At 42.1% G+C, this 144179-nt stretch overlaps 1 protein-coding gene across 1 annotated transcript; it reads right to left on the bottom strand.

The window, feature by feature from the left end:
* Nucleotides 1-31465: 31465 nt before the first annotated feature.
* LOC126272685 (cytochrome P450 6k1-like) lies at nt 31466-132005 on the bottom strand. Its single transcript, XM_049975702.1, has 8 exons — nt 131956-132005; nt 114668-114894; nt 113040-113278; nt 86233-86495; nt 74343-74542; nt 64359-64580; nt 59307-59558; nt 31466-31675 (listed from the first exon to the last, which is right to left on the bottom strand). Exons 2-8 carry the CDS (start codon nt 114885-114887, stop codon nt 31509-31511), a joined length of 1563 nt encoding a protein of 520 aa, XP_049831659.1. The 5' UTR covers nt 114888-114894; nt 131956-132005; the 3' UTR covers nt 31466-31508.
* Nucleotides 132006-144179: the final 12174 nt, after the last annotated feature.

Genomic DNA, 144179 nt, shown 5'->3' with positions numbered 1-144179 from the left:
CTCTCTGACAGGTAATCACGAATCCAGTCTCTCAACTGAGATGTTATTCCATAAGCACGCAGGTTCGCTACAAGCCGCCCGTGAAATCTAGAAATACGAAATTAATTTGAAATCACTCGTCAATAGCACTCAACAATTCGTCTGAGTAAAGAGTTGTGTTTCACAATAACGATATTTTCTAAATGCATGTTGATTGCGTGCAATAGACCATTCTCTTCGAGGTTATTCGTAACGTTCGAACACAATATATGTTCCAAAACCCTGCTACACATCGACTTTAATGATATGGACCTGTAATTAGTGGATTACTACTACTGCCTTTCTTGAATATTGGTGAGACCTGTGCGACTTTCTTGTCTTTGGGTACGGATATTCCGTCGAGCGATCTGTTTTATATGATTGTTAAGTATGGAGCAACTGCAACAGCATACCCTGAAAGGACTATTCCTTCATTTGGTAGTGTTTCTTCTGGCCTAGTCCCACACTGCCTTGCAAAAGTATGCATTTCTTTATGTGAAGCACAACATAATGTACACCACTAGTGATTGTATATTTCTGGCCAAATATGTCACGTGTGGTTTTTAGAACGTTAACAACTTTACCGCTAGTTTTTCCTTTCATCTAAAAATGTTCTCTTTCTCTGCGATTCGTCTTATGTAAGTTATGTTGTTTAATTATGTTACTATGCATTTATTTGATGTGAAAGAGAAATGAAGGGATAGTTATGGAGCTGGATTTCTGAATGGTGAGAAGATGGGAGAGGGCTGGGGGAGAGAGCCAAGATGAGTGAACAGTGAATCCAAGGCAGTGGAACGAGTAAGTTGGAGGAAAAGAGGTGACGAGCAACAGTTGAAATGAAAGGGGGGAGAGGTAGATTGAGAGTGAGGAATTTTAAAAGCTTTGAAGTAATGTTTCGTTTCCAATATTTTTCAAATTTGAGTAACTTTTTAATATGTGTTTTGTTTTGTGTACAAACAAGTTAACTTGAAAAGGGAGGACGTGTCTCCCTCTGTACTAATTTTTGCCATGTTCGTTCCTTTCACTATTGTGTTTGTATCGTGGTATCCCTGTTCATGGTGATCTGTAAATATTGAGTGGTTTGTACCGCATTTCCATTCCCTGATGTGTTCTGTAGACCTTGCACTAAATCTCCTGCCAGTCACCACAGTGTAGATTCTTTCATCGTCCCTGGAACTGAGCTGGTAGATATCAAATCGTTGGTATCTGTCTGGTTTTGCCTTCAGTTCAAGAATGTGTTTCGGTAGTTACTTATCTGTTTTGTAAGCAACGTTTTGTGAATATATTACCCGTTTTGTATGTGAATTTACTGTGGTAGGCCATTGTACGCCCCTTTGTTGTGATGATGCTGTTTGTATGCGTTGATGTGATTTGGTTTGCTTGTTTTATTATTTATGTCTTTATTTTTCTGTTACGTTTATCTGGTAATGCGTCTTTGTAACCATTTTTAATGTTATTTTTTTGTAGTGGTAATGAGAAGCGTATAGGCGAATCTGATTGCGTTTGTTTAGCATGCACCTGACTGCAGCTTGTTTGTGATTCTGCGGGGGTTTAAGCTTGCATTTATTATTGTCTCTGTTACTATGGATTTTCTGTCTTCCGTTCTATATGACTTACTAATTGTTGTGCAAGTCCAAATGCAGCATAATCTTTGGCTTGAGGAAAGGAGGTAAATTATTCGCATATCTGCTTCAGAAGAATTTCAAAAAACAACTCCGTTTATATTAACATAGAGCAATACTTCACTAGGTTAATTTATATTAGTAATTCTTAAACTCGGTGGTCCTGTGCAACGCCTTGGTTGCTCCAGCCCAATTCGCCCCTGCTTGAGGAATATTTCAGACCATCTAAGAAATTGTGATGGGTGATGTACAACAGATTTTATGTTATGTGACAGGTCAACCAACGCTTGGAATATTACCAACTTTTGCAACAGCGGTAAGCAATCACCTATGTTACATTCATAACTTTGTTCTGGAGAGGTGATTTTTTTAAAAAACTGATATATTCTCGTTAATTTCAAAATGTAGAAACTGCATTCTTGTAGGAAGAGTCCAACACACTTGATTTTTCAGAGATGTCCTACGATTATGGTACGTTAACGAACTATTCCATTTACACAAAGTGTTTAGCAGACTCGATTTCATTTCTTCTTCAAAAGACGTGCACATTTGCTGACATGATTGGAGCATACGAGAGATTATACTTCCACAAGTAAAATAAAGTAAAATAAATACATGTGTTCGGTTCCCATACCCCGGTACAATGTTTTGATAGATCTTGTTCGTCACTGGCCAAATTTCCTTTTATGTAGCTTACAATATTTCACCCCAAGACTAGATTCAGCGGAGAGCTCGAATACTTTGCTGTGAGTACTTCTCTTTGAAAGACGCAGTGCCGGCTGTTGTGGCCGAACGGTTCTAGGTGCTTCAGGCCGGAACCGCGTGACTGCTACGGTCGCAGGTTCGAATCCTGCCTCGGGCATGGATGTGTGTGATGTCCTTAGGTTAGTTAGGTTTAAGAAGTTTTACGTTCTAGGGGACTGATGTCCTCAGATGTTAAAGTCCCGTAGTGCTCAGAACCATTTGAACCATTTGAAAAACGCAGTGCATATTCACTTACTCTAGAACTTTGTTTGGAATGGGAACGTACAAAAGTAGCAAGACATCCAGCTACCGCAGTCCCTACAGTCACCAACTCACATTTCCCACTCCTCTTATTTTCACTCGTTACAGTGTTCAGTATCTCGAACAAGAATTCAGCTTTTGCGCTTGCAGTTATTTTTTATTTTATTTTAATTTAATTTTATTTCTTTATAAAAGAGACGATTCTCCACAATACAATTATAATGTAAGATCAAGTGTGCACACTTGTTATTAGACATGGCTTCAACGAGCTGCAACACCAATTTCCTTTTTATTTTTCAAATATTTGTGTCGTTTAACATAGTTTTCTCGCCAACTCGCCGATCGTGAATTTTAATAACTGCCGGCTGCAGTGGCCGAGCGCTTCTAGGCGCTGTAGTCTAGAACCGGGCGACCGCTACGGTCGCAGGTTCTAATCCTGCGTCGGGCATGGATGTGTGTGCTGTCCTTAGGTCACTTAAGTTTAAGTAGTTCTAAGTTCTAGGGGACTGATGACCTCAGAAGTTAAGTCCCATAGTGGTCAGAGCCATTTGAACCATTTTTTAATAACTGTGGGATAATATACGTGTGTTTGTTGTTCGAGAGAAAAATATAAATTTTGTTTCTTTAAATCAAAGGAGAAGCCGAACTGAATATTATCTTATAATACAGCAGTTCAGCGCCACAATTTCACTACTGAAGAGTTTAATATAAGAGAATGATATCTCTTTTGTTTACTATAATAATTGCATTATCACCTTAGTCAGGGAATATTCATATATTTCCGTTCATGAGCGTGCAATGTGCTCAAAACAGTTTCACCCCGTTCCGTAGAGTTAAACTATACCACGTGCAAGTGATACGTTGCAATAAGGAATTTAGTATACCGTCCGTTTTTTAACAGTGACATCCTTCTATCACCGGATTTCAATTAGAATTGCATTTCTGATGTTTTTACTAATGCAATTAATACTTAAGTCCACACAGTCTCGTGTAGTTATTGTATATCAAAGGAGTATAATTAACGTACAAACGTTTGTCATATGCGAACAGCTACGTTACCAAGGCAGAATTTCTGAAGTGCGGGCGTAAACACACCGAGTGTTTCAGTGTCCTCCCATCAGACGTCTAGGCGTGATCGATCACCTCATGGGGAACAGCTTTTGATAGACACAAATATTTGCTGACGCTTTCCGGAGGCACAGTCATCCCTTCTGCCTTGGGACGACGAGATGTCACCAGGATCAACTAATCAGGTCTACTGCATTTGCATACTGCTTACTTCAGTAAACTGATACAGTGATATTTCGGCCTATACCTTTTCATGCGGAGTAGACGTCTGGATCATAAGCACTACTCATTGTATAGATACGTCGCAGAGTGCCTAAGGACTGCTACGTCGCACTGGCGTAACCAGTGATATTATAAAAGACACGTGGCTTTACTGGGAAGAGTCGGCGAACATTTTGACTCTTACGAAAGTTGTTCCTCATTACGTAATCTGTCACACCAAGACGTTTGATGAAAAGACTTTGAAACACCCGGTATACATCATACGTAACATGTAAAATGTAAGATGTTAGCTTGGTCCCTTCGTTTGGCAAGAGGAAGTTGCAAGTTTTGTGTACAGTGTATAGGCATAATTTGTTTACAAGTGGCTTTACAACGTACCCCCACCCCTACTTTAACCCCCATCAGTCAAGAATTTTACTGTTCATGGTTATCCCTCCTATCACTCTACCACTGCACTAAAGTTTGTGACTAAACGAATTATTTCCCATACTCGACCTTTTTTGGTCTTTATTGGGTTATTACGCCACCGTCTTGGACGGTTGCTTATTTATTTATTTATTTATTTATTTACATGCTAAGTTCCGTAGGACCAAATTGAGGAGCAAATCTCCAAGGTCATGGAACGTGTCAGTACATGAACTTACAACATAAAAGTAATAACAGATAAAAATAAATGTTCATGAACCTGAAAGAAAATCAGTCTATAAGTTTAAGCAAACGCTATCAGCAATACAATGAGAATCAGCTTAATTTTTCAAGGAACTCCTCGACAGAATAGATGGTGTGACCCATGAGGAAACTCTTCAGTTTCGCTTTGAAAGCGCGTGGATTACTGCTAAGATTTTTGAATTCGAGTGGCAGCTTATTGAAAATGGATGCAGCAATATATTGCACACCTTTTTGCACAAGAGTTAAGGAAGTCCGATCCAAATAGAGGTTTGATTTCTGCCGAGTATTAACCGAGTGAAAGCTGCTTGTTGTTGGAAATAAACTAATATTGGTAATAAGAAACGACAATAAGGAATATACATATTGACAGGCCAATGTCAAAATACCCAGACTCGTGCACAGAGGTCAACAAGAGGTTCGTGAACTCACACCACTTATTGCCGGAACCGCCCGTTTCTGAGCCAAAAATATCCTTCTAGAATGGGAAGAGTTACCCCAAAACATAATACCATACAACATAAGTAAATGAAAATAAGCAAAGTGGACTAATTTACGTGTCGAAGTATCACTCACTTTCGATGCCGTTCGAATAGTGAAAATATCAGTATTAAGTCTTTGAACAAGATCCTGAACGTGGGCTTTCCACGACAGCTTACTATCTATCTGAGCACCTAGGAATTTGAACTGTTCAGTTTCACTAATCATATGCCCGTTCTGTGAGATTAAAACGTCAGGTTTTGTTAAATTGTGTGTTAGAAACTGTAAAAACTGAGTTTTACTGTGATTTAACGTTAGTTTATTTTCTACAAGCCATGAACGGAGGTCATGTACTGCACTACTTGAAACCGAGTCAATGTTGCACACAACATCCTTTACTACCAAGCTAGTGCCATCAGCAAACAAAAATATTTTAGCGTTACCCATAATACTAGAGGGCATATCATTTATATAAATAAGGAACAGGAGCGGCCCCAACACTGATCCCTGGGGCACCCTCCACTTGACAGTACCCCACTCAGATCCCACATCACAGCCGTTATCAACATTGTGAATAATGACCTTTTCTGCCTGTTGCTAAAGTGAGAGGTGAACGAATTGTGAGTACCTCACAGAGAAAAGAGAATATAGCATTTTCAGTTGTCAAACGACTTCTAAAGCCGAACTGTACATTTGATAGCAAATTGTGTGATATAAAATGATCAATTAACGTTACATACACAGCCTTTTCGATAACTTTTGCAAACACTGATGGCATAGAAATAGGCCTAAACTATCTACATTATCCCTTTCTCCCTCTTTATAAAGCGGCTTTACTACTGAGTACTTTAATAACTCAGGAAACTGACCATTCCTAAAGGAAAAATTACAAATATGGCTAAATACAGGGCTGACATGTGCAGCACAGTACTTTAATATTCTACTAGACACTAACTATGAGAGTCCTTAGTCTTCAGTGATTTAATTATTGACTCAATCTCCCTCTTGTCTGTATCACAGAGGATTATTTCAGACGTCAATCTCGGAAAGACGTTTGCTAAGAAATTTATATGATTTCCTGTAGAAACTAAATTTTTATTTAATTCACCAGCAATGCTCAGAAAATGGTTGTTAAATACTGTACATATATCTGATTTATCAGTAACAGAAATATTATTACTGCGAACTGACTTTATATATCATCAACCTTGTGCTGCTGACCAGACACTTCCTTCACAACTGACATTATGGCTTTAATTTTATCCTGTGAATTAGCTATTCTATTTGCATACCACATACTTTTTGCCTTGCTAATAACATTTTTAAGCACCTTACAATACTGTTTGTAATGGGCTACTGTAGCTTGATTGTGATTACTTCTAACATTCTGATATAATTCTCACTTTGTTCTACATGATATTCTTATCCCACTAGTCAGCCAACCGGGCTGTCCATTACTGCTAGTACCCCGTTTAGAATGTTCTAATGGAAAGAAACTCTCAAAGAGCATGAGAAATTTGTTATGGAAAGCATTGTATTTATCATCTATATTATTGGCACTATAAACATCTTGCACTGTTGTTCCTTGACAAGTTTTGAAAAACTCTCTATTGCTGTTGGATTAACTTTCCTACATTGTTTGTAATTAAATACAACATTGGTTTGAGTACAAAATCATTTTAGTGTTAAAATTTGTGCATCATGGTCTGAAAGGCCATTCACCCTTTTACTAACAGAATGCTCATCTAGTAACGAAGGATGAATAAAAATATTGTCTGTGACTGTGCTACTGTTCCCCTGCACCCTAGTTAGAAAAAACACAGTTTGAATCAGATCATATGAATTTAGGAGATCTACCAACATCCTTTTTCTTGCACAATCTTGTACAAAATCAATATTGAAGTCACCACATATAACTACTTTCTGGTACTTTCTACAAAGTGAATCAAGAACCCTCTCTAGCTTAAACAAAAATGCTCTGAGGTCTGAGTTAAGGGACCTATAAACAAGAGCAATTAGAAGTTTAGTTTCACTAAATTCAACTAATGCTGCACAACTTTCAAATATCTGTTCAGTGCAGTGTTGCGATACGTCTATGTACTCAAATGAAATACTGTTTTTTTACATACAGAGCCACTCCCCCCACGCAAGAAACTCTTTGAGAAACAGCCAGCTAATCTGTAGTCTGGTAAAGGAAGCCTCTGAATTATCAAATTATTTAAGTGGTGCTCTGATATACCAATAATTTCAGAGTTAAGATCTATTAGCAGTTCACTAACTTTATCTCTAATACCTCTTATATTTTGATGAATTACATCCTCTGGAGGTGAGCCCTTAGTTATAGGCACTTCCCTTAAGCAGGTATACCTATCAGCTGACTTCAGTCTAAAAAAGGTGCAGCTGTAACACCAACTACTACAGGAATTTTTCCATGAGTGATACCGCTACCACCACCACCACCCACACTGTCACCTATAAGCTTAGCCAGCCTCCCCTTCCCATATCTATTGAGGTGCAGGCCATATCTAGTGAAACCCAATCTACTGACAGACCCAAACCCGTTACCAGTACCCATTACCATTATTAATTTAATCTTTCCCATGAGAGTACTGACAAAAAAGAATTTTGTAAACGTAATGCATAAGCTCATTACGTTTACATTACAATCTCAATTTAACGCCTACAGACATAGTGGTTTCACGGTGTGAAATCGAGACAAACAAAACAATTTCTCAATTTTATACTGTTAATATCAATACTATTATGATGTAATTTTACACATTATGTCAATTTTACAATTTGTAACTGTACGACTAAGCCGATGGTGTAATAATAGCCCAATCAATAAGCGAAAAACGTTGCATATGGGAAATAACTCGTGTAGTGACAAATTTTTGTGCAGTGGTATTGTGATAGCCGAAAGTGCCATGAACAACATAATAAAAATCCTGACCGGTGGGGCGTGAACTTAGGACTGGGTATGCATTTGAAGGCCACGTTTTTCTTGAATAACTCTAAAACGGTGATCTCTAAGGAAAACGTGTCCCCACACAGAATTAAACTACGTTAAATTTGCCACAAAGAAGATCACATTCATTCTGTCTCCAGGGCCAATACCTTCCACTGAGAGAGTGAGAGAATTCTGATGATCTCGCACACCGCGCATGCGCTGTAACTTTGGTTGTCTTTGTAGGTCCATTTGTGGTAGTTGATGGACCACAAGTGTTTTGCATCATACTGTTCATGTAGACGTCCTCTGCACCCCTGTGGTACTTTGCAAACAATTATGGTTTTCAATCTGCATATCTGCGTTTGTATGCATTTAAAGCTTTCTCGTTAAGTGTGACACTATGTCTCACTTGGTAAAAGCAAGACCTTTGTTATCCATATCACAACATCATGATATAAGAGATGTCGTAAAAATGCTTAGCGATCTTTGATTTTGGAAACTATGGAAATAAAACACACACACACACACACACACACACACACACACACACAAATAACATAGCTCCTGTAACTTTGCATACTCTAGTAACAAAATCGTAAAGCATTAAAGTGATTACTTGGTTTAGTTACGAGCGTTTACTAAGATTAGATGCAGGTCTGGATGCTCAGCTTTCAGCTGAGAAGAGTAGTTGTTCGAGGCACAGACTGAGATTACAGGTGAAAAAGACTGCTACAACCAGAAAAACCGAAGGCAGGTCCGTAATGAAAGGCGTTTTAATACGAATAAATAATAAATAAATTAAAGTATATTTCGACTGAAGAGAATGTGCTTGAAACAAAGAAAGCTTCATTGGGTTGCTAATGTAGTTTTAAAAATGTATTTATTTCATGGTTCTGGCAGTGGGAACTTACCTGGTTGCATATATGAATGTATATTAGATTAGATTAGATTCAGTTTTGGTTCCATAAACCCAAAAATGAGATGGGTCTGTGGGTGTGGAACATGTCAGAAGGTATAAAATAATAAATGCAGAACATGTGAACACTCACTTCCGTGCTCATTTGCCAGGAGATTGTCGAAATATGTGAATACATTACAATACACTGTGACTGCTAATATTTGCAGAATTAATACACTGCCAGAATTAAACATAGTTATGCACTTTTAATAAATAATAGTAAGATAATCATTTACAGAGTAGAAGGAGTTGCCTACCAAAAAGTCTTTCAAACTCAGTTTAAATAATACTTTATCTGAAACAAAGGTTTTAATGTTTGCTGGAAGTTTACTGAAAATGTGTGCTTCTGAATATTGTATCCTATTTCTGAGCATTGTAAGTGATTTTAGTTCTTCATGTAAATTGTTCTTATTTCTAGTATTGGTACTGTGTATTGAGCTATGGATTTGAAATAGAGTCATATTACTTGAAACAAATTTAATTACAGAATAACAATGCTGGAAATCATGGTTGTAACTCTCAGTTCCTTGAACTGGTTTCTACAAAATGTTCTTGAATGTACACGACAAATGAGTCTTATTACCCGCTTTTGCTCCCTAAAATCTATTTCTCGGTTTGAAAAGTTATCCCAGATTATGATCACATATGAGATAGTAGAATGAAAGTAAAAAAAGTAGACAATTTTTTAAAATATTTATATCTCCTACATCTCACATCATTCGCATTAAAATACAAACTTATTTAGGCGCTTCAGCTTTCTGTAGCGTGCTCTTCCCAACTGAATTTGTTATCGAGTTGTAATAACAAATTTAACAGTGTCAACCTCTTCTTTCTGCATATCTTAGTATGTTATGCACATGCTGGAAGGAAATCTCTCAAAGTTTCTGAACAGCACATAGTGAGTCTTTCCAAAGTATAATGACTGGATTAGCTTTAAAATACTTATTAATTTCAGTGAAAAATTGATTAGCAGCTGTTTCTAAACCTATACTTGACTTGCTAGTTATTGAAATGTTTGTATCATATGTAAACAAAAAAAATAGCATCTGGCAATATAATGGATGAGAGGTCATTAATGCGCATGAGAAAAGCATTGGGCCCAAATGGGGCGTTGAGGAACACCTCATGTAATTGTAATTAAATTCCACTCATATAAAAACTGATTGCTTACTCCACAGGTATTTCGCAACATCACCCTTTGTTTCCTGTTGATTAGGTAAAACCCAAACCATTTTGCGGCACTGTCAGGGACAACACGTTATTCTAATTTACTTACGAGAATGCTGAGATTGACACAGTCAAAGGCTTTGGACAGGTCTGAGTAAATGCCTGTAGCGTCTGATTTGTTAGCTAATGAATTAAGTACATTCTTACTGTTTGTGTATATAGCCTTTTCTATATCTGAACCGTTAGCGAACCCAAACTGTGACTTGAACAATGAATTATTTGCAGTCAGATGCTTAAGAACACTCTTGAGCACAACCTTTACAATTATTTTTGAAAAAGCTAGCAAAAGTGAAATTGGTCGATAGTTTGAAGGTATCTCCTTATCCTCTTCTTGTAATGAGTATAGTGTAGTCTGTCTAGTAATATTCTGCTGATAAGAGATTGGTTACACAAGTAACTTCAGCCTGAACCCGATTCACATGAAGGCCTAGAAGTTTAACTTCTTTGACATGTTATCATACCCACTATAATACTTTGATTTTATGGTAGACGTTGCTTCTTTGAGAGATGTGAATGTAATTTCCATTTTACGGAAATTATATGTAGAGACTCTATCAGATACTCCATTGCACTGTTTATTGAACCTGGTAACCCAAAGCTGTCATTAACAGCAACAAAGTACTTGTTTAAGAGGTCTGCAATATTACATGCACTTATTGCCAATGACCAATTTATTTTCAGAATTATCTGTTCCTCTTTCTTTCTGGCCCGACCTGCAATGCTTTCAATAAGTCCCAGATATTTTGTTGCCTGATGTAATAATTTTTTTCTCATAACAAAGCTGCTTAGATTTCTGGATTACTTGCTCCATTATTTTGCATGCATTAGAATGATAACATCAGAGCTGTTCCTAGATGGTAAATACGGTGTCATTTTTGCCCCACATGATATGTTTATTGCTTGTGTTATCAACAGTTTACTTTTAGACTTCTCTTTCATTTGAGTAACATGTAGGGGAAAACAGTTTTCAAATGAGGAAGTAACTTCATTAATAAATGGTTTCTATTTTCCATTTGACTCTGAGAAATGTAAACGTTTATCAGTTCATGTCTTTGGGCAATTTCCTAAATTCTCAATTCTTGACTGTTATATTACCGCCTTGTTCTCAGATTTAATAGATTATTCATCCTGACAAGTTTCAAAATTTAACATAAGATGCTGCAGATCATGTTCAGATACCCAATTTGCTATTGATTTTGTGATGTGCCTTTTCACCCTAGATTCGTCTACAAAGGTGTTAACAATAACAGTCGCAGAGCATTCACATAACCTAGTTGAAAAGTTGACAGTAGCAATTAAATCGAATGACTGTTAGTGATTACAATAATTATTCACTGACACAGCTTTTCAATAAATAGACATTAAAGTCACCAGCAACCACTGCTTCACTGTTTTTTACTTTGAGTTAGTGTGGCGAAACAAGTGCTGTATCATTTGAGAGGTACGGAGGCGAGAGAGCGTGCCAGGACTTACCCCAGTTCATTACCAGTAGTGCCACGTCACCATAACGCGGCTGTGCGTAGCAAGAATGAAATTAAAAATTAAAATTGCTTTTTCAAACTTTCTCAACATATGCTTTAGTGTAATACTGTTTAAACTGACAAGTATCAGGTTGATTAGGTCAAAATTTTACGACAATACCGCGCTTTAAGAAAAAAATAAGTGGCGCTAAATAATAAGGCTAGGAAGGCAGAAATTGGTCTTAATATGTAGAAGTGTGTCAAAATCAACTGGTACAAGTCTCAATGTGATTATAGCAATATTTTGGTCAGAATTCACGGTTTTAAGAAAAATTGAAGGCGCTAAATATTAGTAATGTTAAAATTTGTACGACCCTTCATTTCGACATGAAAATAACAACTACGTGAGCCCATTAAGCCAGTTCTAATAGATTTCGAGTAATTTACTGAAAACTAAATTTGGAACAAAATCGTCCTTATTTGTAGTAGATGAAGTATCTGTTATTAATGTTAGGAAGTTTTGATTACAGCAATGATGAAAACTATTAAATAACACAGCTACAACAAGTTTTAGGACCTTGATGTTAATAACAACCAACACAAGGTCTCTTAAAGCTGTAGTTCAGAAGCGATGTTCTACTGTCAGTTCCTTTCTAAAAATTCTGGAAGGCAAAGTTTTAATGCAGGCGAGCTAAAACTTTTTCTGTGCTTTTTAATCAACTTAACTACTTGCATGAAAAAATTACGAAGATTTTAAATTGATTCATAACATTGTTATTAAACATCGTGTGTCCGAGAAAGTGGCTGTTTAGAGACTGCTACAGTGTGCATGGGGCGGATGACAGCAGGTGTTCCCTTGCCCGTCCGCTGCGCTACATATATACATACAGCTCGAGAGGCAAGACTAGGTTTCACTTCGCACCCAGCCACTATAAGATTGCGTCTGTCGAACACCGGATTGTGCGCTGCCTCGGATGACTTCAGAGACAGGCTGTTACAAAACGCTTGTTTTCAGTAACAATAAAAAGTGAATTCACGAGGTCTGGACTGCATCCTGGGTCGATTAGATTTCACTACAGTAACTGTTAGTGTGCCGCCTGTAATGTTAACAAATCCATATGGCAAGTGGTGACACCTATTTTCCACTTCTGTAATGAGCATTTATTTTGATTATCAGTAGTCAGGGCGAAAGGCAATTTAATAGGAACTTACAGTAGAGGTCGCCTCTGAATTGCTCATAGTGCTGTGGAGGATTAAGTGATTTACTGCCAGTATGAACATAATGAAAATTATGCGTGTGAAACTAGACCAAATATATGTATCAATTAGAACTCAAAATCTTCATTGGTAATCATAGTCCTAATCCTCCTGAGCAAATAGAGAATAGAAACATTTCTTTCTGGGGGCTGAACAAGAATGCAGACCTGCAGACTGACAACTATGGTCAGTATGTTCTCCATAGTTGCCAGTCTCTCGTAAAAGACGGCGAACAATATTTACAACAATTCCAATTTCCTCCTATGACTAATGATTATTATTACGAAAATCAACCGACCGCCCGACAATGAGACCGCATAGCTTCCAGATTTTTTATGAAGAGGTTAAAGTTTTTGAAGGTACTATTCATATCCTTACTTTTATGATGGACTTATTATGAAATACTACTTCTGTTATAAAAGCTTCTAAGTGCTGATCTGAGGAAAATTTGTTAACACCAATACTATTAAATTTAAAACATTTTTGACAGATGTGCCAACTCCTGTCTCCATATTTTCTCTACAGAAATACGAGGTTGACTTGAATCGCTTAATAGTTAACACATCTGTAACGTGGTTACATGATGTTCAGAGAGGCAGATTATAGCAACTGGTTTGTTCAACAGTAATTCTTCAACACAAATAAGCACCTCGTTAAGGTTAATCATCAGTCGTCGGATATTCTGATGCAGTAAGGTAACTGATTTTGTGCACTGGCTGAATTGCAAGTGGATGAATCTAAGTTTTCTGTCGATTTCTGAGCATCACCAATTTCAATTAGAGGCTTTTTGCATCGGCTGTGTGCATTAAAATTTGATTTCTGGCTGCCTGTTTTATTAATGTAAACGTCATTTTCATCCTGTCTCTGAACATCTTTTGTACCGCCCTCGAAAGCGAGCAGTGCTGTAGCTGTAGAATAAATGTTGATTACTTTGTCTATAAAGGTGGTTGGTTCATGGTTGTGCCCCATTTGATAAGTGTAGTAATATAACGGTACATGGATTTAGTAGTGTTATATGTGAATTTGAGGTACGTATTCAGTGTTGATTTAAGAGTAAAACTTTTTGAGGCTTGCTTCGTACTAACTGATTAACATTAAAATGGGCTAGCTAGAAAGTATTCAGACTTTTCTCAGTGAATGGGCAGAAGAAAAAACGTAAGATGGAAAAAAGCCAAGGCAGGGAAGAGAAAGGGAAAGACGTGAAGACAGGAATAAATTCACTGATTTTTTGAATATTTCATTTATGAATTTGGAAAAAGATCAGTAATAATATTAATCAGCGACTAATGACAATGGTTAGACAACAGTTAAAATTGAATGTTTCAGTCACAAAACTAATTGTTAACGACTGATCACATAGCCTATTCCGATGTATAAGCTGCAGTGAATGTGATCCGTCATATCTAGGACAAACAGGTAGAATATTGAAGACTAGGTTTAATGAGCGTTTACAGAACAGAAAAGAGCAAGTTAAACACCATTTAATGTTTGAAGAGCCCTTAAAATCTAGTGACCATCAGCCACCGACGCTAATCAGTTTAAAAGTACTCCATTCAGTCGAAAAGGGAAAAAAGCTGAACTCGTTATAAGAGATGGAAATTGCTATATACTCAAGTGAACACAGTGCTACACTTCTTAATGATGAGTTGTTTAGCAAGAGTCAGACATATTATTGTTTATCGACATCTGTCATAAAGCCCTTCCCTTCACTTAGAACTATAATTTCAATAATTTGTTGATCGTTGTACTCTTTTTTTTCTAACCTAAGACCTATTCAGTATGTACCATTGGTTCTGGACCTTCTATTTTCGTATTTTTGTATCGCGCATAAGGTTTTAATCCCATGATCTCCAAGTAGGCACTAAAAGGTTAAATTTTTTATTGCTCTGTCTGAACGTACAATGCAGTGTTATAGCATTCTGCCCCTCACATAGACGCCCAATTTTTTAGCGCTTTTAAGATTTGTAACAGTTTTATTGCAGTTTTGTAGTTGGTTTATTTAACTATTCAAGGACGCTGCTTTTGAACGCTTTATCCACGTCGCACCTGCTGGGTAACTTTTAATATTCCTGTCGTTTACCATTGTACTGCTTACCTAGTATATACAATAGCATCTCTGCATTGCACGTCATTTCGATGGACCAAATTACTTGTTCAATAACTTTAATCTTCATTACATTTTAACTTTAATTTTAATGTAATTTATTCCTTCTCTCTAAGTATATATTACCCAGTTCCATATTAGCCTTTTCTGTAGCTTACGATCCTAGGGCCATCTATTGTGGTTTCGCTGTATTAGCGCCGCTATATGCGACCATGAGCTGTTTAGTAATTCTATTGCCGCTGCCGGTTAGACCGTCCAGCTGTTTGACAACCAGACTAACATGTACTCGTGGCTCTTCGGGCGCTCTACTTGATGCTGTAGCAGTTCAAAGGTATTTGTAGTTCTTCGTTGATTTTCTGTATTAGATGGTCAGACCACTTTTCCGTTGCGGCCTGTGGGTAGAATTCCGAAATTTTCTGTACACCTTCCCACAGCTCGTTTTCGTTGTTCTGACGACTGTATTTTCATCCAGACGGTTTTATGTGTGTATGTTGTTGATGTAGCAGTCGCAATGAACTTCAATTGACAGTTTTACGTCAGCGTTGTTTGCGGTTTTGCGTTAAATGTTTAGCGCAGCGCACCGTGCCTTATAATGATTATAAGATAGTTATTTAATTAGTCTCCGTTTTCATTTTAGATAATCTGATGATGCCTGACCACGGCGAAACGCATTATCTTTAAATAAAAATAACTTTGCATCCGTGAGGTTTTACTTTTAATATAATGCAAAAGGCGTAGAAAGAAGCTGAGTTGGTAGAACACGCTGAAGAGCCAAAGAAATTGGTACACCTGCCTATCTCGTCTAGCGCCCTGTCAGCACGCGGAAGTGTCGCAACTGAAGTAGTGCTGGCGGAAATTGACACTATGAATCCTGCAGGGCTGTCCATAAATAAGTGCACGAGGGGGTGGAGATCTCTTCTGAACAGCGCGAATCAAGGCATCCCACATATGCTCAATAATGTTCATGCCCGTGGAGTTTGGTGTCCAGCGGAAGTGTTTCAACTCAGAAGAAGAGTGTTTCTGGAGCCAATGTATAGCAAATTCTGGACGTGTGCTGTGTCGCATTGTTCTGCTGGAATTGCCCAATACCGTCGAAATGCACAATGGACATGAATAGATGCAGGTGATCAGTCAGGGTGCTTACGTACGTGTCGCCTGTGAGAGTCGTATCTACACGTATCAGTGGTCCCATATCACTCCAACTACACACGTCTCACACTATTACAGAGCCGCCACGAGCCTGAACAATGCCCTGCTGACATGCAGGGTCTATGGATTCATGAGGTTGTCTCCATACCCGTACATGTCCAACCGCTCGATACAATTTGAAAACAGACTCGTCTGACCAGGAAACGTGTTTCCAATTATCAACAGTTCAATGTCGGTGCTGACGGGCCCAGATAAGGTGAAAGCTTTGTGTAGTGCAGTCATCAAGGGTACATGAGTGGGCCTTCGTATCCGAAAGCCCATATCGATGATGTTTCGTTGAATGGTTCGCACGCTGACACTTATTGAATGCCCAGCATTGAAATCTGCAGCAATCTGCCGAATGCTTGCACTTCTGTCATGTTGAATGATCATCTTCACTCGTCATTGGTCCCGTTCTTGTAGGATTTTTTCTGGCCTCAGCGATTTCGGAAATTTGATGTTTTACCGGATCTTGATATTCACGGTACACTCGTGAAATGGTCGGACGGGAAAATCCCCACTTCATTGCTACCTCGGAGATGCTGTGTCCCATCGCTCGTACACTGACTGTAACACCACGTTCAATCTCACCTAAATCTTGATCAGCTGCCATTGTAGCAGCAGTAACCGATCTAACAACTGCGTCACACACTAGTTTTCTTATATAGGCGTTGCCGACCACAGCGCCGTATTCTGCCTGTTTACATATCTATGCATTTGAACATATATGCCTATACCAGTTTCTTCATACACTTCAGAGAGCATGAAGGTCTCTTTGGAGAGGTGTAGGCGGTGTAGATCAGGTAGCAGAAGGTCATGTGACCGCTCTATCCCACTCTTTCCAACCCTCAACCCCATTCACTCTGCCCTACTTTACGTAGAGACGTAGTATAAAGGCCGACAAGAAACTATCGTACCCATGACCACACCGTGAATGAAGTTACCTAATATCCGCGAGGACTAACTAGCATGTCTACAAGGAATGGTGTACTATTCGCAGCCATGTAGCACCGCATTAGATGAGTGATGATGCCAATATCCTAACTAACAGGGACTGGATCTTATCGATGCCAATCGGTTTCTAATCTAACAGGACTTGCTGCTGTCAGGGAATATAGGTCTCCCCCATCCAGTTTTAAAGGGAAAACTGCGAAAGGATCTGCATGCAATGGACGTTTTGAGTCCAGCACCTCGCATAAGGTCATAGCTCACATGGGCACGTAGAACTGCAAGTCTTCAGTCGGCCAAACAGGACAGAAACTGGATAGTTGCTGACTGGTTTGGTCCGACCTGTAATGATTTAACCTCTTTTTAAATGATGCAGGGCGTCGAGGGCACCGTCGCTCCAATGAGCCATTTGATCCGCAGTGTGAAGTTGAGGCTGTAGAGAATTCTGTGACATGTGGGGAGTGTCTTTCGTACGACGACTTGGGACACAAACATCAGGATGTCGTGTACCTTGACTTCGGGGAGGCATTGGACATCGTCTAACACTGCAGCTAAGTGAAAAAATAAAAGCTTATCGAGTATCGGACAAGATTTGAAACTAGATTCAATATCGCCTCGCAGACATAACTTACCACGTCGCTCTTAATGAAACGTAATCGATACTTGTAAGCGCAATTTGCAAAGTATCTCAAGGAAGTGTGGTAGGACCGTCGCTGTTTACAACGTATATCGATTATCCAGTAGAAAGTGTCGGAAGCTTTTTCAGAACGTTCGAAGATGATAGTATTATCTGTAAGAAGATAGGATCATTTAGTAATCGCGAAAGCATTACAGAGATGATAGATAAACTCCAGTTGAAGACTCTGCAGGAGAGATGCTCAGTAGCACGGTACGGGCTTTTGTTAAAGTTTCGAAAACTTACCGTCACCGAAGAGTCAAGCAGTATATTGCTCCCTCCTACGTATATCTCGCGAAGAGACCATGAGGATAAAATCAGAGAGATTAGAGCCTACACAGAAGCATGCCGACAATCCTTCTTTCCACGAACAATACGAGACTGGAATAGAAGGGAGAACCGATAGAGGTACTCAAGATACCCTCCGCCACACACCGTCAGGTGGCTTGCGGAGTATGGATGTAGATGTAGATAAGACAGCATCGACTTTCAGAATGACCCACAGAAGTCTGATGAGTGCTGAAGTGGTGAAGCCTCTCGAATGTAAATAAATGTGACAAATTGTGCATTAATAGCCAAGGAAATCCACTATTGTACAACTACATTATTGTGACAAAAATTCCTGGAGACAGTATCTACAGTAAAATATCCAGGAGTAACTATCCAGAACAACCTGAAGCGGCATGACCATATAAAATAAATAGTAGGAAAAGCAGACACGGACTTAGATTCATAGGAAGAATCTTAAGGGAATGTAATTCATCTACGTAGGAAGAGACTTATTAACCTCTTGTTCGACCGATTCTTGAGGATTTTTCATCAATTTGGAATTCCTTACCAGGCGGGACTGTTAGAAGAGAGAGAGCAGATCCAATGAAGAGCGGCCCGTTTCGTCACGGGATCGTTTAGCCGACGGGAGATCGTTACACAGACGGTGATCAAACTACAGTGGCAGACGCTACAAAAGAAGCGTTGTGCATCACGGAGAACTTAACTGTTGGATTTTCGAAAGAGTACTTTTCGGGAAGAGTCGGGTAACATATTACTGCCTGCCACGTACATCTCGCGAAATGACCACTAGGAGAAGATTCTAGAAAACAGAATTAGTACAGAGGCTCACGGAGTATCATTCTTCCCACGCGGCATTCACGAGTGGAACGAAGGAGGTGGAGGGTTTACAGTTTATAGTACCAGAAGTACCTTCCGAACCACGCCGTAAGGTGTCTTGCGTAATATTGATGTAGATGATAATGTCCCATCATTCAGGTTACCACGAACACAAACCAGCATGTTTCACCATCCTCGGTTGCCAATCGCTGCCCTTTATTGTTGATTAATAAGCCACCTGTACTCCTGTCTTCAAGATGATAACAGGCGAATCATAGTGCATCACATTTACGTTCCTGAGTTTGACGAACGCACTGGCACCTTATCGATTCTCGACTGTTTCCATAAATCAAGAGCTCACAGTTCCATATAAAATGTTGTAGATTATTTAGGATATTGTACGAAAGTATCAATCAACGTCCCCGCACTTCGGTAGATCTCTGGTGTCTAATGAACAGTGAGTTACTTCAGCTTGGTATGGTGCTTACGGAGAAGCTTATGAAGTATCTTCCTCTGTGAACTGAGGCAATTATCTACTATAGTGACGGTGTAACGGGGTAACTGTTTTATGCCAGGTATGCTTTTAGTATTAAGAAAGTGAAAGTATGAAAAAGGGCTTATAGTCCCTACAGTAAAAATACAGACGTAAATGAAGAACATAACCTAAAGTTCTCCATCTCTGTCCGAACAAGAATTTCTATGTTACTAAAATTTCGATAAACCGGAGCCTCCAGAGTTTTCATAATGAAATACACTGACGCTGTGTCCACTGGAAGGAACGAGTACTGTGAGGTGTTATTCCACATACCACGTTACGCAAGAGAGATGGATGAATGCTACTGGGGCAATATTTTACTGATAAGTTAATCATAACATCCAGATGTACGGTAACAATCCACGATTTTAACTGAATGTTACGATTAAATACGCATACATACGTCCTGCCGTATGCTCTCAACGACAACGCAGCGCTCCCGGCACACGACTCAACTGCCACTGACAAAGCGAGCTAAGAGCGTGTGTCGGTATTATTGTTAACCTGTACATTTAAATGGAGGTGTAAACTATTCGAAAGTTTGCTCGATTAACTGACTTCGAGATGTGGTAGCTCCGGAGACGTCACAAATGAATTTGAAATCTGTAACACAAGATTTACTTCTTACGAGACCTCTTTGAGGGGTGTAAACGTGTGAGATGATTCCGAAGATTCTATCCACGCTGGAAATAAATTTTTGAGTATAGAAGGGGCAGTCAAGTGAAAACGAGACTCATGGAAAAAAGTGAGTAAAATGGTTCAAAATGGTTCAAATGTCTCTGAGCACTATGGGACTTAACATCTGTGGTCATCAGTCCCCTAGAACTTAGAACTACTTAAACTTAACTAACCTAAGGACATCACACACATCCATGCCCGAGGCAGGATTCGAACCTGCAACCGTAGCAGTCGCGCGGTTCCGGACTGAGCGCCTAGAACCGCTAGACCACCGCGGCCGGCGTAAGTAAAATGTTTATTATTTCAAAAGCTGTCACCTTCTCTGTAAATACACTACTGGTCATTAAAATTGCTACACCAAGAAGAAATGCAGATGGTAAACGGGTATTCATTGGACAAATATATTATACTAGAACCGACATGTGATTACATTTTCACACAATTTGGGTGCATATATCCTGAGAAATCAGTACCAGGAACAAACACCTCTGGCCATAATAACGGCCTTCATAAGCCTCGACATTGAGTCAAACAGAGCTTGATTGGCATTTACAGGTACAGCTGCCCATGCAGCTTCAACACTATACCACAGTACATCAAGAGTAGTGACTGGCGCATTGTGACGATCCAGTTGCTCGTCCACCATTGACCAGACGTTTTCAGTTGGTGAGAGATCTGGAGAATGTGCTGGCCAGGGCAGCAGTCGAACATTTTCTGTATCCAGAAAGGCCCGTACAGGACCTGCAACATGCGGTCGTGCATTATCCTGCTGAAATGTAGGGTTCCGCAAGGATCGAATGAAGGGTGGAGTCACGGGACATAACACATCTGAAATGTAACGTCGACTGTTCAAAGTGCCGTCAATGCGAACAAGATGTGACCGAGACGTGTAACCAATGGCACTCCATACCATCACGCCAGGTGATATGTCAGCATGGTGATGACGAATACACGCTTTAAATGTGGGTTCACCGAGATGTCGCCAAACATGGATGCGACCATCATGGTGCTGTAAACAGAACTTGGATTCATCCGAAAAAACGACGTTTTGACATTCGTACTCTCAGGTTCGTCGTTGAGTACACCATCGCAGGCACTACTGTCTGTGATGCAACGTCTTGGGTAACCGCATACATGTTCACCGAGCTGATAGTCCATGCTGCTGCAAACGTCGTCGAACTGTTCGTGCAGATAGTTGTTGACTTGCAAACGTCCCCATCTGTCGACTCAGGTATCGAGACGTGGCTGCACGATCCGTTACAGCCATTGGGATAAGATGCCTGTCACCTCGACTGCTAGTGATGCGGGGCCGTTGGGATCCAGCAGGGCGTTCCGTATTACCCTCCTGAACCCACGGAGTCCATATTCTGCTAACAGTCAGTGGATCTCGACCAACACAAGCACCAATGTCGCGATACGATATACCGCAATTGCGATAGGCTACAATCCGACCTTTATCAAAGTCGGAAACGTGATGGTACGCATTTCTCCTCTTTAGACGAGGAATCACAACAACGTTTCACCCGGCAACGCCAGTCAACTGCTGTTTGTGTATGAGAAATCGGTTGGAAACTTTCGTCGTGTTGGCACGTTGTAGGTGTCGCCACCGGCGCCTACCTTGCGTGAATGCTCTGAAAAGCTAATCATCTGCATATCACAGCATCTTCTTCCTGACGGTTAAATTTCGCGTCTATAGCACGTCATCTTCGTGATGTAGCAATTTTAATGGCCGGTAGTGTACATTTCTCCCACAGTGAGACAAACCGGTCAATACATTGGTGGAAAAATGTTTGCAGTTGCCTACGGAACCATTGTTGCCCAGGCGTGCACGTGGTCGTCCGAAGAAAATCGACGATCACGAATGTCTTGCTTCAGGGTTCCAGAAATATGGAAATCGCATGAGGAGAAAACAGGACTGTATGGAGAATGTGGGCATGCTAACATTCTGCCAAGGTCGTTTCGAGTAAGCTTTAAAGCTTCTATGGGAAGCCATTACACATCGTCCCTACAGCCCCGATTTGTCTGCATGCGATTTTCGTATTTTTGGAGGCCTGAAGAGAGACATTCATGGCCCCGATTTTCTTCGGACGAAGGGCTGCATGACTGCGTACTAACACGTTTCTGTAGGCAACCACAAACATTCTTCTTGAAAGCATTAACTCGCATATCTCAGAATGGTAAAAACCGACAGGGTGACAATTATTGAACTACATGAAAAGAAAACGTATATTAGTTACAAACTACCGCCTGTACACACTTTATTCGTCACTTAAACGTCACTACAGATATTTGGATTTAGGTTATGGCATGTTCAATATACGTGCTATCATTGGCTGTGATGTGGCGCGTAATAGCGTAATTTTAATGACGCGCCGAAATGTCGGAACATCGATGCTGTCGATGACCTCCTGAATGGCTGTTTTCAGCTCATCAATTGTTTTGGGGTCATTGCTGTAGCATTGACTTTAATATATCCCTGCAAAAATTCGTCGCATGTGTTCAGATATGGAGAATATGGCGGCCAGTCGAGGCCCATGCCAGTGGCCTCTGGGTACCCCACAGCCAAAATGCGATCCCCAAAGTGCTCCTCCAGGACATCAAACACTCTCCTCCTTCGATGAGGTCGCGCTCTGTCTCGCATGAATCACATCCTTTCGAAATCATTGTCACTTTGGACAATCATCTTCCAAAACATTCACGTTCTTTTCGGTAGTCACCGTGCCATTACGGAATATCAAATGGTTTAAATGGCTCTGAGCACTAGGAGACTTAACATCTGAGGTCGTCAGTCCTCTAGAGCTTAGAGCTATTTAAACCTAACTAACCTAAGGACATCACATACATCCATGCCAAAGGCAGGATTGGAACCTGCGACCGTAGCGGTCGCGCGGGTCCAGTTTGAAGCGCCTAGAACCGCCGGTCACCCTGGCCGGCCAAGGAATATCACACCGATTATTCCGTCACTAGACATTGCACACCACACCCGTTGAGAGTGAAGAAACTTCTCGGTCGCGAATGTGGATTCTCAGTCCCCCAAGTGAAAGTTTGCTATGTCTCTAAACATACTAATTCCCATCATGCGCCGCGACCAACCGTGCAATTTGAATGTTCTAACGCAGGGATTCCCAAAGTGGTCGACATCGACCACTTGGGGTCGATATCGGTTTCCTAGGGGTCGACATAAACGAAAACTGATTCTGGGGATCGACGAGGTTACGTGTACTAAGAATTGCTAATTCTAACTCTGCCTTCTTCTATTGACCTAAGTCAGAATGAAAAATAACACTCTGTAGCAGCTGTTGTAAGTTAGCGGACAATTATGAATAATGGAGTTGATCTTAAACGTAGGTAATTTGACCATGGGGTTCTGAGGTAACAGTTCATTTTGGGAAAGGGGTCATTTGTCCAAAATAGTTTGGGGATCCCTGTTCTAACGCAAACCGTTCAGAAGTTATGACGATTTGTGTTTCATATAGTTCAGTATTTGTCACCCTGTATTAATAGTAATGGAGATTACTTTTGAAATAACAAACACTTTACTCATTTTTTCCCCAACTGTCGTTTGAATGCACCTTATATAATGAGAGGGTCTGTCGGTTCACTAGCATGACTGTCGCCAGCCTAAGAATAAGAACTTAATGCTGCGTTCCGTCGTTACTTCGGAATCCGGATTTAGCCATTCAAGTGTTATGAAGCTACAACGAGATTAGAGAGCACCAATAGACTTAACAAAAGCGCAGGATGAAGAGATTGTTAGCTACTCTGTAATCTTAAATTGCTGGAACGAAGTTCTACAGTTTAAGTAGGTGCCTCGTCTTGTTTGTCTTCGTGCAGTCATAAGCATTAACGAACTTGAGTTTTTATCGTAGTATAGCAAAACGTGCAGCTTACGCACGTTGTATATTACACGAGTTCCCACAACTGCCTCTGACAATGTCACCTCTCTTGTGTGTACAGCTGACAGCGTTATCCCTAGCGTCTAAAGTTCATGCACAATGACACCTTTATCTTCGGAAGACAGCCAGTACTTGAGAGTACTATACTGTCACACGGTAACTAAAACCTGCACATAAGAGTTTCCACGTATTCGGGGTACTTATTAAGTCAATGAAACATTGTAAAAAAAGAAAAGTACAGATGGATCGCGCAGAACAACGAAAATAATTAATATTACATGTATAGTAAACCAAAAACTTAGCTACATTCAAAGACTTTTCATTAAGATGTCGTTTTCTGGTGCTGTAAACTTATTTTTTTCTATGACCATTGTCAATCTACCTGCAAACACTGTTGTTAGTGCATATGTCTAGTGCATGTATCTATGTTTACTTGTGACTAGTAACAGTTTTGTATATATCTGTCGAAGTACTTACTTCCATAACATATCATTAATGCTGTTGCTGTCTTCGTATCGTAGGTGTAGCGCAGACGATATTGTTATTCGCAAAATATTCAATGTTTCAGCAGTGGACTTTGTTACTGAACAACATTCCGTAAGATCTATTTAATGTTTGCTTTATTCTGATAGCTTCAAATCATACTGTAAGTCAACAATGCTGTGTGTTTCAATAGGTGGCTTATTCATCTATGGAGTTCTGTGTGGTAATAGTAAAATCTTCGGAGCTAAATTACGAATGGATCAGGAAATCAAGGATACACTGGCACAGAATAATCTTTTGAATGAAAATACTTATGCGGCTTACTTGTGTCTCAGGACAGTACTAGTCAACAGATTTTTGACCAGTTGTCCAGATTTATAGATAAATATGTGTGTTATACCAACGAACATGCACAGCTAACACATAAAAAGAAAATACAACAGTTACTGCTCATATAGTACCCTATCTACATCTACATCCATACTCTGCAAGCCACCTGACGGTGTGTGGCGGAGGGTACCTTGTATACCTCTATCGGTTCTCCCTTCTATTCCTGTCTCGTATTGTTCGTGGAAAGAAGGATTGTCGGTATGCCTCTGTGTGGGCTCTAATCTCTCTGATTTTATCCTCATGGTCTCTTCGCGAGATATACGTAGGAGGGAGCAATATACTGCTTTACTCCTTGGTGAAGATATGTTCTCGAAACTTTAACAAAAGCCCGTACCGAGCTACTGAGCGTCTCTCCTGCAGAGTCTTCCACTGGAGTTTATCGATCATCTCCGTAACACTTTCGCGATTACCAAATGATCCTGTAACGAAGCGCGCTGCTCTCCGTTGGATCTTCTCTATCTCTTCTATCAACCCTATCTGATACGGACCCCACACTGGTGAGCAGTATTCAAGCAGTGGGCGAACAAGTGTACTGTAACCTACTTCCTTTGTTTTGGGATCGTATTTCCTTAGGATTCTTCCAATGACTCTGTCTGGCATCTGCTTTACCGACGATCAACTTTATATGATCATTCCATTTTAAAGCACTCCTAATGCGTACTCCCAGATAATTTATGGAATTAACTGCTTCCAACTGCTGACCTGCTATATTGTAGCTAAATGATTCTATGATTCTATGTATTCGCAGCACATTACACTTGTCTACATTGAGGTTCAATTGCCATTCCCTGCACCATGCGTCAATTCACTGCAGATCTTCCTGCATTTCAGTACAACTTTCCATACCCTATAACTAAATTAGAACAGGCATGTCCATAACCTTTCCAATTTCATGCAAGAACATCAAATCTAACATATATCAACCTCACGATTAACGAAAAAACTTCCCTGATAAGGGATTAAAATATAATTGAAAACCTAAATCAAACATGAAATCATTGAACATTCGCATAACTGCAACCAAAGTCGCAACTGACGCAGCGAAATTAAAAGTGAGACAACAAAATGAAAAACAGTACGAGCATTGCACAGTATAGAAAAAATTAACATACAACCGTTGATACGAAAAAGATGCAAAATTAGATCACTGTACAGTCGACAGTATAAACCAAAGCTCATCACAAACCCTGCATCGGAATTAAAGCAGAAAAGAAACAAGTTTACTCATAATAAATCACAATGACTATATAAATAAAGTAGTACTAAAACTAGTAATAAACCAGAATTGCTTTGAAATCTGTAATGGACCATACACACAAAAGGATAGAGTAGCCATCGATGTATCATAGCTGGCACCATAGATGTCTTATTTCGAAGTACAATGTAACGAAACGTTGTAGAATCACAAAAACACTTGCAAAGAAAGTTGAATATTTTTCTTGTTATGTAGATGACACCCTGCTACTAATAGATGGTTCCGGTACAGATATTCGGCAGATATCAAAAAGAATTTCTTCATATACGACGAGTCCACAAACTAAATTTATCGTCTAATTGATGGAAAAATTTTGACCACTGTAGGTCATCAGTTTTATCCTTTTAATGTACCATACATATACATCACATTACTGGCCAGTTTAAGCCTTAGACTTTTATCAGATATCTGCAATATAGTGCCAAAACTACATTAAATAGGTAAGACATATTAGTGGATAACATTACAAATGCTTATTACAATTGCTGTTTAAATTACTTACACGATACTGACGATATGTGTGTCACATTTTAAAAAATCGTGTTATTTGGAGCTATACGTGTCCCACACATACACACGTCGAATGTTAGAGATATGGTCTTGCACATACCAGTCAGCTTACAGGAACATCTATCATAACAGGTCATGTAGGATAAAACTTTATTGACAGGTTGTTTACTAGCCTTTGCACGTTCTTTAGCAGAATACCGTTTACTATCCCGCATTCATACACATACACAACTGTTACAAATCGCAGGGTAGATGCTGTGGCACAACATTACTTTCCCTCCCTACTGTAGTAAAACAGTTCTTACATTTGATCAATGTCTCATTTCAAATCGAACTGCGAGCTTGTAATTATGCACAAACCTGTTGAAATTGTTTACAGTACTGTCATATAATAAAACGATGTACATTTGTTATTGTGTGTAAAAATCGTTTTTCTGGCTATAATTTTCACCGAAGTGGTCTCACGTGTTTGTTTTCTTATAATAATCTATTAAAACTAATAATTTTTCGTCATCAGTAAAATTACAAATCCACTTTTTTGCAGAGGTACGATAGTGCTCTGAAGGCATCACCCAGATTGCATGGCGATAAGATCAGTCACTCTTATTAATAAAGTCACATAATGTTGCTCCACTTTATGTATACAAGCACTTTATGCATACAAGCAAAGAGGCTATTTTTAGTGATGGCGTATAAAACTAAAGCCATTTAAAAAGAAACAATAAGACCGCATAGCATCATTCCAACGATAATGTCTAGAATGATTATAAGTGTTGTCAAAGTCCACCAAAGGTTAATAAGAACTAACGACATGTAAGCGAGACTGTCATCATATGTCTGCAGCTCTCTCTGGCGATGATTTTGTCTTTGCAAAGTGACAAGTCTTAGCATGTATTTTGTTTGGTGCATATTTCCGTCCAAGAAAACATGCTGAATCCTCGCTACGAAAAAATCCTCACTCTAAACTAAAATTTTGCTTGATATCCCATTTGATCGTACTTTTAATGGTAAGGATAGATGTAGTACTGAATCAAAAGCTCTGGGGAAATAGAGAAATAGTGCATCTACCTGACTACCTTCATCCATGGGTTTCGGATGTCATGTGAGGAAAGTACGGTTTGAGTTTCACTTGATTGATGTTTTCGGAATCCATGGTGGTTGACATGGTAGACATTCTGTTTCAGATGTATCACGTGTGAGCTCAGAGTACGTTACGAGATTCTACAAGAAATGGATGTCAAGCATATTGGAAGACATTTTCGTGAATCACTTCCGCTACCCTTCCTGTACACGAATGCGCTCTGTGCATTCTTCAAGTACTGCGCACGGCTCTACGGGGATCTACGGTGGACTGTAATTAAACCAGGGTGTAACCGCAAATTCGGGGTAGTATGTCTTAGGTATCCTCGCGGTTCGCACACTTCGTACAGTGGTAGAGAGTTCAGCTGTTACTTTACACTACTGACGCTAACAAGGTAATCTTTGTAGTGCTGTGGGTATTTAATCTGTTACTTAGTATGGCCTTTTACGTGACAGATGCAGTCTCATTAGAAATCCTGGTAATAATTTCATTTTGTATGCCCTTACTTAAGTAAGTTACCTATCTTCCAGGTTTTGCCGCATGGTTGATGTGTTCATTTAATACGGGTCGAACTTGGCCCTAAATTTTACTTGCCGTAAGAAGTTTCCATTACCAGGATTTCCCAACATTTATTGGTCGCCTCTTAATGAAATATTATTTTCGACAGGAAACAATTCTGTGGAAAATAGCCTTGACGAAACCGATCTTTGCCTCTTTTCTTCCTAGTTAATTTGATCTTGAGCCGCCTGACCTATTGTTTTTGAGTTTTTAATTCTGTGCGAAAACTCTTTCCACTAGCGCATTTCAGCAATACGTTTGCGGGACATTTCATGGCAAGAGAGAATTTTTTATAAGCTTTTTCAGTCTCTTAGACGACTTCTTGTGAGAAAGCCGGCATTCGTATTGAACAACTTGCAACAAAAACAATACACAGCGAGAATATACAAGCCACGTTCGCTTAACTTTTTCGTCATTTGAAGGATGAAAGAAGCAATTAAAAACAGTAAAACATCTTCTTGTCTCTCTGTCCACAAGAACGTTTACACTTTTTCACTAATGTCTTTCGGACCTTCCTTATTTGCTCTTAACCTAGAACAGTCATTTATGGTATAATATTCGGTCAGGTTTCCGGATCGGAAAGAATATCGAGAACTTGAAGGCCGTTACCTTCCTTAGATGATTTCGTTCTTCTTGTTGATGTTGGCCTGCTTCAATATCTTCCGCACTACCACTGTCTCTTACTTGCACGGAACATGCGATTTTCAGCATTATCAAATGATGAAGCATTAGTAACACTACATTCTTTCTTACCACACTGAACATTTATACAAACACTATCATTTCGGTTTGAAAATGTATGTAATTAACCCTTTTGCCGCAATTCCAATAGCAGCAGACTAAACACGCAGATTGCGTTCGTACTTCACATCTGACTGGGTAGCTAAACCAAGACACCGTAAACATGAAGTATCATTACTCCAACGCGTCCAGTGCTCCGATTTACAGTAGAAATTCCCACCAGCCCATTTCGGCCTATAGGCCGCACTTTGTTTAGAATATTGTAGGCAATAAGGCATAGTCCGCTGGTCGACAATATCAAAGGTTTATGGTATTTCTGGAAATCTGTGTTGTAATACCGCGGTATTCATGCAACCTGTTCGGTTTAAGGAAAAGTAGAACCTAAAACGAAGGTGCCCTCAGCATATTCTAAATTTGAAGATTTTTTTACCGGGAAACCAGACAGTTCGTCAAGCAAGGAAACATAGCGCTCCGCCCCCAAACTACGGGGACAAGGCGCGACGGTAGTTTTGCGGTAGACTTAAACCGGCCCTGAACGTTCCTTTCAGAGCAGAGCACAGATCTTCAGTTAAACCGTGCCTCTCCGTCTTCTGAGGCTTTGGGAAAGGCTCAGGATAATCAGGCGCGGCTGAACTGAAACTCGTTTGTCCACAAAGTCGGCTTCCGAAGTATTACAATATTTACCAAGGAACTAGCATACTAATGTGTCTTTCGAAGACCGTTAGGTGAAAGATGCTGAAGAATGAGGAGTACGGCAAAAACTTTACTCATTTCACTCAAAAGTTAGTACAAACATTATCGCAAATGTGTGGTTTTATACATACTGAAGTGCGTCAGATAATTACTGAGCTACTGTAGCATAAAAGGCTTCCTTACTCTTATTATATTAATACTCTGAAGAGGTGCAGAAGTCAGCTATTGCCTAGAACGTATTTTACAAGGTACTTGTAACAGTACATATGTCAGTTGCTTCTACTAAGTAATGAAAATGAAGACGTACTCCTCTACTAAATCCTTTAGGCTCCCTCTTAAACTATATTTCATTAGAAACAAAATTTTGCTATGGCAGCCAGAAATTTATTAAAATATATATTCTTGAAAATATGATAACACTTACTGTTTTAATTTCAGCGAAAGTCGTACGAAACGCTTTTGAGCTACAGGGGTTGAACAAAAATATGAAAAAACTCGAGAAAAGCATGAATGAACATACAACCAGATGCTAGCCAAGCCTGCACGTTGCACAGTTGTATTTGAGCACCTGCGCGGTGTCTTAAATACGTTGCAAGAGTCAGTCGTGGTTAGAATAATATTCTGTGCAGTGGTGAGTGCATACTGTCGGAGCTAAGTGGATTCGAACGCGGAAAAATTGTTTGTAAACGTTTAGTGGGTGCTTCGGTAAACAAGGCAGCCGAAGTGTTTGGCATTTCAAGACTCACCGAACTGAAGATTTATACTGCATCCAGGAAAGCGGAAACACACCATCCGCCAAGTCACAACGCGGACGAAAGTTTGTTGAGTGAACGTGGCGAACGGTCATAGAAGAGGATTGTCACGAAAAATAAGACGGCAGCAGCAAAAGTCAGTGCAGAACTGAATGTTGCACTCGTGAACCTTTTCAGTACCAAAACAACACGGAGGGGCTCCAGAAGGAAACTGGAAATCCAAAAACACACACCAGTGAGATAAATGCCCTTCACTGGAAAACGTGGTGCCGACACCATAAAACGGGAACTGTGTAACGATGGAAGAAAGTTATTTGATCGATGAGTCTTGTTTCTCACTGTTTCCAATTCCTAGTCTAGCTTACGTCCCAAGAATGAAACATGGCCGTAGTTCGGTGATGGTTGTGCAAGCCATGCCGTGGTGTTCCATGGGCTCCATGGTTACTCAGTAAGGTCGCAATACTGCCAGAGATTAGGTATGGTAATGGGTGGTGTTTTTGTTGTTACGATATTTTTGCTCACCCCCTGTACAATGTATGTATCACTATAAAGTTAATAACAAAGCAAATGTTTGTGTAACGTGTTAAATAGTGTTATATTATAGTGCCTCTAAAGCAAGAGAGTTACTATTTGCCTCTGTGAATGACAGATGTTTCAATTTAAAATCACATATTCCAAGCAGAGTGATTAATGGAAGTACAAACATACTCTTAAAAGCAGTTGACAGCGTCGCAAACGGTATGATAGACTCTGTGTTATCACGTGCGAATGTAGGATTGTGTATAGATGTGCATTATTTTAAAAACAAGGAGCCGGCTTATACTTCACTCTCTTAATAAAATAGTGTATTTTATCATAATGTAATTTAATCATAACGTATTGCAACAATGTAGAACTAAAAGAGCAACTTCATAAGCGCTGAAACAGTCCGCAGCGTTAGTTTGCTATGATATCTTGGATCCATACAATGTGAACATATTCTAGAATCTCTTTTCAAGCCGTAGTTGGATGCCACCTTTAGGCATAAGTATGATGGACCTAGGGTTGTACTCGAGGTTCGTCACCGTTTTGTCCGTGGTTCGCACGTTGTGCCTCGACAACAGGTAAGCGAGTCCCACCTTGACTTGCAACAGACCGAGCCTCATACCTGAAATAGAAAGACAAGTAAAGTAAGGAGGCTCTGTATTAGGCAAGGCAACAGAGTGCTTAACTAAATCTCTATATTATTGAAAATTGAAGAAAAGATAACGAGAGAGTTTTATTTTTGTTCCATTGCACTTCCGTGTTCATAATACGGGTCGCTGGGTATCTACAAATGTTTAGAAAGACAACTGGACAAATATCAAACATTTGAAAGTAAAACTGATAAAATGGAAACAACAAAGTCAATGACATCAATAATAATAAAAAAATTAAACGCATACGTTTACTTCATTTTAAAAGGAATCGTAATTTCTCAAAGAATGGGAAAGATGAAGCTTGTGCTTTTCCCATCTATCGTATAGGAATGCAACAGTCTAACGTTCTCGACAGACAGGTGGTATTTCTTGGGATGAACACCTCGTCATTTTCAAGGTAAGAATCCAACGAGAGATCGCCGTTTACTGCGTAGGTGCTGTGAAAACGATGCAGTGTTCAGCTACCGAAATATTGGCAGTCTCGAAGACGTTATATGACTGCAGTCACCTAAGTTACCTGAATAATGAAGAAAAAGTATGCCTTGGTCATTATCGGAAACTGCAGACTATGGAATAAAAGTTTGAAAAATACAGGCTGTTTTGGAGAGAATAGTAAATGTTTAACAAAGTGTTTCTACAGACAAATTCGAATGACACATGCGTCCAGGTTTTATTCGTAGCAGAGATACACCTGTTAGAACACAAGTAACACATATACGAAGAGAAGGCGTTAGGCCATTAAGGTAAGTGATGTAGTTCACATCTGATTCCCTTGAACCCATTTGAAACTTTAGTGCACTTTCTAATCCTCCTGCCAACACCACGTCTGGTTTTGCTGAGGTCGCCTTGGAGTTTATTTACAAAGGGAGCACTACTCATGATCCGAACAATTAGTTCGTCCAATGTGTTTACTTTGTATCCTCAGACTTTGCATTCCAATTATTCCTATGGACATAAAGTACTGGAACATTGTTGGTCAAGGATCTTGATCGTGTCTATCGATCTATCTTCCACTGAATGTTAAATTTAGATTACGTGTCACTTGACTATTATGATAGGAGCCCCGTCATGTTGGAAGAACATACCCATGCTTGCAGCCAAGAGAGATCTCTTCCAATAATGACTGAAACTCTTTTTCAGGGAATTCTAGCTAATGGGGCCGGTAAGTGGATGCGGTTAAGCAAGAGGCTCACTTAGCTGATTGTCTCTCATGCCACAGCATACATGCACAGAGAAGCTTTGTTGAATATGTGTCTTCACGACGGCATGTCAGCTTTCATCTAACCACCGATGTTGGTAGCACCACGAGTAAAAATGGCTTCAGCAGCAATCAATATTAATGGCAGTACTCGGAGATTTGCAATTAGCCAGCCACAAAATTCCAATCGTCTATCCTAAGCTCTTTCGCCGAGGATCGAATCTGCTACAAATGATAAGGACAGAAGCCGTGCATACGCAGTGTCCGTCATATGTCTGTATGTGGAACACTGATGTGTTTAGAAATTGTGCATATGCTTGTTGAAGAATTACGTTCTACCAGCTGAATAATTTATCAAAAGTATTTGCAGTTACGAATGTGGACAACCAACCGATTTATAATAGAATGAAGACAATGAAACTTTGTATCGCATCGAAACTCGAACCCCGATTTCTCGTTTATCGCAAGCGGTCGCCTATCCGATCATGACTATCGGCCAGACTCGAACTTCCATAATTATGTAGCGAATGAATAATGTTCTCTACTTCATTCACGCTCCGTTTGTTTACACATTCAGATGAAAAATGAGTGCCGGGTGCTGCACAAGCATCACGCAGTGTAGTGGAAACACGAGTAAACACTCGTGAATGTACTTAGGAAGTTGCTACCGTATTTTTTACAAGCAGCAGCAGAATTTCCGTTACAAAACCAATGCATATATACCACATCAGCAGAGATCACATTTGCAAATACGTGCAGAATCAATTGGCCAACAAATCACACTCACAAAACAATTCAAAAATTCATTTGTGTAAGCTGAAGCACAACTTCACCTCAGTTTCAAAATCAAAATGAAAATTAAAATCTTAAAAGAAATTTTCTGCAACTTGAATACCAACCCCAGAAATGAAAACTTAGCCAGTTGTATCTAACTAGACACATGTTACATGGAATATCGTATTCGAAATAGTCTATGCTAACATCTCCTAAAACGTTTAGAGTTTGTGCTGAAACTCCCTGTATAGCAGATCATGGTGGCTAGAGTAAGCAAATAATATAAGTTCATGTTTTTCTTATATTCTACACATTTTAATAAGTTGCAGCTAGTGTAAAACTGATAGCACACTCTTCGATTTATTTCAGTGTTCCGTAATTCTCATAATATCGATACATGTACCTCAAGTACAAACTTTTATACGTAATAAACATTATATTCTTATTTTTCATATTACTAATTTACAATCACTAACCATCGTCATAATTAGCAACAGCACCAAACTGACACTCAGTGCTGCATACAGGCTCGCTCTGGACTTCTTCATGGCTTACAGTCCTCACTCAATCATCTACACATTTGTCTCAATGCAGTCTGCTCACCTTACACCAGGTCGCGACTCCTGTCTTCTCACACGACCTGGAACCTATCTAAAGCGTCCTTGGCCCATCTGCCGTATTACTGGCACTATTACTACCTATCGCTATTTTATTTCCATTACAGCCTTTCGCTGATCGTTTTCTTCATTTTACTCTCTCCAAGTAATCTGAAACAGTAATCGCTCCGTTGCTAGCTGAGAATCACTCAATTTTCTAATGGTTTTCCATCTCTCAGTGCAATAACAAAACAGGTAACACACACTGTTTGCTAACTTTCCATTACAGATTAACTGGAAGTTTAATTTTGAAAATTTTATTTGTTTTACAGGAAGCGCCTCAGGTCGGTTCTTACTCTTCTGCTCTTTCTTGGCTGTGCATCCACTCATCTTCATCAACATCGATAGATACACTAACCCAAAGCTGCAGTGTTAAGTTGCACCATCTTCTTTCCGATATGCTGGTTACGCATTATTCATGATTTATTATAACTGATTTTACGAACACTTTTAAATTTATTTGATTGAGATTTTTCAATAATTAATGCAGTAGAAACAAAAATCGCAATTTCATTAGAAAAATTACGGTGGTTCAGTTACGTTCCATTTACCCAAACATCTTGTTTTCCCAGCTTAAGGATAAGAAAACTTGCTTTAGCGCTGTATCCTCGGAATATTTCGCTTCCACTTGACCGACTAAACCCTCCTCGGTTTACAAGCAGCGTCATTTTGAAACGACCGGCTTGTAAGCCGATAACAGTATATTTACTCTAGCGCAGCTGATAATTTTGTTGATATTGCATCTGCTTGTTAGACGCCTCCCTTAGTTTTAAACTTTCCATCATTCTAGTAAAGTCTAATAGAAACTGTTGCCTTAATGTATCTACTCTTCAATAAGATAATATACACTGGTGTCCAAAATTCAAGCAACAAATTTTGCAAGGTTTCTTTCATTTTTCCGAAAATCTGTATAAACAGGTGATAGTACAGTAAAAAGAATGTAAACAATAAGGAACGTAATCAACTTCAACGTGCGTAACTGTAGACAAAAATGTTCTTCATTTTTCTGCAGCTTACACATTCTTGCAACTGGTTAATGTGCTCAGTATGGGGTGTGACAACCTATGGCACCGGTAAAGGCTTGACAACGACGAGACATGCTGCGAATGATGTCATCAATTCCATGTTGAGGCAATAATGCCCGTTCTTCCTGCATAGCTGCTCACAAGTCTTGGAGAGTGGTTGGTGGATGCTTATGCGATGCAAAACGTCTCTGTAGTGCATTCCAGACGTGCGCTATAGGATTAAAATCGGGAGAGAGAGCAGGCCACACCATGCGAGCAGTATCTTCCGTTTTATGAGGTCGAGCATTACCTCGATCAGTACGAAGTCTGAAACCGCAGCACCTTGGAACACCCGCGCATGAGAGCCCAAGATTTCCTCACGGTACCTGTAGAAATTAAACCTTGCCAATTCACCCGTACAATTTCATGAAGAGGTGTTTGAGTGGTCAACATAATCCATGCCCACACCATTAGGGATACTTCTCGATATCGGTATCTTTCCACAGTGTTTGGGTCCCGAAATCGTGGTCCATGTGCCCTAGAGTTGCGAATGCGTCGAGAATCACTCACCAGACCAAATCGGGACTCATCAGTGAAAAGGACATTGGCCCACCGTCCGACCGTCCAGGTAGCATGTTTGCGGCCCCACTCTAGACATTCACTTTTGTAAAACGCTCCAGAGGTAAGACAGCTGTCTCCAACAATAAAAAACACCCTGTTGAGGCCTTCTGTACACTCTTTTACCCAATACAACACGCCCAGGGGGCGCTGCGAGGTCAGATGCCAGTTGCAGTGACGTTGTAAGGCGGTACCGTCGTCCCCTTACAGCCACTCTGACTGATGTCACACGTGTTCGGCCCTGTCCTGGTCTCCGAGATACAGTTTCGGTCTCTATAAACTGTCGCCTCATCAGAGAAACAATAGAACGATTCACACTAAGCAATAGGGCCACGTAAGTTTGCAACTCTCCTGCTTCCGTTTTTCCTATGGCCCTCCACAGCAGAGAGTCTGTAGGCCTCTTCTCTGTGCCATACTGTACCTCCTGTGACTGTATATACAGCGATTATGGATGTGGCACTACCCTTCAAACACTACCCCTTTTGATAGGTAGCCGGCCGCTGTGACGGAGCGTTTCTACGCCCTTCAGTCCGGAACAACGCTGCTGCTATGATCTAAGGTTCGAATACTACCTCGGGCATGGTTGTGTGTGATGTCCTTACGTTAGTTAGGTTTAAGTAGTTCTAAGTCTAGGGGACCGATGACCTCATATGTTAAGTCTCATAGTGGTTAGAGCCATTTGAATCAAATCTTTTGATAAGTGCTCTGACGTCATTGGTGGCATTGTTGCCCGTTGGTCGGAGTGCCATCTTCCGTCCAGAACACGATCATAACGACATCTGTTGAGAGTTTGTATGATAATGTCGTGAATTAGACACAGGACTGGGAAACAGTAGTTCGTTGTTTTAATTTTGGACACCAGTGTAGTTTGTCTATCAAGGGCTCTTAGTGGAAGTTTTATTGAAAGTGAGTCAAACGCTTTTTCGAAATGCACAAATCCCGAGCGAAATGCTGCCGTAACTCATATTTAGTTCCCTGTTCTACAGCTTTATTCAAAACCTCCGAATGATCCAATGCGTTATATTGATTTCTACAACCAACTTTTTCCTTTGTCTGATTAAAATTCAGTAGTTTTTACTGTACGATTGGTGATAATTTTAAGGAATTCTTCGGCTTGGTGACTGATAGCTTTCTTCCTCTACATCCATACTCCGCAAGCCACATTACGGTGTGTGGCGGAGGGTACTCTGTGTACCGCTGCCACTTCTCCTTGTTTCTGCTCCGCTAGAAAACGATTCGCTGGTAGAACGATTGCTCGTAATCTTTCGTGTCAGCTTTAATCTCTCTAATCTGGTCTTCAGGGTCTCATCGCGCGATATTCGTCGCAGGAAGTAATGTGCTGACTGACTATTCTAGGAACACATTCTTTCGTAACCTTAACAGAAAACCGCACCGCTATGCAGAACGCCTTCCTCGGAGCGTCCTCCACTGGAGTTCAATGTGCACACCAGTGACGTTATCACGCTTACTAAGTAGACATGTGACGCAACGTGCTGCTCTTCTTTGGATCGGACCAAACTGCTGAGGTCATCGGTCCCTAGACTTACACACTACTTAAACTAACTTAAGCTAAGAGCAACACACGCACCCATGCCCGAGGGAGGACTCGAACCTCCGGCGGGAGGGACCACGCAATCAATGACGTGGTGCCTCTAACCGCGCGGCCACTCCACGCGGCAAGAATCGGTTAAACTAGTGTTTTGTTAAATGCTACCTTGTCTGATAGACTACATTTCTAAAGCAGTCTTCCAATGTCTCTGTCTGGCATCTGCATTACTTTGCAATTAATGTTATGTGGTCGTTCCACTTTTAGTCACCGCATACGCATACCCTTAAATATACACTACTGGCCTTAAATTTGCTACACCACGAAGATGACGTGCTACAGACGCGAAATTTAACTGACAGGAAGAAGACACTGCGATATGCAAATGATTAGCTTTTCAGAGCATTCACACAAGGTTGGAACTGGTGGCGACACCTACAACGTGCTGACATGAGGAAGATTTCCAACCAATTTCTCATACAAGAACAGCAGTTGACCAGCGTTGGCTGGTTAAACGTTGTTGTGATTCCTCGGGTAAGGATGAGAAATGCGTATCATCACGTTTCCGACTTTGATAAAGGTCGGATTGTAGCCTATCGCGATTGCGGTTTATCGTATCGTGACATTGCTGCTCTAGTTATTCGAGATCCAATGACTGTTAGCAGAATATGGAATCGGTGGGTTCAGGAGGGTAATGCGGAACACCGTGGCGTATCCCAACGGCCTCGTATCACTAGCAGTCGAGATGACAGGCATCTTATTCGCATGGCTGTAAAGGATCGTGTAGCCACGTCTCGGTCCCTGAGTGAACAGATAGGGGACGTTTGCAAGACAACAACCATCTGCACGAACAGTTCGACGCCGTTTGCAGCAGCATGGACTATCTGGTCGGAGACCATGGCTGCAGTAGATTAGATTAGATTAGATTAATACTTGTTCCATAGATAATGAATACGACACTTCGTAATGATGTGGAACGTGTCAGGTTAATGAAAGATGTCTGTACAAGATATTACATTACACAAAATATTGCATGACACTAATGCTTAAGTTAGTTTTCTCCCTCCCTTGATTTATATCTAAAAATTCAGCCAATTAGTAGAAGGAGTTGTCATCTAGAAATTCTTTTAATTTATTTTTAAATGTTGGTTGACTATCTGTCAGGCTTTTTATGCTGTTTGGTAGGTGACCACAGACTTTTGTGGCAGCATAATTTACCCCCTTCTGTGCCAAAGTCAGATTTAACCCTGCATAGTGAAGATCATCCTTTCTCCTGGTGTTATAGCTATGCACACTGCTATTACTTTTGAACTGGGCTGGATTATTAACAACAAATTTCATAAGTGAATATATATACTGTGAGGATCCCTAGATCCTTAAATAGATGTCTGCAAGATGGCCGTGGGTGGGCTCCAGCAATTATTCTGATTACACGTTTTTAAGCAATGAATAGTTTTCTACTCAACGATGAATTACCCCAGAATATGATACCATACGAAAGCAGTGAATGAAAGTAGGCATAGTAAGCTAATTTACTGAGATTCTTATCACCAAAATTTGCAATAACCCTAATAGCATACGTAGCCGAACTCAGACGTTTCAGCAGACCATCAATGTGTTGCTTCCAGTTTAACCTCTCATCAATGGACACACCTAAAAATTTTGAAAATTCTACCTTAGCTACAGACTTCTGTTCAAAGTCTATATTTATTACTGGAGTTGTGCCATTTGCTGTACGGAACTGTATTTACTGTGTTTTATCAAAATTTAAAGAGAGTCCGTTTGCTGAGAACCACTTAATAATTTTGTGAAAAACATCATTTACCATTACATCACTTAGTTCTTGGTTTTTGGATGTTATTACTATACTTGTATCATCAGCAAAAAGAACTAACTTTGCATCCTCATCAATATGGAATGGTAAGTCATTAATGTATATCAAGAACAGTAAAGGATCTAAGACCGAACCCTGTGGGACCCCGTGCTTGATAGCCCCCCAGTTTGAGGAATCAGCTGTTGTATTAACATTACATGAACCACTTATTTGAACTTTCTGCATTCTTCCAGTTAAGTATGAATTAAACCATTTGTGCACTGCCCCCCTCAAACCATAATGATTTAGCTTATCCAAAAGAATTCCATGATTTACACAGTCAAAGGCCTTTGTGAGATCACAAAAAATACCAATGGGTGATGTCCGGTTATTCAGAGCATTTAATATTTGATCAGTGACCCTTGACGCTGCATCACAGACAGGAGCGCTTGCGATGGTGTACTCAACGACGAACCTTGGTGCACGAATGACATAATGTCATTTTTTCGGATGAATCTAGGTTCTGTTTACAGCATCATAATGATCGCATCCGTGTTTGGCGACAACGTGGTGAACGCAAATTGGAAGCATGTATTCCTCAAATACCATGCTGGCCTATCAGCCGGCGTGATGGTATGGGGTGCCATTGGTTATACGTCTCGGTCATCTCTTGTTCGCATTGACGGCACTTTGAACAGTGGACGTTACATTTCAGATGTGTTACGACCCGTGGCTCTACCCTTCATTCGATTCCTGTGAAACCCTACATTTCATCAGGATAATGCACGACCGCATGTTGCAGGTCCTGTACAGGCCTTTTTTGGATACAGAAAATGTTTAACTGCTGTCCTGGCCAGCACTTCTCCAGATCTCTCACCAATTGAAAACGTCTCGTCAATGGAGACCGAGCAACTGGCTCGTCACAATACGCCCTTATTGAACTGTGGTACCTTGTTGAAGCCGCATGGGCAGCTGCACCTGTACACGCCATCCAAGGTGTGTTTGACTCAATGCCCAGGTGCTACAGACGCGAAATTTCAACTGACAGGAAGAAGACACTGCGATATGCAAATGATTAGCTTTTCAGAGCATTCACACAAGGTTGGAACTGGTGGCGACTCCTACAACGTGCTCACAGCGGTTGATCTGGGTACCGATTTCTCAGGATCTGTGCACCCAAACTGTGTGAAAATGTAATCACCTGTCAGTTCTAGTATAATATATTTGTCCAATGAATACCCGTTTGTCATCTGCATTTCTTCTTGGTGTAGCAATTTTAATGGCCAGTAGTGTATTATGGTAGTTACTCATTCCAGTGGTTGTTCTGCAATTATGAAATTATACATTAAAGGGTATTTCTGTCTGATTATGCGCAATACATTACGTTTGTGTACGTCGAGGGACAATTATCACTCCCTGCACCACGTGTCGATACGCTGTAGATCTCCTAGCATTTCGTGCAATTTCATAGCGTCATGACTACTCTGTATACAACAGAATAAGCCGCTAAAAGTTTCATGGAACATTCCATGCTTTCTGCTTTGTCATTTATATATACTGTGAAAAGTAATGGTGCTATAACGCTTTCTTGGAGCACACCTACATTTACTTTTGTCTCTGAAGACATGCTGAGTTCTCTTTGTAGGAAACTCCTCTATCGAGTCACCCAGTTGGAGTGATTCCATACGCTGTTTTGGTCATTAGGCGGCAGTGCGGAACCATATCGAATTCTTTCCAGAAGTCAAGGAAGACGGCATCTACCTGGGCGCCTATATCTTCTGCGTTCTGGGTCTTGTGGATGATCTGACCGAGCTGGATTTCGCACGATCACTTTCTTGTACATAACTATTATTATAACACAATTAAGGAGACCGAAAGTATTCGTAGACTGAATAGAAGGACTTGGTCACAGTAAACGCCTTCAACTGGGGTTTGGAAATTTGCAGTTTGTGAGAAACAGTGTTCATATCTTGTGGCAGCTTTTTGAAAATTAATGTATAAGGGACTGTCACATGTCTGTGCTTACATACCGAATCGGAGGCGGGCTAGGTCGCATATGCGCTGCTGCATTGCCATCACACGGAAAAATTGTCACCATCTCTTTTTGAGGAAATGAGCAAATTATGATCACAGGTGTTGTAAAAATGAGCATAACTGCAAAGAAAATGTGTACGAGGGAATTCTATGCTGTGGTAAAAGTAATGAAAATGAGATCTGGAGTTTGCAAAATCAATGTTTATACACTCCTGGAAATGGAAAAAAGAACACATTGACACCGGTGTGTCAGACCCACCATACTTGCTCCGGACACTGCGAGAGGGCTGTACAAGCAATGATCACACGCACGGCACAGCGGACACACCAGGAACCGCGGTGTTGGCCGTCGAATGGCCCTAGCTGCGCAGCATTTGTGCACCGCCGCCGTCAGTGTCAGTCAGTTTGCCGTGGCATACGGAGCTCCATCGCAGTCTTTAACACTGGTAGCATTCCACGACAGCGTGGACGTGAACCGTATGTGCAGTTGACGGACTTTGAGCGAGGGCGTATAGTGGGCATGCGGGAGGCCGGGTGGACGTACCGCCGAATTGCTCAACACGTTGGACGTGAGGTCTCCACAGTACATCGATGTTGTCGCCAGTGGTCGGCGGAAGGTGCACGTGCCCGTCGACCTGAAACCGGACCGCAGCGACGCACGGATGCACGCCAAGACCGTAGGATCCTACGCAGTGCCGTAGGGGACCGCACCGCCACTTCCCAGCAAATTAGGGACACTGTTGCTCCTGGGGTATCGGCGAGAACCATTCGCAACCGTCTCCATGAAGCTGGGCTACGGTCCCGCACACCGTTAGGCCTTCTTCCGCTCACGCCCCAACATCGTGCAGCCCGCCTCCAGTGGTGTCGCGACAGGCGTGAATGGAGGGACGAATGGAGACGTGTCGTCTTCAGCGATGAGAGTCGCTTCTGCCTTGGTGCCAATGATGGTCGTATGCGTGTTTGGCGCCGTGCAGGTGAGCGCCACAATCAGGACTGCATACGACCGAGGCACACAGAGCCAACACCCGGCTTCATGGTGTGGGGAGCGATCTCCTACACTGGCCGTACACCTCTGGTGATCGTCGAGGGGACACTGAATAGTGCACGGTACATCCAAACCGTCATCGAACCCATCGTTTTACCATTCCTAGACCGGCAAGGGAACTTGCTGTTCCAACAGGACAATGCACGTCCACATGTATCCCGTGCCACCCAACGTGCTCTAGAAGGTGTAAGTCAACTACCCTGGCCAGCAAGATCTCCGGATCTGTCCCCCATTGAGCATGTTTGAGACTGGATGAAGCGTCGTCTCACGCGGTCTGCACTTCCAGCACGAACGCTGGTCCATCTGAGGCGCCAGGTGGAAATTGCATGGCAAGCCGTTCCACAGGACTACATCCAGCATCTCTACGATCGTCTCCATGGGAGAATAGCAGCCTGCATTGCTGCGAAAGATGGATATACATTGTACTAGTGCCGACATTGTGCATGCTCTGTTGCCTGTGTCTATGTGCCTGTGGTTCTGTCAGTGTGATCATGTGATGTATCTGACCCCAGGAATGTGTCAATAAAGTTTTCCCTTCTTGGGACAATGAATTCACGGTGTTCTTATTTCAATTTCCAGGAGTGTATTTAGGTGCTGATCTGAGGCGAATTACTTGAAGAAATCTTTGTTTAAAGAGTAGCTCTTGCTTAGAAAAAGTGAGTGACTGTAAACAGCATTCAGATAGACCTTGTCGAATAAGTTCCTGTCACTGGCTCTCGTGGTGATGTATCTTAGCGATGGACATAGTGCCCAGATGTTATATCAGGTGCTGAGAGTAGTCATACAACGAAGGCTTTCGCGAGCAGTTGTTTCAGCTGCCGAGAATTCTTCCGGGTTGTATGGCCATGGTCCATGGAACTCTTCTATCCCAGACGTTTCGTCCAAAGTCACGTTGGACATCTTCGGAGGTGCTCGTGGCTGTCCAACGTAGCTCTGACGATACGTGAGGGATAGAAGAGTTCCATGGACCACGACCATACAACCCGGAAGAATCCTCGGCATCTGAGAGTAATGTTTCTTTGAGGCCGGACTGCAACGGAAGTTTTTCAGCTTCATTTATTCTAGTGGGCAAACAATTGAAGGATAAATAGCGGCTTTGATTTCTGAAGTTTACTCCGACATCCGCGCCCGAGAGTGAGGTCACCATCACATGCTAGCAATATGGATCTCGCCAAGGTGGTAGCCAATCCGAACCCTTGTGGTGTAAGAATTTTCAACGACAGTCTTTGATGAGAAAGGGAAGAAATTTGGTGATTTACAGTTTTTGAGCACCATATGGTGCACCAGAGCTTTGAGTTAAATCCAAAATCTCTCAATAGTCTCTCGTGAGGTATGTGATCATTTTGTTATATTTGTTGTTCAGAGACACGAGATAGCGTTTTGTGCGCGTTTGTAAATATAATATGCTCTACATATTTAAGTTCGCATAACATACACTGACGGAAAAAATCGAAAAATGGTTCAGATGTCTCTGAGCACTATGGGACTTAACATGTAAGGTCATCAGTCCCCTGTAACTTAGAACTACTTAAAGCTAATTAACCTAAGGACATAACACACGTCCATGCCCGAGGCAGGATTCGAACCTGCGACCGTAGTGGTCGCGCGGTTCGAAACTGAAGCTCCTAGAACCGCTCGGCCATAGCGGCGGGCAAAAAAATCAGAACACCAAAAATAATTAATACAGCGTAATGAAATTTTGGGAATACATTTGTCTAAATTAACATATTTAAGTGATTAACACTGGAAGATCACATGTTAATGAAAACGCGAGATAAGCCATTGAAAATGTGAAATGCTGGTACATTAATAACCGGTGTAACCGCCAGAATGTTGAATGCAAGCATACAAAGTTGTATGCGTTGTGTTGTACAAGTGCCGGATGCCAATTTGTGATATGGATTTCCATGCTTGTAGGATTTGGTCGGCCAGTGCAGGGATGGTTAATGCTGATTGTGGATGACGCTGGAGTTGTCATTCGGCGATGTCCCTCCCATAAGCACTCCACTGAAGACAGATGTGTTGATCGAGCAGGCCAAGACAACATGTAGACACGCTGTACAGCTTGTTGGATTACAACATCAGTATGAGGACGAGCATTATTCTATTGGGAACCACCCCTTTGAATGCTGTTCATGAATGGCAAGACAACAGATAGAATCATCCGACTGACATACAAATTTGAAGTTAAGGTGCGTGGGATAACCACGAGAGTGCTCCTGTTATACGAAATCGTACCCTGACCATAACTCCAGGTTTAGGTCCAAAGTCTCTAGCACGCAGACAGGTTGGTTGCAGGTCCTCAGTTGCTCTCCTTCTAAACAACACATGGCCCCCGTTGGCACCGAGGCAAAACCATGTTTTATCAGAAAACACAAAAGACTTCCACTCTGCCCTCTGATGAGCTGTCGATGGCACCACTGAAGTCGCAGATAAAGGTGGTTTGGGATCAGTGGGAAACCCCTGTACAGGACACCTGTTTCGGAGCTGTCCTTGAAGTGCCAGAGCCATAAGCCGAACACGATAATCTTCCCTCCCGATAGTGCCACATAGCCTTCAGGAGCCCCGTCTTTTGCGACTAAACATTCCCGTGACCATCACTGCCAGCAATCATGTATTGTGGATACATTCCTGCCAAGTCTTTCTGCAGTATCACAGAAGGGGCATCCAGCTTCTCGTATCCATATTACACGATCTTGCTCAAACTCAGTGTTTTGTTGATAATGGCTTCTTTGTCACCTTAATGGCATTCTTGACGAACATAAACTGCCACATCCAAATTCAAAGGTAAGTAACTTTCACTACCGTAATGTGTGTATTTATGGCGAAACTGATTCGCATTCTCATAGTGGTGCTACATCTTTCAGCTGTAGAAACACGCCTACCAACTTTCACGTATGTCACATCACTCCTTCTAGGTGTTGTGATTTTTTTCCGACAGTGTACATAGTTCTGCATAGTCAGTGCGTACACAACTTTCCCACTAGAGCGCGCCCCGCTAAGCACAACAGCGCAGGCGCAGCGCTCATCCGTCTCTGCACCTCGAGATGGCGCTGCCATAGAGACGGGCCAAATTCTGCTTCCGCCGATACGCGTATTAATATGTAACACAGCCAATGAGATTGCTGCTAACATAGAACCTTTGATCCTCGCGGATCACACTCGCGCAGTGATACATGAATGCGCGAGGTATTATAACAAGTGTACAGACCTTCGATTAGTCAGTCTGCATTAGTCTGTACCAGTCTGCATTTGTCTGAACCAGTCAGTACCAGTCTGCATTACTCTGTACCTGTATGTACAAGTTCTACATTTGTCTGTACCAGTCTATAGTCAAGTTTAAATCTGCGCCTAATAAGATTAGCATATTCCTGTACATTGCCATGAAGATAAATGTATAGACACTTTTGTCAAGTATCAGGGATATATGTGAGAATAAGATTAATGTACCAGTACCAAAGGAACTTCAGACTGTCAATTGTAAATAGCATCCAGAACCAAGTTAAGTAAATGTGTGTGAAAATTAATCAGGTTCTGTTTAAAGTTGGTCACCATCAATCTGCTACTCTAATCGTGCAAGTGGAATTTCTATTGTCTGACCTAACTGCAGAAGATAAACAAGCTACGATAAGACCACGAGACATATTGCTGACACTCTCCTACTTCGTTAGACCGAAAAGTCAAATAATCTGATGGTGTAGGTACTGAAGGTCTTACAGTACACACACCACAGTACTAAAACTATTTTTAAGCTCTTCTTAATTCTTCAGTTACAGAAGCTTACGGAGAGCAGAATGCTGTTTGTTTTGAAAATTCGTTACATAAGGTGTGGGCAGGTACACCAAATTTCGTCCGCCATGCACCCTCTTGTAAGTTGAAACGGAAATCCTTCTACCATGGAACACGTAATATTTACAAATAAACTGACAAGGGAATGGTCGAGTCCGACCTGTCGAAATATATTATGCAGAAAGACCCTCTCAAAATTTTAGCTGCTAAGACGAATTGTAAGTTTTTAAAAAAAAATTTGAAAATTCATAGCTCGGCAGGTGGCTAGAGAAGTATACAACGCTGCAGGAGCTGTAGTAGTCAGCGCATGCGCAACATTACTGCGGCGTATGCTTGGTAGACAGAACATCGGTAAACTAGTAACACGTCTCCCTCGATCGTAAATCATGAAGCGTATTGTTGTTGACTGTTTCTCTGAAATATTTTTCCGTGGTTAGCAGTGCACACAAATCGGCAGTAGTTTTTGCGGTAGTTAAAACTGAAATAATATTCATTGCGTTTAAGACTTAAGGTTAAGCAACTTGCAAACCAGTTTTACTTCATGAAACCTACCTGTGAACTGTATAAATGTAAGAAAGACTTACACAATGTAATAAATACGCGTCAAATTGAAAGTCGCAAAACTGTGAAATCAAAACTATCCGAACAATTTATTGCTCTTTAATAACCATACTCAATCCGTAACCTTGAATAAATAACGTGAACAACAGTTCTTTAGAGGAGTTTTCTTGAGATATCAATTATGTAGAGCTGCTCTTATTCGTGAGAGGCAATGGACCATTACCGATGGAGATCTTTGAGACAGGGTCTTCGAATTGCAGTTGACATGAACACTGCTAAAGGCTTCTTCAATCTGGTTGAGCAGATTCAATAAATCATACAGTATAGGAAGTCGCCAAACAACAAAGTATACCTCAGGTAAACGCGTAGAGGAGATGCAGTCAAAAAAACGTAGCTGTTGTGAAGACAAAGCTGGCTGTTATCTCCCCATCTGATGTGTCTAAAGCTATTCAGTCAGGTTTCATGAAAGAACTGTGAGCAAACCACACTTAATCATTTCGAGGCGAAAACAGAGCCTGTTGTGTAATGGACTAATGATATGACTCTTTCCTACGCAACATTGTCAGTCATAAGTATGAATGGGCTACTGTTTCCACAGTTTTACATCTTGAGGGACCTTAACGCATAGTAGGGTAAAAACTAGAAAGAAAGGACTTTCTGGTGGCAACAATTTTGCTACGGACGTATTAAAACCTGAAAAAATAGGAAAGAATAATTTTTAACATTTCATTCGAAATGGTTTCTAATGAGTTGCAGAAATTAATTCATTGCTTTTGGTACATACACTCTTACCCTAGACATATCAACTCTGTCTTTCAGGAGGACGAAGAAAAGACTGTTGATAAAATTGAGATTCCACCCGGAACGACAAGTGTGAGGCTGCAAAACAGTTTTTTTTTTCAACTGTGGAACATATTTTTAAGGAAATTGTCGGACGATAAAATTTCCTATATCTTAGTGTCATTTGAGGATTAGCAGGAGAACAGTATTCTTAAATTCCAGTCATTCGTGCATTATCAGTTTGTATCGGCACATTTTACGAACTGCTTGAAGTATGCTCGGTATGCAGCACGATAAGCAGAGCAACGGCGAGGACCATTTCTTTTTCTTACTCAGTCGCAATTCTGTCAAAATAAAACGTTTCTGAAAGCATTAATGTTTGTTTCGCTGGTTGTACCTGTTGTTGTTGTTGTTGTCTTCAGTCCTGAGACTGGTTTGATGCAGCTCTCCCTGCTACTCTATCCTGTGCCAGCTTCTTCATGTCCCTGCACCTACTGCAACCTACATCCTTCTGCATCTGCTTAGTGTATCCATCTCTTGGTCTCCCTCTGATTTTTACCCTCCACGCTGCCCTCCAATACTAAATTGGTGATCCCTCGATGTCTCAGAACATCTCCTATCAACCGATCCCTTCTTCTAGTCAAGTTGTGCCACAAACTTCTCTTCTCCCCAATCCTATTCAATACTTCCTCATTAGTTATGTGATCTACCCATCTAATCTTCAGCATTCTTCTGTAGCACCACATTTCGAAAGCTATTATTCTCTTCTTGTCCAAACTATTTATCGTCCATGTTTCACTTCCATACATGGCTACACTCCATATAAATACTTTCAGAAATGACTTCCTGACACTTAAATCTATACTCGATGTTAACAAATTACTCTTCTTCAGAAACGCTTTCCTTGCCATTGCCAGTCTACATTTTATATCCTCTCTACTTCGACCATCATCAGTTATTTTGCTCCCCAAATAGCAAAATTCCTTTATTACTTTAAGAGTCTCATTTCCTAATCTAATTTCCTCAGCATCACCCGACTTAACTCGACTACATTCCATTATTCTCGTTTTGCTTTTGTTGATGTTCATCTTATATCCTCCTTTCAAGACACTGTCCATTCCGTTTAACTGCTCTTCCAAGTCCTTTGCTGTCTCTGACAGAATTGCAATGTCATCGGCGAACCTCAAAGTTTTTATTTCTTCTGCATGGATTTTAATACCTACTCCGAATTTTTCTTTTGTTTCCTTCACTGCTTGCTCAATATACAGATTGAATAACATCGGGGAGAGGCTGCAACCCTGTCTTACTCCCTTCCCAACCACTGCTTCCCTTTCATGTCCCTCGACTCTTATGACTGCCATCTGGTTTCTGTACAAATTGTAAATAGCCATTCGCTCCCTGTATTTTACCCTTGCCATCTTTAGAATTTGAAAGAGGGTATTCCAGTCAACATTGTCAAAAGCTTTCTCTAAGTCTACAAATGCTAGAAACGTAGGTTCGCCTTTGCTTAATCTTTCTTCTAAGATAAGTCTTAAGGTCAGTATTGCCTCACGTGTTCCAGTATTTCTACGAAATCCAAACTGATCTTTATCGAGGTCGGCTTCCACTAGTTTTTCCATTCGTCTGTAAAGAGTTCGAGTTAGTATTTTGCAGCTGTGGCTTATTAAACGGATTGTTCGGTAATTTTCACATCTGTCAACACCTGCTTTCTTTGGGATTGGAATTATTATATTCTTCTTGAAGTCTGAGGGTATTTCGCCTGTTTCATACATCTTGCTCACCAGATGGTAGAATTTTGTTAGGACTGGCTCTCCCAAGTCTGTTAGTAGTTCTAATGGACTGTTATCTACTCCCGGGGCCTTGTTTCGACTCAGGTATTTCAGTGCTCTGTCAAACTCTTCACGCAGTATCATATCTCCCATTTCATCTTCATCTACATCCTCTTCCATTTCCATAATATTGTCCTCAAATACATCACCCTTGCATAGACCCTCTATATACTCCTTCCACTTTTCTGCTTTCCAGTCTTTGCTTAGAACTGGGTTTCCATCTGAGCTCCTGATATTCATACAAGTGATTCTCTTTTCTCCAAAGATCTCTTTAATTTTCCTGTTGGCAGTATCTATCTTACCCCTAGCGAAATAAGCATCTACATCCTTACATTTGTCCTCTAGCCATCTCATTTTTGAGACATTTGTATTCCTTTTCTCCTGCTTCATTTACTGAATTTTTATGTCTTCTCCTTTCATCAATTAAATTCAATACTTCTTCTGTTACCCAAGGATTTCTACTAGCCCTCGTCTTTTTACCTACTTTATCCTCTGCTGCATTCACTACTTCATCCTTCAGAGCTACCCATTCTTCTTCTACTGTGTTTCTTTCCCCCATTCCTGTCAATTGTTCCCTTATGCTCTCCTTGAAACTCTGTACAACTTCTGGTTCTTTCAGTTTATCCAGGTGCCATCTCCTGCCCCTGGAAATGTCTTACAATTTAAAACCTGGTTGTGCCTGATGTAAGGAAAATGTTATTTTTCGTCAAATCTTGCGACGTCTACGTGGATTCAACAAGGAACTGTTTCATTGTTACTGAAATATACGTTATTCAAAAATTGCAAGAACTTCGCTACAGGAATTGTTACAAAATGATGTACGTTTAAGAAACACTTCATCTCAATAAATTGGAATCGCGACTGATGGAACTTGTCTACAATGTAATAGCAATTACTGCCTTGATTTATTTTCGTCTGCTAGTCACCTTAGTAGGAATTACATACGCAACAGTTTAGCCTTTGCTACGAACTGCCACTTACTGAAAACATTAATGATGCTTTTTTTTAATGATTCAGATGTTTCAAATTCACTTGTGTCACTCCGGGTATCAGCACTACGCAGCACAATGCTTTCTTGTCACAGCCGATCGCGCGCTAGGCAAGAAGGACTGTACAAACGGCTGTCTCAAGCTATTCGTCATGTGTCTAAAACGAAAAACGTCAACTTTGGAAAAATACTTGCTGTGTGTCTCAGCAGCAAAAATGTTGACAGAGAATTTGTTCATTGTATTCTAAATTCCAGCGTGGGTTTCGACATGTCGGATTGGAATATCTCCTTGTGTGTTTCTTTAATGTGTTAACAGTCTTCCCCATCTTCAAAAAGCAAATTTATGTTAGTTGGCTATAGTTTCTGTTTCAAAAGCTATTTAACTTATGCCTGTTTTAAGACAACACTTCTTCTTACTTTGATTACACTTACTGATTACTGGTGTGCTGTGGAATAATAATATAGGTCTAGCACATAGATTATCAAATACGATGTATTCACGATTTTCTCGATCGCAACGTTTTTAAGTTTGACCAGAATATTTGCTCATAATTACATGACTCTGACGTCCGTTGTAACATTTTTATCACATTTGTTTAAACCTTTCTTTCCTGGAGTAATTTTCATGATTTCAAGAAAAGACTGCACCGCACGTATAATGAATGCTATTTTTGTTGTTGTGCTCTTCAGTCGAAAGACTGTCCTGTGAAAGCTTCTTCGTCTTCCAGTACCTACCGCAACCTACTCCTTCTGAATATGCTTAGTGTATTCACCTCTTGGTCTCCCTCTATGATTTTTACCGTCCACGCTGCCCTCCAATGCTAAATTTGTGATCCCTTGATGCCTCAGAACATGTCCTACCAACCGGTCCCTTCTTCTTGTCAAGTTGTGACACAAAGTCCTCTTCTCTCCAATTCTATTCAATACCTCCTCATTAATTATGTGATCTACCTATCTAATCTTCAGAATTCTTCTGTAGCACCACATTTCGAAAGCTTCTATTCTCTTCTTGTCCAAATTATTTATCGCCCATGTTTCACTTCCATACATGGCTACACTCCAAACAAACACTTTCAGAAACGACTTCCTGACACTTAAATCTATACTCGATGTTAACAAATTTCTCTTCTTCAGAAACGATTTCCTTGCCATTACCAGTCTACATTTTATATCCTCTCTACTTCGACCATCATCAGTTATTTTGCTCCCCAAATAGCAAAACTCATTTACTACTTTAAGCGTCTCATTTCCTAATCTAATACCCTCAGCATCATCCGATTTAATTCGACTACATTTCATTATCATCGTTTTGCTTTTGTTGATGTTCATCTTATATTCTCCTTTCAAGCCACTGTCCATTCCATTCAGCTGCTCTTCTAGGGCATTTGCTGTCTCTGACAGAATTACAATGTCATCAGCGAACCTAAAAGTTTTTATTTCTTCTCCATAGATTTTAATTGCTACACCGAAATTTTTTTTGTTTGCTTTACTGCTTGCTCCTTATACAGATTGAATAACATCGGGGATAGGTTACAAACCTGTCTCACTCCCTTCCCAACCACTGCTTCCGTTTCTTGCCCCTCGACTCTTATAACTGCCATCTGGTTGGTGTAAAAATTGTAAATAGCCTTTCGCTCACTGTATTTTACACCTGCCACCTTCAGAATTTGAAAGAGAGCATTTTAGTCAACATTGTCAAAAGCTTTCTCCATGTCCACAAATGGTAGGAATGTAGGTTTGCCTTTCCTTAAACTATTTTCTAAGGTAAGTCGTAGGGTCAGAATTGCTTCACGTGTTCCAACATTTCTACGGAATCCAAACTGACCTTCCTCGAGGTCGGCTTCAACCAGCTTTTCGATTCGTCTGTAAAGAATTGTCGTTAGTATTTTGCAGCCGTGGCTTATTAAACTGATAGTTCGGTAATTTTCACATCTGTCAATATCTGCTTTCTTTGGGATTGGAATTTTTATATTCTTTTTGAAGTCTTAGGGTATTTCGCCTGTCTCATACATCTTGCTCACCAGATGGTAGAGTTTTGTCAGGAATGGCCCTCCCAAGGTTATCTGTAGTTCTAATGGAATTTTGTCTACTCTCGGGGCCTTGTTGCGTCTTAGGTCTTTCAGTGCCCTGTAGAACTATCATTTCAAAACTGAATAACAAAATATTTTTAAATTTACATTACATGGCGGGGTAGAAGCGAAAGCTTGAAAAGTCTTCCAGTGTATAACAGATTCCCCTACATATCAGAGACACGTTGCATCTCTCATGAGGGCGAAAGGGGTCTGGTACGCCGCATTCTCTGATTCAGTTCTACATCTTTTTACACTGTCTGATCAAACGCATCCGGATACTCCTATATAATGCCAAACTGACCACAAGATGTCACCAGAGGTGGACCCACAAGTGTAAAAGGAGGAGGGGAGTGCTGTGTTGTCAGTAGTGAAGCAGTAAAAGTTGAATGGTTCGCTCAGGAGTGTTCAGTGACTTCCAATGTGGACTAATCATTGGATGTCATCTGAGTAACAAAGCCATCTGGTATATTTCAGCCCTTCTAAAACTGCTCATACCACCACAATTGATGGTTTGAGTGTGAAGTGAAAATGCGAAGGAATAAACGCAGCAAAACCAATACCATGCAGACCTCATATACTGACGGACAAGAAGCATCGAACATTGCTGCGGCTGGTAGTAAAAATATCGCATGTAATCAGAGGAAGGAATCACTCGTAAGTTCCAAAGTGCTACCAGCAGTCCAGCTAGCACAGTGATTATGAGTAGGGAGTTACAATGAATGGTTACAATGCTCAAGCAACCCCTCATACATGGAACATTTCTCTTAGTAAATGATAAGTGGTGCTTGAGGCGCTCAATGACTGGAAACGAGTGATTTGGAGAGATGGATCACGGTTTACTCTGTGGCAATCCGATGGAAGGGTTTGGTCTGACGAATGCCTGAAGAGGGTTTCATGTCCTTATGTGTAGTTGCATCAGTGAAGTGTGGAGGTCTTGGTGTTACGGTATGAGGGTGTTTTTCGTGGAAGGACTGTAGTCCTCTAATTGCGATTAAACAAAAAAAAAAAAAAACGCCGTGCGAAGAGACCATGAAGGCGGAAGGGTACCGACCGCTCGCCATGTCATCTTCACCCCTAAAGCGTCACTGGAGGGGCATGTTGTCAGCACACTGCTCTCCTGGCCGTTGTCAGTTATCGTGACGGTTTTGCTAATTCTTAATCAAGTGGTTCTTCAACTGGTCTCACAAGGGCTGATTGCACCCCGCGTGCCAACGGCACTCGGCAGACCCAGAGGGTGCTCCATCCAAGTGCTAGACAAGCCTGGCAGTGCTTAACATCTGTGATCTGACGGGAACCGGAGTTACCATTGCGGCAAGGCTACTTACATTAATTGTGCTTCAGAAAAAGCTAAATGTGGAAGGACATGAACAAATATACAGCATTCTGTACCATGTATAGTAGAGGAACAGTTGTGAGTCGATGACCGTATGAACACGACAACGCACGCTGTCAGAAAGCAGCAATCCTGACACAGACCGGCCTGTCTAGAGGCCCGAGCTGGATCAAATGGAACACATTTGGGATGAACTGGACCGATGACTACCCTTTAGCGCCAAGTGTCCATGATAACTAGCTTAAGCTCTTGAGGAAAAATAGGCTGCCATTCCTTTACAGATATTCAGACGCCTTTTTGTAAGTGTTCCCAGCAGGATTCAAGCCGAAGCGTGGGTACTATACGTATTAATGCCCGCTAATAGGTGTCTTGATATTTTTGGCCAAGTAGAGTAAATGCTCCGAAAGTAACTGAACAGTGCATGATACAAAGTAATTCGTACCAACATTATCGATTTTTATTCTATTCACGTTTTTAGCGAGGGAAAGTTGACTATATATATGCTACTGTACGTAGTATAAACTCTGTTACCTTATTCTGAAGTTCCATATGCGAGGCGCCTTGCCACAGTTCATGCGGCTCCCTCCTTCGAAGGTTCGAGTCCTCCCTGGGGAATGCGTGTGTTTGTTGTCCTTAGCGAAAATTAGTTTAAGTTAGATTAAGAAGTGTGTAAGCCTAGTGACCGATGACCCATACGATCTTACCACAAATTTCCAAATTTACTTACGCGATATATATGATGGCAGGAGCATTATGTTCAAATAAGCTTCCTAAAATTTTTCTAACAGGCTTCCGAGCAATTTTCCTTCCAGGTATTTTCATTTCAGTCTCCCGTACATTTCTAGTTACTTGATAAAGCCTCCAAACAGTGAAAAATAGTCTACAACTGGTCGCGGTAAGACGTTGTGTGTGATTTCCTTTACAGATGTGTTACATTTCCCCATAAACCTTCCCACAAACATGCATCTACAACTACATGACTACTCAGGAGACCACACCTAAACGCCTGGCAGAGGGCTCTTCCAACGGCCTTCAGATTATTTCTCCTCTGTTCCACACTCTAACAGCGCTGTTGTAAAAATGAAGACTTAAATTCAGTCCGGAACCGCGCGACTGCTACGGTCGCAGGTTCGAATCCTGCCTCAGGCATGGATGTGTGTGATGTCCTTAGGTTAGTTAGGTTTAAGTAGTTCTAAGTTCTAGGGGACTGATGACTTCAGGTGTTAAGTCCCATAGTGCTCAGAGCTATTTAAACCATTTTTAATCATTTCTATGTCTATTGGCGAGAATAAAAGATTTTTGCATTCAGAGTAGAGAGTTTCCCTATTTTGTTGCAATAGGAAAAGAACTGTCCTTTTTTGGACTTTTTCGATGTGGTCTTGAAACGTGGCAATGTGCTATGCACCAATGAACACGCTTCAGATAAACAATAGTCTTAAGCCTTTTTAATTAAGCGAGTGCTGATTAGAATGCAGCAAGATGGCATACTGAGGGATGGCGTAGCGAAGGTAGCGTGCCGAAGGGTTACGAAAAGAGCGGAGTCGGGCATGGTAGGCCAGCACGGTGAAATGCAAGAACGTAAGGCGGAAGGATGTAGAAAAGCCAGGGGTAGCTTAGAAATACGACGCAGCATCCACAGGCGTGCACCCCATGGGGATGGAGAAGGTGGACAGCTCTAACTAGACGCTGCTTCTAACAACACTAGTCCGCAGCTCGTGGTCGTGCTTTAGCGTTCTCGCTTCCCACGCCCGGGTTCCCGGGTTCGATTCCTGGAGGGGTCAGCGATTTTCTCTGCCTCGTGGTGACTGGGTGTTGTGTGATGTCCTTAGGTTGGTTAGGTTTAAGTAGTTCTAAGTTCTAGGGGACTGATGACCGTAGATGTTAAGTCCCATAGTGCTCAGAGCCATTTGAATCATTTCAACAACCCCACTACAACAAAGGTCAAAATTTTAATAACGATGTGGTGTTGCTCACGCTGCTAAATACTGCATTATCGGGCAACAACAGTCATATTATGTGGCTGGTGTCATTAGAGCACAGTTAATAAAGTTATTTCATGTAATAATAAAAAAAAACTAGGCACTCATCTTTTAGTGTTTCCCACGCTGGTCTCTTATTTTCATGGTTCAATCGTTGAAAATCTAGGTGGTTATGATTTCAAGTTCGGATGGAAAGAGGCCTAGGTTTTATTCTGCTATATTCAAAAGTTTTGTAGATGCGCTTCTCAAACCATTCTTGGAGATTAAACCTTTCAAAGTTAGCACAATAGTGATGTAAAAAAAAAAAAAATCAGCACTCCGAATTTAAGTTACACTTCCTTTTATTTGCAATATCACGTGACACACGAACATCACTTCACAATACAAAACATACTTGAAAACATCTTCCTCACATTTTATAAGCCAACTGTAATATGCGTCTTTTCAACATGACGTCTAAGACTTGACCTTTTCAAGGTCCAACAGTCTAACAACTTAACAACTAACTAACAATCGCTTACGCGTCCAAAACTCAGAGTTACATGTAGTTCAAAGATCATAGTGACAAAAGAAAGAATACACATAAGAATAATATCATGGAATATAAACATATCGATGTATCACAAATGAAATCAAATCTGAATATTCTCTCAGAAATATGTTAACTACTTAACAGAAACACAGTAAAATATTACTGGTATCGAGAGGTTCAGGTGAGGTGCCATAATGGTTGCGTAATTCAAGTACCATTACATGCTGAAGGTAAAAAGATAGTTCGTTGCAAAAACTTTAAATTAGAGCAGAGGGCCAGAGTAAAATTTGCAGAAGAGTGAAAATCAGAAGTGTATTTGCTTAGAAATTAACAGGGAAAGTAAAATATGTCTGTTTTAAGGGCAGTGACGTCACAAGCGGTTTAGTGGGGAGAAGGAGCGCATAGCTCGCCATTGTTGAGGACTAGCGGTTAGACGGAGGAGCTGTAAGGATGGCCGGCGGTTGAGCTCCCTCAGGGTTACCAACTAAGCTTTGCCTTGTGGCTTAATCTGCTTAAGACCGTGACAAAGTAATGTTCGCGTAGTGGCGAAGTTATGTTGACTGTGAAGGAACGTTTATCTTAATATGTTACAGTTACTGGGGTATAGACGCCAATAGTTAACTGAACAAAGATTAGTGCATGCAACAACGCGACGGTCATCGAACACGGTAAGTCAGCTGCTGTGCTCGCTCCTGCTGTTGCAGATTCTGGTTTTCTTTTCTGATAATGATCATTATGTCCAGTTGGTTATGATCATGCTTATTTTTATGTGGGGAGTTCCGTGATATCCGGTAACACAAGATCCTGGCCTTGTGCACTAAAAGACCCACGTGGTAGCTGAGTGATTTATATTAATGCGATCACAATTGGGATTAGTCTGATTGAGAAGACAACAAAATGCAATCGGTATCAGACAGTGGGTATCAGACCCACTTAGAGAGGCATATTCGTCTGACCAATATCTGGCTGGATTCTGGTGTGAAAACTATGATTCTGCAACTTGTTTGTAATGAGGTGTATGTATTTACGAAGTCCAGAATTCACAGGGTGCCGAGTAACGTACGAGCGGCTGAGCTGCAGGTTAGGGCAGCTAAGATTACACGACGAGAAAGGGCGGAGGCTAATTACGCTGCCCCTGCGCACGTGTCACAGACAGGAACTGCCATGCACCCCTGAAAGTCTACTGCATAACGTACCAGACAGTCCAAGGAGTCCTGTACGTTATACGTTAGGGTACGTCATTCCGCAGAGGGCATTTACAAAGTGGTACATCGACCCAGAGAATGTTACATTCTGTCATTCCTGTTTGGTAAGGACCCCATGACGCACAGTAGTTCTTTAGCAGAGGTCGGAAAAGCGTAGTGTAGTGAGACTCTTTAGCAAATATTTTATGTTTTCTAAGTTTACTGCCAATAAAACGCAGTCTTCCGTTTGCCTTTCTTACAACGTTATGGATGCGATCGTTCTGATTTAACTTGTTCGTAATTGTAATTCCTAGGTATTTAAATGAATTGGCAGCCTTTAGATTTATATGAATTATCAAGCAAACGTAATTTAACGCATTTCATTTAGTACTCATGTGGATGCCCTCATACTTTTCGTTATCCAGAAACAATTGGTACTTTTTGTCTTATGCAGACATCGAGTTCGAGTGATTTAGCAACTGGTTTTGATCTTTTGATGAAATTACTAGGCTGTAAATCACAACATCAACTGCATAAGACAATCTACGAGAGCAACTGAGGTTGTCATCTCAATTGTTTATGTAGATTAGACCCCGCAGATGGCTTATAACACTTCCTTGGCGAACGCCAAATATCACTTCTATTTTACTCGATGACTTTCTGTGTAATGCTATGTACTGCGAACTTTCTGACAGGACAACACAAATCCAGCAACACAGATGAAACGATAGTCAGCATGCACGCAATTTTATTAGAATTGTCTTGTAAGAAACGGCGTCAAAAGTCTTCTGAGAATCAATTTGAGATCCCTAAATCTTCCATTCACCTTCCATTTTCATCGGTTTTACGCGATCGACCTATTTCATGTTGCTCCTTAGTGCTCCGCAATAACCATAACGTGTCGTTCACTCAAGAAATTGCTGTATCCCAGTATTTGTCTAGAGTTACTACTACTAGAAAATATGAAACTAAAATCATTTCTGTACATTGGATATAAAATTGGAGTTTGGATAAGCATAAAGAGAGAAAGATATAGGTTTTTAAAAATGAAATTCTGAGGAAAATGTTTGAAACAATATGTGAGGGAGGAGGATAGCGAAGAAAAAAGAACAGGAGGATATATAATGAACCAGGTGTTGTTGCAGAGGGCAAGACAAGGAGACTGAGAATGGCCAGCCATATTTACAGAGGAGAGAAATAGTCAAGATTGAGGGGAATGTCTGAGAAGAACCCCAAAGGACGAAGATATTCGGGCAGACCGAATATAAAATGGAGAGACCTGTTGGCCAAGGATTGTCAGATATTTGCAGCAAGGATAAATGTTCCAATAATAGGAAGAGCGTACCTGAAGAGGCCAAACGTCGACTACTATTTGTGGAGTCACCGGAGTAAGAGAGAGAGTTTTAGAATGGTCCCTGAGTACTCATGCCATTTGATGTGTTCAAGACGTTCACCACTGCTCGTGTGTTGAGATACGATAGGGTCGTTTCTCTGCATTACATGTGTTATGTTACACCGATCCACCTTTAAAGAGAGATAACATTCACTATAGCAAACTGAAATTTCATCAAATCATTCTGCATTCCTCACTCATTGAGATAATAGCCCCACGTTGTTTAATTTTGATTTACTGTAAAGGATATGTAAAGCGACTGATGGTAATAAGCAGAGTTGTACTTCAACCTGACACCAAGACTTACTCCGAAAGCTCTCGGCCTGTACGAGACAAAAGCTCACGAATAACATTATTGGCTACTGTAACCGAAAAATTCAACTACATTTTAGAACTCACAATTTGAGGATTTTATTGTTCTTCACATCGAGATATAAACTGCAACTGAAAGATGTGACGCGAGACTACTCACCTATACAGATGCGGGGGCCCTCCCCGAACGGCAGGTAAACATAGGGGTGCCTCTTGGCTTTCTCCTCCTCCGAGAACCTCTCAGGGTCGAAGCGCTCGGGATCCGGGAAGTACTTTGGGTCGTGCTGCAGGCCCAGCACGGAAATGGCGACCGCCGTTCCTTTCTCCAGGACGATATCACTGCCAGGAATCCTGTACTCTTTGTTACACTCCCTGTTCAGGATGGGCAGGGGCGGGTACTTCCGCAGTGTCTCTAAAAAAATCACACAAACGCTGTTTATGTTTACATTAATCTACCAGACTAGCTTTTAAAACGATCCTTTAGAATAGTGAAGTAAGCGATACTTAGTTCGCACAGGTTGCAACAGGGGATAATACGGAGCTCTTCCAAGTAGTTTTAAATTTAAATTTAAAGCAGAGCAGGAGAAATATGTCAGGCTGGTGCACTTCATTCAAAACGTTTCATAGTTAAGTTATAAGGATGTTTAGAACAACTGCAAGTTAAGTCGTTATTTTATTATGAAGACACCATTCAGTCTCGATCTTTGTAGTGCCAGACAATTATTTGTATGCGATTCTTCAGTTTCTCCCAGCGTATTTGTTGCTTCAACAGTCCACGGTATACTGCCAGTTCATAGTGTCACTATGTCCATGGGTATACTGCCGGTTCATAGTGTCACTATGACACTATGAACCAGCAGTATACCCGTGGACTGTTCGAGCAATTATTTGTGTTTCATATTTCGTGTAGAGACGTCATTAAATGAAGGAAGAGGAGTGAAGCTGTACCAAAACATGGAGTTATTAGTAATTATGTAATCTGGTAGCATGTCATAAATTAGTATTGATTTTCATTTTCCATGCTTAAGAATAAAATTATGTATTAAATGCAGAGTGAAAATAGTATAATGCAAAATTGACAGGAAAATACTTGTTTTGTGTTTTGATGAGCGTTGTAGTTCCGTTGCATAGTGTTTTGTTTTCTTTTTAATTGCTACAAATTATAAAATTGTGGTGATAAAGCTGTGTAAAATTATATAATGTATTTAGGTATAAGTATTTAAACCTTATAAAAATTATAAACGAATTGTGGCCTTGTTTATGGATTATTTTGATTGATGTAGTGTCAAGTGACCCGAACTGGGTATATCAGCGTGGAAAGGAGATCTTTGGTCGTTGTCCGTGTTGGTGGTAAGTTCGGAGCGGCAAAGTGCCGCGAGTGTTAAGCTTGTACGCCAGTGTATGTGAAGGAACAATGTGAAAGTGTGTAGGTACGAGACAATAAACCATGTGTACGAACTGCATCGATTATTATTCATACATATCCGATTTATTTGTGAACTTAAGAAATGCGTGGTCACAAAGTTAAAGTGTTTCTTTATGAATAAATAAGTTTCAGTCTGAACGTGTATAGTGTACCTCATTTTCGTAAGGTTGTGGTATAGACATTTGTGTATTCAGTAAACTGCCGTTCAAAAGCTGGCGAATATATGACTCGATAGTCGGGGCGCAAATGCAACCGTTCACTACCAACCCTCTTTGCAGATGAGCCACGTGAAAAGTAGGCAGTGAACGAACCCGAGTACAGTGGCAAGGTGATGATGTTTGTAACTGCTTTTAATAACTTTGACATTATTAATTTTAATATAACAACAGTGTACAATTGTTATTATACCTAATTCCCTTACTGTTGGATGTAATTTCGTTATTTTTGTGTATAATTCCTTTGAAGAACAGTCCTGAAGACAACATGATAACTTGAAATTAACTGAAAAAGTATGTACGAAATATTTACCAAATATCTAACTGAATAAAGTTTTTCAGCATTTGTACGAGAATGTGTTTTAGCTGCAGCATCAAAAATAACTTTGTAATTAAAAAGGATTTATCTTTAGAGACAAAATTAGTGCAAAAGCAAATGTTATTAGTTTTGGTAATGAGAATTCAATAATAAGTAACGCAACACACATTTTTCTTGGTCAGTTTCGGTCGAAAGAAGGCGGAATTTGCTGTGGGTCGTCGTGTTGTATACTCCTTTCAGCTCTTACAGTCTCATGAAGTTCTGGTCGGTGGTGCCGCTATCCTTCCGCTAGTTGGGGAACTCAAATGTGTTTGTTTGATGGGTTCCTCGCGGCCTAACGGAGGACCAAAAGAGCAACGGAAGTGTATCTGTGCGGAACTGCTTGCGCGTTTCGAGGCTAATCATGACAATTTTTTGTCGAACGTTGTCACAGGCGATGAAATATGAGTTCATCACTTCGAACTGGAAGTAAAACGGAAATCCATGGAATGGCCCCAAACCACCTCTCCTCCGAAGAAAACGTTCAAAGCCACACCCTTATCCGATAAAGTCATGGCGACGGTTTTCTGGGGCTCTTAAAGGGTTATTCTATTTGATGTCCTTCGTCTTGGTGCAACGATCATCTCGGACGTGTATTGTATTACCCTCACGAAATCGAAGAAACGACATTAGCTTGTTCGCCACCAAGAAAATGGAAACGGACTTGTTCTCCTCCATGACAACGGAAAGACTCTCAGAAGTCAGCGCACCCAAGACGAGCTCACAAAACTTCATTGGATGGTTTTCCTCATCGGTCCTTCAGCCCGGATCTCCCACCTCCAGACTTCCACCTGTTTGCCCCCAAGAAGGCCGCACTCCACGGGAAGCACTTCCTGGAAGATTGGAAGATACAGCCAGACGTTGGCTTCGACGTCGACCGGCAGAGTGATACCATGCGGGCATACACGCCCTCCCAACAAGGTTTCATAAGACCGTCCCATTGAACGGAGATCCTGTTGAAAAATAGGATTTTGTAGTCAAAAGAGTGGGAAATAATATGGTCTATTGGAATACTGAATAAAACCAAACCGCTTCAAAAAAACGTGTGTTGCTTTACTTATTGAATGCCCCTCGTATTTATTCCAACATGTTGTTAAACTATGTTAAACACATTAATACATTTTGTAAAACGTTTCTTTGCACTTGGATTTTTGTAGACGTGTAAATTATAATTTTAATTATGAACACATTCCAATAACACTTTGGAACATTTTAATTGTTTTTACTCATTTATATGTCAGCGGCGGAGCCCGCCAAGTGAGTTGTTTGAGAGTTCTGGAAAGTTGTAGACTGTGTTTCCACTCATCTCTTTTTGAAATCGATTTTGATCGTAGTAAATGTGAAGTGTTGTAACCTCGTGCTATTCGAAGTAATAAACAGAAAACATGGCGCAGAAATGTGTCTGATTATTATTTTATACATAAAAACCCAGGAAATGTTTAAGTTAGTGCCCCAAAGATAACAATATTTTCAAAATTTAATTCATTGTACGTTACAATTCGCTGTTATTGCCCCTCAGCGATATACATTGGTATTTTGTTCCAACTGAATCACTTACGTGTTTTAAAGCCAATTTATGTTATTGATTATGATTACTCGGAATCGTCGTGTGATTGCGTTACAACTGCAAAATAAAAAAATTAAGGAAAGTAACTGTTTAAACAAGAGATCATTTGAAACGGAACATGATTTTGTAAACGATGAAGGCGAGGGAAAAATGTCGACCGTTGCAGAATGACAGACAAAATAATTTATTTGAACGGAAGTGTTGCAAATTTAGTGAATTTGTAATATGATATTATGTATTGCGATAATTTAATGTTGTTGTAGTAGTGGTCTTCAGTCCAGAGACTGGTTTGATGCAGCTCTCCATGCTACTCTATCCTGTGCAAGCTTCTTCCTCTCCCAGTACCTACTGCAACCTACATCCTTCTTAATTTGTTTAGTGTATTGATCTCTTGGTCTCCCTCTACAATTTTTACCCTTCGCGCTGCTCTCCAATACTAACTAAATTGGTGATCCCTTGATGCCTCAGAATATGTCCTATCAACAGATCTCTTCTTCTAGTCAAGTTGTACCACAAATTTCTCTTCTCCCCAATTCTATTCAATACCTTCTCATTAGTTATGTGATCTACCCATCTAATCTTCAGAATTCTTCTGTACCACCATATTTCGAAAGCTTATATCCTCTTTTTGTCTAAACTGTTTATCATCAATGTTTCACTTCCATACATGGCTACACTCCATACAAATACTGTCAGAAAAGACTTCCTGACACTTAAATCTATACTCGATGTTAACAAATCTCTCTTCTTCAGAAACGCTTTCCCTACCATTGCCAGTCTACATCTTATATCCTCTCTACTTCGACTATTATCAGTTATTTTGCTCCCCAAATATCAAAACTCATTTACTCCTTTAAGTGTCTCATTTCCTAATCTAATTCCATCAGCATCACCCGATTTAATTCGACTACATTCCATTATCCTCGTTTTGCTTTTGTTGATGTTCATCGCCAGCCGCGGTGGTCTCGCGGTTCTAAGCGTGCAGTCCGGAACCGTGCGACTGTTACGGTCGCAGGTTCGAATCCTGCCTCGGGCAGATGTCATTAGGTTAGTTAGGTTTAAATAGTTCTAAGTCCTAGGGGACTGATGACCACAGCAGTTGAGTCCCATAGTGCTCAGCGACATTTGAACCATTTTTGATGTTCATCTTCTATTCTCCTTTCAAGACACTGTCCATTCCGTTCAGTAGTGGATTCGAATTCGAGAGAACGACTGTTCTAAATCCTGTCCGGACATTCAGATTCAAATTTTTTGTGGCTTCCCAGAATCGCTTAAGGCAAAGGACGGAATGTCTCGTTTTAGAAGAAGGCAGCCGATGTCGTACCCATCATTCGCCATCCCGATCCTGCATGTCGTCTCTAATGATCTCTTCGTCAAACTGACGCTATATCCAATCTCATTTCTTATTTTTCGAAGGAAATACCTAATAAGGTCAATAACCAGCGAACGCCAGCTACCATGACCAATACGCCGAGCATCTCCACGATGTTGACAACAAGTCGGTGCTGTCAATGACGTTCGCTTCGTAATCATGCTTTGAAAACTGTTGTGTCATACTGACTAAAGCATGTAGTGAGTGTCTTGGCCAGACGCACAAACAAATGACGTACAGGTCTGCATTAGTTGTGGAGGTTAAACTGACTTACCGCACACCACTTTGTCAAGGTAGGACATTTTTGATATGGAGTCGTAGGTGATGTCCGTTCCATATTCCTTGAACACCGAGTCTATCTCCTCCTGCAGCTTCGTCTGCAACGAAGGATTTAGAGCCAGTTCGTGCAAGGCGAAGCTCATTGTCGTCGAAGAGGTTTCAAAGCCGCCTACGAAGAAGACGAATGCTTGGGCAGCCAGCTCGTTGAGTGTCAGCTCTGCAGAAAAGTAAACACGGCTATGAAAACAACGTAAATCTACGTCTATATCTATACTTAACAATCCACCTTACGGTTTGTGGCGGCGGATGCCTGTCTTACCACTATCATGTTCTCCCTTCTCTGATCCGCTTGTGAGCGATCCGTGAGTATAACGAGTGTGTACAAACTAGTTTCTTTGAATTTTTGGTCCTGATATTTAGAGGGACATATAAGAGAGGAAGTAACATATTGCCTGCCAGTTTTTCGAAATACGCTCTGGAAGTTTTCTGCAAAACCTCTCTCCTGTAGCGGCTGCCAATGGAGTTTGCTGAGCACCTCCGTATCATTAAACAGCTCCGTGACGAAATGCGCCTCTCTTCTTTGGATCTTCTTTGTTTCTTCTGTTAATCCTGATTACGTACAGATCTTCTTTGTTTCTTCTGTTAATCCTGATTACAAAAGAACATTCCAAAATGTCAAGAAATGATCCTGGTGAAACCGCGTAGGTGTACAGAAGGTGCAAATTACTCCAAAACGTATCTTTTCTGTACGTGCCCAAATTCACTTTTAACGTAGTTTAACATATTAGGTTTGGAAGAGATATCTTCGAAACTATGATACATAAACGATGTTTCCCATATGAAAGCTGATATGTAATTAACGTTCTTGAAAGCTGTGTAATCAAATTTTATACTAATCAGAATTTTTTGCAAAATACTCTCCCTCCTTTTGAAAAATGAAAACTTCTGTACCAACAAAAATTAAAGAAAATATCAAGCTTGATACATCCATGTGTAACCAAGCTGGTTCTGACTTTTGTAAAATAAGCTGTACACAATGTTGTGTTAAGGTATATTCAACATACTTCATTGAAATATCAAAGTTTTCATTATTAGTCCAGTTATTGATTTTACTTATATTTGTTTTATGTTTCGTGTTCTTATTTTACATTTTACATTCTTTTTCATGTATTTTTTATTTTTCCTTTTCGCATAAGTATATTTTGTTAAGTGAAAATAATAAATAACTCAATATTATGACACAAAATCATTTCAGTAATGATATCCGTAAATAAACGCTTAAAACATAACGTTTTATTACGCCATACACATAAAATTAACAAAATTTCTTCATATAATACACACGACAGAGAACGCAATATAAAACAGAATTCAGCAGGATTTCAAACTGTCGTAGGTGATCCTTTAAGTGTTCTGATTTGTATCAGGTATATTTCATTAAATTGGTAAGCCGTGGTGGAAAGAACTGATTATGTGCTAGTGACTACAGCTTAAATATATTGTTTCGCGAGTGGAGATTCACATCAAAATCATTCAACAGAACTAGATCTGAAAATCTTCTCACAAGGTTCTCGCAACATCGGAATTTTGTTAATAAACTAATAGACTAATTGTGAATGTTTTGGAATTTTAATGTGGTTTGTTGAAAATCCTCTGACAGCACACCGTGTACAGCGTATTTTCCGTAAATGGTGTTTCAGGAACCTTCTTTATTATACACGAATGTCTGTAGCTTGAAAGCTTCTTTAATTTGTATCGTAACAAAAATTTTCATTTTTCATAATTAATTAATTGTGGTGGGGTATTTTGCAAAATTTCAAATTATTACAAAGTTGGATTACACATTTTTAAGAACTTTAATTACATATCAACTTCTACGTAAGAAACATTTTTGTATATATCATCGTCTAGAGATATTCTCTCCAAACCTGATATGTCAAATTATCTTTCGGGTGCGTGTTACGCCTTAAAAGTGAAACTGGTCTTAAAAAAGTAATTTTGTCCCTTCTTCACACCCGCCATGTTTCATCAAGAGTGTTTTTTTACCATTGGAAACGCTCCCTTGTTAGTAAGTGTCCCAAACGGATGAACAAAACACAGTAACCTGTTGAATAAACATTTTGTCATCCACTTGTTTCGCTGATGAGCCAAATTTGCTTATGATCCACCTCACAAATCTAAGCCTGGAATTTGCTTCTCCTGTAGTTAGTTTTATTTGGTCATTCGACTGTAGGTGGTCCTTGATGGTTATTCCTAGGTATTTGACGGTTGTTACTATTTTCAGTGAGTCTTCACCAACAGTATACTCGAACAATAATGGATGACTTCGTCTAGAAAACAACAAATAACTATTACATACTGCACAGCCATGTGAATCCTCGTCCGTGGCCAAAATAGGAACAATAATTTATTTCGTTGTGAGAGAGATGGGGTTATTCGGGTACTCGGAGCAAACAGAGCAAAGCATTAGACCAAAAAGGTCTTTTTACACTGCAGTACTTTTCTGGGTACGGCACTACTGGTGATGGTATGCAGTTGCTTTCCTCACTCTCTGAACTGCCGTCATCCAGAAAGAATTTCATTTATGTCCTAAACGACTAAACGAGAACTCCATAGCACCCTATCGGCTGAAGCCGAGGGAACTGAGTTGACTTCGAGCCACGAAAGTTTTTCGTCCGGACGCTGCCAATACTGCAGAGGTGTACACATTCCGCTTTAACCTGGCCATACCTGCCGGTTAGTCAAGCAGGCAAGCTGCCACACGTTATCAAAAATAACGGGCAGTTTGCTTTACTCTCACCTAAGCCAAGCTATACCCAAACCATACAGGCTAAAGGAAACATGTTTGTCCGTCTACACTACGCAGCAATTTACTCTCTACGTTATCAGTGTAGTGTTATGAGTAGAGTTCGGAACTTGATGGAAAGTCTTTTTTTACCCGAGTATCGCAAGATGGGGCCCAGTGAAACATATATTCATTTGGGGTCATTGTAGGCCATAAAATGGTGGATTTTTAGTTTTCGGCGTATTTCGGGCTTATTTATTTATTTTTATGTGAAAAGTTTTGTCTGCAACTTCACCCTCTTCCTGCCGGTACTGGTTATTCTCAATTGGAGCCGTCGTCAGGTCACCTAAAATGCATGTTATCTGTAGTAAGCAGAACCGTCTCTGAGAGTCGACGTCCTTTTGCACCTAAAGATATCTGTTACACTGCAAGGCTAGTTTCTGTAACCTTAGTGTGTTTCAGCTAAAATAAGAGCTCATTTATGCCAATTTTAATTAATTTTTCCAGGATGTCTATTGCGGGTTCACTGAAAAACACTTCATTCTAAAGCCTCCAAATGCATTTTAGCAAACGTGAAGTTCGTTTTTGATGTTACGTTAATCTAAAAACTGTATATCTGAAAGAGCATACTAAGCTTTCATTGCACTACGTTGCATACCAGCAGAAAGTGGTATTTACTATCCATTGAACCATATTTTTTCCTTTTTCAATCAATGTTGGCCCTAAATTTAGAAAGCCCATGTACTGCTAACTGGTCTCAAGTCCTTAGGATTCTTTCCACAAACTTTTCAGCCACTAATGCTTTTATTTAACTAAAGTTCAGTCTTGATCACAACACTTTTGTCTCAGTAACATAGGTGACCGGTTGACTACGTAGCAGCTGAGGAGAGCTCCACCTACCATCTTCCAAGGAAGGCATGGGTCTGAAGATGGTTATATAAATATAACCTATGTTATTGAGACGTAAGTGTTGTGATCAAGACTGAACTTAAGTTAAAATATAATAATATATTGATCACTGTATTCCAAAAATGTTTAACAAAATGGCACTAATTCTTTGCTGTCTTTCAAAATATTTATGAAGACAGAAAGCTGCCGGTCGAATTTACAGATATGTCTTAAGATACTCTGGGCTCTCGATTGAGTGTTTAGTAACTTTTTGCACAATTTGCTTTTCGAGATTCCTGTCGATTTATTTGAAGATGCGACATAAACACAAGAAAACTTTTCCGCTGCTGGACTTGGACTCTGTTTCGAGACTTCTTTAAGTTAGGCTTGTGCATTTTGCTGCTGCCATTGTCATGATAAATAAGCTGCAATGAAACTACCTACGGAAACATATACAGTAACGTAGGTATTCGGAGATCATGAAATTTTTCCTTTACAACATCATAACAATATGCTTAAGAAAACAAAAATAAAAAATAATCAAGTGTTGTATCAAGATAGATGTCCAGTACATAATAGTACAAAATTTTTTAAACAACTTCTAACGGTTGTTAAGTAATACAATTTGAATAAGAACACGTTCGATTTTCATGTTACTTTAACATTCGGATAGCTGGGAGTGTAGCACTTGTTTTGGTCGTTCACGCCAAGTTATACACTCTGCGTTAGAAGGCAGTGTTAGCTTATAAGCACGATCGACTGCTGAGGCAGTACAATGTCACGCAATACCAGTTTTGGTATACAGCTTGGGATTTTTCATAATGCCAAAGATAAACCAAATAGACAAATTGGTGGCAATCTCAACGTGCATAAGAGCACTGTGGCAGATATCTTCAAACGATTAAAAAACGAGGACTGTATAATTTCTACACCTCAGAAGGGCCAACCAAACAAGTTGGATTCACGTGACAAGAGGAAACTAATACGCAAAATAAAGAAGGATTCTACACTCAGTGGACCCAAATTAGCATGTAGGCTTCGAAAAGAGACTGGAAAGAACGATATCACAAGCCATTCGCAGAGCATTGAAATGTAGTGGTTACAATGGAAGAGCGCTTAGGAAGGAGCACCATGTGAATGAACAGAATCGAAAGAAGTGACCGTACTTTGCTAAAGAGTTTATTACGAAAGAAGAAACATGGCGGAACGACGTAACTTTTACCGACGAAAGAAAATTTAGGATTTTTAGGTTGAAAGGAGGAAGGGTGGTTGGGCGAAAGAAGAACAAATGCTACCCCGATTCTAAGGCATGGAAGTGGTAGTGTTGTTGAATGAGGCTGTATATCCATATTTGGACCTGGCTAATTAGTATTCATCGACTGTATAATGGACAAATATGTCTATCTGAAAATATTAAAGAACAATACAAGCGAAAGTGCTGAAAAACTGGGAATATCAAACAAGTCCAAGTTGTACCAGGACAATGACCCGAAGCACAAGGCTCTCATTGTGCAGGAATATTTGTATGTTGCACAGTTGCCCGATAATCTTACATCCATCACCTCTATCACTAGACCTCAACCCTATAGAGGATGTGTGAGGAGAACTAGAGCAACTTGTTTGAAAACACCAATATCTTCCAAAAAAACTTTGAAGTGTCGATTAAAAGAAGAATGGGATGGTCTAAGAGCTGAGTATTTAAAAACGATCATTATGACTATGTCACTGCATTTGAAGTGATACAACAGTCACGTTGGACTGAAAGTGCAACCTGCTGTCAGATGCAGCAGACTGTAAGGATCCCGTGAAGAACTGCTTCTGTATTTTACAGAAGGTGGCTGAAGGTCACGCCTAACGAAACGAACAACAGAAATGACACTATGGTTCACAGACAATTATCAAACGAATGTCACCGACATTTTTGATGGTGCCCTGGAGATTACAAAAGGCGGGACATGGTCCTTAATGTTGTGTGTGATCACCACTGACAGCAAAGCATTCTCTGCAACACGAACGCAGAAGGATTCAGTTAACTTTATCAGACACTGACGACATGCGGGTCGAAATCGTCCACCGAACCCTGAAGCCCAGTACCGTCATCTTCGGTTCCGTTAAGCATATGCGACCCCACTCTCTTAAACCCCAAGATACTCCGCAGACACATTCAGAGGTAAATATTCGGAAACGTTATTCTTATTTCTAGTATTGATTCCATGTACTGAGCAGTTGATTAGAAAAAGAGATGTACACGGTGTCTGTTTTAACTTGATACAACTAAATATCTGGAAAACGACGCAACGTACGAAAACAGTGATATAGGTGAAAAGTTAATATTAGTAAAAGGGGCATCTGCATGTGCTACAACTGGCCACCTCCTAGCCACACATCTCCGAGGATGGGGTCAACTTTGTATTTTCAAGTGGGAACCTCCCAGTTTTATTGGATATTCGTATTCTACGTCAAAAAAGTACGTACTGTTTATTCTAACCATTGTTTCCCATTCGTGATAAATGGCGCTGTAATCGACAAATATCAAATATGTCTGTTTTTGCAATTAAGAACGGACTCATTTGATTCTACATTTAATTTACCGTGATAATATAAACCTTTGTGTTTTAGCGGTTGACACTGATGTTCAAACGTTACCTGAGTGTTGCCAATGTAAGTGTACAGTACAGTTAAAATGACTAGACGTTCACGTTTGTGGCAGATAAGCTACTTGTATGGTAACGTCGTTTTCTGCTCCCTAAGGCGCTAAATGTGACGATTCCCCAGACCATCGGAATGCTTGTTTCCGGTGCCCGCTCTCGAACCCCGCTCACGAGCGTGATTGATTTCGGTTTGCAGCTGCAACTCTTGCGCTGGCTACTACGCTGTTACCAGCGAAATACAAAAGACAACCGCTGCAGTAAGGTAAAATGTTAACGAAGTGACTGTGACGAGTGCACCTGCCACGGATACTCACCGAATTCGAGCACCGCAGTGGCGAGAGGCAAGGGGACTAACGGAAATCAGGTTCCCCAACGGTGAGGGCAGGTTGACTCACCGATGTCAAGCATCTCGATATGAGCGGAAAACTATTACATCCACGTCTCTGTTCCTGGATCACGATAACGTAGTTTACTGTACAATCAAATTTGCAACGCTTAGGTGAATTTAGATCGTGAATATTAACCGTTAGAACAGAAAGGTTTACATTCACATCGAAAATAAAATGTGGAATCAAATCCTTAATTGCAAAAACTGGCGCACTTGATATTTGTCGATTGTAGCGCAATCTACCAAGAACGGAAAACAGTGGTTTGAGGAAACTGTACGTATTTTTTGGCAGAGAACCGGAATGTGCAGTAAAAACGGGAGAGTCCCATTTGGAAACACGAAGTTGACTCCGCTCACACACGAGGGACTTTTATGAGGTGGCCAGTTGTTGCAGAAACAGATGTATGCCTTATTAATAATGACTTTTGACCTAGAACATTTTCTTCGTACGACGCGTCGTTTACTAGATATTTAGTTGCATCAAGTAACAGCAAACAGCATGTGTATTTAATGACAAATTTGATAAAGACATAAATATTTTGGAAAGCACCGGTTAGTATCATCAGTTCCTTAAACAGGCCTTCAGGACGCTCTTGAATCATCACCACAGACAATTCGTATTACACGTTTCTACAGACGGAAAACTTTAGCTTGGCGTAATGTGTTACCCGAAAAAGACGACCCCCCTTGATGTTATGGAATGGAAGTAAGCTTTTTTAGTATTTTATCCTCTTCAGCAAGTCAATGAAATAATAAGCAACCAGTTGCATAACGAAATTTAATTTCCTTAGCGGTTTCGGGCACTTAGTGCCCTTTTTCAGAAGGTTATGCCTATCGCATTATTTGTGAGTATCATTAATGAAGTGCATACAGCAAAATTCAATAGCCATGTAGTTCACAGTGCCTGCATAAAACTAGTTTACTATCGGAGATATACGGTTTGATCCCTTTTGCTGCAATTCCTGCACAACGTAATATTCTAATTTGCTTAAGAGGACTCTGACACATCAAACAATACGCGAGAAGCCCGTAATATCATGTCTAACTAAGTTCATTCTTACTATCACTAAATAGTCCTCTCAGTACCGGAATCGTTTAGAAATCCGAACAGTAACGTCGACAACATATAAGGGACGATGAGCAAGTTTCCGTTCTAAAGTCGAACAGTCCAGAATCGGTATGCCAGTCAGGCAAATCACCATAAGCGTCGAGGAAATCATCCCATCGCACCATGCTGACGATATTCGTTTGGTAATGAAAATGAGCCTTTGGCGTCATTGGCCGGGAGGCCCCTCGCGGGGCAGGTCCGGCCGCCTTGGTGCAGGTCTTATTAATTTCGACGCCACAATTGGGCGACCTGCACGCTGAGTAGGGCTGAAATGATGATGAAGACAGCACAACACCCAGTCCCTGAGCGGAAAAAATCCCCGACCCAGCCGGGAATCAAACCCGGGCCCGTAGGACGGCAATCCGTCACGCTGACCACTCAGCTATCAAGGCGGACACCCGTTAGATGGAACACTGTGTCCTGCTGCGTTAAGAAGTCCCTAAATGCCTACTTCAAATTCTCGTCCATCGTTGATCCTTCAGAGTCTTTTGTAATGTAGTAAAGGCAGAATAATTGGGTGGGGAGAGGGTCGGACTATAGGGCGGGTGCTAGAGTACCTCCCACTTCAGTTGGCGTAATTAAGCATTACGACATTTGCTAAATGGTGACGTGAGATATCATGAAATTGTGGCACCAGTCCACAACGGTGCTTTTCGACAGACTTGCCCATGTACCTTATCAGTTCTCCGTTGGATGTCTATCGGTGTTTGTCCTTCGGCAGCCACGAAAGGAATGTCAGCAAGTTGGTCCTGTTAGGGCGCATTTTATAACAACGTCGCCATAACTCAACGTTTCCGCATTCAACCCACGCGTATCGGAAAGACGAAAATGTCACATTAATCTCTTCCTACATGTCGGTGCTTATATACCCGCATCGGAGTCGCGCTACGTTGCATACACGGTGCAGTTGCCACCCCCCCCCCCCCCCCCCCCCCGGGTTATTTATTGTCAGATGGTTAAGAAGCCGATTGAGTATTATCTTTCCTAGAAATTTTCAAGATTGCTGAGAACAGTGAAACTGGACGGAAATTTGATAGCATTTCTTTAACTCATTTCTTAAATAAAGGCTTAACCTTAGCATATTTCAAACAATCAGGAAATGTTTCTCTGACGAGTGACTAGCCACACTAACAACTTTTTGTTACTAGACTCAGTTGCACACTAATTAACTTTGTTGCTATTTTATCAGAACCGCTACAATTTTTGATTGTAAAGACCTTAACTTGGACATTACTTCTACTGGTGTAGTAATGGTAACAGTCTCCGTAGCGTAGCGGTAGCGTTACCACCTGCCATGCAGGCGGCCCTTGTTCGATTCCCGGCAGGGGACTGGGTATTGTATGGCCTTCATTATCATTGACTCGCAAGTCGCCGATGTGGCGTCACCTAAAACGGACTTGCAATAGGGCGGCCGAACAACCCCGAATGGAGCCTCCCGGCCAACAATGCCATACGATCATTCCATTTCATTTCAGTAAGGGTCACAATCATATTACTCGGTTATTTGCAACGACTGGTATGAGGTATTCCATGGCAGCATCTAACGAACCTGACGGCTTCAGGCGGTGACAATACGGTACTTCACGTGTCATAAAATACTCGTTCGTCACAAAGGAATTCATACGATATGCAGATGTATCGCACAAGACAAATTACTTCATTTCTCTTCCGCAACAGCTCCTCTGTAGCCAAGTTAGTTTGCACAACTCCTTCTAGCAACGACTCTCGATGACTTGCACGCGGCATTCGGAATACAGTTTTACTTATGTCTTTAGCCGGAAATTATAGCCTTAATGGCCGGACGTGGTGGCCAGGCGGTTCTAGGCGCTACAGTCTAAAACCTCCTGACCGCTACGGTCGCATGTTGGAATCCTGCCTCGGGTATGGATCTGTGCGATGTCCTTAGGTTTGTTACGTTTAAGTAGTTCTAAGTTCTAGGGGACTGATGACCTCACAAGTTAAGTTCCATAGTGCTCAGAGCCATTGCAGCCTTAATGTTGTTACCACACAGACTGCATCAGTTCGTAGGCTAAAGATTATACGCAATTCAGAAGGCAGCACGTTTAGTTATAGCAAAATCGTAGTAAATTAATGTAGTTTTATTGATAAAACAGCTGAGGATAATTTTTACAGAAAGTATTTTCTGAAAACGTACTTACTCTTAGTATCGATGGCTTCACTCATGTACTCGCTCTCCTGAGCCTCGCTCTTGTCTGGATCAACAACCCCCTTGTTTTTGAGCTGAATAAGCAGATCCATGAAATCTTTCCTCGTGATATTGTTCTTCTCCCTGTAGGCTACGGTGTCTGCAACCATGCGACGAAAGTATTCGCTGACCGCTGCAGTTCCGCTCTTGATCCTGTAATGGAGATGTTCCACTTCTGAAGTCACAAGCACGACATAATCAAAACTCTCGTCAGGCTGCTTCACAAACAGGGGTCCTCAGTGACCTCGCCTGCAGTTCTGGACACTTGCTGCAGCCACAAAAATAAGGAGAGGCAAGGAATAAAACTATGTGGTAACAAAACTAAAATAAAGAAATAGAAGTACTCTGGCGAAAATTGAAAGTATTACAAAAGAAACACCTTGACATAACGCCTCGAAACTGCTACGTTGATTAATATTTCATCGTTATGCGAGCTTGTTTTCGGTATTTTAAGTACATTATAAGGCCATTATTATAGATGAAGAACGGTGTGAGGACATGATGCCTATTTGAAGTGTCTAACGAGAGTGGAAACTTTCAGGTGTGGATCGCAAAGCAGCGTGCCCAGGGGTCGTGCAAAGTGGAGCTTATCGTCATCTTACGGACTTACAGAAAGGTAGAATCATCAGGATGTGGGACATGAGTAGATCAGAGCGACATATTGCACGGACAGCTGGCTTTAGAGCAAGTGCTGCAGAGCATGTGGTGATAAGACGGATTCACGATAACAATGGAAAGACAAATAGGCACAGGTTCTACCAGGTCTACGAAGCGAGGAGGTTGTAGGACTGTTGGGCTGATTGTGACAACAGACGGATGCCGTTGACTAAAATCCAGGCAGTGGTAAGAGGCGGAGTGCCACAAAGGACCGTCGGGATCAGATTAGTATGGGCTGAGTTGACATCTCGAACTGGCCAGTTTCCTTTACCGCTGACACAATAACAGAGGCAACAGCCAGAATCACATGGGACATTTTGTAGTATTCTGTAGTGTTCAACGATGGGTCACGCTGTTATTTGTGGTGATGCATTCATACGAGGAGTGTTCTATAAGTAATGCAACACATTTTTTTCTGAAAGAAGGTTGGGTATATTCAGAATTAGAATACACACTGTTATTCCCCACTCTTTTGAGTACAAAACCCTATTTTTCAATTTATCTCCGTTCAATGCGACGCCACCTTACTGGGATGACCTGTATATCCGCATGGTACCATATTGCTGGATGACGTACAAGCTAACGTCTTGCTGCAACAGAAACCTCTCCACCATCCACGTACTGCTTCCTGCCCTCATTGTGCCAGACGGATGGGAGTCAGAACGTGCGAGAGTCAGGCTGAACGGTGGATGGGGAAGAACAGACCAACGACGTTTTGTGAGCTCCTCTGGGGTGCGCAGACTTATGTGAGGCCTTAAGTGATCATGGAGATAGAGAAGTTCGTTTGAAGTTTTGTGGTGGCGAAAACGCTGAAGCCGTTTCTTCAATTTCCTGAGGGTAGAACAATACATCTACATGGATACTCTGCAAATCACATTTAAGTGTCTGGCAGAGGGTTCATCGAACCACCTTCACAATTCTCTATTATTCCAACCTCGTATTGCGCGTGGAAATAATGAACACCTATATCTTTCCGTACGAGGTCTGATTTCCCTTATTTTATCTTGGTGGTCGTTCCTCCCTATGTAGGTCGGTGTCAACAAAATATTTTCGCATTCGGAGGAGAAACTTACTGATTGGAATTTCCTGAGAAGATTCCGTCGCAACGAAAAACGCCTTTCTTTTAATGATTTCCAGCCCAAATCCTGTATCATTTCTGTGATACTCTCTCCCATATTTCGCTATAATACAAAACGTGCTGCCTTACTTTGAACTTTTTCGATGTTCTCCGTCAGTCCCACACCGCGCAGCAGTATTCTAAAAGAGGCCGGACAAGCGTAGTCTAGGCAGTCTCCTTAGTAGGACTGATACATTTTTTAGGTGTCCTGCCAATAAAATGCAATCTTTGTTTAGCGTTCCCCACAACATTTTCTGTGTGTTCCTTCCAGTTTAAGTTGTTCGTAATTCTAATACCTAGGTGTTTAGTTGAATTTACGGCTTTTAGATTAGACTGATTTATCGTGTAACCGAAGTTTAACGAATTCCTTTTAGCACTCAAGTGGATTACCTCACTTTTCGTTATTTAGGGTCAATTGCCACTTTTTGCACCATTCAGATATCTTTCCTAAATCGTTTTGCAGTTTGTTTTGATCTTCTGATAATTTTATTAGTCGATAAACGACAGCGTCATCTGCAAACAACCGAAGGCGGTTGCTCAGATTGGCTCCAAAATCGTTTATATAGATAACGAACAGGAAAGGGCCTGTAACACTACCTTGGGGAACACCAGAAATCACTTCTGTATTACTCCATGACTTTCCGTCAATTACTACGAACTGTGACCTCCCTGACAGGAAATCACAACTCCAGTCACACTAGTGAGTCGATCGTGGAACCATGAAGCAGGAGATCAAATAAACTAACCCCTTCTGAGAGAAGGCCGGGGTGGCCGAGCGGTTCTAGGCGCTACAATCTAGAACCTCCTGACCGCTACGGTCGCAGGTTCGAATCCTGCCTCGGGCATGGATGTGTGTGATGTCCTTAGGTTAGTTAGTTAGGTTTAAGTAGTTCTAAGTTCTAGGGGACTGATGACCTCAGAAGTTAAGTCCCATAGTGATAAGAGCCATTTGAAATATTTTTGAACCCCTTCAGAGTCCCAGACGATTTTAACAACTGAAAGTGCAGCGTTGAACTTCTTTGGAGAAGTGGTGCGGTGCCATTCCATAGATTTCTACTTTGTTTCCCGTTCGAAGTGATGAACCTATGATTCATCGCATGTTATGATGTTCCACAAAAAAATTGTCACAATCAGCTTCGTAGCGCGGAAGCAATTCCGTCCAGATGGTACTTAGTTGCGCTTAATGGTCTTCTATTGCATGGCAAGGAATCCAGCGGGCTCATAGTTTTAAGTACCCCAACTGGTGTATTAGTGTTGCAGCAGTACCAACAAGGCGTCCAGCTGTGCAGCAAGGTATCTGATTGCGATCCGTCAATCATCTCGAATGAGAATGTCCGCACGTTCCAACATTGCAGACGCGGTGAGTGGCCGCGCGGTTTGAGGCGCCAAGTCACGGATTGCGCGGCCCCTCCCGCTGGAGGTTCGAGTCCTCACTGGGGCATGGGTATGCGTGTTGCTCTTAGCATAAGTTAGTTTATGTTACTTTAAGTAGTGTGCAAGTCTAGGGACCGATGAACTCAGCAGTGTGACATTTGAATATTTGACCAGCAACTCTGATGCTCTTCTCTTTCCCTAAGCAGACGCGTTTCACATCTGAACTGAACGTCGTAGAACGGATACGTTTCCGGACATGGGTTCCTATTGAAAATACGAGGGTCACTCCAAAAGAAATGCACACTATTTTTGTAAAAATACAGATTTCATTCTGCATGTGTGAAAGTTTTACAGTGTGCAGTGCAGATACATCCTCCCCGCTTGTTTTCAAACTTAGTTCAACCTGTTCCCGTGAGTGGCGCCGTCACAGCATGTCTTCAAGATGGCTGCTACATTTGACTTTCGTCAGAAGCAACGTGCTGTCATAGAATTCCTGTGCTGTGAAAAGTAGACAGTGGGAAACATCCACAAGAGGTTGAAAAAAGTGTATGGAGATGCTGCTGTCGATCACAGTACGGCAATATTGAGGATTGTCCTCGCAGTGGCAGGCCTCGTACTGCACACACTTTATACAATGTGCAGAGAGTTAACGAATTGGTGACTGCATCACAATGAACGAATTGCCACCCTACGTTGGGATAGGGGATGGAAGTGTTTGCAGAATACTGAAAGTGTTGGCGCTAAAAAAGGTTTGTGCCAGGTGGGTTTTCAGGATGTTGACAGTGGCTCACAAAGAAACAAGAAAAACAGTATGCAGCGAACTTTTGGAACATTACGAGAATGGTGGAGATGAATTTGTTGGAAGAATTGTGACAGATGATGAAACATGGCTCCATCATTTTTCACCAGAGACCAAGAGGCAGTCAGTGGAATGGCATCATGCAAATTCAACCAAGAAAAAAAAAATCAAAACCTCACGTTCTACTGGTCAGTGGAATGGCATCATGCAAATTCTACCAAGAAAAAAAAAATCAAAACATCACGTTCTACTGGGAAAGTTATGACTACAGTGTTTTTCGATTCCGAAGGACTCTAGCTTTTGGACATCATGCCAATTGGAACCACCATAAATTCTGATGCATATGTCACGACACTAAAGAAACTTCAAACTCGACTGAGTCGTGTTCGACCACATCGGCAAAAGCAGAATGTTTTGCTGTCGCACGACAATGTACGGCCACATGTCAGCCAAAAGACCTTGGAAGTGATCACAAAACTCGGATGAACAACATTGAAACACCCGCCTTACAGTCCTGACCTGGCTCCATGAGACTATCATGTCTTTGGGAAACTGAAAGACTCTCTTCCTGGAACAAGGTTTGAAGATGATGACTCGCTTGTGCACGCTGCCAAATAGTGGCTCCAACAGGTTGGTCCAGAATTTTATCGTGCAGATATACGGGCGCTGGCTCCAAGATGGCGTACAGCAGCTGAGATGGATGGAAATTAGGTGGAGAAATTAAAATATTGTTCCTAAAGGATGTATCTACACACTGTAAAACTTTAAAACATGTGGAATAAAAGATGGATTTAAAAAAAAATAATGTGCATTTCTTTTGGAGTGACCCTCGTATTATGCGCTTACTCCCCTCTGTAAGTCTTAGATGTTTGTAATGGGATTTTCCAAACACCCTGTACGCAAATTCAGCGTATGAAATAATACATAAAATACTACATATTATGATAAAACAAGTTGGATGGGTTGGGAAGTTTAGGTGCTAATCGCTGAAACAGGCTAGCAGGTAACCTGTTAGCGAAAACAAAGTGCGAAGCTATCATCTGGCCTGAAGCTGTAACTGTTATTAAGCGGAGAAACAATTTTCCATTAACAGCTAATAGAAGGGATCAGAAGATGAGTATAGAGGATAGGAAGCGAGGGAACAATTTGATACTTCTGTTTTAGTGAAATGACTGGTACCGGAATATTTGCAAGGTTGGAAATACGACTGGTGAAACAATTTTGTCCACCGATATTCGTACCACTTGTACAGTAATTTTCCGTACACATCGCCGAACTGGTGTAGAGAGGTCATAAGCGTGCGCAGGAAATACGGCCTCGCAAAGAACGCGAGAAATGCACCACGGGGCCAGAGGAAATGACTAAAGTAAGTAAAGAAAGAGTACCTAATCAGTAGCCAAAATGAAGGGTGGAAATAACTATCGGATAAGAGAAACGTGGGCTTACTTGTATACTTCTGTTATAGTGAAATAACTAGTCCAGGAATGCGTGGAAAGTCAAAAATACTCTTCATGAAGCAACTATAACGAGGAACAGTCATATCAGTTTTATAAAGTACATATGGTTGGTTTGACTGACTGACATGTAATAACTAAAATTGTTTGTTAGCCGAAAACGCTACTTGTAACTATGATTCAAAACACCTGTAACTATAAAAATACACTGCTAGCCATCCAGAATGCAACACCAAGAAGGACCGGAGATACCACAGTGAAACTGATAGGGGGATAACAAGATGCACAAAGACCACACCACTACAATATAGTGAAGCGAGGAAGATAATGAAATTAATATTGAGTGTTGCCTCCATTATTTCGCTACACCAGTTGCCACACGCCTCGGCAGTGAATCAAAGTCTGTGGCTATGTTGGTGGGGTATTGCAGTCCACGCTGCTTCCACATGCTGCCAAAGTTGATCTGGTGTAGCAGTGGATGGTGTATCCCGGGATGTTTCTGGCGGGCGAGAGATCGGGAGAATAGGGAGGCTAAGGCAGCTATTGAGCACGATGGGCGACGAGGAAGTCTTGAATGTTGCGTGTTACGTGTGATAGCGCATTTTCCTACTGCAATGTGGCCGTCAACAAGCCCCGAAGCTGTGGGAGAAGAACAGTCTCCCACACTTCAGAGATGTAACACTATCTGATTAGTGTACGAGCAACGCGTAAAAGGGGGTGCGGGAGTGGAAACCAGTACCATCCCAAACCGTAATACCGGGTGCAGGACCAGTATGACGATGCATAAGGAAACATTTCAACAGTCTCTCACCACGGTGTCTCAAGACATTAATCTGGCCATCGTGATAGAACAGGCGGAATCGAGATTCGCCGGTAAAGACAACGTCGTTTCAACTGGTTGTCCTTGTATATGGTTCATCGCACCACTGCTGGCGCAAACGGACTTGCGGACAGTCCACTCTGCTGTAAACGATGTCAAATGGTGTGCGCAGACACGGCTTGTTGCGCAAGAGATCAGTTTGCTGTGATATGGTCCGTAATGTGACAGAGCGATCCATCACTGCCACGCACACAATATTCCTGTTATCAAATGTAGTGGTGCAACGACATGGGTGCAATCGGTCCGTCGGTCCGGCGTTCCCTCCGGCATTCAGCGATTGTATATCCGTATACCAGTTGCCTGGTTCCGTCCGATACGATCGGTGATTTCGCTGAAGGAGAATCTACAATCCATAAAGGTAAGTATTCTTCCTCTATCGAACTCGTAAACGTGCTCTAAAGACGCTCGCTGACTTCTGCGAGGCATACTGACGGTGCTTATGCAAAACAGTAGTTCGAAAGAACAATTCAAGTGCGTCCACACGCCAGTCTGTTCCCCCTTTATACAGCGCTTGCATGAGACGCTACTGGTGCCCCTGATGTGAGATTGCACTGTTATGTGCACATCTCGTCGCCACAAACGACTACTGAAAATTTCATCTGATTTGCACACTTCCTTCAGGGTTTTGGATTTTGGGTGGCGAGCAGTGTAGACTGTCTGTAGCTCACTACTTACGTATGGATAACCAGTTGTAGCAAAAATGAACCACCGCCTGTATATTGTAGACGACCTAGTATCTGTAACAATAAATGGCGACGTACCTGGTCATGTAAGTGGGTAACCACACATATCTTGATGAATGCATAGATTCTGGACCAGCTTGCTCTATAACCTGATCTATCACCCATACATACAGAAGGCGTGGTATGTGATGGGAAGACGTTGTTTTCGTACCAACATGCAGCCTGTCATCTTCAAGAACTCAGTCAGTATGTGTTTCAGGCGTTGTAAAAAATTCGTCAGAGTAGGAGGGTGTTTGCTTTACTTCCTCAACGAATACAATGGTGTATTCTTGTTGCTGTGGAACACACTTCATACTGATGTTGATATCGAGTGAGATGGCGCAGTAGCTAGCACACTGGACTCGGATTCGGGAGGATGACGGTTCAAACTCGCATCCGGCCAACATAATTTAGGTTTTCCGTGATTTCCCTAAATCGCTTGTGGCAAATGACGAGATGGTTCTTTCGAAAGGGCACGGCCGATTTCCTTCCCTAATCCGATGTGACCGATGACCTCGCTCTTTGGTCCTCTCTCCAAAAACAACCAACTGACATGGATCATCAGATCCGAATAAAATGAAAGTTGAATCGTTTAATATCTTCTACGAGATGAACATCACAAAATTTGACAAATATCGGGAGATGCTTCTGGTGTAACACTTTCCATTTCCGTAGTGTATAATAGGAGACAAGCATAACTGTATAACTGTCTGCCTCCATCCTCAATAAAACATGCTACAAAAATATTAACTTTACTGCCCGCAGAACACAACAATAACCAGCTCAAATAAACTAGTGGCACAGGGAGAAATTGTGGTAGTGAATCAACTCTGTTGTGTGTTCTTAGTTTGTCCCTACCACAAACAGTCTCTCGCTACTTACCTATCAGCAACAAACAAACAGTTTCATTGCTTTTACGAGGAATGTGGGCACATCAATGTGCGCATGATGTATAATGGTTTCACAATATTAGATTAATTTAGCACCCCATCCTATGCATGCCATGAAAAGTTCAGATCCTAGCATCAACATACCCTGCATAAAATATAATTATTTTAATCACAATAAATTAAAAATTATAGCAGAACCTGACACTTACCTACCTCGCTTTGCTCATTGTTTTACATATTCAGTTCGACTAAATTTGACCCGACATAGATATACTGACAAGATCACATCTCAGTAACAACTGCCTTGGCTCTGCCTATACTCAGACATTCTCTCCAAAATTCGAATAACAGTGTGTACACCTGAAAGCACAAAGAGTGGTGGCGGAAAATCACAGATGTAATCAAAGTTCGGTACAGCACTGACGTGAGTGGAATACAACACGTCATTTTTCCAGATACTTTGAAAACCAGGGATGAGAATTATACTTGGAACATTACGCAAAAATGGTATTGCTCCATTAAGTTTCTAGCGTGCAGCCGCATAAATTCCACTTCTCCTAGAATTACGATCGTGTGACGTTCGGCCATCTTCAAAGTGAGTCTTCCGGCCGAACGGTACATGCCCCAAATATTATAAGAAGAAGTGGGATTTATGTGGGTGCACGTCCAAAGTTTAATTTGGCACTCGCTGCGCCATGAAAACATGCACAAGAATTGTATCTTTTTTGTTTCTACATTCATTCCAATAAGACACAAAAGCTTTTCTGCACATAAAATACGGTGTTATTAGCTATAGATATAGGAGACAAAACCCTTTACAGCAACGTGCATGCTGAACGTTACTATATTTCAATGAACTGCTCGCTAGGCTTTTTAGGAAGCTGTAGTAGAGGTTGTATTCAATTTAAAATTTCCACATTGATAATAATAATAGTAAATTAATAAATTAATTGCGTCATAGTCTAGCAGAAGGGCAAAGATGATCGAAAGCCCATTACTGAATCTAGATAATAGCAGCTGTACGAACACTGAAGGTTTCCTTTCGACTGTTTTACTGGAATGTGGCAAGCCGCCCATACTACAGCAGTACGTAAACGAATTGGTTTTTGGAAACAACGTGCTGTGTAATTAACACACAAGGCGATACATTTGCATGCTTACTACCTTCTTGTCACAGTGAAGTAACACCTAGTACGCAGCACAATGCTTTTTTTGGTGGGGGTCAGTCTTTTGACTGGACTCCCATGTGCCAACCGCCTCATGTCAGATTAGCATTTACACCCAACTATTCAATTATTATTGGTTGTGTTACAATATTCTAACACTCTAGAACTTCCTCATGTACCACGGAAGTTATTCCTTTATGTCTTGAGAAATGTCCTATCATCTTGTCCCTTGGACTTATCAGTATTTCCCTCATATTTCTTTTCTCGCCGAATCTGCTGACAACCTCCTCACTTCTTATCAGCCTATCTAATTTTCGACGTCTTCTGTAGCATCACATTTCAAACGCTTCGATTCTTTACTTTTAAGCCCTTCCGACAGTCGTCCGCAGCTCGTGGTCTTGCGGTAGCGTTCTCGCTTCCCGCACCCGGGTTCAATTCCCGGCGGGGTCAGGGATTTTCTCTGCCTCGTGATGACTGGGTGTTGTGTGATGTCCTTAGGTTAGTTAGGTTTAAGTAGTTCTAAGTTTTAGGGGGTTGAGGACCATAGATGTTAATTCCCATAGTGTTCAGAGCCATTTGAACCATTTTGAACCTTCCCAGAGTCCTTCATTCAGCTCCATACTATCATGAGACCCAAACGTACAAAAATGTCATCCTCAGTATAAGTTCTATTTTTAATACCAGTGGACTTCTTTATGCCTGTAATTCCCACTTTTTCTGTGCTGCTCTCCTTTTTATGTCCTCCTTCTTTCGACCGCCATGAATTAGTTTGCAGAATTCCTTCACTTCGTCTATTTCGTTGTCCCCAGTTGTGATTTCAGGATATTGTTAATCTTATTTCTACTGTTACTCATTTCTTTAGTTTATCTTCTTTTATGTTCTACTCGATGTTCCCGTAATTGTCTCTATTTCACTGAGGATAACTGTGTCCTCAGCGACTCTTATCGTAGACATTCTTTCATTCTTATCTCCTGTTCCTGTCATTGCTTCCTCAGTATACAGATTTAATACACGGAGTGAAACACTACATGCCTATAGTCTACCCTTTCTAACCCGAGACCTCTCGTTATTGTCTTCCATATTCATTTCTTCCTCATGGTTCTTATATACATTGTATATTACCCGACTCTCCTTATACTTCATACGCATTTTCATGATACTTTCGAATGTATTGCACCATTCTACAGCGTCATAACTTTTTCTAGTTCAATATATCACTTTTCGTTTTTCTTCCATTGTCAATATGCAAGCAAGAATATGTATACTTCTGGGTGCTTGATCTGGAAATGAATCGGAAAAGCAATGAGAAATAGTTCATGGAAATAAATGGGTATTTATTGAGCGTCTGGTCGCTGCGAAGTTTATTTGTGCACTGTTTTCTTTTCTTTTTTTTAAAAAAAGAAAGAAAGAAGTAGACACACCATGGAGGAGCGATGCAAATACGTTACAAAGTGATATTCATACAAGTGTCGATGGTAAATGGAAAATTGCAAAATGTTAAACTTTGGCGGCCAGTCGATTAATGTGGAACGCGGCAGCGCAGTTTTACTGTGCAGCTACCATGGATAGTAAAGAGGGCACATGTCGATACCCGAGCATAAATTCTTTGCAAATTTCATTCCGCGTCCTCAGTTGGACTTCAACTACGGCCTAAAGACAGGCGCGTGAACAACATATACATATGTCAGTATTTGAGAAAGTTGGGCTCAAAGAAGCCAGTTGGCGGAACTTACGAAACACTCGAAATTTGAACCGGAATAATGTCACTATTCGACGATGTTGGCAGGTATCGGTGAACCATGGCCGGACACAGTGTTGAGAAGGAAGTGGTCGATCTAGAGAGATGGCTGAAGGAGAGGACCGAGAAATCGTCAGAGAGGCACTCAGAATCCCAGATTCATCATTATCATCTATCTGAGGTGCAACTGGTCTTTCATCGACGACAAGGACCATTAATAGTCGGCTCAGAGAGGGCTGGGCTCACGGCTCTCCTTGCGCCGACTGCCATTGACCTCTGTACACGAATCCCATTTGCAGTGTTATCGGGCATATTCAGTCCGGAATTTCATTGACTGGAGTAGAATTATGTTCTGCTTGAGCTACGATGACCAGTGAGGCTTGTCTGTACGCCCCAGACAGCAACCTGTTAGTTGCCCACTATATGGCTGGGGTGCCATTTTATTTCATGTCCTCTTTGCATGCCATCCTCGGGACCCTTAAAGTACAGTGTTACGTCGGCGATGTTCTACGCCTAGTTTTGTTGGTAAGCGATCCAGAGCAGATATTTAAGCAAGATAAAGTGTGCCAGCACATGGCAAGGATTTCTAATTCTTGCCTTCATGCTTGCCAGACCGTACCTTGGCCAGCAAGGTAGTCAGATCTCTCCCCAGTCGGGGAATGTTTGGAGCATTATGGGCAGGGTCCTCCAACCAGCTTGGGATTTTCAAGATCTAAGTCATCAGTTTGACAGAATTTGGCATGATCTACCTCAGGAGGACATCGACTTATGCTATCAATCAATTGCCAATCCCAAATAACTTCCTGCATAAGGCCTAGAGGTGAAGCAGCACGTTACTGACTTGTTCAGCTTGTGAAACTCTTTTTCTTGGATAAACCACCCAATTTTTCTGAAGCTGTAATTATTTGTTTCTCTGTACATGTACATCACATCTATCGATATCCGTCCCATTTGGATGATTCCTTCGTGGTGTGCCGTTTTTCTGTTTTGTCTTAGAGTGCATGTGATAATACACGGTCACAGACTCCTAGAGTACCCGTAATTACCTTAAAAGTCTGGTGAGTGTCGGACTGATAAAAGAGAGGACGCTGCTGATGCCCGACTGTATGGTGGGCTTGAAGATCCTGCGCCCCCACTGGCGGAACTCACTGTCTGGGTTCCGCTGGCAGTTGCACTCGATGCCGAAGGCGACGGACGCGATGATGTCAGTGGAGTACCTGGCTGCCAGTTCCCGCACTTCCACAGTGTCGCCGCGCTCGGCCACCGCCTCCAGCACGTCTGCCATCTCACGGCCGCACTCTGACAGCGTCTGTCGGCAACCGTGGATTGCTGTTAACACCACTGCTTAAAGTTTCGCAGGGAGCCCTCGACGAACTAGAACATCAGCCCTGGAACTTGAAAACAACTATTTCCTTTTCGATGCACAGAACTAATATATCAGTATAAAGTATCAAACAATACAGTTTGAAAACACAGAGAACAATGGAAGCAACGTATAACTCTAAACGCCATTATCGGACGTCCTAGGTAAGCACACCAAACACAACTTCACGACGGCACATATACTGGAATACGACGGGCATTCAAGAAGTAATGCAACACATTTCTTTCGCGGCCAGTTTCGGTTGAAAAAATGGGGCATTTATTGAATGGCAGCGTGGAATATTACCGCTTCAGTCCCCGTAGTTTCATGACGTTCCGATAGGTAGCCTTCAAAATGGTGTCTGTAACGAAGGTGCGTTCCAGGCAGAAACCGGTCATCGAGTTCCTTTGGAAGAGACACCAGAGCATCTGAAATATTCGTAGGCGCTTGCAGGATGTCTATAGAGACCTTTCAGTGAAGTAAAACACGGCGAATCGGGTGAAGCGTCCGTCATCATCGCAACAAAGCCAAGGAAACCTGTCCATTCTCCCACGAGTTGGCTGGCTGCACGCAACTGTGACACTTCCAGTGTTGGAACGTGCGGACACTCTCATTGTTTGATAGTATCAAACAAACCGCTGCTCAGCTCGACGTCTGTGTTGGCAGCGCTGACACACTTGTCCACCTGCTGAGGCATTCAAAAGCGTGTGCCCTCCAGGTTCCTAACAGAAGACCATAAAGAACAACGATGAACCATCTGTGTGGAACTGCTTGTGCTTCACCAGGTGACTGAATTTTTTTTTCCAGCGCCATCACAGGCCATGAAACATGGGTTCATCACTTCACTCCGGAAACTGAACGGCAATCCATGTAGTGGTGCCACACCACCTCTCCGAGGAAAAGGTTCAAAGCCGCATCCTCACCTAGTAAAGTCATGGAGACGGTCTTCTGAGACTAGGAAGGCGTGGTGCAACGATCACCTCGGAAGTGTATTGCGCTACCATCAGTAAACTGAAGAAACGACTTCAGAGTGTTCGCCACCAGAGGAAACTTTATTGGACTGTTTTCGATCCCCCATCCTACCGATCGGATCTAACACCTTTCCACTTCCATCTCTTTGGCCCAATGAAGGTATTATTTCGTGAGAAGCACCTCGTGGATGATGGGGAGCTCATTGATGCAGCAATACTTTGGATCATGTCAACCAGCAAAGTGGTACCAAGCATGCATACAGGCCCTCACAGTAATGTGGCGTAAGGCAGTTGCAATGAACGCAGATTATGTTCAAAAATAGTTGTTTCTCTCCAAAACAGTGGGGAATAATATGGTGTATTGGAATTCTGAACAAACACATCCCACAATGTGTTGTATTACTTACTTAAGACCCCCCCTTACCTTAACAAGTCACCAATGAAGGTGCTTCACTAATAAAAGGAAATGAAACGTATATGGTACAATACAAAGAGCCTTTAATTATCCCAAGAGTGCTAGTTCTGCAAGGTTCACAGAAAAGCTTCTGTTGAGTTTGGAAGGTAGGAGACGAGTTACTAGCAGAATTGAGGCTATGATGACGGGTTGTGCGTCGTGCTTGGGTAGCTCAGATGGTAGAGCACTTGCCGCGAGAAACACAGTACTAGTGCTGACATTGAGCATGCTCTGTTGCCTGTGTCTATGTGCCTGTGGTTCTGTCAGTGTGATCATGTGATGTGTCTGACCCCAGGAATGTGTCAATAAAGTTTCCCCTTCCTGGGACAATGAATTCACGGTGTTCTTATTTCAATTTCCAGGTGTGTACATTAATGCAGAACCGATTAATGCAGGAAAATAAGAAGTTAAAATTTTTGACCACCAGGGAAAATCTAGCGCCATGAGTGCAAGAAAGATGTATAGAAATGATACTGTATGTAATGGATCAGGGACGAGATGTTGGAGAAAAAGGCCAAACAAATGAGAAAGGCATAATGCTAAATTTATTATTACTGCCGCTTACACAGTGTGTGTAATATGAGCACTGCATTAACGATGCGCTGTACAACGCCAGATTTGCACCTGGTGGCAATATTTTCCTGCGTAAATCTGTTTTCCACATATATCAAGTTCCTGTGCCATACAGCAATTACACCCTACAATGTACCTTTACGAGTAACTGCACTTTAATTATAACCACCCCCTGGCTTTATCTACTCTTGCGCACGTGCAGCAGATGTCATAGTATTTCGGGTGGAGGACGATGAATCATCTTCAAGAAGAACTAGAAATGTTTCAGCTTATATGTACATACGGTATGAAAATGATATGTGTAATTAGTTATAGCGATGGGAAGGTTTCTGTACAGAGTTTTACTAAATACATAATAAAAATTGTAATTATGTATTACAAATTAAATTGACTCTTTAGATCAAAATGCTCATTGATACACTTCGAATGAGCAATATACATATTTGATTATCTATGTAATTGACTAGTGAGCAGCAATTTACTAAGACACTTAGTTAAAGTCGATTTAATTAATAAAACAAAACATATACACTAATTCAGATACTGATAAGTGTAATATATCATTTAAACATTATTATGAGAAGAATAGTTATTACTCACCATATTGTGGAGACTTTGAGTCGCAGAGAGGCACAACAAAAAGACTATTACAAAGCAAGCTTTCGGCCAACAAGGCCTTTGTTAGAAATACACGAAAGACACACACGCACCCACACACTTGATCACAATGTCTTGGAGGTAAGCCAGACTATGAGCAGCAACTTGAGAGCATGATGGGACAAGCAACTGGGTGGGGTTAAGGAGGAGGCTGGCAGAGGGAGGGGGAGGGATATCAGGGTAGGGTGGGGGCAGTTAAGCACTGCTGGGGAGCATGCAGGAACGAGACGGAGAGAGGGTTGGGCAGCTAGGTGCAGTCTGAAGATCAGACAGATGGAGTGGTAGCGGAATAGGAGAGAAGTAAAATGTCTGGGTGCGCTGGTGGACTAGACCACTCTGCAGTGCTGGAATGGGAATGGAGAAGGTGCTAGGTGTGTGAGGATGATGACTAACGAAGGTTGAGGCCAGGAAGGTTATAGGAACATAGGGTGTATTGCAGGGAGATTTGCCAGTTGTGCAGTTCAGGAAAGCTGGTGTTGGTGGGATAAAAAGTCTGGAAAGCATCCACTGAAATGAATGTAGGGCCATGAGCTGAGCAACAGGGTGGTCCAGTTATTTCTTAGCCACTGTTTGTCAGTGGCCATTCATGTGGACCACTAGCTTGTTGGTTGTTAAGCCCACAAAGAATGACGCACATTGGTTGAAGCTTAGCTAGTAGTTCACATGACTGGTTTCACAGGTAGCCCTGCCTTTGAAGGTATTGGTGATGTTGGTGATAGGACTAGTGTAGGTGGCATTTGGAGGACGTATGTGACAGGTTTTGCTTCTAGGTCTATTACAGGGATATGAGCCATGAGGTAAGGTGTAGGGAATAAGGATTGTGTAGGAATGGATGAGTATATTGTGTAGGTTTGGCAACCAGTCGAAGACCAGTGTGTGATGGGTGGAAAGTATAGTGGGCAGGTTATTTATTTTTCAGGGTACAATGAGAGATAGTATAACTCCTGGGGGAGAATGAAATTCAGTTTCTCCAGTCCTGGGTGGTACTGAGTTACAAGAGTCCATGGTGATGGGAGAAACAGGAAAAAACATAAATAACATAGAACTATGTAGGAAAATGATTCACAAAAGTACTCCAAAATACATGAGAAAAATCACGAAAAGAATGAAACTGACGAAATACAGTTAGTCTGATGATAGATAGTTGACCTAGCTGCAAGATCTGTCTCATACACGCTCTTACCACCACCCTCTCCAGTCTTGTCACAAACATCATCTATACACTCAAAGGCAGTGCTACCTTTGAAACCACACATGTGCTCTACAAGCTAACCTACAACCACTGTGCTGCATTCTATGTGAGCGTGACAACCAACAAGCTATTTGTGTGCATGAATAGCCACCGACAAACTGTGGTCAAGGAACAACTGGATCCCTGCTGCTGAGCATGCTGCCCAGCATGACATTCTTCAATTCAGTGACTGCTTCACAACCTGTGCCACATGGGTCCTTCCAACCAACACCGGCATTTCTCAGTTGTGCAGGTGAGCATTTTCCGTGCAATATATTCATTATTCCCATAGCGCTTCTGGCCTCATCCTACACTAGTCATTCTCAGCACCTATCTAGCCCTTTCCCTGTTGCCATTCCAACACCATGGAACACTTGATTCCATCAATGCACCCAGCCTTTTTACTTCTCTCCTTTTACACGACCCCCCACCTCGTCCCTGCCCTTCCTCTAAACTCCTGATTTCACCTAGCTGTCCTACCCTCTTTCCACCTTGTCCGTGCATGCCCCCAGCAGCACTTCACCGTCCATCACCCCCACCCTGCTACCTCTCCCCCTCCCTACCCCACTCTCCTCCTAATCACCACTCAGTTACCTCTACCATCATGCACTGTGCTGCTGGTGGTAGTCTAGCTTCAGCTGCCAAAGACTGTGATCATGTGTGTGTGAGTAGCATTTGCATGAGTATGTGCCTATATCTGTCGTCTATTTTGACAAAGGTCTTGTTGGCTGAAAGCTTATTTTGTGTCAGTTTTTTGTTCCACCTATCTGTGACTCAGCATTTTCGCTATATGATGAGTAGCAGCTATCCTTTTTGTAATATTTTTCAACAGAATCCTGGATTTTCCATTGCTTCTTTTTGCCTGACGACTTTTCTTCCATCCTAAACGCAGTCCTCTTTTTCTTTGTTACTATCTTCTAATGCATTGGAATATATAATAGCCGTCCTACCTTCTCTTCTTTTCTGTGTTTCTCTCATCGCCTTACAAACTTCACCACATGTTTTACTTACGAGCTACACTGTATCAACAGTCTTGGCCATGCAGAACAGAGGGGTACAAGACGAAGCTGATTATTGGCGCAGCATCTTGCTGTTGTTGTTGTGGTCTTCAGTCCTGAGACTGGTTTGATGCATCTCTCCATGCTACTCTATCCTGTGTAAGGTTCTTCAGCTCCCAGTACCTACTGCAACCTACATCCTTCTGAATCTCTTGGTACATCCATCTCTTGGTCTCCCTCTACGATTTTTACCCTCCACGCTGCCCTCCAATACTAAATTGGTGATCCCTTGATGCCTCAGAACATGTCCTACCAAGCGATCCCTTCTTCTGGTCAAGTCGTGCCACAAACTTCTCTTTTCCCCAATCCTATTCAATACTTCCTCATTAGTAATGTGATCTACCCATTTAATCTTCAACATTCTTTTGTAGCACCACATTTCGAAAGCTTCTATTCTCTTCTTGTCCAAACTATTTATCGTCCATGTTTCACTTCCATACATGGTTACACTCCATACAAATACTTTTAAAAATGACTTCCTGACACTTAAATCTATACTCGATGTTAACAAATTTCTCTTCTTCAGAAACGCTTTCCTTGCCATTGCCAGTCTACATTTTATATCCTCTCTACATCGACTATCATCAGTTATTTTGCCCCCCAAATAGCAAAACTCCTTTACTACTTTAAGTGTCTCATTTCCTAATCTAATTCCTTCAGCATCACCCGACCTAATTCGACTACATTCCATTATCCTCGTTTTGCTTTTGTTGATGTTCATGTTATATCCTCCTTTCAAGACACTATCCATTCCGTTCAACTGCTCTTCCAAGTCCTTTGCTGTCTCTGACAGAATTACGATGTCATCGGCGAACCTCAAAGTTTTTATTTCTTCTCCATGGATTTTAATGCCTACTCCGAATTTTTCTTTTGTTTCCTTTACTGCTTGCTCAATATACAGATTGAATAACATCGGGGAGAGACTACAAACCTGTCTCAGTCCATTCCCAACTGTTGCTTTCCTTTCGTGCCCCTTATAACTGCCACCTGGTTTCTGTATAAATTGTAAATAGCCTTTCGCTCCCTGTATTTTACCCCTGCCACCTTCAGAATTTGAGAGTATTCCAGTCAACATTGTGAAAAGCTTTCTCTAAGTCTACAAATGCTAGAAACATAGGTTTGTCTTTCCTTAATCTTTGTTCTACGATAAGTCGTAGGGTCGGTATTGCCTCACGTGTTCCAACATTTCTATGGAAGCCAAACTGATCTTCCCCGAGGTCGGCTTCTACTACTTTTACCATTCGTATGTAAAGAATTCGTGTTAGTATTTTGCAGCTGTGACTTATTAAACTGATAGTTCGGTAATTTTCACATCTGTCAACACCTGCTTTCTTTGGGATTGAAATTATTATGTTCTTCTTAAAGTCTGAGGGTATTTCGCCTGTCTCAAACGTCTTGCTCACCAGATGGTAGAGTTTTGTAAGGACTGGCTCTCCCGAGGCCGTCAGTAGTTCCAATGGAATGTTGTCTACTCCGGGGGCCTTGTTTCGACTCAGGTCCTTCAGTGCCCCCCCAAACTCTTCACGCAGTATCGTATCTCCCATTTCATCTTCATCTACATCCTCTTCCATTTCCATAATATTGTCCTCAAGTACATCGCCCTTGTATAGACCCTCTATATACTCCTTCCACCTTTCTGCTTTTTCTTCTTTGCTTAGAACTGGGTTTCCATCTGAGCTCTTGATGTTCATACAAGTGGTTCTCTTATCTCCAAAGGTCTCTTTAATTTTCCTGTAGGCAGTATCTATCTTACCCCTAGTGAGATAAGCCTCTACATCCTTACATTTGTCATCTAGCCATCCCTGCTTAGCCATTTTGCACTTCCTGCCGATCTAATTTTTGAGGAGTGTGTATTCCTTTTTGCTTGCTTCATTTACTGCATTTTTATATTTTCTCCTTTCATCAATTAAATTCAATATTTCTTCTGTCACCCAAGGATTTCTACTAGCCCTCGTCTTTTTACCTACTTGATCCTCTGCTGCCTTCACTACTTCATCCGTCAAAGCTACCCATTCTTCTTCTACTGTATTTCTTTCCCCCATTCCTGTCAATTGCTCCTTTATGCTCTCCCTGAAACTCTGTACAACCTCTGGTTTTTTCAGTTTATCCAGATCCCATCTCCTTAAATTCCCCACTTTTTGCAGTTTTAATCTACAGGTCATAACCAATAGATTGTGGTCAGAGTCCACATCAGTCCCTGGAAATGTCCTACAATTTAAAACCTGATTCCTAAATCTCTGTCTTACCATTATGTAATCTATCTGATACCTTTTAGTATCTCCAGGGATCTTCCATGCATATAGTCTTCTTTTATGATTCTTGAACCAAGTGTTAGCTATGATTAAGTTGTGCTCTGTGCAAAATTCTACCAGGCGGCTTCCTCTTTCCTTTCTTTGCCCCAGTCCATATTCACCTACTACGTTTCCTTCTCTCCCTTTCCCTATTTTCGAATTCCAGTCACCCATGACTATTAAATTTTCATCTCCCTTCACTATCTGAATAATTTCTTTTATTTCATCATACATTTCTTCAATGTCTTCGTCATCTGCAGAGCTAGTTGGATAATAAACTTGTACTACTGTAGTAGGTGTGGGCTTCGTATCTACCTTGGTCACAATAATGCGTTCACTATGCAGTTTGTAGTAGCTTACACGTATTCCTATTTTCCTATTCATTATTAAACCTACTCCTGCATTGCCCCTATTTGATTTTGTGTTTATAACTCTGTAGTCACCTGACCAGAAGTCTTGTTCTTCCTGCCACCGAACTTCACTAATTCCCACTATATCAAACTTTAACCTAGCCATTTCCCTTTTTAAATTTTCTAACCTACCTGCCCGATTAAGGGATCTGACATTCCACGCTCCGATCCGTAGAACGCCAGGTTTTTTTTTTCCTGATAACGACATCCTCTTGAGTAGTCCCCGCCCGGAGATCCGAATGGGGGACTATTTTACCTCCGCAATATTTTACCCAAGAGGACGCCATCATGATTTAATCATACAGTAAAGCTGCATGGCCTCGGGAAAGATTACGGCTTTAGTTTCCCCTTGCTTTCAGTCGTTCACAGTACCAGCACAGCAAGGCCGTTTTGATAATTGTTACAAGGCCAGATCAGTCAATCATCCAGACTGTTGCCCCTGAAACTACTGAAAAGGCTGCTGCCCCTCTTCAGGAACCACACGTTTGTCTGGCCTCTTAATAGATACCCCTCCGTTGTGGTTGCACCTACGGTACGACTATCTGTATCGCTGAGGCACGCAAGCCTCCCCACCAACGGCAAGGTCCATGGTTCATGGGGAGACGCAGAATCTTATGTCCCACATTACTGCCGCCGATATAATTAATCCTGTATCTTCAACTTAATCAGTCTCCCTGTGTCACTCTCCCATATTTTTGCGTGTTATTTCCTATATGTATTTTGTTTTTCATCCTACCAACCACATTCGCCGTGCCCCTTTTTCATGCTTATTCACCCTTATACCTCCAACCACAGTAAAATATTTTTTTATTAATGTCTTTTCTTTGACCTTATTATGACTTGACGCCCATTTTAGAGGGTTCTCTCCTGTCACTATCGTCGTAAGCCCTCAGTTTCATCTTGTTTCCCCCTATTTCATCCGCTTCATCCTTTTCATGATTTTTCCCATGTGTTTGGGATTACTTTTGCTAATTGTTTGTACATAATTCTACGTTATTTACGTTTTTTCTTGTTTCTTCCATAACCATTGGTCCTTGCTTCTTCCATCTGCATTAGTACAGAAAAGTTTCCTTATTCCTAGGCAGAACCCAATCCCACACATGTTACTTTGTTGTTTCTTGGCTCATGAAATCCCCCCCCCCATATGGACTTACTGTCAAAATACTCATATGCAGCTAACACTCTTCCTTCCACAATGATCTCTATCTGTTCAGATACCGCCAATCTTTTCTGTTCAGATTCCACCAATCCTTAGTCCTTACCAAAATAGTCCTGCAAAACCATATCAATCAATTGCAAACATCCTTCCAATACTTTCTCTCCATCCGTAAAATTCTTCTGCTATGCAATCCCAAATACCTGGAACACATAACACATACTGAAACTCTTGCCGTCCCGGAACTAGAACAACAATCACAACGCCACCTCAAAAAGCTCTCCACCCTGCTCTCTTCGTACTCGAGCCTAGGAGTACCTCTGTCCACCACAACAACCTCCAAACCTCCCCTAATAGCTGAGAAATCCTGTCTTGCGGATGTACTACATGTACCCCACCCTCCAAAACTCCATCACCACAACACAGACTCAAGAAGCTGAAAATACCTGAAACATAGTCATGACCCTTTCCTCCAGAAGACTTAGCCTTGCAGAAATATTAGTCTTTCTCAAAGGCCTCATCTTTTGCTCCACTCCCAAATTCAATCATGCAGGATGTGTTAAAGAACTTGTCTCCTTCTCCTGGTCCCTACAGTGGAAACACTTTTTCGCCACCCACCCTACCAATCAGAGTCAACCAAAGACCAATGTTGAAACCTGCCAGACTCCGTTCACTCCTCCATTCCAACTGTGATCCACCACAACTGCCCCCAAATCACCCCCTGTTAACTTTCCAGAATTTCTTAACCTCAAACCTTGCCTTACCATCATTTCCCAAATCCCTCAACATGCAAACTAACCTTACATCTGCAGAAAGAACTGCAGTTCACCACCTAAAAACTGATTACTACCTTATAGTCCTACCTGCAGGCAAAGGACACACCACTGTTGAGTTGAACTGCAAAGATTACCTGCCAGAAGGATCATGTGAAATGTCAGACTCATCCACCTACAAACATTGCCACAGTGACATCAATCCAGCAGGATCTCCAGGCTCTCTTCAAATCCTTAGACCCATCCCAGAACCTCTCTCTGGAGTCAATCTCTCTCCACATCCCTACCACTCCCCACACATGCTTCCTTAATTCTATAAACCCAACCACTTAGGATTCCCCATTGTGGCTGGTTACTGTGCCCCCACTGAGAGAATCTCTGCTCTCGTAGACCAAAACCTCCTATATAAAAGATGCTAACCATTTACTCCTTTGACTCTCCACAGTTTCTGTTCCTTTACCACATGGTGCCCTGCTCACCACTGTTGATGCCACGTCCCTTCACACTAACATCCCTAATGCCCACAGCCTTACTGCTGCTGAACATTGACATTCCCAATACTCGATGGATTCCAGTCCAACAGCCTCTTTCCTCAACACCATGATCAACTCTATCATTACCCACACTTCTCCTTAAAGGGAATTATCTGCAAACAAATCTGGGGCATGGCTATGAGCACCCACATGGCACCATCCTATGCTATCCCATCCATAGGCCATCTAGAATAACCCTTCCTAAACACCCCAAATCCTAAACCCCTCACCTGGCTCAGGTGAGGACACCCTAGCCACATTCCTCCAGAACCTCAACAGCTTCTTCCCCATTCTCTTCACCTGGTCCACCTCAATTCAACTTGAGTCTGTGTAGTGGAGACTGTATTTTAGCATTAAACAGAGAGTTTACAAATCACAATGTGGAGAGGCTCGAGCTACTTTAAATCCGTTTAATAACTATGCAGATTCGTTACTCAGTTTGTAGTCTGCTATGCAGTCTGTGAAAAAGATAAACTTGAGCCTTAAAAATTGTAACAGTCCAACGTCATGCGGCATGTTGCTCTTGTCTACCAATTAACATTACTCTGGATTATACATGAGGGACAATTCAGTGTTTTTATTTAAGGAGGCATAGGGTTTGGTAACTGCATCTCCTGTGAAAATGACACAGTCAATTTGTTAACGGAACCGCAATATCGCTAGACTCTGCAGGTTCGGTGAAATCTCAACGTCCCAGGGCAGGCAAATTCAATAAAAAGACACATAGCGTGGTGGATTGCCCACATATGCCTCCACCATCACTGCCGGAGTGTTCACAATTGAAGTCGCTAGCGAGAGAATGAAACCAGAGCGCCTCCTTCCCTTGCTGCCAGCGTCATCGCCGACTGATTGGGGCTAGCTACACATCAGCCACTCTCTCTTGCATCATTCATGCTCCGTGAAGGTTCTATTTAAAATTACGACTGTTTGTTAAGACGAGCTTGGTTGGTATCAGACTTGGACCTGGATCGTTTTCCCCACTTTTCTGTCCGTGTGTGTGCACAGTTTTTGGTGCTCAGTTACTGCAGTTATACAGGCTGATCACCAGCCCCTACAGATGGGTTTATGCACACGCAACATCATCAGATATCCACCCCCCCCCTCCACCTAAAAGAATAGAAATAAAACAGAACACGACCAATTTTTAGGAAATTTTACCTGGTTTAAATTTTGTACTGAGGTACTTTATCGCTAGAGGTCTTAGTTTTGCAATTGTTCCCTAAAAATGAACAAAAGTGACCTTCAGATACGTTTTCATTGACAGTATTTAGTCGTTCTGTAGGTGATCAAGATAAAAATTCCGCACTTCATACTGCCTGCGTAACCTGTACTACCACTTTAATCGAATGGTCGAAAGCAAAAAGCGTAGGCACTCCATTCACTATTACAATGGAGGGTCCTCATCCTAAAAATTATTTTTAGGTTGCTCCTTTTCAATACTGCAGGGCATTCAAACAAAACTAGATAAAGTTTTCAAATGTGTCTTCACTGCATTTGCACCCTTTGACGCCAAATATCGAATTAGCTGCTTGCTCCTCTTTCAAGAAAATTGTAAAGGGCTTTTTTAGCAACACAAAAGATAATAATTACGTTTCCATTGTGAATTATCTGTTAGACTGCTACAAGAATACGGGGTGTAGAGCGTCACTTTAAATTCCCCTTTAACATCGCCACCCTGAATGCCTTCCAGGAAATTTGGCCACCGTAAGCAATGAGTAGGTTGCACGCTTTGACGAAGACATCTATATCGTAGAACACCACTATCAAGGTTACTCGAACTCTTCGATGATGGATGACTACTGCTGGGATCTTGTTAGGAAGAGGGATGAAATGGCAATCAAAATAAGGGCATCTTTGTGACATTTCCGAAAGTCGAAAAAGATTATAGTTTAAAAAACCATGCTGGGAAATAATTTAGACCTTTTATTGGCGTCCTTCCCGTATAAACACATTTCTGAAGTTCTGAATTCATATATCTTGTTTACTGTAATTCTGTCAATGTTCATCAGTGCTGTTCTGATTCTGCTGTGGATGTATCAAATTAGAATTGATAGAGAAGTACTGATTTTACCAGTGAATTCAGCACACCAAAATTTAGAAAAATAGAACCATTTACAAACCAGATAAAGAAAAAAGTTTCATTTTGTTGACTAGTGTTATTATCATAAGAAAACTTGCGTTGTGGTTTCTCATATACACTCCTGGAAATTGAAATAAGAACACCGTGAATTCATTGTCCCAGGAAGGGGAAACTTTATTGACACATTCCTGGGGTCAGATACATCACATGATCACACTGACAGACCCACAGGCACATAGACACAGGCAACAGAGCATGCACAATGTCGGCACTAGTACAGTGTATATCCACCTTTCGCAGCAATGCAGGCTGCTATTCTCCCATGGAGACGATCGTAGAGATGCTGGATGTAGTACTGTGGAACGGCTTGCCATGCCATTTCCACCTGGCGCCTCAGTTGGACCAGCGTTCGTGCTGGACGTGCAGACCGCGTGCGACGACACTTCATCCAGTCCCAAACATGCTCACTGGGGGACAGATCCGGAGATCTTGCTGGCCAGGGTAGTTGACTTACACCTTCTAGAGCACGTTGGGTAGAACGGGATACATGCGGACGTGCATTGTCCTGTTGGAACAGCAAGTTCCCTTGCCGGTCTAGGAATGGTAGAACGATGGGTTCGATGACGGTTTGGATGTACCGTGCACTATTCAGTGTCCTCTCGACGATCACCAGAGGTGTACGGCCAGTGTAGGAGATCGCTCCCCACAACATGATGCCCTGTGTGCCTCGGTCGTATGCAGTCCTGATTGTGGCGCTCACCTGCACGGCGCCAAACACGCATACGACCATCATTGGCACCAAGGCAGAAGCGACTCTCATCACTGAAGACGACACGTTTCCAATCGTCCCTCCATTCACGCCTGTCGCGACACCACTGGAGGGGGGCTGCACGATGTTGGGGCGTGAGCGGAAGACGGCCTAACGATGTGCGGGACCGTAGCCCAGCTTCATGGAGACGGTTGCGAATGGTCCTCGCCGATACCCCAGGAGCAACAGTGTCCCTAATTTGCTGGGAAGTGGCGGTGTGGTCCCCTACGGCACTGCGTAGGATCCTACGGTCTTGGCGTGCATCCGTGCGTCGCTGCGGTCCGGTCCCAGGTCGACGGGCACGTGCACCTTCCGTCGACCACTGGCGACAACATCGATGTACTGTGGAGACCTCACGCCCCACGTGTTGAGCAATTCGGCGGTACGTCCACCCGGCCTCCCACATGCCCACTATACGCCCTCGCTCAAAGTCCGTCAACTGCACATACGGTTCACGTCCACGCTGTCGCGGCATGCTACCAGTGTTAAAGACTGCGATGGAGCTCCGTATGCCACGGCAAACTGGCTGACACTGACGGCGGCGGTGCACAAATGCTGCACAGCTAGCGCCATTCGACGGCCAACACCGCGGTTCCTGGTGTGTCCGCTGTGCCGCGCGTGTGATCATTGCTAGTACAGCCCTCTCGCAGTGCCCGTAGCAAGTATGGTGGGTCTGACACACCGGTGTCAATGTGTTCTTTTTTCCAATTCCAGGAGTGTATACTTTCACCATCGAGAACAGAAACCGAGCTAGTCCTATAAGGCGTGAGCAGCTGACCTCCTGAGGTTAACTCAGAAGTGCAGATTTGCATGTGGTCGTCAACAGCCCTATGTCGACTATCTGATAAGCAACGCCGTTGTCCGTTCTGCTCTGGGCAGAGAGGTGTCTCTAGAAGCATTGCATTTGCAAGATCCCACTGTCAAGGAGGTCCTGTCTATAGCTCAGATGTTCGAAGTGTCGCAGGCAGCGACTGGACAGTTTTAGGATTTAGTGGGTGTAGCGGTGGTGCGTTCGGCATCACACCAACACCCTCGTTATTGTCTTGTTGTTCGCACTGTTCGCCATCGGACCGTGGATCTTCCCGACCTTGTTTCCTCTCATGTTCTGAATCTTTCCGAGCACACGTCCACGCTCTCTGCCGCATCGGTTTGCAGGGTGGGTGGCTTGCTGTAAACAAGACCATGTTGTTGCTTGCTATTGGTTTTCAAATTCAGGATGATGTTCATCTCATTTACGACTCTACTCTGCTTAAGGCGTTAGACGACCTCTGCCGCGGGTCTGGATCACTCTTTTGGCCGGAATTCGTTGCTGCAAAAATCTATGAGGCCCACCTCACCCTTAAACTGACGGCCATTGCCAAATTGAATTTTGCTCTGCCAATTCCGTTTGATCAGTGGCCAATGATTAAGGAAGTATTGGACTGAGTGCATAGCCATAGGTACCACTGAACCCATACCTTCCAGCCAATGGGCTACACCTCTGGTGTCCGCTTCATTTGTTCAGGAATTTTAAGTTCACCATTAACGCCCAGTCTGTATTGGATAGCTACCTCATTCCCTGCTCAGAAGAAATACTCGTGCAGTTGTCGGGCAGTGATTCTTTTTCTAAAATTTCGTTGGTAAAGGTGTACCTACAGATTTGGCTGGAGTCCGCCTGTCAACAAATAATGGTCATTACATCCTCCTCTGGTTCTACCGCTATACATGCCTGCTGTTTTGCATCGTGAGTGCATTCGCCATTTTCCAGAGATTTTTAGAACACGTAAGGTGTCCTGTGCTGTGCAAGCTATCTTGATGACACCATCTTCACGTGTTTCTCACGCAGGTACATATTATTAACCTTCAGAGTCTGTTCACCTAATTGCAAGAGGTGGACCTTAAATTCAATCTGCAAAAATCAAAGATTTTTGGGACCAAATTTGAATGTTTGAGCTACTTTTGTTCAAAGAATAGTTTCAGACCTACGAAGCGTCACTTAGCAGTGATTGATAACCTCCCTAAAACACAGAACCTGAAGGAACACCAGTCGTTTCTGGAAAAATCAGTTATTTTTCTATATTTCTCTCTAACGTGGTGGACATAACTCATCCGTTGGATGAATTGCAAAAAAACGGATGGGCTGGTTCAAATGGCTCTAAGCACTATGCGACTTAACTTCTGAGGTCATCAGTCCCCTAGAACGTAGAACTAATTAAACCTAACTAACCGAAGGACATCACACACATCCACGCCCAAGGCAGGATTCGAACCTGCGACCGTAGCGGTCGCTCGGCTCGAGACTGTAGCGCCTAGAACCGCACAGCCACTCTGGACGGCAAAAAAACGGATGTTCCTTTCTTTCTGTCAGCAGCTGGAGAGAAGTAAGAAGTCGTCGTGCGAGTACTCCTTCTGTCCTTTCTGGCCAGTCGGTGGTGTAGCAGGTGACTTCTCCCCGCGAGATGGAAGTTTGGTAACTTGTTTCATAGCTGCAGGGCCGGCCGCTGTGGCCGAGCGGTTCTGGGCGCTTCAGTCCTGAACGCTTGACATGATTCCCCTTCAATGGGACGTTTGGTGCTTTAGACCCAAAGGAGAGGAATTACCGCTGCTCTTGGAACCACAGAATCCATTTGTTCTCTGCCTCCAGGAAGGAAATTTGCGCCCTCATGTCCCATTTGACCTTTCGCATTTCTTTCCAGTTTGCGTTCACCTTCCCCTTGAGGCTGGCAGTCTGTCTCATGGGGGAATCATGCTGCTCATCCAGGATGAAGTTCATAATCAAACCATCTCACTGACTACCCAGCTTCAAGCTGTTGCAGTCTGCATTTTCCTTCCTCACTTCGCTTTTTCGCTTTGTTTACATCGCTCCATCATTCGATGTCACTAGGCCAAACTTCCTCCAGCTCGTTTGGGCTACTCCCTTAACCCTCTTTGCTGCTTGGTTACTTTAATAAATCCCGTTTAGGGTTCTCCCAGAACCTGTCTGAGAGGAGCCCTCTTGGCTGTTTTTCTCAGTCAGCTTACCTTATCTTCCTTAACAGGGAAATCCCCGCCCCCTTCCTTTAAGACTCGTCGCAGCCATATTCCTATTTGGGTCTCCCCTTCTGCGCTGCTCTTCCTGCTCATCGTCTCGAGTGGTCCATTCTCTCTGACACTTACTCAAACGACCATTTCCTGTGTGCTACCCCGCCCCATCAATCTGCACACATAAATTGCAGGTTTCTAAGGCCTACTGGGTTCTTTACTTCTCCCTGCCGACCTTCAATGAACGTTTCCCCAGTTGTGATGACCAGGTATACCACATTACCAACATTATCCTTACCGCCGCATAACGTTCTACTCCTCCTACTTCATCTTCACCTCACTATGTCCCAGTCCCTTGGTTGACTGAGGAGTGCCGCAATGCATTTCGCGCGCAGAGACGTGCTCTCGCGGTTCCAGCGGTCATCCTACGAGGGAAGATTGTATTCGTTATAAACAATTGCGAGCACAGTGTCGTCACGTTCTTCGGGATAGCGAAAAAGGTAGCTGGATTTCATTCACTGGTTCTTTTAACAGTTCCACTCCCTCTTCCAATGCGTGGGCTAACATCCCAAGGTTCTCTGGGCCCAAGGTCCATTACAAAATTTACAGAGTGATCATAGCTGATGATGTCACAATGGTGCTGTCTCCAACACCTTGGGCCGCCAATCTGTGGTGATGTCGAGTTCCACCGACTATCACCCTCCCTTCCTCCATATTATACAAGTGGAGGAGGCTCAGGTATTAGCCTTCTCTTCTCAGAGTTGTGAGTTCTACAGTGAAGGAGCTAGATAATGCTCTCACTTCATCCTGATCCTCTGCCTCAGGGCCAGACAATGCTCACTTTCAGATGTTGCAGAACCTTTTTGTGGGCAAGCACTTTCTCATTCATATATATAGTCGCATCTAGGTGAGGGCACATTTCCTAAGCACTGGCAAGAAATTTCTGTAATCCCCATCTCAGATGTAACCCCTCGTAGCTCCTGTCCCATTTCTCTCACCAGCTGTGTGTGCGAGGTGATTGGACATATGATTCATGCCCAGCTGGTATGGTGGCTCGAGTCTCGCAATTTACTAACTACTGCACAATGTGGATTTCCAGAGCACATTTCTGCAGCTGATCTCTGTCTCTTTGTCAACCCATGTCATGAATGGTTTTTGGCATAAATACCAGACTGTGGACATATTTTTTGATTTGGAGAAAGTCTACGACACCTGATGGAGGTAGTTTTCACTGCTGACAGATGAGTAGTCTTGGAGTTACAGTGCTATGGTAGCAGAAGCCTGATGCGAGTGCCTTTGCTAATAGCACGACATCGCCTACAGCGCCTCTCCTAAGCTCCTGGCGATATCGGTTGGACATTAGACAATTGTGAAACTGTGGTCTAGGCAGATGACTCCCGATTTCAGTTGGTAAGAGCCGATGGTAGGGCTCCACGAAGTCATGTACACGAGTTATCAACTGGGCACTGTGCTAGTTGGTGGTGGTTCCATAATGATGTGGGCTATGTTTACATATAGTCGCATCTGTGTGAGGACACATTTCCTAAGCACTGGCAAGAAATTACTGTCATTCATGAACCATGGACCTTGCCGTTGGTGGGGTGGCTTGCATGCCTCAGCGATACAGATAGCCGTACCGTAGGTACAACCACAACGGAGGGGTATCTGTTGAGAGGCCAGACAAACGTGTGGTTCCTGAAGAGGGGCAGCAGCCATTTCAGTAGTTGCAAGGGCAACAGTCTGGATTATTGACTGATCTGGCCTTGTAACAATAACCAAAACGGCCTTGCTGTGCTGGTACTGCGAACGGCTGAAAGCAAGGGAAACTACGGCCATAAATTTTCCCGATTGCATGTAGCTTTACTGTATGATTAAATGATGATGGCGTCCTCTTGGGTAAAATATTCCGGAGGAAAATAGTCCTCCATTCGGATCTCCGGGCGGGGACTACTCAAGAGGATGTCGTTATCAGGAGGGAAAAAACTGGCATTCTACGGATCGGAGCATGGAATGTCAGATCCCTTAATCGGGAAGGTAGGTTAGAAAATTTAAAAAGGAAAATGTATAGGTTAAAGTTAGATGTAGTGGGAATTAGTGAAGTTCGGTGGCAGGAAGAACAAGACTTCTGGTCAGGTGACTACAGGGTTATAAACACAAAATCAAATAGGGGCAATGCAGGAGTAGGTTAATAATGAATAGGAAAATAGGAATGTGGGTAAGCTACTACAAACTGCATAGTGAATGCATTATTGTGACCAAGGTAGATACGAAGCCCTCACCTACTACAGTAGTACAAGTTTATATGGCAACTAGCTCTGCAAATGACGAAGAAATTGAAGAAATGTATGATGAAATAAAAGAAATTATTCAGATAGTGAAGGGAGATGAATATATAATAGTCATGGGTGACTGGAATTCGAGTGTAGGAAAACGGAGAGAAGGAAACGTAGTAGGTGGATATGGATTATGGCTAAGAAATGAAAGAGGAAGCCGCCTCGTAGAATTTTGCACAGAGCACAACTTAATCATAGCTAACACTTGGTTTAAGAATCCTGAAAGAAGGTTGTATACATCAAAGAACCCTGGAGATACTAAAAGGTATCAGATAGATTATATAATGGTAAGACAGAGATTTAGGAACCAAGTTTTAAATTGTAAGACATTTCCAGGGGCAGATGTGGGCTCTGACCTCAATCTATTGGTTATGACCTGTAGGTAAAACTGAAGAAACTGCAAAAAGGTGGGAATTTAAGGAGATGGGACATGGATAAACTGAAAGGACCAGAGGTTGTACAGAGTTTCAGGGAGAGCATAAGGGAACAGTTGACAGGAATGGGGGAAAGAAATACACTAGAAGAAAAATGGGTAGCTTTAAGGGATGAAGTAGTGAAGGCAGCAGAGGATCAAGTAGGTAAAAAGACGAGGGCTAGTAGAAATCTTTGGGTGACAGAAGAAATATTGAATTTAATTGATGAAAGGAGAAATATAAAAATGCAGTAAATGAAGCAGGCAAAAAGGAATACAAACGTCTCAAAAATGAGATCGACAGGAAGTGCAAAATGGCTAAGCATGGATGGCTAGAGGACAAATGTAAGGATGTAGAGGCTTATCTCACTAGGGGTAAGATAAATACTGCCTACAGGAAAATTAAGAAGACCTTTGGAGATAAGGGAACCACTTGTATGAACATCAAGAGCTCAGATGGAAACCCAGTTCTAAGCAAAGACGGGAAACCAGAAAGGTGGAAGGAGTATATAGAGGGTCTATACAAGGGCGATGTACTTGAGGACAATATTATGGAAATGGAAGAAGATGTAGATGAAGATGAAATGGGAGATGCGATACTGCGTGAAGAGTTTGGGGGGGCACTGAAGGACCTGAATCGAAACAAGGCCCCTGGAGTAGACAACATTCCATTGGAACTACTGACGGCGTGGGAGAGCCAGTCCTGACAAAACTCTACCATCTGGTGAGCAAGATGTATGAGACAGGCGAAATACCCTCAGACTTCAAGAAAAATATAATAATTCCAATCCCAAAGAAAGCAGGTGTTGACAGATGCGAAAATTACCGAACTATCAGATTAATAAGTCAGAGCTGCAAAATACTAACGCGAATTCTTTACAGACGGATCGAAAAACTGATAGAATCTGACCTCGGGGAAGATCAGTTTGGATTCCGTAGAAATATTGGAACATGTGAGGCGATACTGACCTTACGACTTATCTTAGAAGAAAGATTAAGGAAAGGCAAACCTACGTTTCTAGCATTTGTAGACTTAGAAAATGCTTCTGACAATGTTGACTGGAATACACTCTTTCAAATTCTAAACGTGGCAGGGATAAAATACTGGGAGCGAAAGGCATTTTACAATTTGTACAGAAACCAGATGGCAGTTATAAGAGTCGAGGGACATGAAGGGGAAGCAGTGGTTGAGAAGGGAGTGAGACAGGGTTGTAGCCTCTCCCCGATGTTATTCAATCTGTATATTGAGCAAGCAGTGAAGGAAACAAAAGAAAAATTCGGAGCAGGTATTAAAAGCCATGGAGAAAAAATAAAAACCTTAAGGTTCGCCGATGTCATTGTAATTGTCGGAGACAGCAAAGGACTTGGAAGAGCAGTTGAACGGAATGGACAGTGACTTGAAAGGAGGATATAAGATGAACATCAACAAAAGCAAAACAAGGATAATGAAATGTAGTCGAATTAAGTCGGGTGATGCTGAGATTAGGGAATGAGACACTTTAAGTAGTAAAGGAGTTTTGCTATTTGGAAAACAAAATAACTGATGATGGTAGAAGTAGAGAGGATATAAAATGTAGACGCAATGGCAAGGAAAGAGTTTCTAAAGAAGAGATATGTTTTAACATCGAGTATAGATGTAAGTGTCAGGAAGTCTTTTCTCAAGGTATTTGTATGGAGGGTAGCCATGTATGGAAGTGAAACATGGACGATAAATAGTTTGGACAAGAAGAGAATAGAAGCTTTCGAAATGTGGTGCTACAGAAGAATGCTGAAGATTAGATGGGTAGATCACATGACTAATGAGGAAGTATTGAATAGGATTGGGGTGAAGAGAAGTTTGTGGCACAACTTGACCAGAAGAAGGTATCGGTTGGTAGGACATTTTCTGAGGCATCAAGGGATCACCAATTTAGTATTGGAGGGCAGCGTGGAGGGTAAAAATCGTAGAGGGAGACCAAGAGATGAATACACCAACAGATTCAGAAGGATGTAGGTTGTAGTAGGTACTGGGAGCTGAAGAACCTTACACAGGATAGAGTAGCGTGGAGAGCTGCATCAAACCAGTCTCAGGACTGAAGACCACAACAACAACAACATGTTTACATGGAATAGACTGGGTCCTCTGATCCACCTGAACCGATCATTGATTTTATTTGCGTACTTGGAGACCGTTTGTAGCCATTGCGGGGCTTTATGTTCCCAATCAATGATGGGAATTTTGTGAATGACAGTGCTCCATGTAACCGGGACACAATTGTTCACGATTTGTTTGAAGAACATTCTCAACCATTCGAGCGAACTATTTGGTCATCCAGATCGCCCGACATGAACCCCATCGACCATTTAAGGGACATAATCGAGAGGCCAGTTCGTTTACAAGATCCTGCACATGCAACACTTTCTCAGTTGTGGACAGCTATAGGGGCAGAATGGCTAAATATTTCTGCATGGGGCTTCCAACGACTTATGAGTCCATGCCACATGGAGCTGCTGTACTATGCTGGGCAAAAGTAGGCTGACACGATGTTAGAACCCGTCTCAAGACTTTGTCACCTCAGTGTATGTGTCATCTTCTATGGCTTAGATTTAATTCTCTAAATTACAATACAAAGTTTATGATCATTTGTCCATTGTATGTCTAAAACTTAGAACATTTGCATTTTGTCTGCTTTGTTTCAATGGCTGACCTAAAAATTATGTTGCTAGAGGAAATGCATTTTTAGAGATCAGTTTCTTTGTGTGCCATTTTTTGCTGTTTTGACAGCAAATCATATGCAAAGTAGCAATGAGGAAAATTTGTGCGTTTTTGAAGTACTTGTTCCTGTCTAGTGGTTATGTATGTGACTGAACTTACATTTTCTGTCCTCTTGCAGAAATCTCTCTCTACTAACATTGAGTATATTGTTTTGACACCGTTTTTTTATGATTTCACTCTCATTTTTACTTCACACATATTTTCAACAAAATGTGATCTGAGGAGGCGCTAATGTCTCCATACTGATTGGGAAGTGGTATGTTATTGTTCGCTCCTCACTTGTTCATCGTTTTTCTTATGTTTAGTATAGCTCTAATTTGGAATGTTTCACATGTCTCTTTTGGTTGAGAACTTACGAGATATGATGTGACGTCTGTGTGTGTGTGTGTGAGTGTGAGTGTATCCATGTTTAAAAGCGAGAGATATAGAGACAGAGAACTGAAAAGATGGTTGGGGGAGGGGGCAATACGATTGATAAAACAGATAATTTTAGGTATATAGACGGTGTTTCACTGCTCTTAGTGCATGGTAGTTCTTCTCTATGGTGAGTTTTTGCCAGGGTTTATTGCTTTCTGTAACAATCTTAAGATCAGACACAATGTTGTTAGGGCGGTGGTTTTCTTGTATAAGATGATCTGCAAAAGTAGAGTGTATTCGTATTTTGTTTTGAAATTTCTGCATGTTTGACCTATGTTAGCAATTGCCATGAAACATAGGTTAACTGATATATTGCAACTTTGCAGATTTGTTTGTGGAAGGATTCTTATTGTTTAGATTTTTATGTACTGTGTTGTTTGCGTGGAGTGATGTTTGTAGTACTTTATTACTCACGATGTTTCCTACACTGTGGACGTTTTTATTACTCTGTGTTAGTATACGCCATATTGTGCTCTTTATAAGATTTTCCTGGAACTTTGTGTTTGTCCAGTGTTTGTGTCCCTGGTTGTCAGTTGTGGCTTGTGCGTTGTTCATGGTTTGTGCTTTTTTAGTTTCCTTTTTCATTTTGATGTTTAGTTTGTTTATTATTGATATGTTGCACCCATTCTTCTTAGATAACTAATGTATTGTGTCTAATTTCTGTGTGTGGTTCAGTTTGTCCTATGAAGTTAGGTTGAGCCTTTATAGCATGTATCTCAAGCTCAAGAGGTGGTGTGTGTGGGAAAGATTCTAATACTTACAAATGGCTGTTCATGTGGCTCTAAGTTTTCTAAATATTCAAAAACTATGTTTGTTGTTGACTCTGTGTACAGTGATACGTAAGAATTTAATTTTCGTGTCTGCTTCTCTCCCAATGATGAATTTAGTTTTTGAGTGAACTCTGTTTATGCTACTGTGTAGTATTCTTTATCTGGGTGTCTGTTTTGTCAATCATGCAAATAATGTTATCCAAATAATGGTAACACTACATAATCATGTATTGTTTTGAATGTGTTATTTCTTTGAATATGATTCAGTAATATGTCTGCAAGTAGGACACTATAAAGTCAGCCCATTGGTAGATCATATTTTTGTAGACGGAACTCCTTGTTGAATGTGAAGTAATTCTGTTGTGTTATAATCTTTAGGATGGGCCCAGTTTCACCTATGTGTGAATTTATTATCTTCCCTTGTTCCTGCTGTTGTCCTTTAATAATGCTGATTGTTTCTTCTACTGGCATCATTGTGTATTGGGATATGATGTCAAACGATATCAGGTTTGCTGTTGATGGCAAAATTAAATCTTTTATTTTTTCTGTCAGTGCATTGGTGTTTAGTAGGTTGTTGTTGGTTGCGAAAGTGTACAATTTCTGTATTACTGTATGTGTTTGTCTAGCTAGGAGGTGAGATGGCGCATAGTGAAGTTAATTAATGAAACTTCCTGGCAGATTAAAACTGTGTGCCCGACCGAGACTCGAACTCGGGACCTTTGCCTTTCGCGGGCAAGTGCTCGTGCTTCGGTAGCTCAGATGGTAGAGCATTTGCCCGCGAAAGGCAAAGGCACCGAGTTCGAGTCTCGGTCGGGCACACAGTTTTAGTCTGCCACGAAGTTTCATATCAGCGCACACTCCGCTGCAGAGGGAAAATCTCATTCTGGAAGTTAATTAATGGTTGAATTGGACAAAAATGTTTATGTGTATTTGGTAAACTATTTAGATTGAGTGTTTTGGGATTGTTATGTGTCATGCATTTGCTCAAGATTTTGTGATGGGCATCAATTATGTCTTCTTTATTCACTGATGTGGTGGAGTTCATGAGGTCATTTAGTTGTTTGTTTTGTGTCTTTTTCTTCATTTTATTGTTGTTTCTATGATCTGATTCCGTGTGTGATGTCAACAACTTAGCTGATGATTTTACTAGATTAGTTTGTTTAAGGTTTGTTTTATATAACTGAACATTTATTTGCTGTTTTTAGACATTTATGTACGTTTCTTTGGTACCTCATTGTGGGATCACTGAGTAATTTAAGAATGTTATTGTTTTCTGTGGATTTTTCTGTTTTTATTGATGCATTCTGTTTCACTCATAAGGTCCAGGGTATTCCTCTTTTCTGTCTTCGTTATGACTGCATTGTGTTCTTGTAGTTTTTTGATTTGTTTTCTGGATATATTGTGTTCTGTTATTTTTTTAGTCGATGTGAATGTTGTTCTCCTTTGTTATGCGTTTCATCTGTTCTGCGCTACCAGTTCCCTTGTCAAGGTGGCGTTGAAATTGGGGTTTTCAAACATTTCTCCTTCTTTTATTATCTATTCTGTTTCTGTGATCATATTTCCTATTATTTAGTGTGAATGTTTTGTGTTTATGTTGTGTTTGGACTTCTTTTTCTAATAATTTCCTTCCTTGCTTTGTTAATTAAATTTCAGTTAATTTCACAAGTCTATCATTCAATTTGTGTGCTGGATTTCATGAGGTCATATAGATATTTGTTTTATGTTCTTTCTTCCTGTTTATTGGTGTTTCTGTGTGTGATCTGATTCCATGAGGATATCGACGAAATTGACTGACTTTTTGGCATTATCTAGCTCATGTGTTTTATATAACTTAACAGTGAGCTTCTGATTTTTACCATACTGGAAATGAGTTTCTTCATGTAACTAAATAATGTGTGCTTTTCTTTTTGCTATTTGTTCTGCAGGTGACTTGCTGATCACATTGACTTTTACAAAACCAGGACTTATCTTATTACTCAGATAAGTTTTCTTAAACCTGATATTGGGTACAGTATTTTGCAATTGTATTGTAAATGCAAAAAGCAGCGTTTCTTGGTGTATTTTAGGAGATATATACACCAAAATCCTTCAGAGTGAGTTTTTTCGGATATAATGCATCGAATGCAGTAATTTAAACCTTCTTTTATATCAAAAGAAATTACAATTTAAGGTAAGGCTAAAAGTTAACATTCTGGAGAATAACGACATCGTTCCTGCCAGGCATATAGAAGCGTGCATACCCTCATGTGAAATAAAAACGTGTCCAATTTGTTACGATGCGAGTGACTTTCTGAGTTTGGGCCACTGTCATGCAGCTACCAACAATGATGTGGTGGAACTGAGACCATGTGATAATATTTGCTGAGTGTCGTTCCACAGTCGCGATAAGATGCTGATGAATTTTAACATAGTGACTAGGAAAATGATAGTTAAGTTTATAAATTTATCTTCCACGCAGAAACCGCACGCCGCCAGTAAGGCAGATACTGAATCAAAATACAGACAGTGTCCCTGTTGGGAATTACGCTGACTTAACAACAATGCTTATAGATGATGTAGTTCAATACAAGGTTGGTGAAGATTAGGCGTGAAGATCGAATAACAAACGAGAAGGTAATGAAAGGAAGTGTGGCAAAATGAAATTTGTGGCACAAATCAACTAAAAGAAGGGATGGGTTGCTAGAACAAGGAACTGTTGATTGGGTAATGAAAGCATATGTAGGGGGCAAACATAGTATAGGGAGACGATGGCTTGAGTACAGTAAGCAGGCTCAAATATATGTAGGCTGCAGTGGTTATGCGGGGATGAAGAGGCTTGCAATGGATAGACAAGCTTGGACAACAGCCTTAAACCAGTATACAAACGGAAGACCACAACAACAAACAGGAAGAATATTATTCCAAATTTCGTTACTTTTCCGTCATTAAGGAGGCACACAAAGAGCTTGACAACTTGATCTGTAGAAGTATTTAAATAAACAGAGCTGTCAAATGTATTTTGCAATCGTCATTTTTACTGTTTTCTGTCTTATCCTTTAGTTGCTTTAAATTCGTGGAGGTATGTGCCGTCTATGCAACTAAATGAAGGCAAAACCTTCATTTAGTTGCATAGACGGCACATACCTCCACGTATTTTGCAATATTAAACTCCGAACATTACTAGTCACGAAAACTTTGCTTCAGGTGACAGCAACGCATGTCTTCCAAACACATACATTTTAAAATGTGATCATCGTGATCTACCCATAAACGTTTAAAACACTTCATTATGGTATGTAACTGCGTTCGAACCAACTGTGTAACCAAACTACAACATAATTGGAAACTGGTATTTTGATTTCAACATAAGCGGTCTACATTTTTTAAACGTTTGTCAGCCTTATTTTAAGAAAACCATAGAATAATTTTATTTGAAGAAAACAGTAAAATAACAATGTTAAAGCGATGCTTATGGTTATGCTGTAATGCATGTAATATGTTCCCAACTAAAATATATCAACCACCCTCTTAAGAAACTACAGCGTTTTAAAAGGCGATATGCAGAAAATATCCACTATGCTACAGCCGCTCTTTCAAATGTTAAATCCCTCATGCAGGGTCTACGTAATCTTAAATAACATGTTATTGAGTGATATTAGCTTTCCAACAGATATTTATTTCGTTTGACAAAAGGTACTTACAGAATTTCAGGCTTAAAGAAATGCAATTTTACAATGTAGCTGGAGGAACAGATTTGACGTGTCTTAATGAGGAGTTTTAGATTAAAGCATTTCGAATTAAAATAAATGCAAAACATGTATTTACTAACCTTAAACATGCCCTTCAGTTTGCCAGACGTGAAAGTAGGACTCAATTTGACCCTAAGTTGCCGCCACTTTTGTCCAGTGAGGGTAAACAAATGATGATTCAGTGGCTCTTTATCGTCAAGTACGATTCCTCGGTCATGGAAAGTCGAGAAATCCTTCACAAGGATGTGGCGTATGATCTCTGGATCACGAATTAGAAGAATCGGTCGATTGAATCCGAAATGTCCAACATAACGCTCTCCTGCAAAGAGAAATTAATCTTAAATTGCAAGATAATAGCATAAGCAGAATTATTACAATATCCAAATAACGGAATTGGGCCTTTTCTTCCACATCATATAGTGGACATGCGCTATATTTCAGTGAGCGATGGAATGAGAGAGCTATATGCTTCCCACCTTGCGACGTACCTATTGTATGGCACTTGCGCGATGTACGGCTCTATTAATGAAACTAGGTCATTTATTTTATGCTCAGCAACAGAGTCCACTGCACTATTCCCTTTTACCCTTGATTCTGCAGTTGACTTACCTTATCACTGGCGTGTAATACGAATTGTCAACTAACACAATTTGATACATATTAAAACAATAATAATAAATGAAAAACGGTTGAATTCCAGTGAATGACTGATGAATGCCAGAACAAAGGATTTGAACTGAAGGAAACGATTTTTGCAATCAGACAAAACACTTTAACTTTTAGGAGTGCTGCTCCATAAAATAGATTCTCTGAGACTTCGTCCAATATAATCAGAAATTTTGTAAGTTTGAGCAACCGTTAAAGTATTCGTCGCCACTCGCCGCACAGAACTTCACTTTACCTACATCTGGCTACTCTGCCCGATCGTCACAGAGTCTTCTAACAGAGTGTCTTTCAGACTGCCCCGTGAATCCTTCCTAGCTCTCCAGAAACAATCAGAACGCTTGAGCGCCAATCGAAACATGCATTCCCACACTATGACAGCACAGTTTTATTTAAAATCCGAAAAATAATATTGATAATTAACAAATGTACAAATTACACAAATATTTTAAGTGACAACTCACCATCTTACGATTCTACTGATACTAAGTACTGTACACTACGAGTATCTACAACGTTTATACATAAACAATATATAAAGTAACTAACGCATTTTTGCTAGTGACAAATAATGATGGTGAAATATGTAGAATCTATGAAATAAATGATCTTGGTCTTCTCTATCGAAATGTCAGCTAAATTCCAGTCTACTACTTCATACATATACTATGCTATTGTTGAATTATAATTGTTTTTTATGCTGGTCAAAATTACTATTCATTAAAGGTATTTGACATTAGTCACCGCACTGGAACACGAAAACCTGGTTCATCTTTTAGTTTCCAAAGTTATGTGACACTACTTGATATAAAAGAATATCTACGTATGTGCAGGTACACACATATTTCGCCCACCGTTTTGAAAGCAGTCCTATCACATCTCATAAGTTTCACACAATGGAGTTGTCCTGATAGGTTACAAAATCTTTACTTAAGATTTTATTTATGCTAGAAACCTTCACGACAGTGTACGCTGTACCAGAAGAATAACCAGTATAAGAAAATCTTGTGTCTAACTTAGCCGTGCCGCAAGTGTTGAAACGTACCTGGTAGTTGTTTGTATAAGCGTTGCGTCGTTACACCAAGGGGCTCCTGACCCAAAATGTTTCTCCTGAAGTTTCCGAACGGAATGTTTGGCTCCACGAAAGGTACGCCCTTCTTCTTCCAATATTTGAAGCCATGATCGAACCATAGGTAGATAGCGAGAGTCGCCACAGAAACGACAAGTAATAATTCACTAATCCACGAGTCCAAGAGAAGCGCCATCGTTGTCCTGGAATAAAGACACTGAGTTAATATGTTAAATGAACATGTGTAGCCCATATGTTCCAGTTAGAATAAGTAGGTAAATAGGAGATATGTGATGCTGGGAGTGTTACTGTTACACTTGAAACGTCAAATTCATGAAGACTGTTTTATTTGAGTTATTGGGTCGTATGAATAAAACGGAGAGTGTTATTTATTCTTGGAATTTTGGAGAACATTTTCAGTTTCTCGTGAATAAAACGATTAGGAGAAAATACATCTTCTTATAATGTTCACAGATTGAGTAAAAGGCTGATGGAAGTTTATAAAAGCGGAAAATGTTCCCCGATTTAATATGAATAAAACTAGGGAAGTTTCTCTGAACTGGAGAAAATTCTCGTTGTTTTTTTTAGTAAGCTTTGTAGCATGGTTCATGCTGAGTAAGTTCTATTGAGAGTAATTTATTGTAATTTTTACCGAGTTTTTTAAGTAAAAATGGCAGAATTTATGTTGGTCGGAAGGGGAGAAAAGATAAATGTTGCCCGAAGGAACACAGAAAAGAAAAATTGTAGAAATTTATATGGTTTTAAAAGCACCGTTTGGCTAGTGAACTTCCCTCCCGAAAGCGAGAACAGTGTTGTACTATTTAGCAAAGCCAAGTTCTCGGACTGTGTTCGAGAAGACTTAGGTATACACTAGAGGGTGTCACTGACATTCTTGACATTCTCAGTCCGCCTACTTAGCTGAGTAGTGACATGTTTGCCTACCACGCAGCGGGCGCAAGTTCGATTCCTGTGCGTTTGGGGATTTTCCTGGGCTCGTGGACTGGATGTAGCGGTCTCCATATCATCATCTCATTATCACCGACGAACACGTTTCCCAGTGTGGCGTCACCTGAAATAAGGCTCCCACCAGGCTGCCGAACTCGCCCGGAATGGGCCTCCAAGCCATCAATGCGACACGACTGTTGTTTAGACATTGCCAGATCTTCATCACCATGTTTCCTCAAAGCCCAAAAGTTATATTTTGTAATGTTAGCGGACCAGTAATATTGCCAACATGTTTATAACAAAATCATCGTTATGTTTCTCGTGAATAAACCGCATGGCCGAACGTTTAAGTACTCGACGCGCGAGCGGACCATTATGCGTCATATTTAAATAAAATTATCTCGTATTAGAAAACTCTGAGAAAGTTGCTGTTTGTAACAGGTGAAAATGTGATGTATTCTTAAGGTTTTGTTCGCGTAATGTATTCACTTAATTCGACAGCAACAAAACTGTCTGCATGTCGGAAAATCAAGTAACATCGGCAGAAAATGTATTTGCATAAACTGCCCGTGTGCGTAAAGGTAATATGGAGGCGTGGTGCAACTATTCCATGACACAGAGAAGGCATTTCCATAATTGTACATTGAATAGTTTGCATGTTTGAGCGAGCTGAATGAAATGTGGAATTACATGTGTGCTCCGTGCAGGACTCAGTAGACGACACACATCGAGATCTTTCTCAGGAAGGAGGGAAGCTGGTGCGAAGAAATAACCTCGTCAGAGAACATGCTTCGAATTTTTTATTCACTCGAAATTGACTTCTGCGGAGAATGTTCCCTTTTTTATTCATACGACCCATTATTCCTAGCCCAGAGCTAGATACACTGATGAGCCTAACACTGTGGCCACTAAATGCATACCTTCAGGTGGTGTTTCGGGCGCGTGACGAGTTAAGGAATGTATGTAAGCAGAAGAGTGACAAATCGTGAAATAATTCTAGCGATACGGTGCACAGGTGGAGAAATCCACTGTCATAAACGAATTTGACAAAGGGCAGACTGTTCTGGCCCGGTGCCTCACACAACGTGGAGATCGAAGGCTTGCGCTCAGTGTAGAACAGGATGGACGGCGATCTGTGACAGGTATGCGAGTGCAATGCTGGTGCAGACATTGCGTCAGGATTGCAATGGGCACGGTATCACGAGACTGGTCTGACGAATCACGTTTCTTGTTACAACTGATCGTTGGTCGTGTCCGCAGACGCACGTTGGACAGTTAGCTGAGACTCCATAGAACCGGCGGTAGTATCTGAATGCACTATGACAGCTGTGCACTACGTCATCATCATTGTGGCCAATTATATCCCTTCATATACACCTATATCTATATGGATACTCTGCAGATCACACTTAACAGCCTGGCAGAGATTTCACTGAACCACCTTCACACTAATTCTCTATTATTCCACTCTCGAACAGCGGGCAGAAAAAACGAAAACCTATATCTTTCCGTGGGAGCTCTGATTTTACTTTTTTTTTATTATGATGTTGTTTCTCTCTATGTAGCACGGCGTCAGCAAAAAATTTTCACACTGGGAGGAGAAAGTTGGAGATTGAAATTTCGTGATAAGATTCCGCCGCAATGAGAAACGCCTTTGTTTTACTGATGTCCACCGCAGTTCCCGTATCATGTCCATGACACTCTCTCTGCTGTTTCTCGATGACACAAAATGTGCTGCTCTTCTTTGAACTTTCTTGATGTACTCCGTTAATCCTATCTAGTCAGGTTCCCACACCGCGCAGCAGTGCTTCAAAAGAAGACAGAAAAGCGTAGTGTAGGTAGTCTCTTTAATAGCTCTGTTGCGTGTTGTAAGCGTTCTGCCATTAAAACGTAGTTTTTGGTTCATCGTCCTCACAACATTTTCTAAGTATTTTTCCAATTTAAGTACCTCGTCATTGTAATTCGTAGATACATAGATGAACGTAAGGTCTTCAGATTTGATTGATTTATCGTGTAACCGAAGTTCTGCGGATTCCGTTTAGAACTATGTGGTTGACCTCGCACTTTTCATTGTTAGGATCAATTGCCAATTTTCGCATCATACATATATTTTTTCTAAACCTCTCTGCAATTTGTTTTGATTTTCTGATGACTTTACTAGACGATAAGCGACAATATCATGTATAAACAACCTAATAGGGCTGCTGTGATTATCCCCTAAATCGTTCTTTGGGAACACTATAAATCATTTCCTTTTTACTCGATGACTTTCCGTCAGTTACCACAAACTGTGAGCTCGGTGACAGATAATCACAAATCCAGGCGCATAACTGAGACGATATTCCATGAGCACGCAATTTGGTTACAAGCCGCTTATGAGTTACGGTGTCAAAAGTCTTCTGAAAACCTAGAAATACCGAACCATTAGGAATTCCTTGTTGATGGCAGTCCACACTTCGTGTGAGTAAAGAGCTACTTGTCTTTCGTACGAACGATATTTTGTAAATCCATGATCACTATGTGTGAATAGACTGTTCTCTTCGACACATTTCGTTACTTTCGAACATAATATATGTTCCAAAATCCTACTGCATATGATATGAGCTTGTAATATAGTGGATTAATCCTGTTGCCTTTCTTGAATATTGGTGTGACCTGTGCAGTTTTCTAGTCTTTAGGTAGGGATCTTTCGTCGAGGCACGGATCTATTGCATCAGCGTATTCTGATGTCTTCTTCGAAGGCGATGGCATCGTCTATAACTATTGGAGCTATACGGCCAAAATCGTGTTACAGTAATTGATGAAATTGATAGTGAACTCACTTTCGTGTCCTGGCCACCAAATTCTCATGAACTGATCGCGGTGGAGCAAGTAAAGGAAGCTAGCCGCGCGCCCACAAACAAACGGTCCATAATTTATGGGAGTTGAGTAACCTGTGCGTAGACATCTGGCGCCACGAACCCCCGAATACGTACCAAGGATTCGTTCAATGCCTGGCATGCAGAATCGCTGCTGTATTGCTTTCCAAGGGTGGACCAATACTATGGAGCAGATGGTAACAATGTTTGGTCTGTTCAGTGCAGCTTATGTCTTAATATTCCGGTCGTCCCATACTTTTTCGGTCAAATTTAAACTACTAGTACGGGATTATAGCCTTAGTGTTCTGTGTAAGTAACCAATGGTCGGAAATTCAATCTCTGTTGATTCGCCGTGGACACGGACCGCGGCCGTTCGGAAGAACAATCACCGAACAGCCGTATGTTTCCAGATGTTGTTACTTCATTTACACGAGCAGTTTCTGCATCTAATTAATTCTAACGTCAGGCCCATATGCACTCCATGTATAGAGAATCAGATACATAGATGCTGCTGTCGTTGTCGAAGAGCATACTCTGCAAAATATTCGCGGATACAGCATGCATCGCTGGATATAATTTTGTCTACGTGGAGTGCATAGGGGCCCGAAGGTGGTGTTCTGAAATGCCGAAACTGGTTGTGTAAATCAAATAAAAACTTCAGAAAACGTACAACGATGGGTGACCGTCCACTCTGCCGAACGCTGTTGGTAAACGGGGTGCACTCAGTCTTTGTGAGGCAAACTAAGGAAATACGTGATAGAGAAGTAGCGGCTCCGGTCTCGGAAACTGACATACGGCCGGGAGAGCGGTGTGCTGACCACATGACCCTCCACACCCGTATCCAGTGACACCTGTGGGCTGAGGATGACACGGCGGTCCGTAGGTGTGTTGAGCATGCAGACTTTCTCGGCGAATCTCGATGATAAAATCTTCTCGGGTTGACAGCTGAGTCAATGCATTGTTCCCCAGCAAAAATCAGGACGAGACATGAACCCGACATTTCGCCTAAAGATGGCAAGTAAGAAACTTGCTGAAACGTTGCTCGAGAACAACGGATTGACTCGGCTGTCAACCTGAGAAGCTTTTATCAGAGGTACGTTGTGCCTTCAGGGTCTCTTCGGCCGGTATTAACTTTCTTTTTAAATGAATACTTCAGGTAGCACGTTTTCTTGATTGAGCAATGTATGTTTGTAAAATGCTCATGTTTTATAACAAATAACTGCATACAGTAGCGACGCTGGTGGTGTTGTGTTACAGAGGCTCCACAATTTTCTGTTGGGTGACCATGAAGGAGTTTAATAGTTTTACCGTCTAGTAAGGTCATCCGAAGACCAGTATCAGTTGCAAAGCGATTTAGAAAAAGATTGCTGAATGGTGTGTCAGGTGGCAGTTGACGCTAAATAACGAAAAGTGTGAGATGATCCACATGAGCTCCAAAAGAAATCCGTTGGAATTCGATTACTCGATAAATAGTACAATTCTCTGGCTGTCAATTCAACTAAGTACCTGGGTGTTAAAATTACGAACAACCTCAGTTGGAAGGACCACATAGATAATATTGTGGGGAAGGCGAGCCAAAGGTTGCGTTTCATTTGCAGGACACTTAGAAGATGCAACAAGTCCAATAAAGAGACAGCTTACACTACACTCGTTCGTCCTCTGTTAGAATATTGCTGCGCGGTGTGGGATCCTTACCAGGTGGGATTGACGAAGGACATCGAAAGGGTGCAAAAAAGGGCAGCTCGTTTTGTATTATCACGTAATAGGGGAGAGAGTGTGGCAGATATGATACACGAGTTGGGATGGAAGCCATTACAGCAAAGACTTTTTTCGTCGCGGCGAGACCTTTTTACGAAATTTCAGTCACCAACTTTCTCTTCCGAATGCGAAAATATTTTGTTGAGCCCAACCTACAAAGGTAGGAATGATCATCAAAATAAAATAAGAGAAATCAGAGCTCGAACAGAAAGGTTTAGGTGTTCGTTTTTCCCGCGCGCTGTTCGGGAGTGGAGTAGTAGAGAGATAGTATGATTGTGGTTCGATGAACCCTCTGCCAAGCACTTAAATGTGAATTGCAGAGTAGTCATGTAGATGTAGATGTAGATGTAGATGGATGGCGGTGCACGATGGAAGGTTATTCGTTTTAAGAACTTGCGCAAACGCATTTAATTTATGGTGCAACAGGAAGCAGCGCCCAGAAAGGCGAATGTATGTGCAAAGAAAAGATTTGGAGCATGAGTCATACTCACTTGAATAGATTGGTCATTGTGAAGAGAAGCTGATGAGAAAATGGGCGCTTCAAGTCACGTGGGGAGTTCTTCAGGAAGAGTTGCACGCACAATAAAATTGTAGGAGAACACGTTGTGTCGTGTGGGAGAAGCTTCACAATAAACCACCCATCAGCTTGTCCATGAAATGCATTTCTCGTAGATTGAGGCGCGGGCAGCGCTACTAGAGCAGCAATTGTACTCATGTCATCAACAAAGTGCGCAAATAATGGCTCCAAGTAATTTGATTCAAGGGTTCAGTTTGAATACATTTCCTGACAAAAAAAGGGAGACATCCATAAGATATCGACAGATCCCAGTGTAACTTCCTACACGTGCTCACCATCGGCGGATATTCATCGGCGGATGTTGCATTTACCTATAGCAGGTAGAACGGCCACCAGTGTCTTGCACGTGTTTAACATGGTAATTGTTGTCGTTATATACAAGAGTTGTGAGCATCGCAGATGTTGAGTGTTCACTGTGAAGGACACAGAGATTCCGCGTACTGCTGTGAGACAGCGTTATCAGCACCTGACAGAATTTTAACAGAGTCTCATTGTGGGTCTCCACTGCGTCTGCTGGTAGAATCAGGTTATGTTCAGCATGTGGATGTGGCAGTGGACCACTGTTGAGTGGGAACATGGAGGCAAGCATATTCGTCGCCATGCTGCCGGTCCGTCAAGCTTCACCACCTCAAGGGAAGATGACCGAATTGTGCACGAAGCACATCCTAACCGCTTCACGTCTGAGCCTGTCGTGCGAGAGCAAGTAAAGGATTCCCTGCAACGTTCTGTGTCATTCCAACCATTGGTCGGAGACTAGCAGCTTGCGGACTAGGGAATTACTGTTCCAATGGTAGGCTGCTGCTAACACTACAACACTGATGTGGCCTCGTATTATGTTCAGCTAGTGTTCAGTGATGAATCGCGGTTCCACATGACCACGGATGACCATCGCTGATGAGTATGGTGGTAATCTGGCGAGAGGCCACATTCTTCCAAAGTTTTGGGGAGGCCTAGCGGTTTTACTCCTGACGTCATGGTGTGGGTCGCGAATAGGTTTGACTTCAGGTCACGTCTGGTAGTGACTGAGGGAGCTCCGACGGCATAACAGTACGTCTTGGACACCCTGCGCCCTTTGGTGTTTTCTCTCACGCGACAGTATCGTTGTGCCATTTTTCTACAGGACATTGCTCGTCCATGCATGACATGTGTCACTATAAATAGTCAGCATGATTCTGAGGTACCCCATGGACAGCAAGATCTCCAGGTATATCCCCCCGATTGAACATATGTGGCACCAGCTGATAAACGAACCCCATACCGGTCCATTACCGAGTATACAGTCTGTTTCTGTAAGAGCGTACAAAAATGTAACAGGACATCGAGAATGCTGTAATGAACAAATCGAGGCAGGGAACCTGGGCTTGGAGAAGCCAGCTTAAGGCGATATGGAAGTAAACTTGTCCATAGGTTTACTGTTTTCCAGCTTATTTACAACTAACATGCGTACGAGTTTACAAGTACTTTGCTTTTTATCTACGTGTACATTCTTTGTTTCCTGGAAGGAAACAACGAGGACGAGACTGATTAATAGGAGGTCTATATGGCCATCTGTGCTTGAGGTTCGTGCTTGTGTGTCTGGAGAACTTACCGTTGGTGTGAGAGGATGTGGATACAACATGACGGCGCACCGCCTTACTTCAGTATGGATGTTCGCAACCATCTCAGTGCTGCATTTACTGGACGCTGGATTGGAAGGGACAGGTCCTATTCCATGATCCGAGTGATCTAGATCCCTTTGATTATTTCCGGTGGGGACATTTAAAGTCACTTGTGTATGAGACCCTTGTGGATACGGAGATGGAATTAGTCTCCAGAATCGTCGCTGCCTGTAATGCGATTCGAAACACACCAGTGATATTTGTCAGGGTGCGTCAGAATGTTGTTCGCACTGATGGCCTTCAGTTTCAGCACATTTTGTAAGATACAGTACAAATGTTACGTTCATTGTGTCAGTGATGGTATTTGCAATTAGCTGTAACTTCTGGATTGGAAGGGACAGGTCCTATTCCATGATCCGAGTGATCTAGATCCCTTTGATTATTTCCGGTGGGGATATTTAAAGTCACTTGTGTATGAGACCCTTGTGGATACGGAGATGGAATTAGTCTCCAGAATCGTCGCTGCCTTTAATGCGATTCGAAACACACCAGTGATATTTGTCAGGGTGCGTCAGAATGTTGTTCGCACTGATGGCCTTCAGTTTCAGCACATTTTGTAAGATACAGTACAAATGTTACGTTCATTGTGTCAGTGATGGTATTTGCAATTAGCTGTAACTTATGAACAAGTACACAGTAATTGTGATTTTATTCCCATTATTTTCTTACGTTGACATCTCTGGCCCCAGATTGCCTTCCTGAAATTGTTCTGTGGAGCATCCTCTACGTCCAGTTAGATTTTTGCACGCTCTTATGCAAAACATCCTGCGTAAAGTACCGTGTACAACCATTATCAGCGAGCGTGACTCAGTAGTGGATGCGACAGGTTTATGACATCCTTACAAATCGAGTCAGTGAATGCATCCAAGCCAGATGGGCTGCGACGTCATGCTAATAAATGGGTGCATATTGCCATTTTCTCCATAAAATTGATTCGATGTTCTGATAATTGAAATAACATCACATACCCTCTCAAAGTGTGACGTTTCATTTCGTCTTGCTGTCCGCTTTTGGTTGCTTACTTTTTTTGTCAGAGAGTGTAGTTGCTTTGAGTTTACATTGTTACCATAAAGTGCAGTGTATTTACGTCTGTAAAATATTCATTTAGACAAGTAGTTCGTAATCTAAAGGTATTTAGGTTAGGATACTCTACTAATTGTAATATTTTGACCGTAAGGTTCGGGACACCTTGTATACGATGATCATTGTTGCGATCTAAGGCTCACAACGAAGCCGATTATCGACAGATGTGTGGTTATAGCGGTGTACGATACACATAATGATGAAAAGAATAGAAAATGAATCTCATTTTAGTGTTGTAACTCAATTTGTTATTTAGTTTAGGCTAAAAGTGTTATTGGGAAATGTCATCAGTTTTTGTGTTTTATATCATGTTTCGCATCGTAGTAATGCAGGTCCAGAGGACAGGAATCGTCGTAATTATTGAAAGCCTATAAAACTAAGAGGCAGTTTTGATTGAACAACTACATCTTATTCAAATTCAGATTTTTGTAATACTGTGCCTTTTGCAAAACATTGTTCATTTCTTTTTTCTATTCTTTTTCCAAACATGATCGACACCCATGTGTCATCTTCAGTGCGTCTAGTTTTATTTATCTCACAACAGCACAAGAATTACGTGGTTTGGTCTTACTCCTAAAAGCTACATCTTTGTTTCTTTGTTCGTTCTGATTGCTCACCTGAAACTACAACAAATGTGAATGTGGAATTCCATAGGCTCCCCTGCTTTTACTGGTTTTTGTGCACTGACAGCAAGTCATGTACAATTTAGTGGGAAAAATTTGCGTAAGATTGTTATTTTTAAACATTTTTTGCATCTCTCTCACCTGCCATCATATTTATTCGTGCATGCAAACGAGATTTATTAGTAATATATGTTGCCACACGTATCGAGAGATGCTGTGTCATTGACGCCATTCTCTTTCTCATCGTTTTGTTTTCTGTCAAGTATATCGATAATTTTGACTGGTCAGTGGGAGTTTTGGCGATGATCCAGCCCCTGACCCCCAGCCACACACAGACGTTCGCACACATACGCTCCCACACACACACACACACACACACACACACACACACACACACACAAATCAAATTATGAGATTACGAGACTCTGGAACGCAGGGTGGAAAGAGGTGGTGCGTGGTTCTGGTTGCTGAGGTTTACTAGGTCAGCAGAAATGACCGGATAGTGCAACGTGTGTAAGTAATGCTGTATTTAAAATCTGATATGGGTATAAACAACTGGAGACGATTTATTAAATGTAATATGAAGGCGCCGAACGAAGTTGCCGAGCGGTTCTAGGCGCTACAGTCTGGAATCCTGCTTCGGGCACGGATGTGTGTGATGTCCTTAGGTTACTTAGGTTTAAGTAGTTTTAAGTTCTAGGGGACTGATGATCTTAGAAGTTAAGTCCCATAGTGCTCAGAACCATTTGAACCATTTAATATAAAAGTGGCATGTGTCCCTCAGGTTCTTACAAGATTCCTAGCCAATGAGAAACCACAATGTGTTATTTTGTGTGTATTAATAATGTTTCGTAAGGTTTAATATATTGCAATGCCGGATGCAGGTATGCATTCGTAAACCTTATTAATAACTTGTTTAATGCTGCGTCGATATTTTAGTCAGATGTCGCAAGGTGACCGTAATAATTTCCTCTGTATTCTAGAATGTTAAATGTGTACTTAATTATCTTTAAAAATTGAATAGTGGTCAGCACTGAGCAATTAAATCTAATTCAGTAACGTGTGACGCACAGAGTATTCAAGCGCTGGTGGAAAGGCGTGCGAAGTACGAGGACTCTGTTAACAAGCTTTTGTCGCTGCTGCTGCTGCTGCGTGTGTTATTGTCGAATGGCTGTACGGCCGAGGAGCCGTGCTCAGTGGAAAGACTTCAGAATTTGTTTGGACTTTAAGTAATGCCATGACCGCAAGTTACTAACTTTTCTCTCCACTTAGGATATTTGACGATGAGTTTGTATATATATGTATAGTTTGGTCTACGGAATGGAAGGTAGCTGTGAAATTCGAATATCCCCTGTATCCTTTATTTATCTCTGTTTGTCTGGTGACCTTGCAGGATGACTTTTGCGCAGTGATTGTTGATAATATCGAACATTGTTTTACATAGCTATTGGCGGTGGGAAACCGTACCTTCGTGCCTTGAAGATTTATTAGTGTTTTTATGAGTTAATGTGCAGTTAGTTGAATTTGGGTCATAATACTTACTGTGTTCAATGCTCTGCACGCCCTTCTTAACAAATACTTTGGACTACATAAATTAAACATTGTTTAACTTTTTTTATTTGTATCTGCAAATCTCCGTGCCAATATTCCCTTAGTGCACATTCTTTGGTTTGAAGCTTAGCTACCTGGTTTAGCCCACAGTATTATCACAAATGATTTTATCCTATTAATGCCCATGTGTTCCGTCTGTTTTATTAAACCTTTCTAGACAGACGCATTAACAAAAACTACAGATATCTGTAACTCTCACTTAAGTCACTGTCTACTAAATAGGAGTATGAGGAATATTTCTGTATTTAATCTTTGGGGTTTAAAGCGATGGTGCACCACCGACTCATCCGACAACATATCGACTCACGACAACAGATACTATAATATGGTCGTGCATTGCCCACACAGACAGCGATCTACAAAGCTGCCGGTGCAGTCCTAAACGTTCTCACCAACAGATACACCACATATATACAGTTTTAGGCGAGGAATAAAAACAAAATATACAAATCAGGCCTAAAATATAAAACCACCGCCAAAATCCGTAAACTATTTTTTACAAAAATAAAACGAGACACATTGAAGGTGACATATACACTCCTGGAAATGGAAAAAAGAACACATTGACACCGATGTGTCAGACCCACCATACTTGCTCCGGACACTGCGAGAGGGCTGTACAAGCAATGATCACACGCACGGCACAGCGGACACACCAGGAACCGCGGTGTTGGCCGTCGAATGGCGGTAGCTGCGCAGCATTTGTGCACCGCCGCCGTCAGTGTCAGCCAGTTTGCCGTGGCATACGGAGCTCCACCGCAGTCTTAAACACTGGTAGCATGCCGCGACAGCGTGAACGTGAACCGTATGTGCAGTTGACGGACTTTGAGCGAGGGCGTATAGTGGGCATGCGGGAGGCCGGGTGGACGTACCGCCGAATTGCTCAACACGTGGGGCGTGAGGTCTCCACAGTACATCGATGTTGTCGCCAGTGGTCGGCGGAAGGTGCACGAGCCCGTCGACCTGGGACCGGACCGCAGCGACTCACGGACGCACACCAAGACCGTAGGATCCTACGCAGTGCCGTAGGGGACCACACCGCCACTTCCCAGCAAATTAGGGACACTGTTGCTCCTGGGGTATCGGCGAGGACCATTCGCAACCGTCTCCATGAAGCTGGGTCCCGCAAACCGTTAGGCCGTCTTCCGCTCACGCCCCAACATCGTGGAGCCCACCTCCAGTGGTGTCGCGACAGGCGTGAATGGAGGGACGAATGGAGACGTGTCGCCTTCAGCGATGACAGTCGCTTCTGCCTTGGTGCCAATGATGGTCGTATGCGTGTTTGGCGCCGTGCAGGTGAGCGCCACAATCAGGACTGCATACGACCGAGGCACACAGGGCCAACACCCGGCATCATGGTGTGGGGAGCGATCTCCTACACTGGCCGTACACCTCTGGTGATCGTCGAGGGGACACTGAATAGTGCACGGTACATCCAAACCGTCATCGAACCCATCGTTCTACCATTCCTAGACCGGCAAGGGAACTTGCTGTTCCAACAGGACAATGCACGTCCGCATGTATCCCGTGCCAGCCAACGTCCTGTAGAAGGTGTAAGTCAACTACCCTGGCCAGCAAGATCTCCGGATCTGTCCCCCATTGAGCATGTTTGGGACTGGATGAAGCGTTGTCTCACGCGGTCTGCACGTCCAGCACGAACGCTGGTCCAACTGAGGCGCCAGGTGGAAATGGCATGGCAAGCCGTTCCACAGGACTACATCCAGCATCTCTACGATCGTCTCCATGGGAGAATAGCAGGCTGCATTGCTGCGAAAGGTGGATATACACTGTACTAGTGCCGACATTGTGCATGCTCTGTTGCCTGTGTCTAAGTGCCTGTGGTTCTGTCAGTGTGATCATGTGATGTACCTGACCCCAGGAATGTGTCAATAAAGTTTCCCCTTCCTGGGACAATGAATTCACGGTGTTCTTATTTCAATTTCCAGGAGTGTAGATGCCGAAACTTGTTGAAACATGTCAAGCTGTAGCCAGCCTCATGTTTCACTTCTTTTTTTACTCAGCACACTTAATTTATTGGTATGATAGGCCTAAATCATCAATATGGAAATGAAATGAGCGTTTGGCGTCATTGGCCGGGAGGCCCCTTGCGGGGCAGGTCCGGCCGCCTTTGTGCAGGTCTTCGTACATTCGACGCCCCATTGGCTGTCCTACGCGCCGGATGGGGATGAAATGCTGATGAAGACAACACAACACCAAGTCCCTGACGGACAAAATCTCCGACCCAGTCGGGGAATTGAACCCGGGCCCGTAGGACGGCAATCATCCGTCACGCTGACCACTCAGTTATCGGGGCGTACAGTAATCAATAATTTCCCCTTTATACTTAGAACAGTGGTGTTATCCGTTAGAGTGGGTGACGATTGTCGAGGATTTCCTTCAACTTGCCTTAGTTGCTGAATTCATTCTGGTAGTTAGCGGGAAGTAAAAACACGGCCCCTACAGTTTCTCCTCGCCTTGGCCTGCCTTCAGTGGACGAGGCAGCTGACAGGATACGCGCAGGCTAGCAGCAGTGACTATCCGACTCCTGTGAGCAACCGCTCGCTGTCGCATTCACGGCGGTAGAGGGCAGCGGGCGTCTCTGGCATAATTAACAACAATCGGGAAAGAATGCACTTGCGTGCTGAGTTCAGCGAGCTCTCCCTGTCCTCGCCAGTTGGTAAATATAAGTACAACAGTTTCTCCAAAGATCAGACCAACCACACAAATGGCGTGTCCGGTGCGATAACATCGCAGTATGATGCATTATCCAAGGGGCGCCTCCACAGGTGAGCTTTTCGTCTAGTGCCAACGGCTGCTGACGCCTTGAGCGTAAACACTGACAAGACAAGGTTACGTGAAGTTTTTGGTGGGAAACCCTCTGATAGGTTGAGAAGAGTGATGCGACATAGGACGGGACTCGCAGATTTCTGAAATGAGGAGTGGGATAGGTTGGCGTTTGGAATCTTCCAAGAAGAGACGTGTAAGGACCTTTCTGATTGGTAGAACAGAATACACAGTTTCAGATTGGCCGAAATAGCACTTTTGGAGGGCTCGCACCACGAAAGAACAGGGAGCCATAGTAAACGCACTTCTCCGCCTGGAGCCATAGTAAATACACTTCGTCATTGATAGAAATAGATAACATAGTTCTTCACCGTGAGAGGGGCAGTTTACGCACGAGCAGACGGGCTGCATAATGCCACTAACCGTCGCCGCCTGCGACCTGACCGCCTCTCGTCTCCCATAAATGATGCAAGAGTCGCAACAATGGCGTACGAAATTCGTACAGGATGATCGGCGTTCTTGTTCACATTTATAAATCACAGTGTTGTGTCCTTTCGGCCGTGATTGTACTCTTTTTGGTACTATTCCTCTTTACTCATTAACCTTGCAATGCTGTGGTCACTGACACATCAATTTCGCGATTAACCGTTACTTAAAACAGTTTCTTGTTCATTCGGCCTGTTTTATGATAACTTTTCTAGTCCTTTCCCTCTGAAGATCCGCAGTTGCCATACGCTCATGTGTGTTTATGCACACATTCTTAGGTGACGATATTTGATAATATTTTTGTTCTGAACAATCATTGTCTTCATATCCCATAAATGTACTTAATTTGTAAGTGTTGCTTCATTAGAGTAGCTGACAGTCCCCATCACTCCTTAGTAATTTTTTTAAATGTTTGATCAGGCTACACTGCTACAGTCTACTTGTTAGAGCCAACGTTTTCGTTCCGTTTCCTTGTGGCCAGTTTCTTTAGATGGACTTGGACCGATGTGAGGGACCTATATCTCGAGAGGGGATACACTGAGCATGCCAGTGGCAAAAAGGTTTGACTAGATCTCTAACCCAACGGAGCCTTGCAAGGTAAAGAACAGAAAACAGAAAAAATCGGGTTTTGCAGAAGGTGGAGTTTAAAAAAGTTGCTATTAATTCGCAAACAAGGAAAAATCTGTCAGCGGGAGGTGCAAATCGCAGCAAAACCTTGTCGTTTGCTTATAAAAGTCTCAGAGAACATAGGCGTTGAGTAGACGTACCGGCTGACTGAAGACAGGGAGTGCAGGGGAAGTACTAAACAGTAACAAATCACTCCCTGGTGGAATGATAAGAGCCAACACCAAGAAGGTGGAATACATTAAAATCTATAGCTATAGTTGCTATGTACAGAAGCAATTAGTTTTTTTAGAATTTCACGAATGACATCAAGGCAGCAGAGTAGTTTCGTAGTTGCACAAAATTAATAGACTGAGTAAGGAGATTTTTGTCCTGTTGTTGCGATCGTAGTAAAGCCCAGATTAGATATTAAGTTGGAAATTTACTATCCTTTACTTCTATAGAGGCGTAAACGTTGGGATTAAACTTCCGGACGGTGTACTATTCAGTCGGTTAGTTAGTTTCATGTCACGTGAATTATTTTTCACGATAAATCGTAATGCTGTGGAACTTGTCATTTTACATTCATCGCAAATTAATTTGGATCTGTGGTTACATACTGAATATTTCTAAGGTTCTTTTTCTTTGTTAAGAAACAAGATACACAGATGTGCGTTAATGGTTCCTACCAACACCTTTTACACATTAAGATAGTAGAAATCCTTCTACAGAATATAAAGAGTAGTCAAGAAGAAACTTTTTCAGTTTGTTTTCAAACTTTGCTTTGCTGTCTGCCCGACAGCCGTGGCGGTAAACACTAGTACAACAATCCCAAATTCAATCGTGATTTTACTGCGTACTTTATTGCCAGACCTACAAAGGAGCTTTATCGCAGAATTTTTCTCCTATAGATGATGTATTGTGCGGCAAACACAGAAGAAAACACAGTTCGATTAACAAGTGCTTATGTCTGTATCTCAGTGTTTAATAAATTTGGGAAGACTGGTCTTTATTTGATGATCCTTGGTGGCTGGTCTTCACCCCATAATCAACAACCATCTAACATTCACAACTGGATAAAGGTTTATATACAGTTAAAATTAAATGAAGAGTAGAAATTGAAGCCGTTGTAAGTGTAAAATCTAAGATTTGCCGGAAGAATGAAGAAAACAAGGTAGCTCTGTTTGTGCCAAAAATATTGAGAAGGTATTCTGATTCTACAGAATTTTACTGCCTGTCCCACCAGTAGCCGGCCAGGGTGGCCTACCGCTTTTAGACGCTTCAGTCTGGAACCACGCGACCGCTACGGTCGCAGGTTCGAATCCTGCCTCGGGCATGGATGTGTGTGATGTCCTTAGGCTAGTTAGGTTTAAGTAGTTCTAAGTTCAAGGGGACTGATGACCTCAGATGTTAAGTCCCATAGTGCTCAGAGCCAATTTTTGTCCCATCACTACATAAAAATAATGATGCAAATTGGGAAATGAATAGTTTATCAAGAACTTTCTAAGTGCCATACAAGGAAACTGGCTGGTTCTAAGTGCCAATAATAATTTTTTTACATATTGTGTCTCGCAAAGAAGCAAACAGTAACCATCCACAATGAATAATGCTATTTATTGACATAAATAACGCCATTACCAGTTCCGAACCGACAGGCTTGTTTTCAGATAACTTTTCACGTGTGTATGACATTCGTCGTGGTTTACATTATTTGTTGGTCATTTTTCCCAACAACTAATGTAAGCCGGAGCAGCTGTTACATAAGCGTGGACAGCCATCTGAAGATGTTGGTTCCAATCAGTTAACAGGCACTATTCGTGTGAATTAGTAGAATTATTCAGTGGCCGATTGCTGTTCTCTTCCGAGTCGTGCAGTCAGGCGGGCGCTGTGGTACCAGGTCCTACGCTCCCACCCTCCTACGGTCCCCCTTCGGCAAGGGTGTGATCCCTAATGACTGAGTAGCCCGACCACCACACGTTCATCTCCTCATAATTACATTGTTGGCACCTGAAGATGAAGCTTTAAGTTTCGAAGCCGGTCGAGAAATAAATTAAGAAAATTACTAGCAGCGGAAGCGTATTTCTTTTCTATAAATATGCTCTCCAGTTGCCGATGTTCACATGATGAAATATTTTGTAAACTAGTTAAGTTTAGTTCATAGTTAGGTATCGCATCGGGGATAAACCAGCGGTATTCCATCAGTGCAAAGCAAGTGTGACGCTTGAAAGCGTTCGATGAGTCGCAGGAGACAGAAAGTGAAATACTTTAAGCCACTTACTTATTAGTAGACGGGTACCACCAGTGTTCCGGACGACGTCTCCTGCTGCTTCGGCGACAAACGAAGCTATTAACGAGGCTGTGAATGGCGCTGCAATTTATATGACTCGGATTTCTGGAGGCTGAGATACCGGATTTTACCACGTGGTCTTTGAGGGTGCTGATGTAAAATAGCCGCTATACACGTAGGATCACCTTGTCTCCGATATCTGTCTATCGGGCAATCTCTCTACCCGGATATGTTGCCGGAATATCCTGGTGGCGAGTCGTTTCATGCCGACTCAGCATTTTTCTTGTGAATTTCTGTGATACTAAACTTCGGTCTGAAGCTGTTCCTTATCAACTGAATTCCGTTATACGTGGATAACCAGTGTCTTTCTTTCCACTTAGAAAAAAATATCATAGAGATGCACTGTATCTTTGATTGGAATCACACTAAAAAACTCTCTATCTATCAAATACGTAAAATAATCTAGCGACAAGCGGAACTGTTTTCAAGACACAGTGAATACGTAAGGTTCTTACATTGATTCGAAGAGCGCTCTTTACACAGTTCCAGCATCCACAACCCATAAGGCATCTTTAAGTAATCTAGAACGGAGAAATTGTGTCAAATACACGCGCTGGAAGTGGCAGTGTTAATATTAATTCTCTTTCAGACGGCGTTTAAATATAAAATTCTTGTCTGGTTTCCAGTCGGATCAAACTGTCATCTGAGCACAATATTTCAGCGGTCCAGCTGGCCTCCATAATGAGGTGAGAAAAGCTACGCTGCTCTCGCCGATAACTGATTTGCCAGTGGAATCAGTTATCGGCGAGAGCAGCGTAGCTTTTCTCACCTGATGATGGCGGCCAGGTGGACCGCTGAAATATTGTGGTCAGATGACAGTTTGATCCGGCTGGAAGCCCGACAAGAATTTGATGTACTAATACGCCGGGAAAGTCTACATAGGCGTTTAAATAATTTTGCTGTGGAGTGTAACTGGCGGTCTTATTAATGTATAGGCAGTTGAAGAATGACTATCTTATTGGTATACTGCGACCTTGCAGCCATTATCGAGCGATAACTCAAGAGTCTCAAAATTAGTCTGAAGAAAAAATCATATTTGTAAATTTCCTTTTAGTTACTCTACCATACGACTGTTGAAGTATTTATTAATGAGTCACTTATGACAGAACACTGAGTGCTATGAATGCTATGGTTTCAGGAAGCGATTTATATTTTAAACGTTTTTTCATTATGTATAAGTGGCCTATACCTACAACTTTAAAACACCTGTAAATCTTCTATTGTACGCTTAAGAGTAAGTACAGGTGAATATTGTGAAGCTGCGTATCACCATTTTTTTTGTCCCGACACCCCTGATATATCAGAATTTTACCATGATGCCCTAAACCAAAATATATCTGTCTAAAGCAAACGAATTGTGCAGTTGATGCGATTGGGTTTGTTTAAAATGTAATGATAAATGGAACACGTGTTTTACATTCAGTAGCAAGTGATATCACAGATGTATGATTACCATAACAGATGAGGAAAATGTGCTAGTTGCTAATCATTGAGCTTCTCAAATCATACACTGCTCGCCTCATTTACTGCTGGACTCAACTTTTACTCTACACACTATCTGGTAAAAAGCATATGGACGACCATATGAAATATAGAACTGATCACTAGATGTCGCAAGAGTCGAACCCGCCAGTGTAAAGAGAGACGGGGAATATGGTTGTGTTTCTAGAGAAGCAGTGGCAGCCGAAATGGTGAGAGGTCGGTGACTTCGAAAGTGGACCAGTCATTCGATGTCACCTGAATGACAGATCCATCAGAGACGTCTCATCCCTTCACAGCTGCCCTGGTCGACTGTTGGTGGTGTGACTCTGAAGTGAAATGCACAGGAACAATCAGAGCTAAACCAAGACCAGCAGACCTCATGTACTGACGGTCAAAGAACCGTCGAGCATTGTGGAGCGTGGTGGTAAAGAATCGCGTGAAATCAGTGCAAAGAACCTCTTGTGAGTTCCCAAGGGCTGCCACTAGCTAAAACAATAACTGTGCATAGGGAGTTAAATACAGTGGCGTACGACGGTAGAGCAGCTCTTCATGAGAGACACATTTCTGTCGTGAACGCTAAGCGACGTCTGAGGTGGTGTGAGAGTGACGTCACTGGACAGTGGATGAATGGAAACTAGTGATGTTTAGTCATAAATCACGCTGTACCCTGCGGCAATCTGATGAAATGGTTTCGGTTTCGCTAATGCCTGGACAACGTTGCATCCCATCATGTGTAACGCCAAAAATGAAATGTGGAGCAGGTGGTACTACGGTAAGGGGTTGTATTTCGTCGTTAGGGTGTAGTCTCGTTATTGCTATTAAGGAAACGCTGAATGTGGAAGAATGTGAACACACTTTACTGCATTCTGTACGAAGTAGAATAGCGAGAGACCATTCTTATATCAGCATGACAATGTAAACCTGTCATAAATCAGCATCTATGAAACATTGTTTTGTGTATAGTAACATACTTGAAATCGGCTGGCCTGCCCAGAATCCAGACCTCAGCTCAATTGAACCCCTTTGTGAAGATCTGGAAGGTCGAGCCCGCATCTCGTGATCGTGCGGTAGCGTTCTCGCTTCTCGCGCCCGCGTTCCCGGGTTCGATTCCCGGCGGGGTCAGGGATTTTCTCTGCCTCGTGATGGCTGAGTGTTGTGTGTTGTCCTTAGGTCAGTTAGGTTTAAGTAGTTCTACGTTCTAGGGGACTGATGACCATAGATGTTAAGTCCCATAGTGCTCAGAGCCATCTGAACCATTTTTTTTTTTTTTTTTGGAACGTCGATTTCGATCCATATACCAGCGTCCAATATCACTTACTTCCTGGTCTCGGCTCTTACGGAAGAAAGAGCTGCTATTTTTCCAGAGACATTCAGACACCTTACTGAAGGTTTCCCCAGCGGAGTCCAAGTCTTCATAAAGACGAAGGGTGGACAACCACTTATTAATGGCCATTTAATATATTGCCGGATACTTCTGATCAAATAGTGTATTTCATTGACCGTCCTCAACCTAGCATTACACAGTTAAGATTCAGCAAATGCAATTAATATTGAAAGTTCCTGGCAGATTAAAACTGTGTGCTGGGCCGTGACTCGAACTCAGGACCTTTGCCTTTCGCAGGCAAGTGCTCCACCAACTGAGCTACCAAAGCACGACTCACGCCGCGTCCTCACAGCTTTACTTCCGCCATTACCTCGTCTCCTACCTCCCAAACGTCAACACTGCGCTGCAGAGTGAAAATTTCATTCTGGCAATTAATATTCATTGAAGTTTACTGTTTTCGAGCAGATATCCCAAACTTCAAATTTCTTTCGCAAGATTACTCAATCAGGTTTTTGTCCTCTAAATAATTTAATTCAGATGTAGGTTAGGCTCCGAGTGGGGCGTGAATCCATGTGAATTCATCGATAATATTAAGCTGGCAGCTGGAGCGTCACTATAGTCTCCTAAAGTGAGTTCCCTCCTTCTCCCCTCCCCTTTTTCTCTCCGGTCGAGCATGCTCACCGTATTTTGAGCTCAACCAAACGCCCCTTCATGTAGCATGCCAAACCGACTTTCTGATTGCTTTTTGGCCATCCTCGTAACATGTACTGTGCCTTGCAGGACCAAGTTAAAATTGTGACTCTATCCTTTCTTGGGCACAGTTCTAAATGCCACAAATCATGAATGCTGTGTCATGTCCTTGCCCAAAACTACTTGCTGACTTCTTCTCCTTTTAGTCCTATACATTCAATTAATTAATTTTCGAACAGCGTGAAGGAGACAACTGATTCTTATATCCTAACCTCAGAATGATGTCCTAAACAGTGTTTAATTATTTTAACACAGCGAACGGCTTTTCTTTACTGATCAATTTTAGAAATATTTTCACCTTTCCTTCCCAATAAAATTTTTCTTATATATTTCTGTCGGTCAGCAGAGACACCTCATCCTCGGAATCTTTAGCCTGGACACCACAGCCCAGCTACGCCCTTGATATCACCGCTGGATAATTTCTTTAACTGTAGAGCGTTTATTTTCCTCATATCCTCTGCGAGTTTTCAGCAGTGCAGGAGCCTTCTCAGCGGCCCACGCCATTGTTCTGCATCAGTGTGAGAAGAGTCGAACGGTTAGTAACACGGATGTTTCTGGCCTTTTCAGCACAGTCTTAAGAAGAGCGTGAAATGCAACAAGATCATGCAGCAACGAAAACAGGGCGCGGGCTATCTCATCGACGAACATCTGACATCTGCCAATCATTGGCGCTCAAAACACTGGCGCCATTCCGATTACGTCTTTTTGCGGATGCGTGACATAAATTGTCACAAGCATGCAGGTTTAATGGACAAAGAGATATTCTACTCAGCAGTGATATTTGGGGCAACTTTATTTCGTAGACCAGTCATCGTTTATCGATTTCCTCCTGAAGAGGTTTGTGCTAGAGGAACATGAATTTTATAAATTTTATAATTGCAAGAAAATAGGAATACGGCAAATTATACATGCTCGTACAAAGCAGCCGTGCGGCTTTTTGTGTCAGTCACCATGAAGTCTTGAAACACTCGTGTATATGCACATGTCGCAAAAGCAAGATATTTTTAGAAGAATTTCCTGGCCCTATTAGGCAGATTTCAAGCAATAGTTACTATGTTCCAAATAGTTTTTACTTCTGTGTTGGAATAATTTATTATTTATTGAAAAAAAACACATATTGGTGAAACACTGTGCTTCTATTGAGGAGAACGATGGTTCAAATGTCGATAGTTTTTCTGTAATTCCTCTAAAATGCCGCGTTGGTTCCTCAGAAAGGGCACAGAAGCCTTCCTTTCCTGTTGTTGTTATTGTTGTTGTTGTGGTTGTTGTTGTCGTCTTCACTCCGAAGGCTGGTTTGATGCAGCTCCTAGGGCACTGTGAAAGCCCTTTCATCTACGAACGATTACTGCAAGGTACATCCATTCGAACCTGAATACTGTATTCATCTCTTTGTCTCTACAATTTTTGCCACCCACTCTTCCATAAAGTGATAAATTAACGCTTGGTTGATGTAGAATGTGTCCCATCAAACTATCTATTTTTGTTGTCAAGTTTGGTCCCAAATTTCTTTCCTCCTCACTTCTGTTCGGTAGTGCCTATCTCATTCGTCACAAGATTTGGCCATCTAATCTTCAGCATTCTTCTATAGCACCACGTATAAAAAGGCTTGTATTTTCCTCTTGTCTCAATGGCTTATCGTCCACGTCTCACTGCCATACAAGACTACTCTCCAGAAAAATACGTTCATAAAATAATTCCGGACACATTTATATTTGATGTTCACAAATTTCCCTTCTTCAGAAACACTTCTACTGTCAGTCTAAAAATTATATCCTCTTTACTTCGAACATCATCAGCTACACTCCTGGAAATGGAAAAAAGAACACATTGACACCGGTGTGTCAGACCCACCATACTTGCTCCGGACACTGCGAGAGGGCTGTACAAGCAATGATCACACGCACGGCACAGCGGACACACCAGGAACCGCGGTGTTGGCCGTCGAATGGCGCTAGCTGCGCAGCATTTGTGCACCGCCGCCGTCAGTGTCAGCCAGTTTGCCGTGGCATACGGAGCTCCATCGCAGTCTTTAACACTGATAGCATGCCGCGACAGCGTGGACGTGAACCGTATGTGCAGTTGACGGACTTTGAGCGAGGGCGTATAGTGGGCATGCGGGAGGCCGGGTGGACGTACCGCCGAATTGCTCAACACGTGGGGCGTGAGGTCTCCACAGTAAATCGATGTTGTCGCCAGTGGTCGGCGGAAGGTGCACGTGCCCGTCGACCTGGGACCGGACCGCAGCAACGCACGGATGCACGCCAAGACCGTAGGATCCTACGCAGTGCCGTAGGGGATCGCACCGCCACTTCCCAGCAAATTAGGGACACTGTTGCTCCTGGGGTATCGGCGAGGACCATTCGCAACCGTCTCCATGAAGCTGGGCTACGGTCCCGCACACCGTTAGGCCGTCTTCCGCTCATGCCCCAACATCGTGCAGCCTGCCTCCAGTGGTGTCGCGACAGGCGTGAATGGAGGGACGAATGGAGACGTGTCGTCTTCAGCGATGAGAGTCGCTTCTGCCTTGGTGCCAATGATGGTCGTATGCGTGTTTGGCGCTGTGCAGGTGAGCGCCACAATCAGGACTGCATAGGACCGAGCCAACACAGGGCCAACACCCGGCATCATGGTGTGGGGAGCGATCTCCTACAATGGCCGTACACCTCTGGTGATCGTCGAGGGGACACTGAATAGTGCACGGTACATCCAAACCGTCATCGAACCCATCGTTCTACCATTCCTAGACCGGCAAGGGAACTTGCTGTTCCAACAGGACAATGCACGTCCGCATGTATCCCGTGCCACCCAACGTGCTCTAGAAGGTGTAAGTCAACTACCCTGGCCAGCAAGATCTCCGGATCTGTCCCCCATTGTGCGTGTTTGGGACTGGATGAAGCGTCGTCTCACACGGTCTGCACGTCCAGCACGAACGCTGGTCCAACTGAGGCGCCAGGTGGAAATGGCATGGCAAGCCGTTCCACAGGACTACATCCAGCATCTCTACGATCGTCTCCATGGGAGAATAGCAGCCTGCATTGCTGCGAAAGGTGGATATACACTGTACTAGTGCCGACATTGTGCATGCTCTGTTGCCTGTGTCTATGTGCCTGTGGGTCTGTCAGTGCGATCATGTGATGTATCTGACCCAAGGAATGTGTCAATAAAGTTTCCCCTTCCTGGGACAATGAATTCACGGTGTTCTTATTTCAATTTCCAGGAGTGTATTTTACTGGTCAAGCAGCAAAATACACTCCTGGAAATGGAAAAAAGAACACATTGACACCGGTGTGTCAGACCCACCATACTTGCTTCGGACACAGCGAGAGGGCTGTACAAGCAATGATCACACGCACGGCACAGCGGACACACCAGGAACCGCGGTGTTGGCCGTCGAATGGCGCTAGCTGCGCAGCATTTGTGCACCGCCGCCGTCAGTGTCAGCCAGTTTGCCGTGGCATACGGAGCTCCATCGCAGTCTTTAACACTGGTAGCATGCCGCGACAGCGTGGACGTGAACCGTATGTGCAATTGACGGACTTTGAGCTAGGGCGTATAGTGGGCATGCGGGAGGCCGGGTGGACGTACCGCCGAATTGCTCAACACGTGGGGCGTGAGGTCTTCACAGTACATCGATGTTGTCGCCAGTGGTCGGCGGAAGGTGCACGTGCCCGTCGACCTGGGACCGGACCGCAGCGACGCACGGATGCACGGCAAGACCGTAGGATCCTACGCAGTGCCGTAGGGGACCGCACCGCCACTTCCCAGCAAATTAGGGACACTGTTGCTCCTGGGGTATCGGCGAGGACCATTCGCAACCGTCTCCATGAAGCTGGGCTACGGTCCCGCACACCGTTAGGCCGTCTTCCGCTCACGCCCCAACATCGTGCAGCCCGCCTCCAGTGGTGTCGTGTGGGGCGTGAATGGAGAGACGAATGGAGACGTGTCGTCTTCAGCGATGAGAGTCGCTTCTGCCTTGGCGCCAATGATGGTCGTATGCGTGTTTGGCGCCGTGCAGGTGAGCGCCACAATCAGGACTGCATACGACCAGGCACACAGGGCCAACACCCGGCATCATGGTTTGGGGAGCGATCTCCTACACTGGCTGTACACCTCTGGTGATCGTCGAGGGGACACTGAATAGTGCATGGTACATCCAAACCTTCATCGAACCCATCGTTCTACCATTCCTAGACCGGCAAGGGAACTTGCTGTTCCAACAGGACAATGCACGTCCTCATGTATCCCGTGCCACCCAACGTGCTCTAGAAGGTGTAAGTCAACTACCCTGGCCAGCAAGATCTCCGGATCTGTCCCCCATTGAGCATGTTTGGGACTGGATGAAGCGTCGTCTCACGCAGTCTGCAAGTCCAGCATGAACGCTGGTCCAACTGAGGCGCCAGGTGGAAATGGCATGGCAAGCCGTTCCACAGGACTACATCCAGCATCTCTACGATCGTCTCCATGGGAGAATAGCAGCCTGCATTGCTGCGAAAGGTGGGTATACACTGTACTAGTGCCGACATTGTGCATGCTCTGTTGCCTGTGTCTGTGTGCCTGTGGTTCTGTCAGTGTGATCATGTGATGTATCTGACCCCAGGAATGTGTCAATAAAGTTTCCCCTTCCTGGGACAATGAATTCACGGTGTTCTTATTTCAATTTCCAGGAGTGTACATATACCACTTTTCGTGTCTCATTTCTTCATATAAACCTCTTGGCATCGGCTGATCTGAAAGGGGCGTCCAAAAAGAAACGAGCTGGAGTCTGGAATGCGCAAACCGGTGACAGCAAGGTAATATCGTATGGTGTGTAGCGAGGTGTGGTTCTGAACAGAGCCTGGAAGTTCACAGCTCATCGCTAGAGGGCACGCGTGCACGTTACGTGACTATACAGAGCTAGCAGCAGCATGCATCAATCGTCCAACGGTGCCAGGAAAAGTTAGGCTGACGTTCTTCTTTGACTAGGATGGCTCCCATCTGATTCACTTCCTGCAACACGGGACAACAGTGAATGCCCTGCGTTACTTGCAAACCTCGACCACCCTTCGCAAAGCGATCAAACCAAAACGACCAGGCAATCTCACCCGCGTGGTCATTCTGCTTCAAGACAATGCAAAGCCTTACACGGCCATCATAGTTGCGGCACTCGATCAGAAATTCAAATAGGAGGTTCTGGGCCACCCTCTACACAGTCCGGAGCTCTCACCCTGTGACTACGTTTTTGGTCCCCTTAAAAAGGCTCTGAGGGCCAAACGATTCACCTCGGACGGCGACGTCCAGCTGTACGAGCGGAAACTGGCTAACATGGCAGCCCCGGGAATTTTATGAGACAGGCATTCGCCGTCTTGTTTCACAGTGGGACAAGTGTCTCAACAGCCAAGGTCAATACCTCTAACATACAGTTACAGGCTTCTGAAACTATGCTTCCGGCTCGTTTCTTTTTGAACTCCACTTGTAAATTGGCTACATTCCATTACCACGGTTTCGCTTTCTTTCAACACTGTCCATAACGTTCAGCTGCTCTTCCAAGTCCTTTGCCGTCTCTGACAGAATTACAATGTCATCGGCAAACCTCAAAGTTTTTATTTCTTTTCACTGAGCTTTAGTTACTTCTCTATTTTTTGTCCTTTACTGCGTGCTCAGTGTACACATTGAATGACACTGGGCATAGGCTATGACCCGGTCTGCTTCTCTTTCCTGCCTTTCGACAGTTGCAACTGTCATGTGGTTTCTGTACAAGTTGGAACGTTTCCTTATATGTATTTTGCCGCTGCTGTCTCCAGAATTTCAAAGAATGAATTCCAGTCAGCATTGTCAAAACCTTCCTCAAGTTCAGAAATGCTATAAACGTAACTTTACCTTTCCCAAACCTATCTTCTAAGAGAAGTCATAATTCAATACCGCCTCGCGTGTTCACATATTTCTCCAGAACCCAAACTGGGCTTCTCCGAATTCGGCTTCTAGCAGTTTATCCATTCTTCTGTAAATAATTATTGACGGTACATTGTAGCCACGACATCTTAAACTAATAGTTCGGTAAAATTCATACCTATCAGTACCTGCTGTCTTTGGAATTTTTACTTTCTTCTTGCTGAGGGGATGACGTCCACTCCAGGGACCTTGTTTCGCCTTATGTTTTCCAGAGCTCTGTCAAATTATTTGTCGCAGTGTCATATATTTCCCGTCTCATCTTCATCTACTTCCTCTTCCCTTTCGTAATATTGCCTTCAAGCTCATGTCCCTTGTATAGCTTCTCCGTATGCTCTCCACCTTTCAGCTTTTCCTGCTACGTATAGTGCTGGTTTTCCATGTTTGTTTATTTTATTTAGTTACACATCAAGTTCCGTGGAACCAAACTGATGAGCAAAACTCTAAGGTCACGGAACGTGCCAGTACATAAAATTACAACTAATAGTAATAACACATAAAAATAAAATGTTTATGAACGCGAAAAAAAGTCAAGCAATAAGTTTAAGTACACGCAACCATCAAGAATCGGCTTAATTTTTCAAGGAACTCCTCAACAGAATAGAAGGAGTGACCCATGAGGAAACTTTTCAGTTACGATTTTAAAGCGCGCGGATTACTGCTAAGATTTTTGAATTCTAGTGGTAGGTTACTGAAACTGGATGCAGCAGTATACTGCACACCTTTCTGCACAAGAGTTAAGGAAGTCTGATCCAGATGCAGGTTTTATTTCTGCCGAGTATTAAATGAGTGGAAGCTGCTTATTCTTGGGAATAAAGTAATACTGTTAACAAAAAAATGACAGTAAGATATATATAGGAAGAGTTACCCCAAAATATAATACCATACGACATAAGCGAATGAAAATAAGCGAAGTAGACTAATTTTCGTGTCGAACGATGACTCACTTCTGATGCCGATCGAATAATAAAAATGGCAGCATTAAATCTTTGAACAAGATCCTGAACGTGGGCTTCCCAAGATAGTTTACTATCTATCTGAACACCTAGAAATTGGAGCTGTTGAGTTTCACTAATCACATGCCCATTCCGTGAAATTAAAACGTCGGGTTTTGTTGAATTAAGTGTTAGAAACTGTAAAAACTGAGTCTTACTCTGATTTAGCGTTAGTTTATTTTCTACAAGCCATGACCTTATGTCATGAACAGCACTGTTTGAAACCGAGCCATTGTTGCACAAAACAACCTTTACTTCACAGTTAGTGTCATCAACAAACAGCAATATTTTAGAGTTACCCATAATACTAGAGGACATATAATTTATACAAATAAGGAACAGGAGTGACCTTAACACTGATCCCTGAGACCCCCCCCCCACTTGACCGAATACCACTCACACCCCACATCACAGCCACTCTTAACACTGTGAATAATGGGATTTTGTTGTCTGCTGTTAGAGTGAGAGGTGAACCAACTGTGAGGTGCTCCCCGTATTCTGTAATGATCCAACTTCTGGAGCAATATTTTGTGATCAACACAATCAAACGCCTTACTTACATAAAAAATACTCCTAGCATTCGAAACCTTTTGTTTAAAACATCCAGTACCCCACAGAAAAAAGAGAATATAGCACTTTCAGTTGTTAAACGACTTCTGAAGCCTTGATAACAAATTATGTGATATAAAGTGATCAGTTATCGTCACCTACAGGACGTGATTCAAAAGTTTCAAGACATTGAAGTACATCGGACAAAATCCTTCAATACATGATCCTTCAGCATCAAAACAGAGCTGCCAGCGCGTCTTCCACTGTTCATAGCCCTTCAGGAAGGCCTCAGGCGTCATGTTGTCAAGGGCTCTCGACGAAACCTGCTGGATGGCGTCGATGGAGTCGAATCGGTTCCCTTTTAGGCCTGTCTTGATTCGGGGGAAGAGGAAAATGTCACTTGGAGCCAAGTCGGGGCTGTAGGGTGGCTGCGGCAGTGTTGTCACGTTGAACTTGACCAAAACTACGACGGCGGCGCGCGACGTGTGAGCGGGAACGTTGTCGTTGTGGAGAATCCAATCGCCCTTTATCGCCGGGGGGACACGGCGTACTCGACCCCTCAAGCGGCGGAGCACTCCAGCGTCAAAGTCACCGGTGACAGTCTGTCCACGAGCAATAAACTCCTTGTGAATCACTCCTGTACCATAAAAAAAAGAACAATCAGGATACTTCACACACGACCTGCTAATGCGAGCTTTCTTGAGCTTCCACGAGGAAGCAGTGTGCCATTGTGAGCTTTGACGCTTCGACTCACGATCGTACTTGAAGACCCAGGTCTCAACACCAGTAGCCACTGTCTCCAGAAGGTTCGGATCAACATTCAACTGTTGGAGCATTTCCTGGCATGCAGTCATCTGCCGTTTCTTCTGATCCACCGACAAAACTTTTGGCACCAGTTTGACCCACACTTTTTGCATCATCAAATTCTCCATCACACCGTACTCTGATTGAGTCCCAGTTCATCGGCAATTAATCTAGTACAGTACTGAGAAGACGGTCATTGTTTAAAAGTTCCCACACTCTCTCCACATTTTGATCCGTTCGGCTTGATGATGGCCTCTCAGAGCTGTCGTTCTCTTCAGAATACCGTCTTTGAAACGTTTGTGCAACATGAAAGCCATTGCACAGGA

Source organism: Schistocerca gregaria, chromosome 5 (genome assembly GCF_023897955.1).
Source record: "Schistocerca gregaria isolate iqSchGreg1 chromosome 5, iqSchGreg1.2, whole genome shotgun sequence".
Taxonomy (NCBI): Eukaryota; Metazoa; Arthropoda; class Insecta; order Orthoptera; family Acrididae; genus Schistocerca; species Schistocerca gregaria.
This window is presented reverse-complemented; position numbering and strand designations above follow the sequence as displayed.

Coding starts and splice junctions, on each gene's coding strand:
- LOC126272685 (XM_049975702.1), bottom strand. CDS start 114,887: ATGGCGCTTCTCTTGGACTCGTGGATTAGTGAATTATTACTTGTCGTT. Junction 113,279..114,667: donor CTTATACAAACAACTACCAG/GTACGTTTCAAC, acceptor TTCTCTTTGCAG/GAGAGCGTTATGTTGGACAT. Junction 74,543..86,232: donor ACACTCACCAGACTTTTAAG/GTAATTACGGGT, acceptor TCTCCATTACAG/GATCAAGAGCGGAACTGCAG.